The sequence below is a fragment of the Gopherus flavomarginatus genome, chromosome 16 (genome assembly GCF_025201925.1).
Source record: "Gopherus flavomarginatus isolate rGopFla2 chromosome 16, rGopFla2.mat.asm, whole genome shotgun sequence".
In the NCBI taxonomy this organism is placed as follows: domain Eukaryota; kingdom Metazoa; phylum Chordata; order Testudines; family Testudinidae; genus Gopherus; species Gopherus flavomarginatus.
In genome coordinates, this window is record NC_066632.1 from 20,361,068 (window position 1) to 20,502,390 (window position 141,323).

Below are 141,323 nucleotides of genomic sequence, written 5' to 3' on the forward strand. Positions count from 1 at the left end.
GTGCATTCTGTGGTGTTTTTTGCACACAGTGTATGGTGTGTAGTGTGGTGTTTGTGCAGTGTGGGTGTCATCTGTGGTGTTGTGTGAGTATGGAGTGGTGGGGGTGCATTATGTGGTGTGGGTGTAATGCGTTTCAGCTGTCCACATGGCTGCTGCAGATGAACCAGTTCCAGCTCTCTGCATGGTACCGGAATTGGGAGAATTGGGACAATACCCCTCCCCATATTCGCAGTGGAGCACCCAGCCCAGCGCAGGGGCGAGAGGAGACAGGACATCAGAGTGCGGGATCTCTGTAGTGCAAGCAGGACACATGGGCTTCTCCATCTCCACAATGGTGTGGACTGATAGCCACCGCGCAGCCAGCTTTTCACCCTGCCCCCCTATCATCCGAACTGAACCCACTTACAAAGCTTTTATACCCACCCCCGTTTGAATATCGAATCACAGGATCAGAAGGGAGCTCGAGAGGTCTAGTCCAGTCCCCTGCACTTGTGGCAGCACTAGTATTATCTAGATCACCTGACAGGTGTTTGTCCAACCTGCTCTTAAAAATCTCCTATGATGGAGATTCCACCACCTCCCTAGGCAATTTATTCCAGTGCTTAACCACCCTGACAGTTAGGAAGGATGGTCAGATTGGAAGGTCATCTCCAGGTGGGTTCCACAGCGATGTTCTGAGTCCAGTGTTATTTAACATCTTTATTAATGACCTGGATAGAATAACAGAGCCTGCTCCTCAAACCTGCAGGTGACAACACATGTGGGTGGGAGGTTTGCAAACACTTAGGAGGATAGAGCTAAAATTCAGAGATCTGACACATGGGAGAATTGGGCTATAGGCACCAAAAATGAAATTCAGTTAAGAGAAAGGTAAGGTGCTGCACTTCGAGAAGAAAAACCCAATGCACATGTACAGAATGGGGGATAACCGGCTTGGCAGCAGCACTGTTGAAAAGGATCTGGGAGTTGTGGTGGATCACAACTTCAACATGAATGAGGAATGTGACTGCTGTTGCAAAAAAAGCAAATGCAGTTTGGGTTGCATTAACGGGCATAGCATGCAAGTCACGGGAGGTGACGATACCACGCTACTCGGCGCTGGTGAGGCGTCAGCTGGAGAACGGTGTCCAATTCTGGTCACCAATGTACAGACAGGATGTGGAGAAACTGGAAAGGGCCCAGAGGTGAGCAACAAAGATGAAAAAAGGGATAGAATGCCAGTCAGATGAGCAAAGGCTGAAGGAACTGTTTAGTTTGCAAAGAGGAGATTAAGGGGAAGGGGGACAGGACAGCGGTCTTCAAATATTTGAAAGGCTGCCGTTAAAAAGATGGAGAAATTTTTCTCTCTCTTGCCCCTGAAGGCAGGACAAGAGGCAATGAGCTCAAAGTACAGCACAGCAGATTTAGACTGTGAGTAGTAGGACAATGGAACAGATGCCCCGGGAAGTCCTGGTTATCTCCTTCACAGGTTTTTGAAGAGGCTGGACAGCCATCTGTCCTGGATAGTTTAGACACAAGTCCTAAACCTTGGCAGGGGGTTAGACTAGATGTTCCTTGCGGTGCCTCTTGTGGGCTGGGGGCTGTGCGGGACAGAACTCGGAGGTGATTGCCCAGCAAGGGCTGTTTCAAGCCCAGTAGAGCCTGTGGGCTGAGGCCCTTGCTGTTTCTGATCTTGCACTTAGAGCATCCGGCGCTCCCTTCCCACCGAGGGAGTGTCACACACTCACACTCCAGTCACAGACCCAGCTGACGCACCCCAGGAAGTGGTGCAACAGCTTGCTCCACCACCAGGCCAGGACTGCAGGCTGGGGGCTGAGCCCTGTGCAGCCGCATCCCCTGCCACTCATGATGCAGTTGATTCAAATGCCAATTGTTCATTCGTTGAGATGAAGACCCCAGGGCTGCGCATCGACCCAAACCCAGCTGCAATGCAGGACTCATCAGTGCAGCTGAATACAGCAGATTCCTCTGTTGGCATCACAGGGCGAGAGATTAGGGAAACGACATTTACTGCGGCCCTTGCTGAAAGAGGAATGAGGTGCGCTAAGCATGGCTTTGTGGGGTCTTCACCTTACAGAGCCAGCACAGGCTGCTGCTCAGCCTAGCACCCAACATCGTTAGTCAGTAACATGAGATAATCAAAGCTTTTCTGAAGCTTGTCCCTTAGGGCATGTCTACATTGCCTGCAGGATCAACGGGTAGCGATCGATCCAGCGGGGGTCAATTTATCGTGTCTAGTCTAGATGCGATAAATCGACCACTGAGCACTCTCCCATCAACTCACCACAGGGAAGACACCCTGGTAAGTAGACCTAAGTACGTCGACTTCAGCTACGTTATTCACGTAGCTGAAGTTGCATAACTTAGATCGATCCCCTCCCCCAGTATAGACCAGGCCTAAGTCTCTCTAAATTTGGGATGTTTCAAATCATGCCGTGTCAGTGAAGAGCCAGTGACGGCGCAAGGGACCGGAGAGCAGCTGGGGTAGGACTCAAACTCTGCCGAAACAGCACAGAACCTTTGAGAAGACTGACCATGTAGACTGCAATAACATTTCCCGCCCCAGGTTTCTATTCCCTTCTCCACTTGGCCCAGTCAGCTCATTCCACCCACTGCTGTCCTACTTTTTGCCCCTCCCTTGGCCTACACCTCTGCCTCACTCCCCTCCTGCTACAGACACGCTCTGGGGCAGTGGTTCTCAACCAGGGGGACACTTAGCCCTGGGGGTACACAGGTCTTCCAGGGGGTACATCAACTCATCTAGATTTGTCTAGTTTTACAGCAGGCTATATAAAAAGCACTAGCAAAGTTAGTACAGACTAAAATTTCATACAATTACTTGTTTATACTGCTCTGAATACCACGTGCTGAAATGCAAGTACAACATTTATATTCTAATTGATTTATTTAATAATTAGATGGTAAAATGAGAAAGGAAGCAACAGTGAGCTAGGACACGTGTGTTAATCAGTAGATAAGCTCTTAGCATCTCCCATGTCAGTGTCCCTTTTGCTTCTCTGACCACATCCAACACGGTCTCTCTGGGGTTCCAACCATCCTAGGCTCTCTCCAATCCAGTTTCTACCCCACAGCCACTCAAAGCTCTCACAGAATCATAGAACCGGAAGGGACCGAGAGGCCAGTCCCCTGCACTCAAGGCAGCACTAAGTATTATCTAGACCAGGGTTCGGCAACCTTTCAGAAGTGATGTGTCAAGTCTTCACTTATTCACTCTGATTTAAGGTTCTGCGCGCCCGCCACACGTTTTAACATTTTTAGAAGGTCTCTAAGTCTATAATATACATACAACAAAAGTTTAGTTATAAAGTAAATAAGGTTTTTAAAGTGTTGCCTACCCCCATCTAGACTGTCCCTGATGTGTGTGTCTAACCTGCTCTTAAAAATCCCCAATGATGGAGATTCCACAGCCTCCCTAGGCAATTTATTCCAGTGCGTAACCACTCTGACAGTTAGGAAGCTATTCCTAATGTCCAACCTAAATGGCCCTTGCTGCAATTTAAGCCCATTGCTTCTTGTCCAATTCTTCTCCCTCCTCCTTGTAACAACCTTTTATGTACTTAAACTTCTACCCTCTCCCCTCTCAGTCTTCTCCAGCTTAAACAAACCCGATTTTTTCAATCTTCCCTCATGTTTTCCAGACCTTTAAACATTTTTGTTGCTCTTCTCTGGACTCTCTCCAATTTGTCCACATCTTTCCTGAAGTGCAACACCCAGAACTGGACACAATACGACAGTTGAGGCCGAATCAGCTGAGTAGAGCGGAAGAATTACTTCTCGTGGCTTGTTTACAATACTCCTAATACATCCCAGAATATTTGCTTTTTTGCAACAGTGTTACACTGTTGACTCATATTTAGCTTGTGATCCAGCATGACCCCCAGATCCCTTTCCACACTACTCCTTCCTAGGCAGCCATTTCCCATTTTGTATGTGTGCAACTGACTGTTCCTTCCTAAGTGGAGCACTTCTCAATATCTTGTCTTCCCATGGCTCCCCTCTCTCTAATCACTCGTTCAGCAGGTTTCAAGGATTCTCCTCATCCCCTCAACTTTCTATGGGGGTTCCTAAGGCAGCATTTGGGTCCCCCCTCTCTTCCTGCTCCACAGCATCGCATCCACAAGTACCACCTCTATATGGATGATTCACAGACCTGCCTTTTTACACCAGAGGGGTCTTCTAGCCAAATTAACACTTCGGCATGTGTCCAAGATCTCATGGGTGTCCAGCAATGCTTAAGCTCAGGGTGAACAAGACAGACCTCCCCATCACTATGGATACCTCCACCACTCAAGCCCATAACCTGGGTATCATCTTCACCTCAGCACTCTCCAGAGCCTCACATCCTGCTGATTCTTGCTGCGAAAGGTAAGAAGTTGCTGTGTGGATAGAGGGGAAAAATTCTCATCCAGGTTCTCATCTTGCACCTCAATTACTGCAATATCCTTTTGTGGGGCCTTGACGAATGCTAGCTCATCCTGCTCACATCCATTCAAAATGCTGCTATACAAGTCACTGTCCTAGCCTGTTGCTTTGACTGTGTCACCTCTGCATCCTTCCACTGACTCCGTTTCCCCTCACATCAAACAAACTACTTGCCTTCACTTCCATGGCCACTCAGCCTATCTGTCTGGCCATCATCTCATACACTATGGAGACAGCAGCTCCCCACCTCTCATTGCCTAATGATGGCAGCATTTCATTATCCATCTGTCAGAATTTCAGTCAAGCCACGCTCCCCCCACCCTGCCTATCCTGCTTGGGAGGGGCACCTCACAGTCTTTCCTTTGTTCACATAACCTTGGCAGTGGCCAAGCAGCTACCGTGCTCCATCAATTGTCTCATGTTGACCAGCAGTGCCTCATTGCTTCCTCTTTCTGTTTCATATTTAGCTTGTTAGGGTAGGGACGGTCTTTGTTGTGCGTCTGTACAGCACCTTGCACAATGGAGTACTAGGTCAAGACTGAGGTTTGCGGTGCTTTTTAAAAAAAAAAGTTAAAAAACTTTCAGACAACAGCTTTACTGTAAAAAAAAATTTATTTAAAAAGATGCGTTCAAATATGAACAAGAAACACAGCTACACAGCAGCTCTGCAACTCTCCATGGAGACATCAGCTGGGCTTCCGGCTAGATAAGAGAAAGTATTGCAAGGAAGTGAGAGAACACGTGAGTAGAGAGCAGACATTACCGCAAGTCATTTGGGATCACTAGTTGGTCTGCTTCTTGTGTGGGCTTCTAAATTGCTTCACACTAGACAAAGCCACATCCCTTATTCCTGTTTGAGGATTGAAATCTACCCCAGGCCCAATCGAGGTAGCTTTCCCAACAAAGCATACTAGAGCCATGAAGAGAAGACACCAGGCATTAACAGCAGTAATGAACAGAGTGGCCTACAATGAGAAACCCCCCCACAGATCTCACCTTTTAAAAGCAGCCACTGCAGATGTACATGGAGTCCTCTAGTTTAGAGGGAAGGCTTAGCACGGGGCATTTCCTCCTATAAAAGTGAAGGCAAACATTAGATTTTCCAGCACAGCTGCTCCCCAGGACATTTAAAAGCTACCCTGCAGGACCACCCCCATTGCAATTTAAAGAGTTAACTGCTGGCCAATTTGAGTGCCCTCTGAAAGGCACTGACAGGGCACTAAGGCAGTTCACAGAATCTGGACTGCAGTGCTAAGCAAGTGGGTAAACATTAAGCAGCTCCAATAATAATGGCAATAGAATGAGAGGTAGTGAATTGAGAATGAACGTGCCACAAATAGATTGGTGAGCATTACTTTCAGGCCAGTGACCGAGTAATTTAAAGTCACTATATTCCAGCCATCTAGTGCTTGCACTTACAGCACTGGGCAAGTTTAAAAAGCCCATCTTGTAGATTTCAAGACAGCTAGCCTGACTACTTGGGTTCATTACACAAAGCTTTAGCAAAGTACTTGACAAATTAATTTCAGGCAAAACCATACGGACATAAGTAAAATCTGTTCTTACCTACAAGCACAGTAATAAAACCTTGCCTTCTGGATCTGACTGCTAGTCCTAAGAGCAAGGATCTTTACTCTTGTCTGCCTCCTTCGATGGTCACTGATACTCCACTCCACTCCCTCCTAGAGTGCAGAGCCTGCACCTGGCTTATCTGTGTACACTGGACTCCACACACAAGTGTCTACTCTCTCTCAGCTGTAGAAGTGTCTGAACTCGAAGCCATTCGTGCTATGCTTGCTAGCAGCTCCTAGTAGCTCAACATCTGCATGTCTCCTGGATCTTTAAGCTACTTAGTTCTTGGCTCCTGGAGTGCCTTCCTCTGTTGTGGTATGCTACCATGTCCTCAACGTTATCAAGCCATGCCAAGAGTATACGCCATGAATCCTGAGGTCTCGTCTCCCTCAATAAGTTTAGGATCCACCTGCTATTGCAAACTCAGCCACAAAACCCAATGGAACTAAAAATTTTTTTTGTTTTGCATTCCACATTAATACACTTCATAATCATTCAGCTGAAGAGATCTGTTAGAAATATGCCAACATGATTTAGAGACAGGCCTGCTTCAAACAGTTACCATGGGGCTAAGTTGCTCTTTATCAGAGAATTGAGATCACAAGTGAATGCCTTGATTTGAAATACAAGAATAAGAACTGAGAGCTCTCAATGACTCCCGTGTTCTGCAACGCAGCATACAGAAGGAAACTAAAGCTATGCTTTTAAGCAGCTGTAGGAAACAGCAGCACTCGTCTGCAGTCTGCATTAGAGGGCAACTGCAGAGCAGACATTTTACTCATTTACATTAGAAAGCTCAGGTCTTCACTGTGTTGGAGGCTTAGAACAGAAGGGGGTGCCAGGTCAGAGTTTTTATCCCAACTACTTCAGCAGTTGAAATTTAAACCTTTAAACACAAGCAGTAAGATTTTAATGTTCTTCAAATTACAGGGCTGGGGAAGCTGGTTCATCCCACCTCATCTCCAGCCCTCTCTTACATGCCAGCAAAGATCTGATATTCCTAACGAGGAGCAGTTCACGTTTTGGGGCTATTGCCTAGGGTCAGTTTCTTCCTCTGCAGTTCCCCTTTAAAACAGGCTGAGGCAGTTAGTTACCAACCAGTTTAAAAACAAAAAAAGGGAGACTCAGTTACAGCAGTTGGGTGTCTATGTTTATACACAGGTTTAAAACTGCAATGGAATGACACTGCATCAGTCAAAAAATGCCTCATATCAAGAGGCGACCGTTTGTTCAGACAACTTCTGCAGAACCCACTCAGTGCTTAGAAGAGGCAGAGACCAAAATCTGATTTCAGCAGTCTGAGAAACTTCAACTGTTTCTCAAAGCTGGCAGCTGTATTTGAGAATCAACCCTTTTGCTGAACACTTGTGTTAAGAAAAAATGCAGTGCAACTTTCCCAGCATGAGGCCCAAGCTGATCCAGTGTCACGATTCTGCCACACTTACGGTCATGGTGCCACTGTCTAGCTGGTGGAAACATTTAACATGGGCATCTGAGCTGGACAGCTTTGAGAGAAACAGAAGTGCAGCTTGCTTTCAAAGTAACCCTGGATTCACTCAGCTTTCCTTTATCATTACACAGGTAAGATTTCACAGCCATCTAGATTGGCCTCCATTAGTATCTCCTGCCGCTTGCTGTGAATTTGGGATGTGCTTCTCAGCAGAACTAGGCCTCCACCTCCCTCACTGCCAGAGCTGTTTTAAAATTGCTCTTCCTTTTCCAAAAGTTGAAAAGGAGTTTTAGGTCCAACCTCTGCCAGCCATTAGGGTTTGGTTAACTGGACAGAAGATCCATGCTAGTGAGAGTTAATCCCCCACCTTTGTGAGATAGCCCAGGGTCAGTTTTATGGGAAGTTTTGGCTGGCAGGGACCGGTCCACTACACTTCAGTTTACAGCCCTAGCTACGCAACATCAACTGACTTTTGTTCTTGTATAGAGCAGAATCCTGACATATTTTGTTCAGGCAAGTTAATCTTGTTTGCTGAGAAAGGGTTTACATGGATATATGCACCATGCGAGGAATTAGCCCCTTTTGTTTGCTGTAAGACAGTCTCTGGACCCATCTACACTAGCAGACTTTGCAGCTGTAATTCACCAACAGCTGCATCTGTGGCAGCTGGATACCCAAGTCCTGTCTACAAGGGTTACACAGAAGCAGCACAACTAAATCTACAAATTCCATTGGTGGTTACAGCTGCGAAGTTGCTAATGCACACAGCCTCTGGCATTAGTATTCAGGACCCAGCTCAGGAGTCCTGACATGGCCCACAAACGACTGTCTCTGCCCAGTGGACCATAGCTGAGCTATACCTGGTCTAGTTACGGGCAGGTACTGCAGCATTCAGATAGCTAGGATGGCATTCAGTTGACTTATATCAGACTAACTTACACAGCACATTTAAAAAAAAGACACATTTATTCAGCGTCATGATCAGTCTATTACAATTAGCAATCAACAGCATGGGTGCGGAAAAAAATAAAATTAATTCTACATAAAAACCCTTATTGGAATGCTTTGCACTTTCCACAGAACAGAAACTAAAATAACCTGTTATACAATTAGTCACAAATACAGTCCTTATGTTTGCAAAGGAGAGTTTGTCTAACACATGTCTTCATGTAGCAGCTACACCCTGCCACAACTGTGTTTGGCTGAGTTCACAACTGTTGTAACCTGTAGCTTCCCTGTCCCTTCTCTGGCTCTCCTCTCCTGCTAAGCTTTGTTTCCTGTTGAATAATATGGAATAAAGTTGTTAATCTAAACACATTGAGACTCAAGGCTACAATCCAATAGCAAGTTCGTTCCCACAGAAGCTGATCTGAATATTAGCTTAAACATCCACATTTTACTGAAATTAAGTCTTTTTACTGGGTACTTGCTCAGCTACATTAGTTACTGTTACTGATTCACTAGCATGACACGTTTGACTGAGAGGTGCAATGTCCAGACGCTTACCTGGCAGTTAAAACCTTCGCCCACCTCCATAACTACCGCCACTACTGGAGCCACCGTAGCCACCTGAGAGAGCAATTGGAGATGGCGTTATAGCAGTGGGTCTCAAACTTTTGTTCTGGTGACCCCTTTCAGATAGCAAGCCTCCAAGTGCGACCCCCCCTATAAATTAAAAACACTTTTTATATATTTAAACACCATTATAAATGCTGGCAGCAAAGCAGGGTTTGGGGTGGAGGCTGACAGCTTACAATCCCCCCCCACCCAATGTAGTAACAGCGCAACCACCTGAGGGGCCCGGACCCCGTTTGAGAACCCCTATGTTATAGCAAACAGACTGAGGGTTTGGCCAACCTGACAGCAAGGTAGGGCAGTGGATTAGGCCACATCTACACTACAGCATAAAATCAAAATTATTAAAACCGGTTTTATAAAACCGATATTATAAAATTGATTTTATGCATCCACACTAGGGCACATTAATTCGGTGGTGTGCGTCCATGGTCCTAGGCTACCATCGATTTCCGGAGCGGTGCACTCTGGGTAGCTACATTAAAGGAATGAGACCAATAACTTCGATTTCTGTCCACACTAACCCTAAATCGATATAGTAATATCGATTTTAGGGTTACTCCTCTCGTTGGGGAGGAGTACAGAAATCGATTTTAAGAGCCCTTAAAATCGATTTAAAGTGCCTTGTAGTGTGGACGGGTACAAAGTTAAATCGATTTAACGCTGTAGTGTGGACCAGGCCTTAGATTCAGGTAAGTCACAATTGCACAGGACTGCATTTGATCCCAACTGTATGTGTGAATGTCTGCAATTAAGCATATTCTGAAGCATCAGTTTGTTCCTGTTGGATATTCAAGTGGTGATATTCAGCTAGAACTCCATTTGATTTACTACAATCACAGCAAGTTAAGCCTGTGTGAGGTTAAATGGACAAGGATATTTTCATGTCAGCTTTCCTTTTTAACTGTGGGCTAGTGACTGTTCCCGTGGTTAAAATTAGGTAATACTAGGTAGGTAGATTTCAAGCTTGTACCACAAGTGTGGCATCGTGGTACTGGCTTTGGCTTCTCTCACACCTACTCCCCCCTTTACAAGGACAGGCCCCTCATTCTGACACTCACCACCGCTGCTGTATGGACCAGAACTCCTGCCTCCGAAGTTCCCTCCTTTCATAGGGCCAAAGTTTGAAGATTGGTTGTTATAACTGCCGAAGTCATTGTAGTTTCCGCCACCTCCAAAGCTGCTTCCTAGAGTGGAACAAGTGATAGGCATCCCAAATCACAGCCTGCCCTTCTCAGCAATAGCACACTGTGCAGGGCATCCGGCTGAAAGGCAGTTTTTGCAGCACCGTTTTGAGAAGTCAAGGGCAGTCTCCAGAGCAAGGACGTTCTCTTGCCTGTGCAACATGCCAGGGGAGGGAGTAAGATGGCCCAAAGCTGAGACGATACAGAATGGAATTTTAAGAAACAGGAGGTGCAACAAGCCATATGGCAATGGGGAGGTTGAGTTAGCTTAGGAAATTATGCCCCATGTCGGTCTACTAGGAATAAAGGCTTTTGCCATGAAACTGTAGCACAGCAGAAAGAACTGGCGATGCTGTTTGAAAGCCAAATAGTCCACTTAAGAACAAGGTCCCTTAGTGACACTGAAGGGATACTTACCTCCACTGCCACTGCCAAAGCCACCACCTCCGTTGTTATAGCCGTCGTAGTTGCCACTGCCACCGTAGCCTCTGCTCCCACCAGAGTAGCTAGGGCCACCACCGCCACCACCATAACCTACAAAATAACAACCAGACTGCTGAACTCCAGCATTGCACAACCCACAGTTCACTGATGGAATTTGGAACTCCCCAAAGAACTGATCACAGCATGCACTTTGGTAAACCAATGATTGTGCATAGAAAATTTGTGACCAATCAATCAATGTGACATAATCAACACAATTATTCTATCTGGATGGATCCAGTTGGGTCCATGCTGTAGTCAGTTTGAATCAGCCTTTCTGCCAGGCCAAGGGGTTGGAGTTTAGTCACTTTCCTCACGTCACCAGTGCTTCTTCATGGGCGTAGCATCTTTAAGCCTGGAAACAAGGCAAACTGGGTGCTGACAGTCAGTAAAGTTATGCTTTGGCCTTACCCTCATTGCTAAATCCATTATAGCCGTCTCCACTGCCTCCATAGCCACCACCGCGGCTGCCACCAAACCCACCTGAAAAGAACAAACCTTTGTGTTCAGTCTATCCGGGAAGGGACACTGTCAGGTGCTGGCGCCCAGGGCACACGTTTTTGTAAGCCAGTTTTACAGAATGAAGCAGCTGTATAAATTGATGGAGACAGGGATTCCAAGCTCTGCCTGAATGAGCCCTTGTACCATGTTGGAATCCAAGAGCCAAGAAAGGAGAATTGCACTTAGTCCAATGTCCAAATCAACAAGTAAAATCAATAGCCAGAACTGCAGCCGCAGGTGTGTTAACCTATGGGCTAAAACTTTATTTTTGTTAGCCTGACAGTACCCTTTTAATTTTAGTTAGAAGGACCCCTTAAGTCACTTACCCCGACCACTAAAGTTGCTGCCACGGTTAAAGTTGTCATTTCCGCCAAATCCACCTCCACGGCCGCCACCACTGAAGTTCCCAGAGCCACTGCGACCTAGGAGAGAGAGTGGTGTTTGTGAAAGGCACAGCTAATCATCAAGGGTCTGTTTAGGATTAATTTCAAACTCATTTATAGAAACTGTCCTTACCTCTTTGGCTGGACGAAGCGCTGGCCATTTCTTGCTTTGACAGTGCTTTCCTCACTTCGCAGTTGTGGCCATTCACAGTGTGATACTTCTGAACTGAAAGAGAAGAATCAGACATTACTAGGTTGTCATTAACTGTTACGTCCACACCTGCATCCTGATTTTAAGCCAAGGACAATTCCCATTCAAATATTATCGATTCTTTGCTGGTTTGCAGAGCTTTGTGTAATAGGCTCACTGGGATACTTACTAACAATCTTGTCCACCGAGTCGTGGTCATCAAAGGTGACAAACGCAAAGCCTCTCTTCTTGCCACTGCCACGGTCTGTCATGATCTCAATCACTTCAATTTTGCCATACTGTTCAAAGTAGTCTCTCAGGTGGTGCTCCTCTGTGTCTTCCTTAATCCCACCAACAAAGATTTTCTTCACTGTCAGGTGAGCTCCAGGTCTCTGTGAGTCCTATGCAGGATAGAATAGCACAATATGAAGTATTATCTGAGATGTACAAATTTAGGATGCCTCATACACTGGGCTGAACTGCAAGGCTCCCATGGCTGAAACAAAGAAAGCCAATATGCGTAGTTGTGCACCTCGACGGTGAAAAGAAGTTAAAGGCTAGTGCACAAATGAAATTTTGTCCCCCTTCACAATCAATTGTAGTGAGTGACTAATGGTACTGAAATTCTGAAAGCAGAATCATGCCATCTATGCCAGGGATGGACAGACTTTTTGGCCCGAGGGCCACATCTGGGTATGGAAATTGTCTGGCAAGCCACGAATATTCACAAAATTGGGTTTGGGGTGCAAACTCTGGGGTGGGGCCAGAAATGAGGAATCCAGCATGCGCGGGGGGGAGGGGGGGAAGGAGAGAAGAGGTGCTCTGGGCTGGGGGGGGGGGGGGGGGGGGGCCTGAGGATACTGGCTAGAGGTGTGGGCTCCGGGGTGGGGCTGAAGGTGTGGGGTTTGGGTGCAGGAGGGTGCTCTGGGCTGGGATTGAGGGATTCAGAGAGCAGGAGCAAGATATGGGCAGGGGCACGGGAGGGACTTGGGGTGCAGGCTCTGGGCAGCCATTACCTCAAGCACCTCCTCGAAGTAGTGGCATGTCCCCCCTTCCACTTATACATGGAGGCAGGGCAGCACCACCCTGCATCTCCCACTGGTCAGTTCCTGGCCAATGATATCTGCGGACTGGATTAAATTGGCCCACAGGCCATAGTTTGCTCACCTCATCCATGCCACTGACATTAGTACCTTGGGGGTGGGGGCATGTTTTGGCTGGCACCAGTGCATTGACAGTTACAGCCAGCATGATTAATGTAGGGGGAGCTTTGTGCGTGTGGAGTGTTGCTCCCCCAACCCATGAAGAGAAGGAGAGTTATTCTTCACAGTTTAAACCTTTGATTATAGCCAAACCACTCACAATAACCTCATCCCACTCCCTACACAAGCACACAGGACTATTTAACACTATATCACCAGTGCGTGAACAGACAATTTAAGACTACAAAAACATCATGATTAGACTAAATGTCAATTCATACCTCTCTGGATACGGCCCTCTTTGGTTCAACAACTCTGCCATCAACTTTGTGTGGTCTAGCATTCATGGCAGCATCAACCTCTTCTACTGTAGAGTATGTAACAAACCCAAAGCCCCTGGAGCGCTTGGTATTTGGATCTCTCATTACCTAGAAATGACACATCTCTATTAGTGACCAAAGTAAATAATTGAAAGCAAAGCAGTATACAGATGAGAACAAAGGAACATCTAAGGTTATTATCTAGCATTGGCTTTGTCCTACAAGTTACGGAAAACCTGACTGCCAGAATCTGGGACTAGATGACAGAATGGCTCACTTGATAATTGTCCTGTTCTGTTAATTCCCTCTAAACTAGCATTTGACATCAACCACTGTTGGAAGACAGGATACTGGGCTAGATGGACCATTAGCCTGATCTAATATGGCCACTTTTACGTACAGTGAATCCTTCAGAGCAACACTAAGTATGCATCTAGACCAATTACATAATATTCCACTATCTAGGAACAGTAATTTAACTGATAGGTAAAAAACAAAATTCTTCATCCCTCCCCACTGCATCAAAACCCAGTATTGCCACAGAATGAGATTCCTTCCCCCATTTCCGAGTTTTAATATCAAATACACACAAGTTTATTTGCTCCCTTCCCACTCCTTGCAAGGAAACCTTTTAACTCCATTTTGAAGGCTGCTAAGTTATTGTAACACAGCTGCCCTGCCCAAGCAAAGAAGCCCGAGAGGGCTTGAGCTGGCTTTGGGCCCAGGAGACTCACCACGCAATCGGTGAGCGTGCCCCATTGCTCGAAGTGGCCACGAAGGCTCTCATCTGTTGTCTCGAAGCTCAGGCCACCGATGAAGAGCTTGCGCAGCTGCTCGGGTTCCTTAGGGGACTAGAGAGGAAGAACAAGGGGTGAGTTGGACACACGACACACAGCCTCCTGGACCGAACCCGCCCCCAAGGGAGCACTGAGCTAGGCCTGGGGAGCAGGAACTCCCTTCCCCCCCAGATCATCACAACCTGACCGGGGGGGGCCCCCCCCCCGCACAATGGCTTCCAGGCCGCCCCCCCCCCCGCACAATGGCTTCCAGGCCGCCCCCCCCCCCCGCACAATGGCTTCCAGGCCGCCCCCCCCCCCCCCCGCACAATGGCTTCCAGGCCGCCCCCCCCGCACAATGGCTTCCAGGCGAACCACAGCTGCTGCCCCTCAGGACTGAGCCCCCCTCCCACGGGGGGGGTCTGACCACCGGGCCTGCCCCCACCCCGAGCCCAGGCGCCCCGCGTGCGGGATGGGCGAGGCGAGCAGACACGCACGCGCACACGATGCCCGCCACGCGCCGCTCGCCCGGCCGCCATAGCTCCGCTCTGGTTCTGCACAAAGGCGGGCGCAGGCGCGAGGAGTCGGATCGCGGGAGGGCCGACGCCCAGAGACTTGTCCCCGCCGCGCATGCGCGAAAGGGCCGCCTCGAGGGGGTGAGACGTGCCGCGCACGCGCGAATTCTGAGGGGAGGGGGCGCCTCTCGGTAGCGCACGCGCAGTAGGCGCACCGCCACAGACGCAAGCAGGGGCCGTGTACGGTAGACCGCAGCCGAAGAGGCCCTCAGAGCAGTAAGGAGCCGCCGAGGGCTCCGGAGCAGCAGAGCCAGGGGAGGGCCGCGTGGAGAAGATGGCGGCCGGAGTCCCTGGGCCTGGCTCACCTCGGACTTGGACATGGCGGCGGGTGGAGGGGGGAGTGCAGGCCTCCGTCTCAGACTGCTGCGCGCGCGATGCTGCCTTCGTCAGGCGCCGATTCAGAAAGGGCTGAATGACCAGAGCGTCGCCGCCTCACTCCACCGCCCCCTCTTAGTGCTCCGCCCTCCGCGTGCTCCCATTGGACAGAAGGGTCGGGTCACGCCCCCTTCTTGCCGATTGGATAGCCATGACCGGCAGACACATCTCATTGGTAGTAGATCCTTGAACTATCTCACTGCGGCAATCTACTGGCTAAAATGGTCTAAGTCCCGCCTATTAACGTATCTCATTGGGCGTCCATTCCCCCCCCTCCCGTCTTCTCGTTACACTCTCAAGACGGTATCTCATCTCTGATTGGTTCGCTGACGGACAATCACGCTCTAACTTCCCAATGGGTGGCTGCTGCTGCTGCCAAACCTTGAGTTTGACTGGCGGGCTACGTTGTCAATTATTCGGTGAGGCGGGAGCGTCGATTACTGTGGGGGAAGTAATGAAATGACCAGATTTGTGTCACTAGCACTAGTCCGCGAGCATTAACCCTGTGAAACAGTCCAGACCTGGGCTCCTGCCTGGCAGCGTCACGGAAAAGGGAATAAAGACGCACCAGCCCGCAAGAAATCATCTGCGCATGCGCGGGAAGAAACCCAAGTGAGTCCCCATCTGTAGAGGGACAGGGGAGGGACCGCATTGGCCGCGCATGCGCAGAGCGGGGGCCCAGGCGCCTGCGCGCTAGGGGGGCTGTTTTGGCGGGCGGCGGGCGTTGCGCAGAAGCGGCCTCAGCTCTGAGGGCTTGCGAGAAGGGGGAGTCGGTGCCGTGCCGGACCCGCTTCGTACCCAGGTACCCGGCGGGAGGGAGGCTTGCTGAGCTAGGGGATCGGGTTGTTCGGGCGGGAGGACCCCGGGGGGAATAGGGGCTCATTGTATGAAATGAAAGGGGTTAGGAGGCGGGCCCGCGATATCTGATGTACAGGCTAGCCGGCCAATGGAGGGGAGAGGGCGGGGTTAAGGTAGTATGACTGGCAGCACGATGCACCAGTGCCAGCTGCGCGGAAGAGGGAGGGTGTGGTAGCTGTGAGCGACAGTCTTCTCCGTCAATGAGTCAGCCGTATTAGGGAAGGGGCGGTGCCTTCCTACCTGACTGATGGCGTGGCGGACCAACGGGCGCGCGGTGTCTCGGGGCGTGCTCCTTAAGCGTATTAGGGTGGTGCTTCAGCCTGATGGGCGGGGCAGCGGGCCAATCGGGTCCGAAGTCGCGATGCCCGCCTGTGGACACCATGAGGTGGGGGTTGGGAAAGGGGGCGCACCCCCCAAAGTGCAGAAGGGGACCTGGGAAAGGCAGGAGTCCCTGGCCACATCGACTTGGATTCTGGGCACATGCACTGCGCCTTCCTGCAACACCCCCGCTGCTGCCCCTGGAAGCGCCCCTGCTGCTTGGATTCGCTACACCGCTGTGTTCTGCATCCCCTCCTGCTCCCCCCCCCCGATCCCCTGCACTGCCTTGTCCTGTAAATCTCTTTCCCCCCCGCGAATCCCCTGCTGCTGCCCCCTCCCCTGTCCGCCAACCCTCCCCTGTATCACCTCGTCGTCCATCCCCCGCCCCAAATCCCTTCTAAACCCTTCGCTGCTTCTCCCCTCGTCCTCTGCACCCAGTCCTGCAGACTGCCCCCCTCCCGAATCTCCTGCAACATCCCTCACTGCACCTCCAGAATCCTCTCCCGCTACTCCCTACACCTTGGATCGCCTGCACTGCCCTGTCCTCCAACCCCCCACCCCCAACTCCCCTGGATACCATCCTCTGGCATCCCCCTCAATCCCTGTCCTGCGTTCCCCTGGAATCCCCTCCATTTCCCTGTCCTGCAGACCTTCCTCTGGGGTTCTCTGCAACTCCCCCACCCACTGTCTCTCCAGAGCCTTTGCAACAGCCCCTGCACCATCTGTGCTTTCGTGTTCTGCAACCTTCCCTGGGATCCCAAATCCCCTGAAAATCCTCCCCTCCACTCTCTGGACACGCCCCCACCCCAGGTTCCCTGCAACATTGTCCTTCCTACTGCTTAGTCCCTCCTAGATCTTCTGTAAATCCCCCTCTGCAAAATTCCTGCTACTCCTGATCTCCTGCAAACCTCCTGGCATGCACCTCCCCCAAAAAATCCCCTGCAGCCTCCCACTGTCACCCTCGTGGATCCCCTGCACTGCCCTGTCCAAGATCCCTGTAACAGACCCTTCCCACCCCATATTCTCTACAACTCCCTACACCAGTTGCCCACCACTGATCTCCTGTATTCCCCCCCCATCACCTGCCACACATCCTCATGCTTGTCTCTCCTCCCTGTGATCTCCTGCAGCCTCTCCACCCCCCGAGATTTCCTGCAACTCCCCCATCCCCTGTAGCTCCATCTCCCCTGCTACCCTCCCACAGCCCTCCTTGTTCGCCCAGATTTCCTGCAAACATACCCCCACGACCCTCCTCCCTTATCCCCTGCAAAAACACACCCCTGTAGTCTTCCTCCTCCTCCTCCCCCCAAGGATCTCCCGTCTCTGTCTCCTGTAGCCCCCCATCCTCCCCCTGAATCCCTCTCACAATCCTTCTTCTCTCAGGATCCCCTGATACTGCCCACCCACAGCCTCCTGATTAGGGGGGCTACAAACCCCACTGCCCTTCTGCCTGCTCCATGATCTCCAGCAGCCCCTTGCAAACTGCACTGAGCTTTTTAGCCCTCCCCTGTATTATTTGCAAATCTCATGGATGTTCCTAGCCTGGCAACCTCCCAACACATCCTCTATCTCTAGAACCCTCACAGTAGGCCTGCTTCCAGCCTTGCAAATCCCTCTGTAGCCCTGCTTGGGATCCTTTGTGAACATCTTCCCCCACTCTCATTTTCATTTCAAAACCCTGATATTCCCAGGATTTCACCTGCAAGCCTCATATTGCTCCCAGCCTTGCATATCCTGCAGCTTCTCTTGTGTGTCTGCGACTTCCCAGCCCTGCAAATCCCGTTGACACCCCTCTTCCTCCCAGTGCTCTCTTTATTTGTAGTCCCCCGCCCCGTCCCACCCCACCCCCCGTGTTTCATGCCTTCATTTCACATCCAAATCCAGTTTGTTGTTAAGTTTTCTGAGCAGTGATCCTGCCTTATGAGCCCAAACTCTGCCACATTTATTCAGGTTTCCTCCCATCCAAGGGCTTCCCCCCACACTGCAACCCTAGATTAAATACTGTATGCCTCATTATTGGCCCAGCTACAGTACTGGGAATATAGTAGAACCTCAGAGTTACAAACTGACCAGTCTACAACAAACCTAATTTGGAACTGGAAGTACACAATCAGGCAGCAGCAGAGTCCAAAAAAAAAAAAAAAAAAAAGGCAAATACAATACAGTGGTAAAGATAAACTTAAAAAAAAAAAAGGAAAGGAGCATTTTGTGCTGTCATCATCAAGTTTCAAAGCTGTATTAAGTCAATGTGCAGTTGTAAACTTTTGAAAGAACAACCATAATGTTTTGTTCTGAGTTACAAACATTTCTGAAAAAAGAACTCGAGGAGTGCTTGTGGCACCTTAGAGACTAACAAGGAGAAACTGCAGAATTGGAATTTGCAAAATGGATGCCATTAAATTAGGCTTGACTAAAGACTGGGTGTGGATGAGTCATTACACAAACTAAACTATTTCCCCATGCTAATTTTCACCCTACTGTTACTCACACCTTCTTGTCAACCGTTTGAAATGGGCCATCCTGATTATCACTACAAGTGTTTTTTCTCCTGCTGATGATAGCCCACCGTAATCAATTAGTCTCATTAGAGTTGGTATGGCAACACCCATTTTTTCATGTTCTCTGTGTATCTATATATCTTCCTACTGTATTTTCCACTGAATGCCTCTGATGAAATGGGCTTTAGCCCATGAAAGCTTATGCTCAAATAAATTTGTTAGTCTCTAAGGTGCCACAAATACTCCTCCTCCTTTTTGCTACCACTCTGGAACATTTCTGAGTTATGAACAACCTCCATTGCTAAGGTGTACATAACTCTGAGGTTATACTATAATGGTTTCCAGACATGCTCACAACATTCTTGGTTTTGTAGATACCATGATTCCACAGTGCACTAAAGTGTCCCGGAACATGGTCTTGTGCACTGTTGTGGTATTTGAGTTTGCACATGTGAAAATTGATCCAGAATAAGATAGGATGTGAAGTTACAGTGGCCCATTATAACTATCTGTAAACCACTAATTCTTGTGTCCTGTGACTGTAGTGGTGTTAACTGCCCACTTCACTTTGAATGGTCTCTTGCAACATGTGTTAACTCCTTATCTGTTCCACCCTTGTATTTAGCTAAAACACTCAAAGTACCTTTCCCAGACCTGAAGAAGAGCTCTCTGTAAACTTGAAAGGTTGATTTGTCTTTTTCATCAGCAGAAGTTGATGCAATAAAAGAGACTACCTCACCCATCTTGTCTGTCCAATATCCTGAGACCGATATGGCTACAACAACACTGCAATTTACTGTGGGTTAACTATTCCTGATTAACTCCATGTCTAGATGCACTTATTCCAGAATAAGTGTACCTTGTTCTGAATTAGTTTAAACATGAAAAGGCATGCTTATTCTGGGATAAGTATCTAAATAGAGAGTTAATCCACTTTAAATTCACACACACTCTGCCTTATTCTGGATTAACTTTCATGTGTGGATACAAAGCTAGTAGCAACAGAAGGGGCAGATGGGATTTGGACCTTTGTTGTGTGCTATAGCACAGTGGTTTTAAACTTTTTTTCCTTTGTGGGCCCCTAAATTTCAAATGGAGGTGTGGACCCCTTTGGAAATCTTAGACATAGTCTGCAGACCCCAAGTTGAAAAACACTGTTCTGTTGTTATAACAACCTTTCGTGAACCCCTTAGACATAGTCTGCAGACCCCTGAGGGTCCATGGGCCACCAGCTGAAAACCGCTGCTGTAGCAGTTGCCATGCTGTGGCACTCAGATACATGTTACTGCTCTATATGTAGCAAGATAGAACCAAGCTTTAACCTTGTATCTAAAGAAAAAGTATCTGGATGTCTTTGACTGATTTTTACCACTCTTGTAACTGTATAATAAAGCAAAGGTAATCTAATTTCATACTGATTGTCTGAATTCTTATTAACTCTTTCTTTGCCCTTGCCTCCAAAATTGGTCTTTGTGGCAAAATTGTCCATGTATCTAATGAGGGATTCATAGATTCATAGACTCTAGGACTGGAAGGGACCTCGAGAGGTCATCGAGTCCAGTCCCCTGCCCTCATGGCAGGACCAAATACTGTCTAGACGGTCCCTGATATACATTTATCTAACCTCAGAGCCTTTTCCTCCCTCTGAAGGAAGGCAGGATTTCAGAACTTGATGAACCAGTTACCTGCTCTTGTTAGGCAAATCCTATGCTTGAGAGTTTCCTTTGAGGAGACTGTATTCTGACCACCTATTTCAGAACAAAGGGCAATGAGAATTTAATAGTGGGAGTGGTATTCCTTACTGAAATACTGGGTTTATTTCTTACCCCCACTGTCTAATTACCATGACGTTTGGAAACCAAGTTATATACCCACGCACATGTTACATTAGACCAGGTAACTAGAGCCTATGCTTCAGAACTTACCCCCGTGTAACTTTCATTTCTGTATGCCTAAGTACTTGTATGGCTCTCATCACCCTGGTATCTGAGAACTTCCTAATACAATAACAGCCAGATTTGCTTGTTGTAATAACTGTCCAATACTATTTTAAAACATATTACTAAATATGTTTGTATCTCCGTACCTTGTTAGTTGTATATCCTGAATCAGAGAGCACCCTTGTAATTTAAAACGCCTGAACTGCAGATTGGTAGTGGTAGTTTTATTTAACAGTCTACTTTGTATAAAGACAAGACTAAACATGTTACTGTTCCAAATGTTAAGCCACTTGCTTGTTTCCGTTTGATCTGTACCTAGTTTTCATTCTCTTAATATAGGTTTAACCATCTTCTATAATGCTTCCGTGTCAATCAGCTCTCAGCAAGATGGCTGCCACCAGCTTGAGTTTCAGAAATGGCAATTTTTACTTCAGATTTAAACACCGTTGATGATCAGTCAGAGCAGTAATTTTGGGGAAGGGGCTAGGATCTTTGAACTCAGAAAGGAGACATACTTCTCCAGTTGATCTCCTAATCCTAATAGCATTTGTTTTTTATATGTTGTAATTACTGTTCACGTAAAATGAGAGAGTATCTCCATGAAGCAGTCATACATTTTAGTTTCAACATGTTGGAAGTGGGGCTACTTTTGTGCCTCAGGGCTCTTTAGAATAAAGCAGCTACTTTAGAAATGTGTAGATACACAGCTGCCCCAATATAACGTGACCCTATATAACACGAATTCGGATATAACGCGGTAAAGCAGCGCTCCAGGGGGCGGGGCTGCACTCTCCGGTGAATCAAAGCAAGTTCGATATAACACAGTTTTACCTATACCATGGTAAGATTTTTTGGCTCCTGAGGACAGCGTTATATCAGGGTAGAGGTATAATTCTGATTTTTATATTTAGCATGCTGTTTATCCAAAGGGAACTATAATGGATGTTGCAACAACATGCACTCATCTATATAGAGCTGGTGTCGTTACCATATGCAGCAAGTATTTCTTTACCAGACACACACTTGGATGTTTTTCATTGCTTGTAACTAAGGGCAAAGTTAGAAGTCTTCATGAGTGGAGAAATTATGATAGAAATAAAGTTCTGGCCCTTATCTTGTACCAACTACTCTCAAAATCTGCATTACTGCAATGTTAAATTTTACATTAAGGGAGTTTTAGTACTGCAAATGCAACCAGGTTTGCCTGACAAATGTAACACCATTTCATTTGTAGTGCAGATGGGACCTTACCAGTGTCCCCTTCAAGGCAGGGACTCTTAATGTTCTGGTCCAACGTATTGATCCCCTGTTCTAACTGGGTCTCCTGGCATGGTTATACTTGGCTGGAACGATCCTTAATATGAAGCCCTTTCATTGTGTTACTAGAGCAAGTTGAGTGAGGAGCGAGCTTGAGAAGAAGGGAATTTTCTCTCAGCCAGGGCAATACTGTTGATTGTAGCTCCCCCATTAAAAACTTGTAGCTGGAAGAGCAACCACTGCTCCTTTGCTTCCCGCACAGGAGTCTTTTGAGCCATTGGATCTGTGGAAGTAGGAATACAATAGTCCTCTTGTGCTCTGGCCCCAGTGTATTTAGGCTCATTGCCTCAGAACGTAGAGCTTGCAGAGGCAATGTAGAATGGTTTCTCCAGCTGTGCATCAAATTATTGGGACTTTCTGTGTAAATGTCAACCCGGAGTAGATAGATGCTGTTTGCAAATGCTGAAAAGCATAGAAAAATAGAAGATTAGGGTTGGAAGAGACCTCAGGAGGTCATTTAGTCCAACCCCCTGCTCAAGGCAGGACCAACCCCAACTAAATCACCCAGCTAGGGCTTTGTCAAGCCGGGCCTTAAAAACCTCTAAAGATGGAGATTCCACCACCTCCCTAGGTAACCCATTCCAGTGCTTCACCACCCTCCTAGTGAAATAGTTTTTCCTAAGGGTATGGCTACACTTGACATTTCAAAGCGCTGCCGTGGCAGCGCTTTGAAGTGTGAGTGTGGTCGGAGCGCCAGCGCTGGGGCAGCATGTAAACCACATCCCTTACGGGTGTAGCTTGCAGCGCTGGAAGCTGTGCTCCCAGCGCTGCGGCACTGATTACACTGAGGCTTTACAGCGCTGTATCTTGCAGCGCTCGGGGTGTTTTTTCACACCCCTGAGCGCGAAAGTTGCAGCGCTGTAAAGCGCCAGTGTAGCCATGGCCTAATATCCAACCTAGACCTCCCCCACTGCAACTTGAGAACAATGCTCCTTGTTCTATCATCTGCCACCACTGAAAGCAGCCTAGCTCCATCCTCTTTGGAACCCCTCTTCAGGGAGTTGAAGGCTGCTATCAAATCTGCCCTCACTCTTCTCTTCTGCAGACTAAATAAGTCCAATTCCCTCAGCATAATTCCCAGTTCCTTAAGCATAATTAAAATGCTTCAGCCAAACAGAAGCAAGAAAGGTAGGACCTTGCTATTTTGTCCTTTCACTTAAAAATATGGCCTCATTCTTTGCCATCCCATTTACTTAAAAAAAGACATGAACCACACAGCCAGATCTTTTAAACTGGCAACCCTATTAAACCGATATCTAAAAACCAAACTAAGCAGGAGCAAGGTCACGTTTTTTTTTTAATGCTGCTCCTTACCCCACTCTCCACGTTTCAGAATACAGTACCACCAACCTGGCTCTCAATTTTGCCAAAACAGAGTCCTCAGGAGTCCTAAAACAATAGAAATGTTTTCGTGATTTTTAAACAATAATTATTCTACTGGAAACAAGTGATTGGGATACAAACATTGTGTAAGAGTGTTATTTCAATATAGCAGCACTCTAGAAGCTAAAAGGAAAATTGGCCAGCCCACACCCCTCCAAAACTGACTTCCTGGATTTTTATTGTTCAACCTGAAAGAACAAAAAGTAGAGTGAGTTTTTACAATCTTTCAGTTCTAACAAATCTAATATTTGATAAAATTATGATAAAGTGCATTCCATTTATAAGAATTGATGAAATAAGAATCAACCGCATATAGTGATCAAAACCAGTGGGACAAATAAGAACATAAAATACTCCACTTGTAAGAATAAACTGCTTATAAGAATCAAATCATCCAGGATTCGTATAAAAGGAGTGCACTGTATTTATATCTCCAAAACTTATACCTTTCAAATGAAACCTGACATGCTGAATTAGTTCACAGATGGGATGTTTTTGCTAACTTGACCAGTTCAAATAATTAATCATGGTTAACTATATTTTAAATTGTCCTATTAAGACTTTAGAGTTAAGACACCATTGAGATAAACTGGCAGATTTATCTCCGATGGCTGGCGGATAGCTAATGTAATGCTGAATTTTAAAAAAGTTTCGGGGTGATCCTGGAAATTACAGGCCAGTAAGCCCAAGTTCAGTACCAAGCAAATAGTTCTGCTCTTTACTAGTTTCATCCTATCAGACACATATATGCACACAATATGTTGGGGAAGAGACAACATGGCTTTTATAAAGTAAAATCATGCTTCACCAATCTATTAGAATTATTCAAAGGTGTCAGCAAACATGTGGACCAGGATGATTCAGTAGATATAGTATACTTGGACCTTCAGAAAGCCTTTGACATAGTTTTCTCACCAAAGGCTCTTAAGCCAAGTAAGCAGTTATGGGATAAGAGGGAAGGTCCTCTCATGGATCAGTAACTGATTAAAAAATAAGGAATAAAAGGTCAGTTTTCACAGTGGAGAGAGGTAAATAGCAGTGAAGCCCAGGACCTGAGTTGGGACAGGTGCGGTTCAACATATTCATAAATGATCTGGAAAAAGAGGTAAACAGTGAAATGGCAAAGTTTGTGGAGGATACAAAATTACCCAAGATAGTTAAATCCAAACCTGACTGTGAACAGTTACAAAGGGATCTCTCAGAACTGGGTGACTAGGCTAGAAAATGGTAGATGAAATTCAGTGTTAATAAATGCAAAGTGATTCACATTGGAAAATAATTCCAACTATACATACAGAATAATGGGATCTAAATTAGCTTTTACCCATTGAAGAAAGAGATCTTGAAGTCATTGTGGATTGTTCTCTGAAAACATCCGCTCAGTGTGCAGCGGCATCAAAACAGAATGTTAAGAACCATGAGAAAAGGGATAGATAACAGAGGAGGGCAACAAATTATTAGGAGCATGGAACAGCTTTCATGTGAGGAGAGATTAAAAAGACTGGGACAGTTCAGCTTAGAAAAGATCCAACTGAGGGCAAGTCTACATTACAGCGCTGCATTGGTGCAGCTGTGCTGTTGTAGCGTGTCTGGTGAAGATGTGCTATGCCAACGGGAGAGTGATCTCCCATTGTCATAGTTACTTCACCTTGGTGAGAAATGTAAGCTGTGTCGGCTGGAGAGCATTTTCTGTTGACATAGAGCCAATGTGAACCGGACAGCGCAAAAGTCACGTCACTCGTGGCGGGGGCAGGGATGGGGTTTTTCACTTCCCTGAGCAACATAAGTTAGATCGACTTAAGCAGTAGTGTAGATCTGCCCTAAGGGAGGTTATGCTAGAGGTCTATATAATCATGAAAGTGTTCACGCAGAGCACTGCCAACCTGTGGAATTTATCGGGGGTGTTGTGAAGACTAGGTGAAAAAAAGAATTAATTAAATTCATGGAGGATAAATCCATCAGTGACTATTAGGCAGGATGGTCAGGGACATAACTTTATGCTCTGGGTGTCTCAATCTCTGACTGCCAGAAGCTGGGACTGGACAACAGGGGGTGGACTGATAAATTGCGCTGTTCTGTTCATTCCTTCTGAAGCACCTGGCAGCGGCCACTGCCAGAAGACAGGATACTCGACTAGATGGATTACTGGTCTGACCCAATGTGGCGGAGAATTCACTCCACAGAGTTGTTGTATGCCTTATCAAAATCTTTGCATTGAGTTACATTTAGGAGTATTTTAGCAACCAGAAAGGTTAGTAAATGTAACTGCCACTTTAATTGAATTAATTATAGTTTAAATGCTGCAGTGTATATTGGGAAAGCAGCAAAGAATCCTGTGGCACCTTATAGACTAACAGACGTTTTGGAGCATGAGCTTTCGTGGGTGAATACCCACTTCGTCAGATGCATTTAGTGGAAATTTCCAGGGGCAGGCAAGCTAGAGATAATGAGGTAGTTCAATCAGGGAGGATGAGGCCCTGTTCTAGCAGTTGAGGTGTGAAAACCAAGGGAGGAGAAACTGGTTTTGTAATTGGCAAGCCATTCACAGTCTTTGTTTAATCCTGAGCTGATGGTGTCAAATTTGCAGATGAACTGAAGCTCAGCAGTTTCTCTTTGAAGTCTGGTCCTGAAGCTTTTTTGCTGCAGGATGGCCACCTTAAGGTCTGCTATAGTGTGGCCAGGGAGGTTGAAGTGTTCTCTTACAGGTTTTTGTATATTGCCATTCCTAATATCTGATTTGTGTCCATTTATCCTTTTCCGTAGCGACTGTCCAGTTTGGCCGATGTACATAGCAGAGGGGCATTGCTGGCATATGATAGCGTATATTACATTGGTGGAGGTGCAGGTGAATGAACCGGTGATGGTGTGGCTGATCTGGTTAGGTCCTGTGATGGTGTCGCTGGTGTACATATGTGGGCAGAGTCGGCATCGAGGTTTGTTGCATGGATTGGTTCCTGAGCTAGAGTTACTATGGTGCAGTGTGCAGTTGCTGGTGAGAATATGTTTCAGGTTGGCAGGTTGCCTGTGGGCAAGGACTGGCCTGCCACCTAAGGCCTGTGAAAGTGTGGGATCATTGTCCAGGATGGGTTGTAGATCCCTGATGATGCATTGGAGAGGTTTTAGCTGGGGACTGTATGTGATGGCCAGTGGAGTCCTGTTGGTTTCTTTCTTGGGTTTGTCTTGCAGTAGGAAGCTTCTGGATACACGTCTGGCTTTGTTGATCTGTTTCCTTATTTCCTCGTGCGGGTATTGTAGTTTTGAGAATGCTTGGTGGAGATTTTGTAGGTGTTGGTCTCTGTCTGAGGTTAGGGTTAGGGAAAGTTTCTGTCTGCATGGAGACCCTAGGCTGTGTTTATATTAACCTTTTTCCCTCTAATACTTGCCAGTGTTGGCAAGCTACTGTACATTTAGGGCAGTCTTTGCTCCAAAAGCTTTGCCAGCATAGCTATACTGACAAAGCCTTTAGGCCTAGTGGAGAAGCAGCTTACACTGACAAAAGGAGTTGTTTTTCTATTATTGTTGTTTATTATTTGTATTAGTGTAACACCTAGGAGCCACCTCCTTGAACACATTAGCAATACTGGTGAAAGACTCTTTTGCTGGTGTAAGCAGTGCCTACATAGAGGATTTTACTGGCATAGCTATGTTGATTAGTGATGTGATTTTTTTTCCCCCCCCAAACTCTCCTAGCTGACATAGCTATGCCAGCAAAACAGAGGCCTGGTCTACACTTAAAACTTAGGTCGATCTAGCTACATCACTTGGGGGTGAAAAATTCACACTCCTGAGAGACATAGTTAAGCTGACCTAAGCCCTGGTATAGACACTGCAAAATTGACTGAAGAATTCTTCCATTGACCGAGCTACCTCCAGTCTGCACTACAGTGGTACAACGGCATTACTGCAACTGTGCCGCTATAGTGCTTGTCGTGTAGGGATACCCTTAATAACATAGACCGGGCCTTAAGCACTGTTGTCTAACCCAACACAAAGTAAGTTTTAGATGACTTGGGATTGGTCTTGCCTAGGCTTTAAACGTGTGTTAGAAAGCACTCACTTGACATGCTCTACCATTCAATTGTAGACAATGCAGAGTTGACTTTTACAGTGCTAAACTGAAGCCTAGGGTCCCCTCAGCAACGGAGACTTTAACTCAAACAGGTTGACATGTATTAGAGGCATGCTACCTTGACCACGCTAGGCTCTTAACACACATTAGCTTAACATCTTCAAATCCTAGTACATGTGTACAGTGCCTGGCCCAGTGAGGCATTAATCCTTGACTGGGGTTTCAAGGTGCTAGCAATACCAATAATAAAGGTATGATCAAGGGATGGTAGAGGTTATTGGGGACTAAATTTTGACCCTGATGTAAGAAGGTGCAACTCTGTCAACATCAGTGGAGTTGCATCTGCTTATTCTGGAGCTAAATTTGGCTCCATAGCTGTATCTGTGGCAACTTTAAATGTTTTTGTTAGTGGAACACCTGTTTGCAGCTACTGTTGAGTCTCTTCAGAATTAACAGAACCTTACTACAACTTGCTGGAACCTGCTTGCTTTCAGCAGTATATACTACGTTTAAATGCAAAACATTTTTTACTAATGAGACATTTAAGGTTGGTTGCACAATTAAAAGGCCAGGAAATGTAAACATGAACTTTCCATCGGGAACGTTAACTTTTGTTGCATTGTGCATTCTATACATTTTATACAGGTGAGCAAAATATTAACCTACACGCTGAACCTGAAACAGGACTATAAAATACATTTGTGCAATGTTAATGTTGTTAACACTTTAACTCTTGCATTTCCTGACTTAATATTGTGACAGTTACAACCATAATGTTGTTGTAACACAGTTTTACACATTTGATTTCCATTAAAAAAAAATAAGAAGAAAGCAGAAAGGGAAGACGGGGAGAAGAACAGAATTAATCTGGAAAAGTTTGTTGAATCTTTGAATCCAGTAGGGCCCTGATTCTACAATCCCATACTCCCACAAATTGTCCCATAGGCCATGCCAATTAATGTGGTGTTTTTCTATGAAGTTAAATTCAGACATTTTTAAAGATATTAATCTGTATCTGCTGCACCATTGAGGGTATGTTGACATAACTTAGGTTGAAATAATTTTGTAATATCAACATATAGCCACCACAATAATTAAATCACTTTTGCATGTCCACACTATGCTCCTTGTGTTGGCAGTGTATCCCCTCACCAGGAGCGTTTACATTGATTTAACTGTCAGTTTTGGGCATTGTGGGATGGCTTCTAAAAGCCAGTAACAGTCGATGTAAGCAGCCAGTGTCTATACTGATACTGGATTGATCGAACAATGTTGACCTAAGCGCTACACCTCTTGTGGAGGTGGAATTAAGTCGGCATAGTGGGCAAGTTACATTGGCAGGAGCAATATTTTAGCTTAGACGCTTACAGAGTTAGGTTGCCGTAAGCTTCCTTGTGTCTACCTGACTCTGTAGTGTAGACCAGGGCTAAGGGGGATTTTCAATGGAGTTAAACTACTCAGTTGAGCTAATTTCATTGTGTATAAAGCCATAGACACTGGCTTTATGGTTAACATGACCAGCTAATACCTGTTTAAGCAGGGCTGCCTGCTCTTGTCCACAGTAAGGGCAGAATCGTATTTAAGATTGTGTTAACTTGTTTTCAAATACAGTGCATTTTCTGAGCGTAGCCAAGACCTATAAGCAAAGGTTTGCAGGATCAAGGCCCTATTGCACAGAAATGCGAGTTCATTTATCTCCTATGTTATCTCTAGATTAGGAAAACAGGTGCTTTTTAAAAATCAAATTAGAAAACTCCTAGGCTATGCCTTGGACCTTGTCTAGATTAGGAGGTGTTGGGTAATAACACATTTGCTCATCCCTGGTCTGAACGGCACTTTTCAGAGTATGGCCTGTAGGCCGGATTCGGCGCAGCCGTTTAATCCGACCCTTGAGCTCCTACTGGGGTCGGGGCCTGGGGCTTGCCCCACTCCGGTGCTCCAGCCAGGGAGCAGGGTTGGGGACCGCTCCACGCAGCTCTCGGAAGAAACGGCCTGGACCCACTCTGGCTCCTATGCGTAGGGGCAACTGGGGGACAGGCATGAGACAAGCAGTAGGACTTCCTCAAATTACATCTTGCTTCCTGTCCAAGAGCTGTGGTTGAAGTTGAACATATCCTTTAGAAAAACATCTAATCTTTGATTTTAAAATTTCTAGCACTGGAGAATCCACCATGACTTTTGGTAAGTTATTCTAGTTGTTAATTACTCTGTGTGTTAAAAGTGTGTGCCTTATCTCTAGTTAGAATGTGCTTAGCTTCAACATTCAGACATTGAATTTTGTTACACCTTTGTCTGCTAGATTGAGGAGCACTTTACTACAAATGGGTAATTACAGACTGTGATAAAGTCATGCTTTAACCTTCTTTTTGTTAAACTAAATAGATTGAGCTCATTGAGTCTCTCACTGTAACGCATTCTCCAATCCTTCAATCATTCTTGTGGCTCTTCTCTGAAACCTCTGCAATTTATCATCATCTTTCTTGACGTGTGGAAACCAGAACTGGACGCAGGATTCTAATAGCCAAATATAGAGGTAATAAAACCTCCCTACTCCAAGTCAGTCTTCTGTTGATACATCCAAGAATTGCATTAGCGTTTTTAAGCACAGAATTGTACTGAAAGCTTATGTTCAGCAGATTATCCACCATGACTCCCAGGTCATTTTCCTCTTTGCTGTTTTTCCCAGGTTAGAGTCCCCCATTCTGTAAAGATAGCCTGCGTTTCTAGACTTTAGTTCCTAAGCCTGTGTTGTGTGTACCTTACATTTGGCCTTATTGAAACACACACTGATTGATGTGCCCACCTTACCAAGTAATCCAGATAGCTCTGTTAGTGATCTGTCCTCTTGGTTATTTACAGCTCCCCTAATCTTTGTGTCATCTACAACTCTATCAGTAATGAGATGTTATCTCTTCAGGTCATTGATAAAAGATTAAATAACATATGGCCAAGGACTGATCCATTCAGGACCCTAGTACAATTAATCGTGTTATCTTCCTTTAATTCTTTGTTAATCGAGTCCTGTATCAGTCATAAGAATGGCCATACTGGCTCAGACAAGTGGTTCATCCAGGCCAGTATCCTGCCTTCCCACGGTAGTCAATACTAAATGCTTGCAGTGGTTCTCAAACTGTGGGTCATGACCCTGTTTTAATGAGGTCGCCAGGGTTGGTGTTAGACTTCCTGGAGCCCAGGGCCAAAGCCGCAGCCCCACCAGCCAGGGGCCAAAGCTGAAGCCTGAGGGCTTCAGCCCTGGCAGTGGGGATCAGGTTACAGGCCCCCTGTCTGGAGCTGAAGTCCTTGGGCTTTTGCCCCCCAACCCGGGGTGATGGGACTCAGGCTTTGGCCCCACCAGCTGGGGCGGCACGGCTCAGGTGGGCTCAGGCTTCGGTCCCCCTTCTGGGGTCATGTAGTAATTTTTGTTGTCAGAAAGGGGTTGCAGTGCAGTAAAGTTGGAGAACTGATATGAGGGAATGAACGTTGCAGAGCAATTATCAAATGATCCATTGCCTGTCGTCAAGTCCCAAAGTAAGCAATTTGTCAGCCTCCTCAACTAATGAATCTGTGTTACAGTGTAACAGTTTAAAAGAGGATGCAGGTGAAACCACAGTATTACTTGACCCCTATGGCGGTGATAGTTGGCATGGAGAACATCTGTCTAATGGAAATTCCCACTGAAAAACTTAATGGAAGACTCTGATTAGACTGCTTAAAGAACTTTTTATTTAATTAGTATGAACTTTCGCCTAGTTGATGGAAAAATAACAGTGTCAGAGGCTTAGGGGAAACCAGTTGCATCCCTGACTATCTTGCCTGATAGCCATTGATGGACCTATCCTCCAGGAACTTATCTAATTATTTTTTGAACCCTGTTATAGTGTTGGCCTTCACAAAATCCTCTGGCAACAAGTTCCAAAGGTTGTCTGTGCTTTGTGTGAAGAAGTACTTCCTTTTGTTTGTTTTAAATCTGCTGTCTATTTAATTTCATTGGGTGACCCCTGGTTCTTGTGTTATGTGAAAGAGAAAATAACATTTCCTTATGCACTTTCCCCACACCATTTGTAATTTTATAGACCTCTATCATGTCCCTCCTAAATTGTCTCTTTCTAAGTTGAACAGTCCCAGTCTTTTTAATCTCTCCTCATATGGAAGGTGTTCCATACCCTTAATCATTTTTGTTGCCCTTCTCTGTATCTTTTCCATTTATAATGTCTTTTTTGAGATGGGGTGACCAGAACAGCACTCAGTATTGAAGGCGTGGACGTGCCATGGATTTATATAGTGGCATTATTATATTTATTGTCTTATCTATCCCTCTCCTAATGGTTTCTAACATTCTGTTACCTTTTTTGACGGCCACGGCACACTGAGCTGATGTTTTCAGAGAACACTCCACCATTATTCCAAATTCTCATAGACTCATGGACTTTAAGGTCAGGAGGGACCATGAGAATCATCTAGTCTGACCTTCTGCACACTGCAGGCCACAGAACCTCATCCACCCACTTGTGTAACAGACCTCTAATAGCTAATTTAGAACCTATTCTTCTTTATGTATAGTTGGGATTATGTTTTCCAATGTGCATTACTTTGCATTTATCAACATTGAATTTCATCTGCCATTTTGTTGCCCAGTCACTCAGTTTTGTGACATCCTTTTGTAACTCTTCACAATCAGCTTTGGATTTAACTTTCTTGGGTAATTTTTTATCTTCTGCAACTTTGCCATTGCACTGTTTACCCCTTTTTCCATATCATTTATGAATATGTTGAACAGCACTGGTCCCAGTACAGATCCTTGGGGGACACTGCTGTTTACTTTTCTACATTCTGAAATCTGACCATTTATTCCTACCCTTTGTTTCCTATCTTTTAATCAGTTATGATCTATGAGAGCACTTTCCCTCTTATCCCATGACTGCTTACTTGGCTTAAGAGCCTTTGATAAGAGACCTTGTTGAAGGCTTTCTGAAATTCTGAAGTTGGTGTCACATTAGCTATCCTCCAGTCTTCTGGTACATAATGTTAAATAGTTTACATACCACAATTAGTAGTTCTGCAGTGTCATACTTGATTTTCATTAGAACTACTGGGTGAATGCCATCTGGTCCTAGTGACTTCTTCCTGTTTCATTTATCAGTTTGCCCCAGAGCCTCCTTTATTGACACCTCAATCTGGGACAATTCTTCAAATTGATAATCTAAAAATAATGGGTCAGTCATTTCATTATTTTGACCTGGATGGATATCAGACTGACAGGCCTATAATTACTATTGTGACGAGTTGTATCACAGAAAACCCTTTGGGAACTGCCACCTGATGCGCCAAGACTACTTCTGTCCCTGCTTTCCCTGCCAGCTTGGGACTCCAGCACCGTCTTGTTGAGCCAGACAGGCCAGTCTGCTCCGACACAGACCCAGGGTCTGAACCATGTGCCCCAAAGCTGCAGACTTAACTGAAAGCAACTTAAGAAGTATTCCTGTCTTTAACACTCAGATGCCCAACTCCCAGTGGGGTCCAAACCCCAAATAAATCTGTTTTACCCTATATAAAGTTCGCCCTCTACAACACTGATAGAGAGTTATGCACAGCTGTTTTTCCCCTCCCCCCAGGTATTAATACATACTCTGTGTTAATTAATAAGTAAAAAGTGATTTTATTAAATATAAAAAGTAGAATTTAAGTGGTTCCAAGTAATAACAGACAGGACAAAGTGAATTACCAAGCAAAATAAAATGTATGCAACTCTAAACCTAATAGAGTAAGGATATTGAATACAGATAACATCTCACCCTCAGAGATGTTTTCAATAAGCTTCTGTCACAGACTGAACACTTCCCTAGTCTGGGCACAATCCTTTGCTCTGGTACAGTCCTTGTTCCATCTCAGGTGGTAGCTAGGGGATTTCTCATGATTGCAACCTCTTTTGTTCTGTTCCATCCACTTTTATATATCTTTTGCAAAAGGCGGGAATCCTTTGTCCCTCTCTGGGTTCCCACCCCTCCTTCTCAATGGAAAAGTACCAGGTTAAAGATGGATTCCAGTTCAGGTGTCATGATCACTTGTCACTGTAAGACTTCATTATCCACTTGCCAATACCCACGTATACACAGGAAGACGTACGTGAAACAGAGCCATCTATAGTCAATTGTCCTGGTTTATGGGAGCCATCAAGATTCCAAACCACCATTAATGGCCCACACTTTGCATAATTACAGTAGTCCCTCAGAGTTATATTTCATATTTCTAGTTTCAGATACAAGAGTGATACATTTATGCAAATAGGATGACCACACTCAGTAGATTATAAGCTTTGTAATTATACTTTACAAGAGACCTTTTGCATGAAGCATATTTTAGTTACATTATGTTTACATTCATCAGCATAGTTTTATAAAATCATATAGAGTGCGATGTCACAACTATGTCGTCCTGTTTTACCCTTCTTAAATATTGGCACATTAGTTTCTTCCAGGCTGATGGAATTTTTCCAGTGCTCCAAGACATATTTAAAAAATCGACATTTAACAGTCCAGCAAGCTCCTCGGCCAGTTCTTTTAAAACTCTTAGATGTAAGTTATCCAGACATGCCGATATAAAAAATATTAATTTTAGTAGCTGCTGATTAACATCCTCCTTAGTTACTTTTGGAACTGAAAGTATTTCATCATTATGATATGTATATATCATCTGGCTTGTTCCTAAATACAGATCAGAATTATATTTATAGTACACTTCATTATTATTGACAACTTGATATTTATTTTGACTAGCAAACATGAATTAAAACTACAACTTGCCACATTTACAGTAGGGTTTCTTAATACATTTTAAAAAATACACCTCTTTTCTAGTGCAGGCATGGCTTACGATGCAGGCTAACAGGTCTGAATTAGCCTATCACGTTTTAGGTTAGAGGAGAGGCTAGGCTAAAACACAGCCAGCTAACATGGCTTCAAACATATTTAGACTGTATCTTAATGGAGCTTTTCAATTGTGTTACCTTAACTTGATTAAAAAACACACCTTTTTTACCTGTCAAGAACGGGACTTTAGGCTACTTTCTAGGTTATGACAGGACTAGCTAACATGATTGTGAAGATTTAAGCTGTGTCTGCACTGGATGCTAAATAGTGTTTGAAATCATGTTAGATAAGGCAGGTTACCTAAGTCCATTTTTAAAAGCACCCCCCTCCTCCGCTAGTGTAGTCCAGGCCTTAGTAAAATAATTTCCAGCAACTTTTGTTAAATCAAAAATATTTTTCAAGCCAAGTAGAGGCTCTCGTTCTCAGCAAGAACCACATCTTTGCCAAGTTTTAAATTGAACATGGTTTTGCTATAGTTTTTATGTATTATTTTAAGGTGGTATTACAATGGGAAAAGTGATTTTTGTCTCTACTAAAAAGAACAGAAGTACTTGTGGCACCTTAGAAACTAACACATTTATTTGAGCATAAGCTCAAATGTAACCCACGAAAGCTTATGCTCAAATAAATTTTTGTTAGTCTCTAAGGTGCCACAAGTACTCCTGTTCTTTTTGCGGATACATTCTAACATGGCTGCTACTCTGAAATTTGTCTCTACCATATCTCATACTGCTGAAGGGACTCTGGCCACTTTTCAGCAAATTTCCTTTGGGCAGAGACCAAGCACAGAAAACTTCAGTGAATATTTTTATGAAGTTGTAAGTAGGGGAAAACAGAGTTTATAGTGGAAAATGTTTTGCAGCATTGATAATTATAGTGTCTGCTAGTCTGAGTTAGAATAACTGCAGTCTTTGCTCTGGCTTCCCTTGAAAAACATTTCCATCATTCTGTGCTGGTACAGCTCCATATGAGGAAGCAATAGCGAGAACGCCATTGTAGAAAAGATGCTGTCGACTGTTGCATTTTAACCAACATGTTGTCTAGTCTTGTTCATTGTAGTAGCTAAAATGCAGGTGGCTGCTTTGCACTAGTTCTCCTACTGTTGCTTCTGCCATGGGGAGTTGTCATGGAGTCCCTGGGTGGTGCTCTGGAACTGCTCCCCACAAAGCCAGTCAGGACTTTGGGGAGCCTCCACTCCCTCGGAGTAGACTGTCTTCAGGGCAAGAAGCTCACTCAGCTTCACCTCCTGGGTCTCTCCTAGGAGCATTCAGCATATGCCCCTCCGTGCGCTTCCCACAGCGAGTCTGCCCAGGCGGGGTCCTGGGGAAGCCGCAGGGTTCTGCACCCCCACTTCGCAGTCAGACGTGACTCTTAGCCAGCCAGTAAAACAGAGGTTTATTTAGATGACAGGAACACAGTCCAAAACAGGGCTTGCAGGTACAGACAACAGGACCCCCTTTAGTTAGGTCCATCTGGGGCCCCAGGGAGGCCACAGTCCCGTCGGGAGGCCCGAGCCTGGTTGGGCTCCCCCTCCATTTCCCTGCCAGCTTCCAAAACTGCCAAACCCCCTCCAGCCCCTCCTCTCTGGGCTTTGTCTCTTTCCCAGGTCAGGAGGTCACCTGATCTCTTTGTTCTCCCACACCTTTAGCATCCCCTTGCAGGGGGGAAGGGCCTGGCCATTAGTTGCCAGGCGACACAGGGTCGGCCATAACTGAGGCACCTGCACAGTATTCAGAGAGAACATTAAAAACAGTCCCACTTTGTCACAGTAGCTGACCTGATGTTTGAGAAATGACAGGAAGATATTTTGGTGGAAGAAGGCCTAGTATAAACAGTGGCCCTGGGGCCTGAGCTACATACAGTTATTGTACCAGTTTTAACAATTTTGGCTAGGAGTGTGATTTTTTTTCCTTCTGAAATAGATCAGTACGGATCCTACTGTAGACCCATTATGCTTGTTTAAATGTGCCGCATGCTGCCAAAGGAGAATATTCATACTGGTATAACTGCATCTACTTTGGGGAGCTGTAACACTTCAACTGGAGTGGTATAATTCATGTGTGTAGACAAGGCCTGGTATTCGTAGTCATAAGCAGTAAAATGGCACTATAAAAAATGTTAATTCACCTTATTTATCTCAATTTAGTGGAAATGGCAAGGTCTGGTTGTTCCCATTTGGAAGTTAATGCTTATGGAAGAGTCACACATCTTGATTCACTAAAATGGGGCTGTAACTCATTTAATGTGCACGTCACTGTGAACTTGTAAAACTCTGACATGCATATTTAACGCAAAATGTTAAGGTTTTAGATGCAGGTGGGGCTTGGTGGTTGCTGTCATAGTGATGCTGTGTTCTTGCACTACTCTTGCCATGGGAAGAAGGTTCTATCTGTGGGTTAGTGTTCAAGGCCCCACCTACACTGGGAAAAAGCATTTTTTAACGTGTTAGCTAACATGTTAAATACACCTCTTTTCCTGGGGCAGACAAGGATTTAGGGCTGGACTGTGTTAGGTGTTTGAACCTCATTAGGATTCAGCGCCTTGCAAGATGAGATCTACCGTGTTTTAATGTTTTACCTAGCTCTGTTACTTTGTTCAGCATATTTTACCTGTGTTGCTGAGAACACCTTAGAACATTAGCATTGAAAGAATTTTCAAAAGCGATGTCTTTGTGGCAAAAAAAGATGTTTTTATATCAAGACAGCTGAAATCCTAGTGGGGATAAGGAACTGTAGTTTTTATCTTGATATTAAAAGTACACCTTTTTGCAGTGAAGACTTAGGATCTTCCATTGATGCAGATTTTCCTTTTCATTTAGTTAGTTTGGACAATTAAAATAGATGAATTGGTTTTATTTTCTGGTTCTCCTGCCCTAGCCCAATGCTGTTGGTTCTTGGGTTGCACACATTGTGAGAGAATGTTTATGTGTTAAATATTTCTATTAATGGATTTTGTAAAATGTTTTTTATCCAGAACCTATATTTGGACTCAAAATACCCCTGCAAGAGGGAAATAACCATATATGTTTGCTGATTCAGGGTTGGTGATTAACTGCGGAATACAATATAGGAAGAACAAAATGTATTACCTTTCTCTAAATCAGTGGTTCTCAACCAGGGGTACATGTACCGTTGGGGGTATGCAGAGGTCTTCCAGGGAGTACATCTACTCATCTAGATATTTGCCTAGTTTTACAATAGGCTATATAAAAAGCACTAGCGAAGTCTGTACAAACTAAAATTTCATAGGTAATGATTTGTTTAGATTGCTCTGTATACTATACACTGAAATGTAAGTACAATATTTATATTCCGATTGATTTATTTTATAATTATAAGATAAAAATGAGCAAGTAAGCAGTTTTTCAATAATAGTCTGCTGTGACACCTGGTGTATTTTTATGTCCGATTTTGTAAGTTTTTAAGTGAGGTGAAACTTGAGGATACACAAGACAAATCAGACTCTTGAAAGGGGTACAGTAATCTGGAAAGACTGAGAGCTACTGCTCTAAATGAACTATCTCTTATAGCCTTGTAGAAATGGGAACTTCCAATTTCTGTAAAAGTAGCCTTCTGTTGTATGAAACTGGCTTCTTTTAGTGTCATTTAAATAAAATATATCTGTACACTGAGCACACTTTTATGATATTGTGACACAATAACTCACAATTAAATGTTAACAGAGATACTTCAGAGGGCCTGCAAGGTTCAATAACTCTGTGGTTTGTTTCGCCTATAATCGACCATTATATTTTTACAAGCTCTTATATTGCTACAGAGAGAAATTGCTTTGGATTGTAATGGATGGTTAAGAAACTGCCAAGGATACCTTGTTGTATCGGGCAGAAACAGTTCAATACTATTTTTGTTTTATCTATCTAAGTTCTAGGCCAGGGGTTCTCAAACTGAGGGTCTGGACCCCTCAGGGGATCGTGAGGTTATTACATGATGAATCGCCAGCTGTCAGCCTCCATCCCAAACCCCGCTTTGTCTCCAGCATTTATAATAGTGTTAAATATATAAACAAGTGTTTTTAATGTATAAGAGGGGTCGCACTCAGAGGCTTGCTGTGTGAAAGGGGTCACCAGTACAAAAGGCTGAGAACCCCTGTTCTAGGCAATATAGCTTAAGTATAATTTGTATTACAAATACACTGAAGTGATAGCAGGACACAATATTATACTGTGCATTAAAGGGGCATAAACATTTGGAAGCGTCTCCTTAGAGAAGATTAAACTTTAGTCATAGTTGTATGAGCGCTCTCTAGTCCTTGTTGTGAATCCCACTCTAATAAACATCCATACTTTGATAGATGAACCTGCTGCTCAGTTTGCAGAGCTCTGAATTTGTGAATTATCCCTGTATCCTATCACTGCACGCAAGCTCCTTTGTCATAATAATCATAATAATAAAAATAAGAAGAAATTCTTGAGAGGCTTGATCCAGCTCCCATTAAAGTTAGTGTAATAATATGTTTCATTAACTTCATAGGGAATTGGATTCATTTCTAAATTAACATCTAGCGATTTCATGTGACTCTTTTTTTTTTTAGATGAAGACTCCGTATTGGAGTGATGGAAAACTTGGGAATTAAAAATTATTGACATTTGTGTAAGGGCATGTTTGGATAAATGTTAGCTTCCATGCTACAGATCCAGAAATTCAGAATTAACATTCTGAGAGAAATTAAGTAAAATGTTAAGAAACTTTAGGATTAGTCTCATTCTGCAGAGGCTAGCAACGGGTCTGAAAGCATCGTGAATCTAGACCAGGAGTCTCCAACGTGGTGCCCATGGGTGCTGGGGCATCTAAGTGCGCCCGCGTACTGGCCAACAGACAAGCATCCACTGAAATGCCGTTGACAAGCAGTGTCATGCAGAGGCGTCGCTGCCAAAATGCTGCCAGACGAAAAAGGTTGAGGACCACTGATCTAGACAAAAGTATAGGGTTGTTGGATTTTGATTATTCTTCTGGCTTGTAGATCTGATGAAGACATGTTAACTTTCTCAGAAGGATGTTAAATATGGTCTACTAAAGTTAGACATTTTTAAATCAGCATGTCCGGATAACTTGTATCCAAGAGTTTTAAAAGAGCTTCCTGTAGAGCTCAGTGGACTGTTAATTTTGATTTTCAATAAGTCTTGGAACATGGGGGAATTTCCAGAAGATTGCAAGAAAGCTAATGTTATGCCAGTACAGATGAGCCCCGACTTACGCAATCATTCCATTCCGGAAAGCCTTGTGTAACCTGAATTTTATGTAAGTCTGAAACTTAATGTTGTGCAAACATAAAAAACAAACAATTACAACAAAAATATTGCATTTACCTTAATCCTGTTGTTATCCTGGCACGCTGAAGGCTGCATTTTGGTGGTGGATGACAGTGGGCTTAATCTGTAGATGAGGAAGGAGAGGAGGAGACAGACATTACATCATCGGGGTCATCAGAGGGGGCTTTGGAGGTGGAAGGCTGTGGAGGTGTGGACGTTGCAGGCCTTTCAATTTTCCTTACAAACTTATCAAGAGATGACTCAATGGTGGCCTTTTTCTTCTCTTCATATATCAGTCTGTAACAGGCCAGCGTTTCGTCAATGCCTCTGTTCACTTTCAAGAATCGTGAGGAATTGGGGTCCATCTTCTCAAACCTTGCCAGTGCAGAGTCAATCTCATGAAATGCAAGTGCCATCTCCTTGGTGTTGAAGTGTCGTGGCTCTTCTACTTCAGCTTCATCCTCAGCTTCAGTCTGTTCTTTTACTTTTGCTGCTTCTAATTCTATAAGATCCTCATTTGATAATTCAGCTCCATGGGATTCGATAAGCTCATCCACATCACCAACATCAATTTCCAGCTCAAGCTGCTCGGCAAGCTTCACAATTTCATCTGCCACCTCCTCATATGTTTCATCTTTTTCAAAAACTTTAAAGCTGTGTACAAACTGTGGGCACGCTTTCTTCCATACGGCATTCAAACAAACTTGGGTAACCTCTGCCCAGGCCTTAGCAATATTTATGATGGCTTGGTAAATGTTATATGATTTCCAAAAATCACGTAAAGTCTTGCCAGACTCTCTGTCAGTTGCTTTTACTGCCTGTGCAAATGTTCTTCGTAGATAATAGGCTTTAAAATTAGCAATGACCCCCTGATCCATGGGCTGTAGGATCGAAGTTGTTTTAGGAGGTAGAAATATGACTTTTACATTAGGGTGAAAGTCGTCTAAATGTGCAGGATGTCCAGGAGCATTATCGACGATAAGCATAATCTTGAATGGAATGTCGTTTTCTCTGCAGAATTTTTCTACTTCAGGGATAAACAAATTTATAAACCAATCTTCGAAAAGTGCCATTGTGATCCAAGCCTTTCGATTTGAACGAAAATAAACTGGAAGGGTAGCTTTGCTAATGCCTTTAAACGCATGGGGATTTTCTGAATGATAAACAAGCAACGGTTTCAATTTGCAATCTCCAGCTGCATTACCCCCAAGCAAAAGTGTTAGCCTGTCTTTCGCAGCCTTAAACCCTGGCATTGTCTTTTCCTCTTTTGAAATGTATGTTCTCTCTGGCATTTTTTTCCAAAACAATCCAGTTTCGTCGACATTAAAGATTTGCTGTGCTGTATAACCACATTCTTCTATAAGTTTTCGTAACACTTTGGGATACTTTTCAGCTGCTTTTGTATCAGTACTAGCAGCCTCATCACTCACTTTTATATTGTGAAAATTTGCACGTTGTTTAAATCTATTAAACCACCCAGGACTAGCCATAAACTTTGCGTTAGGATCACTGTATTTTCCCTTTACACCTTCGAAAATACTTTTAGCCTTTGCTTGAATAATCATTAGGCTAAGCGGCACACATTTTTGAATCTGATCTTCCATCCACATTGTTAATAACGTTTCCATTTCATAGATAGCACCAGAACGCTGCTTCGTTATGACTGTTGATTTTAAAGGAGCAGAGCCTTTCACATGCTCTTTTATGCGTGCACTATCATTCAAAATACTTTTCACTGTTGAGGTAGCCAGATCGAGTTCACGAGCAATTGATGACAGGCTTTGTCCGCCTTCATACTTTTTCACTATTTTCATTTTCTGCTCTAAATCAATCTTCTTTCGCTTACGAACTGGTCCTGCACTCTTGCTATCACTTAGTCGCTTTCCAGACATGATTTGAATGAAATAATAGGGTGAAATAACAGAAATACAGTATAACTGAAAAGACACGAGACTGAGAGGCTGTGAGAGCGCAAAGCCTTTCCTTGTAGGAGATGCTACTGCTGTATTCCTCCGCACTACAGTACTTTGTGTTTCCGCACGCTATGCAATATTTTCCACAACTTGCAAATTTTATTTATGCCTTATGGATCTTTTTGCGTAAGGTCGAATTTGCGTAAGTTGGGTCTGGCATAACCCAGGGAGCATCTGTAATTAAAAAGGATAAACAGGATGACTCAGGTAATTATAGGCCTGTCCCTCTGACATCGATCCTGAGCAAGATAATGGAGTGACTAATACACCACTTAATTAATAAAGAATTAAGGGGCACTAATATAAATAATGCCAATCAACATGGATTAATGGAAAGTAAATCTTGTCAAACTAACTTGATAGCTTTTTTAGCTAAGTTTATGAGTTTGATTGGTAGGAGTAACAGTATTGCTGTAATATACTTAGACTTCTGTAAGGCATGTGGCTTGGACATTTTTATTTAAAAAACAAATAACCCATGGAAAATATAAAATGAACATGGCGCACGTTAAATGGGTCTAAAGCTGGCTAACTGATAGGTCTCAAAATGTAACAATAAAGGGCTAATTGTCATTGAACAGGAGGGTGTGATGCTCCCCAAGGCTGTGAGGTACTGCATTATCAGCTGCTCGTAGTGTGCAGAAGCATGCTGTCTCTGCCAGCTGGGAGTCAGCTCCCCAACCCCACTGGCCATGGGCAACCCAAGCACTCCCCAGGCAGGCCCTGCTGTCTCGCTCTAGGTTAGCTATGAGCATGCTCCAACTTTCAAGCCTTTTACGCATCCCCCTGGAATGACCAGCCCTTAGACTGCTAGACATTCACAGAATTCACAGACCTGCTGCTCTGAAAGGAGCAGCATGCACCAGTTTACAAATTTCAGCTCAGGATCATCGCTCCGTTTAACACACAGCATTTAGATATGTCTATAATGAAAACCAGTAAAAGTGTATTTAACGAAGAGTAGAAATTGAAATGATCGCAAGTAGAAATATTGGAAACAAATGGTTACGTAAAATAAAAGCACAACTCACATTCTAGAACCTAACTTACTTAACTAGTTACCATTGTTACCCTGAGAATGGATTTAGGGTACCTCCAGAATAGTTAACCTATTACCCACACCTGGATTTACCAAGGGTTCCCTCAAGAGAGGTGAATTTAAATATCTCCTAAAAGGTTTTCCCCTTAAAACCACATACCTGTGCTCCTCAATCTGTTTTCCTCAGGTAAGTCTCCAGGTTGGCTAAGGAATTTCCCAGAGGACATGGATACAGCCTTCTGATAAATAAACTATTAACCTAAAACAGTATTTTGACCAAAACAAGGCACCTTTTTATTGGTGCAAATAACAATCCCTAATACAATAATAATATAAAACACAACTCCCTGCAAGTTAGAGAGCACCCCAAACCGTAATAACATACAGTTTGAGACTATTCTAAGTGTCTGCGTCCTGCTTCAAGTGGCCAGTCTTCTGCAGGATACTGACAGCAGCTCTTAAATGTTCCTTAAATCTTACAAATATACATTCCTTTTACACCTTACACACATTCATACACCTTTTATTAATCAAAGCAACCCGTATGTACACTAACATTATACTGTACTATGCTATGATTATAACTGACAGGCTTACTCTGTCTGTCTGCTGACTTTGCTGTCTTCTCCTCAGGTCTCTCTTTCCTTCCTCTGTGCCCCATTCGGTGTCTCTGCATTCCAGTGGCAGGGCAGGACTCCCTCTGGTCCTGCCCTGCTAATGCTGCTGCTTTACTGGCAGCTCCCAACCCTCCGGCTGCTCACTGACACACTGACTTTTTTATACTGTCATGTCAGAACTTTCTAGACACTTCTGCTAATATCTTCCTGTCAGATCATTCTTGCACATGACAACTGCCCACATTCCAAACTGCCAGGTCTGTTTTTAGTCTGCAACCGTTGATTACCTCAGTGTTAGGCTCTACTGACCTTTCCCCTTCTTTGGTTTTCCTGCCAGTTCTACACAAAGCTCCCTGGGTTACGCAAATCCACACTTATGGAAATAGTTCCATAAGCTTTTTTGTTTTTTTTACTTAATTATCGGGTATACGTGGCTAACTTACGCAAAATTCGACTTACGCAAGGCGTTCCAGAGTGAAATACTTGTGTAATTCGGGGAGCATCTGTATTTTTATTGCTATGTGACCTGCAGCTTCTAATGGTGGAGTGACTCTTGCTTATTTAAAATGGAAGCCAGGGATACAAAATGGAGTCTGGGGAATTTCTCTGATATATCAGTCCCTTCCTTAATAGTTTGACTATATTTATATATCTAGCCATCACCTACTAGTGAGTTCAGTGGGTATTTGGCTTTGTCCAAAGTTGGCTCAAGTCTCTGTTTTTGAGACTGAGCCTATGTTTCTTTTCATTGGCACAGTACCTTACTTCCCCAATTCTGCCTCACTAGAAGAATGTAATCATTTCAGCTCTCTCCAACCGTTCAAGCTTTCCTTTAATTCAGTGTATTAAGATAAGCATCTCAGTCACCACCAGTATCTGAAGCATTAAGATCACTATAATAGATGCAAAATTGCTTGCATTCCTGTTTGTTTTATTTTAATTTCATTTCATTTGTAAAGTGACATACAATGATCATAACTGTGTGTATTGGCTTTGACTCTTGCAACAAGTTCTTGCAAATATAATATTACACACATACGATTGTTTAAGTAAAACTAGGGTAAAACTGTTACATGACATATTTATGAGTTACATTTAGATAAACAAATGGTTGGCTGTAAATTGCTCATGTTAAATTTTAATATATGCTTTACAAGTTAATTTTAAATTTCTTTTAATAAACCCATTACAATTTCCAGCCTTTTTTGAACTACACCTCTACCCCGTTATAACGTCACCCAATATAACACGGATTTGAATATAACGTGGTAAAGCAGGGCTCCGGAGGGGCGGGGCTGTGCGCTCCAGCAAATCAAATCAAGTTCAATATAACGCGGTTTCACCTATAGCGCAGTAAGATTTTTTGGCTCCCGACGACAGCGTTATATCGAAGTAGAGGTGTATTGTAATTTAACAGACATTTTCTTGGTCCAACAACACACTACTATAATAAATAATGTACAAACAATTTGTACAAAATGGAGTCTGGGGAATTCCTCTGGACTCTGTCATGTCTTGTAGTATTGTTCAATGGTGTTTTTCAGCCAGGTGGGCCCTAAACCTTTTTTCATGAAACAAGTCACACTCTCAACTTGTCTCCCTAGAGAAGGATCCTGTGTGTCTCCTTGCATTCTCCTGTTGTACCAAACTAGTTATTTAATGTTTGACATCAACAGGACACCTTCCTCCTGTGTGTTCCCTCCTGTAGATTTTGATCTCTTGTCAACTTTGCTGTCTTGATTAGCTGGTGGCTTATATGTAAATAAACTTACAGTTACCAGCCAGGGAGATAAATGTCTACCGCCCCTTGCCTGAACAATTCCTGTTTATCATCTTCTAGTGGCTTGTCTTACCTTATGTATCTTAAGAACACAGTTTTCAATGTAGATACATAACTTTTTAAATAATATCCTTACATACATCTCAAAGTGATTATGATGACCAGCAGGCTATGGGCTCTCAGTAGAGACCTTACATGCCCTCCTTTGGCTAACTATTATGTAGATAAGAGACCCTGGGGATCCCTAAAAACCCCCATGGACTCCGTATACTCTCTGCCAGTTGGCACCAAGGGGTTCCTGGTCAGAATGTGTTTCTATCTGGGTCCCACAGGAATTGGTTCTTGGCCCTACCCTATGTAACATTTCTGTTAATGACCTGGAAGAAAACATAAAATAGTCACTGATAAAAGTTTGCAGATGACACAAAAATAGGGGGAAGGTAAACAATGAAGAGGACAGATCACTGATACAGAGCAATCTGGGTTGCTGGGTAAGCTGGGTGCAAGCAAACGATGTGCATTTTAATATGGCTAAATGTAAATCTTTGAACAAAGAACATAGACCATACTTACGCAATGGGGGAGTGTATACTGGGAAGCAGTGACACTGAAAAAGACTTAAGAACATAAGAACGGCCATACTGGGTCAGACCAAAGGTCCATCAAGTCCAGTATCCTGTCCTCTGACAGTGGCCAATGGCACGTGCCCCAAAGGGAATGAACAGACAGGTTATCATCGAGTGATCCATGCCTTGTCACCCAATCCCAGCTTCTTGCAAACAGAGACTAGGGACACCATTTCTGCCCATCCTGGCTAATAGCCATTGGTGGGCCTATCTTCCATGAATCTATCTAGCTTTCTTTTGAACTCCGTTATAGTATTGGCCTTCACAACACCCTCTAGCAAGGAGTTCCAGAGGTTGACAGTGTGTTGTGTGAAAAAATACTTTCTTGTGCTAGTTTTAAATCTGCTACCTATAAATTTCATTTGGTGGCCCCTTGTTCTTGTATTACGAGAAGGAATGGTGTCCCTAGCCTCTGTTTGCCAGAGGCTGGGATTGGGTCACAGGGCATGGATCACTTGCTTTTGGGGGGCATAGTGGATAAGCAGCTGAACACAAGCTCCCAGTGTGATGCCAGAAATGCCTAAATAGGTCCATGGATGTATAAACAGGAGAATCTTAAGTAGGGGTGGTTAGGTCATATTACCTCTGTATTTGGCTTTGGAGCAACCACTTCTGGAATATAGTATCCAGTTCTAGTGTCCACAATTCAAGAAGGATGTTGATAAAATTGAGGGGGATCAGAGAAGAGCCAAAAGAATGATTTAAAGGACTAGAAAACCTGCCTCAAGGAGCTCAGTCTACTTAGCTTAACAATGAGAAGGTTATGGGTGACTTGATTACAATCTGTAATTACCTACATGGCGAACAACTAATTAATAACAGGCTCTTCAGTATAGCAGAAAAAGGTACAACACTATCTAATGATTGGAAGTTGAAGCTAGACAAATTCAGACTGGAATTAATGCATAACATTTTTAACAACGAGAATAATTAACCATTGGAACAACTTACCAAGGGTTGTGGTGGATTCTCCATCATGACCTTTTTAAAATCCAGACTGGATGTTTTTCTAAATGATCTGCTCTATGAATTATTTTGGAGAAAGTTCTATAGCTTGTGTTATACAGGAGGTCAGACCAGATGATCACAATATTCCCTTTTGGCCTTGGAATCTATGAATGATTATGACAAGTCCCGGTTCTCTAAATATGCAACTCTTTAATGATCATGGGTTAAGGAACATGTGGTATTTAATGCTTTTTCAAACTGCAGCTAGTTAGCAAAGATTCCTTTATTATGTCCAAAATATACTACGTGCTTTATATAGCGTAAGAAGAAAGGTCTGTGCCCCAAGAGTTTACAGTCTACACAGATACGCATCCAGACAAGATCTATGTTGTTAGCTGTGATCCCTAGGGATTACCTTGACCAGCTAATCTGTTAAAACTACAGCTGCTTTGTCTTCACTAGAATTTTAACATGTTAACAGATTCTCCTTGAAAATCGTTTGAGGTTCTGCAATGACCTAGTCTTGAATGGTTTTCTTAACTAAATTCTGCCTCAATTCAACTAGGAGCTATGAACTATGCTTGCTGAACATGATTTTGTCAGATCAAGATTCTGAATGCCATTTCCAGCATGTAATGTGTGGAGAGAACTAGATTTTTTTCCCACTTCTAGAAGTGACAAGTGTAGGGTTTTTTGGAGGTTGAGTGATTTATCAGGATAATTATCACTTCCATCCTGGAAATATTGGGATGCTCAAGGATTATTACGTGCTTTGAAGTCCTTACAAGGACCATATCATGTTTTGTGTTTGTGCAGCATCTAGCACTTTGTGGGTGCTACCAGAAACAACTTAACCAAACTTGTTAGGCAGCAGTGGCATAGGAAATGCATATTTTGTTTTGGATACTCTCAACCTTTAGCTTTGTGTTACAAACACTTTTTTTTTTAACTAGTTTATTTTGCAGTACACTTCTGCCTCGATATAACGCTGTCCTCAGGATCTAAAAAATCTTACCGTGTTATAGGTGAAACTGTTATATCGAACTTGCTTTGATCCACTGGAGTGTGTAGCCCTGCCCCCCCCTCCCCTTGAGCACTGTTTTACTGCGTTATATCCAAATTTGTGTTATATCGGATCACGTTATATTGGGGTAGTGGTGTATTACAAAAGTATTGTAAATACTGTCCCTGTATTGCTTGTAATAAAAGATGCCATATAGGCTTCCATAAAACTTGTACAGGTTTCCAAATGTTTAATTTTGTCCATCTTCCTCTCTTCCAGGAAGATTAGAGATGTCTGCCTTTAGAAAAAGACTGTCAATGGATTCTCTAGTAGCAGTACTTAAGACTCCAAAATTGAAAGGTGGTTGTGCTAGTTCACAAGATGTCCAGCTGTTGTAGACATATACAAGGGAAGAGGGGAGGGATAGGTCAGTGGTTTGGGCATTGGCCTGCTAAACCCAAGGTTGAGAGTTCAATCCTTGAGGGGGCCATTTAGGAATCTGGGGCAAAAATCTGTCTGGGGATTGGTCCTGCTTTGAGCAGGGGGTTGGGCTAGATGACCTCCTGAGGTCCCTTCCAACCCTGATATTCTGTGAAAATCCCACTAGTTGTTTGTCGGTCTCTCTCTCTCTGGTCTGAGTTGCATCTGGAGTTGACAGTTGTGTCTTGAGCCCCCATTCCTATTTTATAATGTTTATAAGAAACCGAGTCTGACGTGGAAAAGAGCTTAGAGCTCCTGTTAAGACATGAAGATAAATGGCCAGATTTTCAAAAGAGCTCAGCACATTGGGTAGACACTGGATGTGAAGTGGTTTTGAAATTGGAGCAGTTGCATTTTAGCAGGGAGACCTTAGTGGATGGTCTTGTACATGTGATTTCACAAAGTTATTAACTTAATACATTACCCACTCTTAGGTATGTACAGGATGCCCATTACCATGATATCACAGCGCAACCAACTATACTTTATGGCATTTTTTTCCTCTTCCCCTTTGTTCTTTTAAAGTATGAGTAAAGATTTGTTTCCTCTTAATACTCTAACATACGTTTTTGTCACATAGTTTTGTAATATAATAGCAAAGCGTATCTTAAATAGGTTTTGCCTGTAATAACAGATAGGTTTCCTTAAAGCTTCTACAGTGACTTGTTTTAAAATCAAACTGCATTGAATCTGGTAATTTTGTGGTTCTTCACATTCTGGATTAAAATGAGATGTTGAAAGCATGTAATCTCCAAACTTTATGAGATTCTGAACTAGGGTTCACCAAATGAAATTAATAGGCAGCAGGTTTAAAAGAAACAAAAGGAAGTATTTCTTCATATAATGCGCAGTCAACCTGTGGAACTCTTTGCCAGAGGATATTGTGAAGGCCAAGACCATAAAAGGGTTCAAAAAAGAACTAGATATGTTCATGGAGGACAAGTCCATCAATGGTTATTAGCCAGGATGGGCAGGAATGGTGTCCCTAGCCTCTGTTTGCCAGAAGATGGGAATGAGCAACAGGGGATGGATCACTTGGTGATTCCCTGTTCTGTTCACTCCCTCTGGGGCACCTGGCACTGGCCACTGTCAGATGACAGGATCCTGGGCTAGATGGACCTTTGATCTGGCTCAGTAGGGCCATTCTTATGTTTTCAGGCAGGTAACACTAGAGACGTGATCTCTTTCAAGGAGTTAGTATATGCACTCTCTTCTGAGCCTTATCTTGCAAGGAGCTGAGAGCACCTTTAACTCTGTGATGCTTGATACTCTGCAGAATTGAGCTCTCAGACTGCAGCACATGCTAACGCTGAGGTGGGGGTGAGCAGCAGGCTGCTTACCAGCTAGCTAACATGCCTCAGCCAAATGATAATATGACAAAACAACAGATGTTACACATGACTATAGGCTGCAGCAGAGAGGGTAGTTAAGGTGTGTGTAGGACCGTAACCACATACCGTTACCACCTGGACACACTGAGGGCTGGTCTAGAAACTTACATTGGTATAGCTACATTGCTCAGGGGTGTGAAAAAATCCACACTGCTGAGCAACCTAGTTATACCACCCTAACCCTCAGTGTAGACAGCACTATGTTGACAAGAGGGCTTCTCCATTGACATAGCTACTGCCTATCGTAGAGGTGGATAACTACGTGGACAGGAGAAGCTCTCTCGGTGTAGTAGTGTGTTCACCGAAGTACCTACAGTGGTGCAGGTGCACCGGTACAGAGCTGTAACCCTTAATTAAATCATCATGCTTTTGAATAACCCTGGGAGAGGGATTGTTTCTAGAGCAGTTTAGTTGCAGTTAAAGTAAAGCAAGTTAAAGAAGAAGGCCTGGCCTAAACTAGAAAACTATGTCACTCAGGGATGTTAAGCCAACCAAGTCCCTGTATAGACAGTGCTAGGTTGACACAAACATTCTTCCATTGACCTAGCTGCTGCCTCTGAGAGAGGTGAATTACCTACACTGAGTGGAGAGCTCCTCCCATCAACATAAGTAGTGTCTGCACTTGAAGCGTTTCAAGTGTAGACAAGCCCTAAGTCTTCTCTTTCTACCCCCACCTCCCGTTCTCTCCAGGAAAGGCCAGACTTTGATGTGTGAAAGTAGTTAGTCCGAGGCTCTGTCTTTGTGTTGGAACTTCCTTGTGTATAGAAGTAGGCCTGGTCTACACTAGAAAATTAGTTTGGTTTAACTACATCGGTGAGGGGTGTGGAAAATCCACACCCCTGAGTGGCGTTGTTAAGACAACCTAAGGCCTTGGCTACACTCACACTTTACAGCGCTGCAACTGGGGTGTGAAAAAACACCCCCTGAGTGCTGCAAGGTACAGCGCTGTAAAGCGTCAGTGTAATCAGGGCAGCAGCGCTGGGAGCACGGCTCCCAGCGCTGCACGCTACACCCATAAGGGATGTGGTTTACGTGCAGCGCTGGGAGAGCTCTCTCCCAGCGCTGCCGCTCTGACTACACTCACACTTCAAAGCGCTGCCGCGGCAGCGCTCCCGCAGCGCTGCTGGGGCAGCGCTTTGAAATTCCAAATGTAGCCATACCCTAAGTCCTTTTGTAGATATCACTAGGTTGACGGAAGAATTCTTTTACATCAGCCTAGCAACCACATCTCAGGGAGATGGATTGCTTACACTGTAGCTGTGTCGCTGTAACATTTTTAAGTGTAGAAAAGTCCTTAGTGTTTTAAAACATGTACAGTGAGCTGTGTGAATGGGGCATCACACCATTAAAAATGCTTTTAAAGTGTTGTTCTACGCTGAAAACAGACTGTATGGAAATGAGTCTTTGTGTGTGTCTGGAACATGAGCTGATATGCTCAGTTTTACAAGTAAAAAGGCTCAGCAAACGCCCGTTGAGGTCTGAGAAGAAAATGCGGTTCATTGTGGATCATGCATCACCATCAATAAAGATTCTGCATTTTACTTAGCAGTTCTGTTGATGCAGCAACCAGGTTAGGATTCCTGTTCATGCTCCCAGGTTCACTGAAATATGCAATTAAATTGGGTCTGTTGGTGATTGGCTTGTTTCAGGCTCTGTCCATTTGCTTTTTCTGCCCTCAGGCAGCCTATTCATCCACTCCTGGGCCAGAAGTATGGTCTACTAGTGCTTCATAGGACTAAACGCAGAACTGTTTAATGAACGTTAGCTGTGTGGCCTAAACTGACACAAGCCAGGAAATTCCAAGTTAAGAACTGGGAGTCTGCTTTAACTTGGAATTTCCTGGTTTCTGTCTAAATCACATGCTGCCTGTTGAGGCGTGTGGGTTGTTGAATTCCTCTTTAAAAGAAACAACAACTGAGGTTATAAAAATATGTATTTACCTCGGTGCCTGGAAAGGTTCCCAGTTTGGTAAGCCTGTGAACTAAGAAATACTGTTGAAAAGTCAACATTTTAAACTGGGACCCTTTTTCTAATTAGTTATGCCACGTGCAGCAATGACTGTTCTGTATATGTACAATGGCCGAGTTTTATATTACAAGGGATCTGTAATTTAAGAATAAAATAAAACTTAATACCCAGTGCAGCTGGACCACACAAGGTTTATGCACTAATAATTTGTTAGACTTGTTAAACTGGAAGCAGAGTAAGTTATAGGAGCACAAATCTGCTATAACAACTTTTTTCACTCTTGTACCTCAAATGGTGTAATTGATTCCCCCGCCTTTATTAATTTTTGTCTCTGGGACCGAAACCTCATAACCCCCTGTTTCAGTGTGGAATGGTTTTAATTGCCAAGTTATAAATTCCTGGAAAAATGCCATTTTATATCTAACATTGACAAAACTTTAACTGTTGTCTCAGCCTTTAATGGCTACAGCTCAATAGTGTCACAGTAGTAAAGTGATAGTCAAGGTTGAAAGAGCACGTTTTTGTTTCTCAATCACTTGAATTGTAGTTTGGGACTGAACTTTTCCTTGTTTCTGATCCATATATGTTTTGGAAAGTGATGATATCTGTTCAGCTCTTTTAATAATACTTGCATAGCAGTTTTCATTTAAAGATCTCAAACACTTTTGATTTAACTTCACTACTCTCTTGGGAGATAGCTAAGTATTATCCCTGGTTTGCAGAGAGGAGAAACTGAGGCTTACAGTTTAAGGTCCTGTATGTGTTACCCCAGTCCAATTGTTTCCCTTACATCAGGATGCAACCTAATTAAATTGCATCTGGATCTTTCAATATAGGTTGATGTGGTCTAGTCTTTTAACATAGTCATGATTTCAAACTCTGAGCCTCGTTTTCTCTCCTCTGTAAAACAGGGATAATACTTGCCTTCTGATGAGGATAAAGCGGTTATATCCATTGGTATCTGTAAAGGCGATGGTTGTAGCATTGGTTCAAGAACAGTCAAGCCCTCTCTACGTGGAGGAAACTGTTTTAGAAAAAAAAATCCCACCATTGCGAACTTTCAGCTCCACTGCTGCTGGAAGCCCTAATGTAGACAGACCACTGGCATTTAACACTATATGATAATGCTTTCTCATTCATGCTGTGGTTTCCAACATTGCTAACCCTTGTGATGCTGGACTGGTGTTCAGAATTTCTATAAAAATGTCCCTCGCGTAGGTAGGGCCCCATTGTTGTAACTGGGTCCCCAGACATGGTTGTATTTGTAGTTTTAGATGGGGCATTCCTGCTGGCCAGATCCACAGAATATATTTATTTACTGAACTCTGCATCCAGCCCAGGGTAGACAGGTCTTCTGCAGATTAAAATGGGTCAGTTTAGCTATGATCAACAGCTCAACTGGAAATACCAACTCGCTTCAAGAATCTTGCAATTCTGGACAAAGTCACTTTGTCAAGTCCTTAAATGACAGGCCCACAGTCTTGTTCATGCTCATTCTTCCCCTTCGGTTTATAGTGGCCTTTTGAGCTCTGATCCTACAGTGAGCTCTGCCCATGGATCTTTCTGCAGGATTGGCGCTTTAGTGACAAAGAGTTGGAGAAATCTTAGAGGGTCCCAAATGGGTGGGTGATACCTTGGCTGGGAGCAGTGCTGAGGCCTGCATCAGTGCCAACAATTAACAACATTTCACTTCCGATTTGCAGGAATTGGGTGGCCTTGGTGCATTAGGTGGAACTTCCTGCGCTATGGGAAAGAAAACCAAGAGGACAGCAGATAGTTCGTCCTCTGAAGATGAGGAGGAGTATGTTGTGGAGAAGGTGCTAGACAGGCGTGTTGTGAAGGGTCAAGTGGAGTATCTTCTCAAGTGGAAAGGATTCTCTGAGTAAGTCCAACTTTCCTTCTGACTTGGGCTATCTTCTTTAGCAGCGCTCCAGGCAGTGCTTCAAATTTGACCTTCGCTGCCCTCATTCAAGCTTTCCTAAACACCTTCATGGGTGGAGCTTGCCTTCTTCACTCCAGATAAGAGTGGCGTGCATCCATTTAAATGAGTGGGTCACGAGGAGAGGGCCTGGGATCGTAAGTGGGTTGGGAAACACTGGCAAAAGTTACTTTCCCTTTGGCTTCTGCGTTCCCTCTCTCACTTCATGGAGTTGGTAGTTCCACTTGAGTTGTTCACCAGCACTCTCGTCTATAGTCTTCCTCCTCACTTGAGCACCAGTGACTGACTCGCGGGTGAAGATGCACCTGAGCAGTTATTGTCTAGACTTATTGTGGAGATGCTATTAACTGCAGCTTGGGTAAATGGCTGTTTAGAAGAGGGATACTTCAAATGCCTTCAAAAAAAATCTCCCCCTTAACTTCCTCTTAATCTGCATCAATGGGGAAACTTTTTGCAGGTTGTGTGTCCTCTGTGTTTGTCATGGCTTTTGGCCAGACCTCTGGGGAATCTAGTAGTCAACCATGAAGCACAGCCATGACTGAAAATGTGCAAGGTTTATATGTTGGCATGGGATGTTTAAATGGATGCACACTGCTTTATACTGGGAGAGCAGGATATTTAACATAGATGATCAGAAAGGAAAGTCCTGGGGGGAGGGATTGGGAAGTACTTATTTGCAAAGAAAATCTGGTAGAACCTTGTTTAGTCAAACCTGGTTTATCCATGTGTCTGCACTCAAGATAATGTCCTCCATTACCACTGCAGGGAAGAGCTCTGCAGACTTCCAGGTGATTCTAGAATAATCAAATGCATTCTCTGTCTCCTGTTAGTCTGAGATTATGCTTCATTTTGAAACTCTCACCTTATGAGTCATTTAGCAACATGGCAGTCTGTGTTCATGAAGTGCAAGGGTGTCTAAAGCAGTGGTCTCCAAACTTTTTTGATCGTGCACCCCATCAGTAAAAAAATTTTGAGCATGCAGCCCTTGCTCCTGGCTGAACTGTCGAAGCAAAAAAAAAAAAAAAAAAAAAAGCTGCTCAGACTCCCGGCCCAACTGCCGAAGGTGAGGGGCGCGAAGTGGCGCTGCTCTGGTGGCACTCCTCCTGCCGCGCACCCCGAAGGATCCTCTTGCACACCCCCTGGGGTGCGCACACCCCACTTTGGAGACCAGTGGTCTAAAGTGTTGATACTGCAGGTGTCTGGGCTCCCAAAGGAAATGGGGAACCCAGCTTAAAACCTTTGCTAACAACTAACTTTCTTTGCCTTAGAGTAGGTTAATGTCTGTGATCTTTGGATGGCAGCATTAAAACTTGTCCGCCTCTGTTTTGATTGTTGTTGCCCATCTCTTCCATGGCAGGGAACACAACACTTGGGAACCCGAGAAGAATCTGGACTGCCCCGAGCTGATTTCTGAGTTTATGAAAAAATATAAAAAAATGAAGGAGGGTGAGAACAACAAATCAAGAGAGAAATCTGAAAGCACAAAGAGGAAATCCAGCCTCTCCAACAGCGCCGAGGACATCAAAACCAAAAAGAAGAGGGAGGTGAGCTTGCAGGATTTTCCTTCAGACCATTCTGCCACAAGCTTCTAGTCCTGTTCTGCACAGAATATATTGATCTGTGCTGGTGGAAACCGTCTACTACCTGCGTCCTCCTAAAAATTACATGAGAGAATTTTAAAAACAAAATTGTTAAGAGGGTGTATTCTGTTAGACAAACTGGCATAGAGCAACACCTCAGTTTGGGTGTGCTTCAGTCTGCCAGCTTTGTAGCACTTTCAGGAAAGCTGCACTAGAACAGGATGAACTCTAAATGCTGCCTCTGACTCCAAAAAATGGAATCACTAAAAATAATTAGGGTCTTAAATATAATAAAGATTAATAAACAAACAAAGAGTAAACGGTTGTAAGCTAGGACACAAGAAATAGTTTATTGTTTGAATGAAGAAAGAGACCTTAAATGCTGATTTAAGCTTGACATAAACTAAAGTGTTTTAAAGTAGAACTTGCCTTAAAACAATACGTGCCTAAAGCAAGAGGCTTTCCTGTATGTCCCAGTCTGCAGCAATTATTTGGGGCTCTGGAGAGGATGCATCAGTAAAATGCATGCTCTCGCTGCTCATAAATGTTTCTCAAGCATTCATTCACTGCCATATCTAGGAGCAGATTTTAGGGAAAAATTAATCTTGGGGTTTTTTTTACATTTCTATCTGTTTGTTGTAGTGTCAATTTAAAATTTGTATTTATTTATTGTACTGTGTGCAGTGACTATGGCCTAGTCTACACCGTGGGAGGGATCGATTTAAGTTACGCAACTTCAGCTACGTGAATAACATAGCTGAGGTCGACGTACTTAGATCTACTTACCACGATGTCTTCACTGCGGTAAGTCGACAGCTAATGCTCTCCCATTGACTCCGCCTGCGCCTCTCGCCCTAGTGGAGTACCGGAGTCAACAGGAGAGCGCTCAGTGGTTGATTTATTGCATCTAGACTAAGAGGCTACGTTAACTATCTTGAACCCAAATAAATTTGAATATCTAGAAGGTCTGGCATAGTTAGGATTCCCAGCACCTTCTGTGCAAAGTAGAACCCATCTCCTCTGCCTTCCCTTGCTTTCGTTATTGATTGCTGTCTCCCACTGGAATGCTGCTGGTCACTTCTGCTCTTCCATTTGGAGAGTTGTTGAAGCATCTCTTGAAAGATGCATCTCTTTGTGCAGTTGGCAAGACATTGTCTCCTCCTGACACCCACAGCTGGGTGTTGTACAGATCTCCGCTGTAACAGCTCTGGCTCCTGAGCGTTTGGCCATGGACTCTGTCATCTCTGCCAGCCAATAACTGCCATGACACATCACTGAGGGAAATACATTTTCCAAGATGGGTCTAGCTAGTAAGGGGCTTCAAAGGTCAGAGGTGAAATCCTGGCCTCTTTGCAATCAATGGCAAAACTCCCATTGATTTCAATGTGACCAGATACCACTCCAGAACTTTGTACCTTTAAAGTAGACCTGGGAAACCAGAGTAAGTTTTATGGAGGTCATGGGCTTAGGCTTGTTGAGGCAAAGCGCTATTCATAGATGTGAAGATTATGAAAGACTGACAGGCCTTTTTAATCTGTTAGCAAATATTTAATGAAACCCAGCCGTTTAATTTTCAAACTCTGGAGGCCAGAACTACAGTATAGGCTGATGGACAGTAATGCCAGGGAAACGGGGGAAGGTCAAGCAGCTATAGAGAGAGTATCATGTAGCCCTCCTTACCCAGACTGCAAAGGTGGTGGGGTGGACCTTTCATGGTCAAGAGAGGAAAGGAAATCAAGAAATACAACAGAGCTGCAGAAACATAGTGCTTTCTCTTAGAACAGGAGCTCTGTGTTTCAAAGTACTGCACAGACTTTTAACCACCATTAAAAGCCAATGGGGCATTGAAAGTAAATCCTCAGACATGGCTTTGAAGTGTAGGAAATCCAGACAGGATGCTGGAGGTAATGAAGCCTGTTGCTTAAATTACTGGCACTGCAAGCACCTTGATACTCAATTATGATGAGGGCAAGGGGGCCTTGTTGGCTGAAGTATAAAATAAAAAAGTTGACTCCCTTAAAAAAAAATAAAATAAGTTTCCCAGATGTGCAGAATTCACTGTCCAGTGCACAAAGCGTGAGAAGGTGGGTTATTAAAGCCCATCTTTGTGGAAGAGACTAATATATGGAATGTTCTATAAATGAGAAACCATTGAGCAACATTTTATGTCTCAGATTTTCCGTTCCTGAAGAAAATCTCCTGCAGATCTATCTTCTCGTTGCCTTTTTTACAACCTTATTTGAAAAAATGCCCTGCCCTTTACAGCTGTGTCTGTACAAAGTTATGGCTAAGTCATTGGAGATTCAAACCCGCATTGCTACTGTCTGCTGGTAATGAAATCATAAGGGGTAATAAGGTCATATATTTCATATCCAGACGGTTACCCTTAGTGTGTAGGGATTACAGTTTTATAACCCATTTTGTATCCTATTTAAAGTTTGGAACTAAAGCTTTCCACCAATAAAATGAGCAGTTTTGATTTCTGCAGCTTAGCTGAAGCATCGTGTCTTCTGATTCCAATGTTCTAGCCTGGCACAGGTTCCCATAGAGATGATGCAAATATCAGCACATACTAGAATGGGTCTTAAAAATCCATGCCGTGCTTGCACCCGCCAGTACTTTTCATGGCAATTGCCATGTATCTGAAGCTGGAATCTCCCCTGCTGTGTTACATCAGCCTTGATAGTCCATGATCGAACATTAAAAGGCTGGAGACTTGCGTACATCTTCTGGGGGCAAAAAAGGAATAGCAGATAGTTCTTAATCATTGTTACAAGGGACATTGTTTTGAAATCTATATAATTTAAAAAAAGAATTGAAAGTACACCTCTACCTCGATATAACGCTGTCCTCGGGAGCCAAAAAATCTTACCGTGTTATAGGTGAAACTGCGTTATATCGAACTTGCTTTGATCCCCACCATCCGGAACACTGCTTTACTGCATTATATCCAAATTCGTGTTATATTGGGTTGTGATATATTGGGGTAGAGGTGTCGTTTGAGATAATGCACCTATCCCCAAGTCTCTTGCCAATTTCTGTGGTTTATTCACACTTTCTAAAAAATGTTTGTTTTTCCTCTCCTTTCTTGTGTAAAAGACAAAAGAGGAAGCTGGGTAATTATAGGAGAAACTGATGATACACAAAGTGTTATGAAATGCACAAAATATACTCTTGGGAAATTTTTTCCCCTCTAATCTTTCAGCGATGGTAATCTTGGTTATTGCATGTAATAATAATAGGGCCGCTATTTCAAACAGAAATATGATTTGTTTTTTAAGCTGTGCCCCTTAGACCAGGGGTTCTCAAACTGGGGATCGAGACCCCTTGGGGTTGTAAGGTTATTACACGGGGATTCATGAGCTGTCAGCCTCCAGGATATATAATGGGGGTAGATATATAAAAAAGTGTTTTTAATTTATAAAGGGGGGGTCGCACTCAGAGGCTTGCTGTGTGAAAGGGGTCCCAGTACAAAAGTTTGAGAACCACTGCCTTAGACCATGTGATCTCTTGTGTGGCACCTGCAGTAAAACGTCCTTGAGGTACACATCTTTGTTTACCCCCAAAATGTTCCTCTTCTCTCTGCATGTCGGCTAGATCTAGTAGCTGAGCTGTCATTGATAAGACTTCCCTGTTTTAACCAAATATACCACAAAATGTTTAGGGTTAGATTTTTAGAAAGTGCTGAGCACCACTGAGTGGTGTCAAACATATATTTTGAATGTGTCCAGCTCCTGTTTAGGCACCTAAATGAAGTGGAAAGGCTTTCAAAAGTGTCCAACCCCCATTGTTCTCAAAGGCAGTTGTTTGGTTGCTGATTAGTTCCAACACTGTAGTATTGCAGCTGAAGATAGTGATGTGTTCCATCCACAAAGTTCTCTTCCAGACCAAGTTGTACAGTGTTTAGGTCTGTACTTTTGGTATAGACCAGGGATCGGCAACCTTTGGCACGCGGCGCGGGCTGAGGGATGTGGTGGCCGCCGCTTCCCGCCACTCCCATTGGCCTGGAGCGATGAACCGCAGCCAGTGGGAGCCACAATCGGCTGAAACTGCAGACGCAGCAGGTAAACAAACCGGCCCGGCCCGCCAGGTTGCTTACCCTGGCAGGCTGTGTGCCAAAGGTTGCCGATCCCTGGTTTAGACCTATCTCTAATATAAAAACTAAACACCTGTTGTCTCCAAATTGCAGTGCAAATTGTGATGCAGTAGCTTAGATTTTTTTTGTATTTTATTTGTTTACTGATTCATGAAATTGGTGCATCCCCAGTGGGTCTCCTGGTCACTAGTGAAGTAGCCAGTTTTTGCTTGGGTCTGTATTCTCTCATTACCCTCTGAATGTTTTTTCATTTGGCAAATGTTTTTAGTGCATCCAAAGCCAAGCTGGCTGCCTCTTTGTTTGCCTCTTGATCTGCATAACAGCATCTGTTGTACAACATGGCAAGCAGCAAACATGCGTATCTGAGAATACCGTGTGCTGCTGCAATGAAATAGAGAAACCTCGCCCCAGACATTATGGCCTGTGGTGACTGAAAGCTGTCAAGCCACTCTAACAGCCATTAGATGGTATGTGCAAGGAGTTGCGTCACCCCCGCCTCTCTCCCGCGCTCACAAGCCCCATCTCAAACTCTCAGTAAAAATGCACCAATTGTCCCATTGTTGGCAGCCTCAGCCCAGAGACCTCATGGACAGATTCAAACTCTCCTCTGTGGATGTCTGTTATCAATCCAGAACTTCTCACCAGCTGTATATTTAAACTGACTTCACTAAAGTGATGGCTTGTCTTTATGGATTTCCTTGTTTTCCCCTCTCTCCATGTTCATTATTATTGACTGTATTGACTCCTGAATTGTAGATTCCAAATAATGACTTGGAGAAGTTAACCCACCTGTTTATAACCCCACCATATTTCTACATGTCAGAGGGTTAGCAGTGCCCTTTTAAGCCTGCTTCGTTCTAAATTTTCAGGATGTAAAGAAACGGCCAAAGATAATATACATCATTATAATTTTTTTTTTCAACCCATTCTCTCCTTGCCAGAGCAACGATATTGCCAGGGGCTTTGAAAGAGGATTAGAGCCAGAAAAGATCATCGGTGCCACAGACTCCTGTGGAGATTTAATGTTCTTAATGAAATGGTAAGTCTTGGGTGTCATCCTCCTCTCTCCCCCTCCCCTTTTAGATTAGTAGCTTGGATGGTTTTCTGGCCTGTGCTCTCCTCTAACACGCCCAGGGAAGGAATGGTCCCAAGTGAGCCACTGTAGTAAACAGGACTAGGGCAGCTAGGCAGCTCCACTTTCTTTTGTGTGGCTTCATTCTCTCTCATTCAGGCTTGCCCCTCCTGTCTTAGGTTTTACCTCTGCTGTGCCACTGACCTGGTGTTCACTGGTTCTGGGGCTTGCTCCCCTGTCCCAGAACACAACAGAGTTCAGGCTGCCTGCTGGAACCAGCAACTATGCAGTTTCCAGCTCTGCTCCCCCCACTGCCACCCCCACCCACGTGACAGCACACAGGAAATCCTTTGAAAGAGATTCCCATTTGGCTCTGTTGGTTCCTTTGCTTTTCTCAGCTGGGTTGGCATCTTACTGGGCCCCCGCAGCAGACAGCCAGTGTCCCCTCCCCCACCCTCTGCAAAGACAAAGAGCTGAGAGCTTCATGTGCAGCAATCCTGCAGCTTTGCTAGGCAGGAGAAGGGACAAAGTGACGTGCACTGAGTGTTGTTCTTACAGCTGTTAATTGAGCCTATCTTCTGGTAAGCTCTTGTGCGTATAGAAATCCAACAGTTCTCTTTGTTCTGTACTTGCCAGTTAATGGTGAAAAAGCGACTTATGCATGTATTACCAGGTGGCTAAAGATGTTGTACTAAAGGAATGTAACGATCAAAGCTTAAGAGTGAGCACACTTCTACATTGTAGGCTGAAAAGTCACGTGCTGTATGAAGAAATGTGTAAGGCAGCAACTTGGTCATCTTGTCAGGCTTTTGCCAGATGCTGCAAACGAGGAGTGAAGGCAACATCTGCAGAGGCCTCTGGTCCTGGGATATTGTCTTTACAAATGGAAAGCAAAAATTTTGCCTCTAAAACATTTACTCTGAGCTCAGCCAGGGGATTTTCTTGCTGCCATTCCAGCATTGGGGGTTTGAGCCAGGATAATATCTGATGAGTTCTCTTGGACTGTTCAGGCTTGTCCTGATTCACCTTTACCCTTCTACATTTTGGCTCAAATCGGTAGAAGATAGTTTCAGAGGGGAGCCGAGTTAGTCTGGATCTGTAAAAAGCAACAGAGAGTCCTGTGGCACCTTATAGACTAACAGACGTATTGGAGCATAAGCTTTCATGAGTGAATGCCCCTTCGTCAGACACATGTAATGGACATTTCCAGAGGCAGGTATAAATATGCAGGCAAGAATCAGTCTGGAGATAACGAGGTTAGCTCAGTCAGGGAGGGTGAGGCCCTCTTCTAGCAGTTGAGGTGTGAACACCAAGGGAGGAGAAACTGCTTTTGTAGTTGGCTAGCCATTCACAGTCTTTGTTTAATCCTGATCTGATGGTGTCAGTAGAAGAGTTACATTGCTGTGTTCTGCAGATGGATTTAATTAGGGAAGTTAATAATTAAGTGGGCTTTCAAGTTTGGATGCCTTCTCACTGGGTTGTGTTCCTTAAGGTAGAGTCAGCCCCTGACATGGTGTTTGACAGATCTCATCCTGCCACCTCAGTTGCACAGCATAGATTACGCCTGGTGTAGGAATGGTGATACTCAGGGAAAAAGTTGTGCATAAAAGTATCCTATATAAACGGTCTATGTTTATGGAACAGAGGTGAAAACTGCAAGTGATCTCATGAGATGAAGATGGCAAAATGTTGGTAGATGAGAGAGGCAGATAGCTCCCAGGTGAGGGGTGGATACTAAACTAATGTTGTTCTTAACATGACCAAAGTAGACAACATTACACTGATTGGGGTGGGAGGTGATTGTGGGGAGCAGGAAATGACATTTGCTATAATCCAGTACATGAATTGAGTTTCTCTGGCAGTTTTACTTGATGGTGGGGTCGGGGCAGCTGTTGCTCGCACTATTCAGTAGTTCTTCGAGTAGTGTCCCTACGGGTGCTTCACTGTCGGTGTGCTTGTGTCCCTGCGCTGTGGCTGGAGAGCTTCAGTAGCAATGTCCCTTAGGCCCGCACATGAACTGTCTCTCCTTATGCTGCGTGGGCTAACCCCCCTCGGTGCCTTTTCAACTGCTCTGCCTAGAGACGGAGTTATTCACAGTCCATTATGACCATTACTTCTATTTGCATTTCTGTAGTTAGTCAGTGTCCTAGTTCTTAGTTGTCGTTCTAGTTGTAGTTTTTTTTCTCTTTTCTTATTTTTCCCCTTTTAAAAATAAAATAATTAAAAAAAAAACCTTTTAATTTTTTTTCCTGCTATTTCTTCCCTCACTGGGGGACCCTTCGCCCAGTGGGGTGTACCCAGCTCACCGGGCATCAGGAAGCTCCTCTCTTGCAAAGAGGCAGTCCCTATCGCAGACAAACTTAATACACTCAAGAAACAGGTTACAAAACGTAATTTTTCACCCTAAATATTGTTTTAGGCAGGTTGTAGAGTTTCTGTAGCTTAGCGTTCCAGTTATTTCTCTTTACAGACTGGACCCGTATCTCAGCGTGGACTCAGTCCCTGCCTTTCCCTTCAGGTGTTTTTAGCAATCTTCCTTCTTGGACAGGGAGGCAATGGAGAAGAATCCAGATTGCCTTACCTCCCAGCCTTAAATAGAATTAACATAAGGTGGGAATCTTTTGTTTCCACTGGAAAAATACCAGCAGTGTCCAGTACCAGGTGACATTATCAGATGACCCTGCAATGTTGAAGCAATATCCCAGGAAGCTTCTCAGGAAGGTGAGAAATTAGTATCTTCAAAGATCTTTTGTCCTTAAATGGCTCATTCAGGCTGATTGCTTACTATCTGGTGGACGTTCCCCCAGGTACACACACAGTTGTAATTGTTACATAGTCAATATTCCTAACTTCAGATACAGAAATGATACATGTTGTGACAAAGTTCCTCCTCTACCTTGGTGGGTCCTGCACTTATTGGCAGATTTGCTCGCCTCACAGATTCACTCTGTGGGTCGGGAAACAGCCCAGAGATCTTCCCCTCTGGTAGAGGCCACAGTCCAGGTCAATTCCTCCTGTGTTTGATCAGGAGTTGGGAGGTTTTGTGGGGAACCCGGGCCCACCCTCTACTCCGGGTTCCAGCCCAGGGCCATGTGGACTGCAGCTGTCTAGAGTGCCTCCTGGTACAGTTGCACGACAGCTACAACTCCCTGGGCCACTTCTCCATGGCCTCCTCCCAACACTTTCCTTGTCCTCACCACTGGACCTTCCTCCTGATGTCTGATAACGCTTGTATTTCTCAGTCCTCCAGCAGTGTGCCTACTCACTCTCAACTTCTTGCACACCTCTTGCTCCCAGTTTCTTGCACGCACTTCCTCTCCTCTGGCTCCCTTTGGCCTGACTGGAGTGAGCCCTTTTATATCATCAGAGGGGGCTTAATTAGAGTCAGGGGCTTAACAGCCTCAGCTGACTCTTAGCAGGTTAATTGGAGTCAGGTGTTCTCATTAGTCTGGAGCAGCCCCTGCTCTGGTCACTCAGGGAGCAGAAAACTGCTTATCCAGTGGCCAGTTTATCTCCCTTCTACTACTCTGTTGTTCCCAACTGACTTGAGTCAATCACAATGTATACAAATTGGATAAACATATTGAGTAGATAATAATAACCTTTTCAATGATGCCTCACATGACCCATTCTTCCACTCTACTCTGCGCTGGTTAGGCCTCAACTGGAGTATTGTGTCCAGTTCTGGGCACCACATTTCAAGAAAGATGTGGAGAAATTGGAGAGGGTCCAAAGAAGAGCAACAAAAATGATTAAAGGTCTTGAGAACATGACCTATGAAGGAAGGCTGAAAGAATTGGGTTTATTTAGTTTGGAAAAGAGAAGACTGAGAGGGGACATGATAGCAGTTTTCAGGTATCTAAAAGGGTGTCATCAGGAGGAGGGAGAAAACTTGTTCACCTTAGCCTCTAATGATAGAACAAGAAGCAATAGGCTTAAACTGCAGCAAGAGAAATTTAGGTTGGACATTAGGAAAATGTTCCTAACTGTCAGGGTAGTTAAACACTGGAATAAATTGCCTAGGGAGGTTGTGGAATCTCCATCTCTGGAGATATTTAAGAGTAGGTTAGATAAATGTCTATCAGAGATGGTCTAGACAGTATTTGCTCCTGCCATGAGGGCAGGGGACTGGACTCGATGACCTCTCGAGGTCCCTTCCAGTCCTAGAGTCTATGAATCTATGACTCTATGAATCATACATAAAACATATCTTAATTATGCTATGTTCAGATCACAACAAATATTTCTGTGACGAGTATGGATGTAATGTGACTCCCACATGACTACAAGTGAAAGCTAGACCCAATAGTACTTCACGATCTGTTCAATCGGTGGGAACACCGACCACAGACTTGTTTGCCACTTACCTGTACAAGACATGTCCATGTTACTGCTCCAGAGCAGGGATAGGACGACGCTCCCTAGGTGATGCTCTCCTCCTCCCCTGGAATGAGGACCTTCTTTATGCTTTTCCTCCTTTTGAAGGTTCTGCTTTTAATAAAGAGAGACAGAGCACACATCATTCTGATCACTCCTACTTGGCTGAGACACACCTGGTTCCCTTACCTGTCACAGGCTGTTACATGCCTGCTGATCCCTCTCCCAGTCACTCTGTACCTCCTCTCCCAGGACCTGCACTGCAGCTTGGAGGTTCTCCGCCTCAAGGCATGGCTCCTTGGTTCAAACACCTAGAAAGCTCCTGTTTGAATGATGTGCAGGAGGTATTACACAGTAGAAAGTCCTAAACATGAGGTACTTAACTCCAAAAATGGTTCAGGTTTTGGATCTGGTATACTTCACAACAAATCTCCCCAACATCTGCGACTATTCCACACATCTTAGACTGTGGTTTGGCTCTAAAAAGATCAGAGCTGTCTGAGTTCTCTCTGAGTCCACCCAGCAGCGGTAACAGCCTTCCACCATCCAGTAGAGGGGTACTCAGTGCTGTCACACGCAATCACCAAAGGATCCTCAAGGGTATAGTAAACCTCTTCCACAACCTCAACTTCCTACTCCCACATAGGATTTAATAAAAGGACTGACTAGGCCTCCCTTCGAACACACCTGTTCCCTTACGTACCTGTCAGTGACAACAACCTTCCTGATAGCAATTACCTCGGCCAGGAGAATAGGAGAAATAGTGGCTCTGTTGGCACATCCCCCCCCTTCATGGTATTCTTTCAGGACAAGGTTACGCTCAGGCTGCATCCAAAATTCATTCCTAAGGTAAACTCCCTGTTTTGCATGAACCAATTGTTTCATCTTTCAACCTTCTATCCCAAGCCTCATCAAGACAACAGGGAGGCTAAATTACACACTCCAAATGGCAGGAGAGCCCTAGCCTTCTATCTGGGCAGGAGGAAAGCTTTCAGAAAGTTTCTCAGGCTTTTCCTTTCCATTGCGGACAGATCCAAGGGCTCACCAGTATCAGCCCAAAGACTCTCCAAGTGGGTCTCGAACTGCATCAGACAATGTTACCAAGTACGCAGTATGATGCCTTCAGATATCACTTGTACACATTCCACAAGGTCAATCTCATCTGTTGCCTTTTTCAAGAATGTTCTTATCTCAGAGATCTGTAGAGATGTGACATGGGCTGTGACCGGAGTCCTGGGGAGCCATGCTGAAGTTACTCAATTAAGGTGAACTGCAAAAAAAGGGGCAGACAGTCCCCAAAGTTGGTGGATATTCCAATACTTAGATTTACCAAGCCAGCGCAAAACAGCTTCTATAATACCTCACTGGTTACCCAGAAGCCAACAACACAGTTCCCTTAAAGCAACCCAGCCTCAAGCCTCCACCCAGACACCCAAGTCAAATATAATGAGGATTACTGAAAATCTTATTCATCATATAAAAAAGTTCTACCAATCCCAAAAGATAGGACACATTACCTCCCAGGTTAATGAATATTTCAGCTCTTACTCAAATATACGCTTACATTCAATTCTTATTAACTAAACTAAAATTTGTTAAAAAAGGAAAGCATGAGTATTGATTGAAAGATCAGTGTACATACAGACATGAGTACAGTTCTGAGATCAGAATCATAGTACAGATGGTGAGTTTTTTATTTGCAAAGAGTTCTTTCAGAATTAGTCCATAGGTTATAGTCCAATGTGCATATTTAGTGTGAGCCAGATTAGGACTGGAGATCTCGGCCTTCTGGCTTAAGCTTCCCCTTCATGAAGCATCGAGCACATCTGAGACAGAAAGGATCAGGACACAAACGGTTTTTGTACAGGTTCCGGATCTTCTTTGGCAGCTCGGAGTCCTTAGGTGAACAATAGGCAATTATGGAGCCTTTAAAGTAGATCTTTAAAGCATCACTGGTAATTAGCTACACAGATTATGATACCATAGTTGCCCATTTTCCACCATTCTCAGGGGATTTCCTATACATTTCAAAGAGAGATGAATACAGTGATATCACTATGTTTACAGTTCATTTAAATGTTAGTATTTCTCTTTGAGCTGTTTACATGGCTAACATCTAACAAGATACGAGTACACATATAATTAGTATCACCTCTAATTTCTAACAATATAGGTTTGCATTTCAAAGCTCTAGCCTATCTACCATGGAATGGCCCTAATTACCATTCGCATACTTTTCTACATGGCTCTAGAGTTTGGCTCTGGATCATTTAGCCTACGAGCTGCTTAACCCTTTCTGGCCATACGTTACACTTTGTATAAGATTTGTTGCAATTATATAACAGTGGTGGCAGCAGCAATGATTTGCATTATTATACTCTAATCAGATAATATTACATGGGTGTCAGTCCATGCTTTCGGAGAACATTATGCGATCACTGGGGACTCATCCTCCAGTGCCACCTTCAGCTCCATAGTACTGTCATCTGTAACTGACCTGACTCCGAAGTTCCAGCCCTACAGAAAGGGCACTTCTCGGGAGTGACCTTCAGTGGAACACTCATAGAGATGCTACCTGAAGAAGAAGAAGTTGTAGTTTTCTCACCTGTGCAGTAATGATGATAATTTGAGATGTATCCACCTGTGCGTGCTCCATAATCCACCCTGCCCTCTACTTCAGAGTTCTTGTCAATGACCATGGTAGAGAAGGAACTGAGGGAGGTTAGCCTGTGCATGCTGACTAGCCTCATGGCCCAACACAAGGAGAAACAGCACACACGTGGGCCCAATAGACATTGCTACCAAAGTTCTCTGATCAGCAGTGCAGGGACGCAAGCGCACCTCCAGTGGAGCACCCATAGGGACACACATCTCAAAGAATCATTGTTCCTGCACAAAGTGAGTAACTTCTTCTTTTACATTTATGGTGAACGTACAGTTTAACAGGAAATTTCTTGCCTTACGTATACGGGTATCGTTGTGTTGGGCTGTTCTACCCCAAAGACGACTGTATGTGCTGCATAAAAGCTAGATATTTAACGGGTGCTGTATTGGTCCCCAAGCCAGAGCAGGACTGTGGAGAGATCCTAAGGAATGCTGTAACTCGCTTACACCAATGGTAGTTGGGGTGCTCCGTGTTTAGTCACATGCTAAAGTGTGGTTATGGGAACGGAGAGCATTCCATAGAACAGGGGTCGGCAACCTTTCAGAAGTGCTGTGCTGAGTCTTCATTTATTCACTCTGATTTAAGGTTTCGCGTGCCAGTAATAATTTTAACGTTTTTAGAAGGGCTCTTCCTATCAGTCTCTAATATATAACTATATCATTGTATGTAAAGTAAATAAGGTTTTTAAAATGTTTAAGAAGCTTCATTTAAAATTAAATTAAAATGCAGAGCCCCCTGGACCGGTGGCCAGGACCCGGGCAGTGTGAGTGCTGCTGAAAATCAGCTCGCGTGCCGCCTTCGGCACCTGGGCCATAGATTGCCTACCCCTGCCATAGAAACAGAAGCTGCTTAATAGTCTAGCATTGACATCTGATTGAAGTTGTTTCTATGAGCTACACTCACAGTGCTATGTGCTTCAAGGCACTGTCCAAAACTAATCTGCACACCGAGTGAGAAGGATAATCTAGGAGACCTAGGTTCAGTTACTGGTGCAGCCACAGACTCCCTTTGTGTTCTTGGGCAAGTCATTGAGCCTCCCTGCCCCACCGGTTCCCATCTGTGAAATAGGGACGATGCTTCCCTTCCTCACAAGGCAGCTGTGGCCATCACACCCATTCATGGCTGAGAAGTGCTCAGAGATTGTGGTGAGAAGGGCCATATATAGACATAAAGCAGGGGTGGCCAATCTGAGCCTGAGAAGGAGCCAGAATTTACGAATGTCCATTGCCAGAGAGCCACAGTAATACGCCAGCAGCCCCCCATCATCTCCCCCCACCCTCCTGCCCACTCCCAGCGCCTCCCACCCACCGGCAGCCGATCAGCACCTCCCCTTCCCTCCCCATGCCTCTGGGATGGATGGGGGAGGCGCAAGGGTGCAGCAGGCTCAGAGAAGGGGGCAGGAAGGGGTGGGGGCCTTGGGGTAAGGGGTGGAGTGGGGGCAAGGCCTGGGGCTGAGCAGTGGAAAGTTGGCACCTGTAGCTCCAGCCCTGGAGTCAGCCCCTATGCAGGGAGCCACATATTAACTTCTGAAGAGCCGCATGCGACTCCGGAGACACGGATTGGCCACCCCTGACATAAAGAGACAGACACACGTCCTGTGAAGGAGGGAGGTATCTGTGTGCATGCATGTGCTCACTTGCTCACAGCAGAGTTTTATAGTCCTGTTACAGTAGCACCTCAGAGTTACGAACACCAGAGTTACAAACCACACATCTCCTTTGGAACCGGAAGTACACAGTCAGGCAACAGCAGAGACGGAAAATAAAAGCAAACACAGTACAGTGCTGTGTTCAACATAAACTACTAAAAATATAATGGGAAAGTTCAAAAAAGGTTTGACAAGCTAAGGAAGCTCTGCTTGTTTCATTTGAATCAAGATGGTTAAAAGCAGCATTTTTCTTCTGCATCATAAAGTTTCAAAACTGTATTAAGTCAGTGTTCAGTTGTCAACTTTTGAAAGAACAACCGTAATGTTTTGTTGAGAATTATGAACATTTCAGAGTTTCAGAGAACTACCCCCATTCCCGAGGTGTTTGTAACGCTGAGGTTCTAATGTAATGTTGAAAGCTGGCCAGTGGGAGCCCAGAGCTAACAAGGATAGTAATACTCTCTCTTTGACTCTTCAGGAAAGACACAGATGAAGCAGACCTGGTCCTCGCAAAGGAAGCCAATGTGAAATGCCCGCAGATTGTGATAGCGTTTTATGAGGAGAGACTGACCTGGCACGCGTATCCAGAGGACACGGAAAACAAAGAGAGAGAAGCAGCGAAAAGCTAAAGAGCCATCCTGGGCCATCCTTAGCTGTACATACACATCCCCCCGCCCCGACCACATCATTGAAATGTGCTTATTACTGTGCTCCCAGGAGAAACCGTGTTATTGCTTCAGTCATAACATAAATGGTTTGCTTCATGTTCAGCTTCATCTCTAGTGAAACCCACGAGATTTATGTGCTGTGTGTCCTCCTCTCTCCTCCCCCCTGCCCTCCAGAAAACAGTTTTCACTTGTCACATCCTCTTAGAGCCTCCAGGGGTTTAGAGTTGTTGGTTCCCTTTGGTTCGGTCCCTTTTTGCCGCTTTAAATGCCGAGAGTGGCAGCGATGCCCTTTCTAACCAGAACTAAGTGGAGTTACCCTGTCCAGGTACACAAATGGCTGTTGGCTGGGAAAGCGATAGGAGTTGTCTGCATTTGGGAAATCCATCCCGTCCCTCCTGCTAGTGCTACACAGGTCAACATCCTGAGATAGTCACCATGGCCTTAATATGCTGGGTCTGTGTGTCGTTACGAAACTGGCAAAATCTTGTTGGGACTGTGCATCTGGACTCCATCCCGGGGGACACCAGTTGTCCTGGGCTGTGATGCCTTCCAGCCTGTCTCGTGCCTAGGATGGATTCCAGGCGAGCTGTGTTTTCTTTGGAAGCCCAGCCTGCATTAGTATTGGTTCCCAGACGCAGAGCGAGCCCCCTTCCTCTAGGAGCAGTCTAATGTGTGGGAGGTGGGGAAAGCAGAACCTTCTGAACTTTAAATGTGATTGTTTATCCCGTCGGGTGCAGGTGGAGGCCTGCCACTGCTTCTGTATGATCTTATGCAGTATGTATGTATGTATACATTCGTTTCTCATTTGGGCTGTATATTTCCACAGGAGTGAGCGTATCAGGAGGCCTGGCTTTGTGTCAAGGTGCCTGATCCATGTCTGTCATTGGCTGTTGCTTCAAAAGGCCACAAGCATTGTGTTACCAAAGTGGCTTTCTGCTTGAGGGCCTCTCCTCCCCTCCCTTCCCCCATGAGCTCTCTCTTGGAAATGTGGACAGCTGATCTGGTCTGGTGCGCACAGCACTTCTCCCTGGAACATATGCCCCAGGCTCTAAAACCTGCCAGTGGAGCAGAGAGGGCATTGCTGTTCCTAGAGGGTGAGTGCTCGTTTTGCAAGGCATGGGTCTCTGGGACAGTTGCTCTGCTGCCCAAGAGAGCTGGCAGCACAGTAAGATGGTGCAGAACTGAGCCGCTACAGCATTAGGCACTGCTTTCAGGGTCTCCTTTTCCTTTCCCTCCCTGAGTATGGTGATGCCGGAGTTGAGAACTGACCCAGGGCTGGTTGCAAGGTCTGCTCCTTAGCATCTCGGCACAGCCCCCTTTTGCTTTCCAGCATCATGTACACACTTCATGCTGATCCTATGTACTGTGTAGTTTAGCTGGACTTGGGCTCTCCTTTCCCGCAGGAACTGACTGATGTCTTAGGCTCCCCCCTTCCTAATGGTGCAGACTGAGTCCTTCTTGATGACTAGAAGTAATACAGTTATGGTATTGCGGTATTGACACTGGTTTCTGGTTGACTTGTTCCCCGTGCAAAGCTCCTGCAAGAATGAGCGCTAATTGGTTTTGTGGCCTTCACTGTGGCTTGGAAAGGCTTATTGCATAAAGCGGAGACCTGCAAGTGGATGAATTGGAAAGGGGTTGTGGGTTTATTCTCTGGAATGAAAATATCATTGTTGCATCCTGACTTTCCTCAATCCAAAGGCCTGGTCCTGTTCTTGTTTATCTCCCCTCATTCCCACCCCTTTGCTACTCTGATTCTCTCCCTTTATAGTGAGCTTCAGAATCTTGAATGGCATTGGGGGATATGTGCAGACTGTTGCAGAGGGAGTTTTATCAATGGTGACTCCCTTCCTGGCCCTTGGACTCTGGTTAGTTTTGTGCCATGGGCACAGAGAGTTTTGCTTGTTCTGATTTTCTAGAGCACGTGACCCAGTTTGTTCTCAGCCTCTTTGTTGGTCTGTCTGTCTCGCTTCACAAGCTCGTTCAGTATAATGTTCGCACTGTTGGATGAATTCTGCATACAAGCAGTTCAGATGCTGTGGGGGAAATCCAGGCACCCTAGAAATCAATGGCAGAGCTCTCATTGACTTCCGTGGGACCAGGATTTCACTCTCTCTCTAACATGACTTCTAGTAGAGCGCATATCACTAAGTGGTATTCCCGCTTCATTGACACACCTGCCATCATCTCCTGTGCCTTTTGGAGGTGTGTGCCGGCAAAGGGTTAGCATGGCCATTGCTTTGAAAGTTCCCGTTGGCAGGATCAGTATTTCTAGTTGCATCATCCTGGCTGGTGTTGAGAGTGATTTAAAATCTGCCTTCTGAGCCACACTGTCAAGCAGGCCAGCAAAGCTGCAGCTGCCAGCACACCGAGTAGAAATGCTGACGTGCCTAATGCTGCACACTTATGTGCTGGGAAGTGTTCCTGGCCCTGGGACACTTCCAAGGCTTCTGCTTAGCAGCTTTCCTGGCATCTCGGTAGCTGACTTTGCTCATTATTAAGCGTCTGTGGTCATACAGCCTCTTGTTCCTATAACTGTGGGACTTGCACAGGTACCTCTGGCACCAGCACAATCCACAGAGGTTCAGGGTATGGCTACACTTGCAGCTGTACAGCCCTGGGAGCTGGCTGTCTCCGTACAGCTGTGTAGGGAAAGCGCTGCAGTGTGGCCACACTGACAGCTACCAGCGCACTGTCGTGGCCACATTTGCAGCGGTGTTGGGAGCGGTGCATTATGGGCAGTTATCCCAGCCTTCAAGTGGCTGCAACATGCTTTTCAAAAGGGGGTGGGGTGGGGTGGAGTGTGACAGAGAGTGTGGGGGAGACAGAGTGGATTTTTGGAGCTGACACTGTGTCAGCTCCGTGCCTTGCGAGTTCCGACCCCTTCCCCCACCTCTCTCATTCACTAAATGCAAATAGCCTTCTTTTTTTTTTTTTTTTCCTCACAGACCAGATAAGCAGCCTCCCCGAAACTGACCCCCCGCTTCCTCCCGCACGCCGCGCTGCTTCTCTCCTCAAGCAAACACTAGCTGTGGACATTCCAAAGGGATCCCCCTGCCTGCCTCTGCTCATTCACTGCAAACAGGAGCTGTGTTTGTTTTTTAGATAAGCAACTCCAGGAGCCCCTAGTTCACAACAAAACCAACAGAGGCATCACAACAAAGCAAAGAGTATTATCTTTACTTAAAAGCATTATGGGAAGGTTCCAGAGGTCAGTTACAGTGTAGTAAGATGAATCACTGTTTACACTGGCACCCCAGCGCTGCAACAGCAGCGCTGTTCTCTTTATTCCTCTCGTCGAGGTGGAGTACAACCAGCGCTGTACCCAGGGAGATACAGCGCTGTATGTGCCTTGCCAGTGTGGACGGGGACTAAGTTACAGCGCTGTAAAGCCACCACCAGTGCTGTAACTCTCAAGTGTAGCCAAGGCCTGAGTCTGTTTTGATGAGGTTATGACACTTTTTAATTTGGTTTGAGTGATCTTGGGCTAGTCAGAGCGAGCTCCCAGAGCCAGGGCATGTGGTGATGATGCTTTGGGAGGAGTTTGGGAAGTCCCCGTCATTCTGACTTGGTTAGGATTTGCATAGGTTTCGGGCTGAGCCTGACGCAGAGCTGGGTAGCATGGGCTCATTGCTGTGTGGCATGTTATTAAACGTTGACGCTAGTATGTGAATTGCCCTAGGGTGTAGTTGATACTATAGGTAATGGGAGCAGCTGGCTACTTTCCAACTGCATTAGTTTAGGGGCTTCCCCACCTGTAATGTGGCGGGAGGTGGGGATATTGAAGGAAGCTTTTACAGGGCTGGATACAAGAGCATAGCCTTATGCTCTGAGTTCAGGTATTGGCTCAGGTATAGAAAAGGCTTCTGGCATGTCAATCTGTGGCTGCCGCTTCTTCTCTGGCCCCCATTTCCCCCAGTATCACAAGCTCCTTGTTCCTCCCCTTCCTCTCCAGCCGTTCCAGCAGGCAGACTTTATCCCTGCCTCTGCATGGATTTCTTTTCTCTGAAGGCAGTCCGCTAGCCTGCCCATGATTTGCTGGAGTCTTGATTTTTGCCAGCTCTGTTCTCCTCTTCCTCTCCCCGCAGCCTCCGACCTCCTACAGACCTCTGCACCAAACTCAGAGGGAGCAAGGCAGCTCCTCTACAGCAGTGCTTCTCAGTCAGGTACACGTACCCCTGGGGTACACAGAGGTCTCCTGGGGGCAAGTCAACTAGATATTTGCCTGGTTTTACAACAGGCTACATAAAAAGCACTAGCGAAGTCAGTACAAACTCAGATTTCATACAGATAATGACTTGTTTATACTGCTCTATAGACTAGATCCTTGTTTCTCAAGCTGGGTGTGACAGGATGGGTTATGGGGGATTGCAAGTGCAGGGCCAGCATTAGAGGGCAGACAAGCAGGAGAGCTGCGAAACAGAGACCTGCTGAAGCCAAAGTTCTGCCGCCTGGGGCTGAAAGCAGACCTTTGAAAGGGGTACAGTAATCTGGAAAGGTTGAGAACCACTGCAGGAGTTGCAAGTTAAGATGGCTTAATGCTCTTTCTGTGCCTCGCTGTCTGGTGCAGGTGGCAGTGGAGAAGCGTGTGGGAGTGGATAAGCCTGCTGGCGATCTCTGAGCCAGTGTGAAATGCTATAGAAAACGGAGCTTGATCTCAGCACACAGAGGACAGGCCCCTTCCTCCTGCACAGACCGTCTTTCTTTGCTTTCTGGAGGCGAATCTAAGCGAAATCCTCCATTGATTGTGTTGTGATCTAAGTCCTCTCTAAGTGGCGTGGCTGCGCAGCAGCCTATTAAGCGCCATGCAGGCACTCAGGTCTGTGGTGGGGAGAGATGCCTCTTCCCCAGCCCTGGACCTGCCGCAGCACCCGGCCACAACCCAGCCCAGCCTGGATACTACCGTCAGCTGCCTGCCAGTGACGGGGCGGGAGGCAGAAAGGAGACCACAGCCACTGCCGCCCAGGACCTGCCATGGACAGGGAAGAGATGTCTGTCCCGTGGCCCCAGCACTGGAGCTGCTGTGGTGGGGAATGGCGCCTGTCTTCTCCAGCCCAGGTGCTGCTGCAGGGAGAGAGAGAGCTGAGGGGAGTTCTATCACCCTTCATAGCCCCGAGGCAGCCTGCACCCCAAATTGCTTGTCCCCAGCCCCCTTCTGCACGCCAAGCCCCTCATTTCTGGCCCCACCCCAGAGCCCCCACCCCCAGCCAAGACCTCACACTCAGCCCCAGCCCTGAGCTCCCTCCCACACTCCGAAACCCTCTCCCCTACCCCCGCCACATGAATTTTGTTATATGCACCAATATGGTGCAACATCACCTCCATATTGGTGCACATAACAAAATTCATTCCATACATGTGTGGGGAAAAATTAGAGGGAACACTGGTTGTGACCAGAGCTGGTTGCAAATACTCCCCGTGAGCCTGTTGGAGTCTTATTTTAGCTGCGCTGCGTGTTCTACTAGAAGCAGCAAAACGGCTCTGGATAAAAAGCCTGATATGAATCAGATTAGAGCCCAGCAGGCTTGGCACGTCAGGGCTCTGTTTCAGCAGTCAGTCTTGAGGGTAGCTCTTACGTCTTCTCCCTTCCAGCCTGAATTATGCTCCTATGGGAGATGCAAAATGGTTCTTAAGTTGCTTCAGCATTCCAAGTGTCTTCTAGACAGTAATAGATTGTGTTGGTTGTAGCCTCAGGCAGTGTAGTATGTGGTGTCATCTCCTGCCAGGGCTGTCCTGGACCAGCCTGCAAGCTCGTGCGCCAGACAGATTTCTGCCTGTCGAGTCTGCCCCAGATACCTCCCTTTTAACTGCTCTTGAATGCTTGGGCTTGCTGCTTTTCCTGTTGCAGAGAGGAAGTTTCTCTGCTGGTGGCCAGCCATCTTCCCTTCTGGCTAGGTTTTCTTTTGCTGATTTCCGGTATCGGTATTGCTCGAAAAGTAGATGCAGCAGCTGGCATGGGAGTTAGGGGGTGAGTAAAGAAGTGATGTCAGAAACCCCTTAGCAAACTGAGTAGGTCCGGGGCGAGGTTTGTTTGTGGCTGAAACCAAATACTTAATGCTGGACTGAAAAGCTCTCCAGGCATTGCTCATTTTGCGTCCCAGTCTACACGTCTAGTTGTGAGCAGTACTCTGGTCCTCATCCTCTTCTCACAGGGTGTTCGGGGCAGAAGGTTAAGTGCCAAACTCAGTTCCTGGAATGGCATGTACCGTCTGAAAGAGGAGACGTTTTCCTTCTGGCATCTATTGGGAACCAAAACCCAACCCTTTTCCTTGGCCCCATCTGTCTCAAACAGCCCTCTCAAATTGTGTCCCTCACTCAAGAAACCAGCTCATTGTCTGTGAGCAAGCTGCCCGGAACAGTGCGGTTTCAGACTAACCGCATTAAACTAGTGCGAAAGGCTGTGTGGATGCACTTATTAGCTTGTTAGGAATTGGCTAAAGCCAGCCTGAGATAATTGTCCACATAGGTGTTCACACTGGTTCTGCAAAATCAGTTCATGTAGACGAGCTCCAAGTCCCTTTCTATAGGGAATTAGGGTGAAGAGAGAGACTGGGTTGGGGGTGTTGAGCCCTCAGCCCCCTGCCATGTCCCCCACGCGTCTATTACTCTGTCCTTCCTTTGCTGTGTAAACCCTCTTCTCCCTGCCTTTTTTAATGATTGCAGCTGCTAATGGGGCTGCTTGTGACCAGATCTGTGTAGGCAGCCACCTGCTGGCAGAAAGCACCAGGGCATCAGACGAAAGGATACCTGCGGTGATTGCTTAGCCATCTGTGGCATAACCAAATATTTACCATCCACAGATGCATTTTTAAAGTACAAAGTGTTGCTGTTTTCTCTCTCCACAATCCTTCGTATTGCTCAGTGGGAGCTGCTCTTCTGCTAACCCATCATCTGTGGGGAGAGAAGTTGAAAGGCTAAGACAAGGCTGTAGGAAGCCCCAAGAATGCAGTACGGACTGCATGCCTCCCAGTGTCACACGCGGTCTGATTCCTCCCTGTGTGTGCTAGGTTTGGGGTAGGGGGATGGACACCAGGATTGGGATCCTCTTGTTGCACGTAGTTGTCAAGTTGAAGGCTGATGGTAGCTAGAGAGGTCAAAGTGATTTGCCCAGCCAGCTGCCATTTCAACGCTCAGTTTGTAGTCGGGGGGGGGTGGGGGGGGGGGTGACCAGGGTCATTTTCAGACACAAAGGGGAACTGAAAAGCATTTAATCTTGACTCCTAAATCCGCCTTTCCCCCGCTCAGACAAACCTGACCAAAGGCAAAGGAGCGAGAACCCACTCAAAGGAATGGCTGGGGGTGGGGACACCCGCAGTAAGGAAGCTGCACTGCAGATGGAAGTCACTCTTCCATATCTGCCAAGGCCCAGGTTGAGGCTCCTGGTCGCCTGACGTGCACTTGTCACTGAACAAGACCCACTTTCAAACACTGGTCGGGTGGGGCTGCAGAAGACCTGGTTTTCAGTGAAGCTGGGGGACAGGCCACAGCTGCTGCACCTGTTTAAAAATGGCATTTTGAGGGGGACTCGGTCTCACACCAAGGCAGTGGGTCCAGGAGCACACACAGTCCAGGGGCGTGGCAGGTGACGTGTTTTTCTGAGCCCTCTTGCTCTTTATTTTAATCCATTGTAAGTGGCTGTAACCCAGTGCAGTCAAGGCAGCTAGAACTCCGTGTGCCAACTCAATGCTCCCCAGCCCTGCTGCACTGGGCAGTCCTCCGACACGTATCATGTCCATACTCCCCTTCGTGGAAAACAGTCCCCTTGGCCAATCCCCTCCCTCCCTCGAGTTGCTGTTCCCGGTGTTGATGGTGTTTTTTATGGCAAAGCAGAACGCTAACTTTTTGTCAAATTTCTTTTGTCGTTGTTACATAGAAGAGATCTGGGGAGGGGTCATTCTGAGATACGGGCGTGGTCTCTGGCCAGCTTTGTAACTAGTGTGTTTTTTAAAAATCTTTCTTTTATATACTGAGCACTTCTGTGTGGACACTTTTTAGGCCGAGTCAGTTCTCAAAGCCGCTTGCCAACGATTTCAAGTCTTTTGCGCTAAAAGTTGGATCCGGCCTGCGTTTAAAGGCAACGATTAACTTTTAGAGAGTCTAGTTCCAGTCTGTCCTCTCTTTCTGTTCCATGGAGACTGCTGCTTGCAAGGACTCGTAACTTGCAAGTGAAGAGGGGAAATTAATTATGTTTTAATTAAACACATGAATTTTTGTCACAGATGTTCTAATTTTATCTGGGATCACAGCTGAGCCTCTCTAAGCTGAAACACGACAATTGTCTTCCTCCTCTTATAAATTGGACCCCCTTGCCCCCCGATTAGTGGTGAGGCATGATTTGCTAATGGTTAAAACTTGCTCTGATCCCACATATAAAGGCAAGACAGAGCCTTAGTTCAGCCTAGTGTTGAGTCTCCCAGCACAGTTGTTTCATTGTAGCATAGGTGCCTCCTTTGAACAAATGTAGCCTGCATGCTCTTATAAGGATGAATCCGCAAAATACAGGGCTACTTTCTAATTGTCAGTTTCTAGTGTTCCAGGGGGCTAGGCCCTGCCATTACAATTGGGGGCATCTTTCCTTCCTAGCCAATCTGAGCTTTTAGGGGTTCAGCTCCCACATTTTTGATGATTTCCCCCCCACCGCTTAACAGGGGATGAACCCCTATTTTAAAAAAGTACATCTCTGACAAAATGAGTCTCTCTCCGCCGGAGAGTTCAGAAGCCATTGCTAGCAGGTGGATCATTTCAAGGTCTGACACATTTTAGTCCTAAATGATTTGACAGTGTTACTTTAAACTATGGGCCCAGCCCTCTCTCCTGCCAGCTGTCCAGTCACTGCTTGGTGTGAGTAAAGGCTGCAGAATCAAGCGCGATTGGCAGAGACTTGAGAAGGACCCATGGCTGCTCCTGCCGCGTGCCAGGCAGTGTCTGTTTCCTTGCTGTGTCACTGCTGCGTTGCCTAGGCAGTAGGTGGCACAGCGCTGTTGGTGTGGGGGCCGTGGGCAGCATTCGAACCCATCTCTGTGTTAGAACTGACTTGCCAGGAGAGAGTGAGACTCTGTCCTGCAGACCGTAGCCAGGCGCTACTGTGTGGCGCAAAGTGTCTGTCGGAGCTGGCATGTGGCTCCCGGCTCTCCCCTCTATCGTGTGATGTTCAGTAGTGTAGCCTGTCTCCCCGCTGATGTATGTTACGCTTTTTTTTAAATGGTGATGTTTTTAAAATAGGGATTTTTTTCCCGTCATGAGACTGACATGTTACAAAGGCCCCCTGTCCCTTCGCATTCTTTCATACTCTTGTATTGGTTCTAATAAATGGTTACTTTTCAATACAGGATCCTGTGTGGTTTTTCCTCCCCTGCTCTTGTCTCTGTGTGTGTGTGGATATAATTGTCCTGCATAGACACCTCCCTACACAGCCCCTGCTCTTGGTGCATCGCTCAGTCACATGGGCAAAACAGACACATCAGGCCAGATTCTGAGCTGGTACAAAGCACCCTAGAGCCATGGAAGCTAGTGGAGCTACCAGTGTCCTTTCAGGCACAGTCGGAGTGGGAAATTCTTCCCTGCGGTGAAGTCAAGGCTGGTGCACGCTGCTGTTTCTCAGCCCTGCAGACGAATGTCCTGTCGGGATATAAGGGGCAGGCAGTTATGGGGTGAACTCCCACACACACCTGGCCCCCAGCCCTGCCCTGGGAAGGGACCGTCCCTGTCCTTCGCCGTGTCGCATTCTGCCCTCATCTCTTGTGTGCATCGGGGGCTTCCCTTGGAGGTTTTTCACCTCCCCTTGGGTGCCACCCACAAAAGGGGCCTATGGACAAGTCATCCCTCTGTGTCCATGCTGGCCCCACAATCCTAGCACAGCCGGCTGGTGTGACTGCTAAACGGTCAGCAGTGGAAGAGTTCATGCTTCCAAATGCCGGTGGTGTCGCTACGTTCCAGTGTCAACGCAGCAGCCAGGTGTATGGGGCAGCCCCTGAAGTCGGGTCTACACTACGCACTTCAGTATAACTACATCGGTCGGGGTGTGAAAAATCTACCCTGAGCGATGCAGTTACACGGACCAACTCCCCATGTAGGGCTTCTCCCGCCAACAGCTACCGCCTCTTGCGGAGGTGGAGTCACTAAGCCAATGAGAGGGCTCTCCCGTTGGCTTACAGGGTCTTCACCAGATGCGCTACGGCAGCATCAGGGTGGCTTCCCCCATGCAAGTTGGCAGTGTAGACTCGCAGTCAGCCCCATGGGGTTGCAGATGGATGGTTCCCTGGGCAACCAGACAGGATGATTTCACTACAAGCTTCAATTCTTCAAATGGGGGGTATTCTCTAGAGGGGGCTGCAGCCATGTGATCCCCTCCCCTGCCCCGCTGCCACATTCAGGCTCAGTCCCATCGGTGCTGAACCTGATGCAACTCTTCCTGCCCCGGGCCATCTCGCGGGTACCTGTGAGGAACCTGGCCCTGGCTGGCCGGACTCCTGGGTTCCATTCCTAGTGCAGAGCAGGGAGTGGACTCCAGTGGTTTAAGCAGCTGGGGCTGGGAGCCAGGACTCCTGGGTTCTGTTCTTGCTGCTGTGCTGGCAGCACTCGGCTTTGCGAAGGCGAGTCCATGTTGGCTGTGCTGCAGGGGAGCGAATGGAGCCACACGGGACAAGCTGCAGCTTTCACAAGTGGCCTCTGCTGGGGCTGCCCGGTTTGGGGGTGTCCTGTATGGCCTGATTGCTCCGAGCACCCAAACCCCATGGATTGCAGGTCCCAGCACCTCTGTCCCTCAGACCCCTGCCCAAGCATGGACACTGAATGGCTTGCTCAGTCTACAGTGGGACCCAGGAGTCCTGATCTCATTCTCCATCGGCTCTGGGCACTGGACCTCATTCCACTCTGAGCTGGGGAGAGAACCTGGGTGTCCTACCTGGAGCTCCAGCCTGCACACCTGAGAGCGTCTGTGCGCGTGTGGGCCTTGGTTTTGACAAGGACTTGCCCGTGGGTTCAGACATGTCCACATGCTGCTCCCGTGCCCTGCGGTGGGGCCGGCAGCACTGTGGCTGGCGCGGGCAGAGTCTGGCCCAGGGGGAGGATGGGGCCATGAGGGTGGCTGGCAGACTCGGAGGGCTGTCAGAGCTCAGCTGTGTGGTTACATCGGGGGGCTGTTTGGATGAAGGGGGGAGACGGACGCAGGGCCATGGCATTGGAGGGGGCAGCAGGCCATGGGGTGGGAATTGGAGTGGAGAAGGGGAGAGACTTCAGGGAAGAGGGGGTATGATTGGCTGTGGGGGGTGAAGCAAATTAGGCTGGGGCAGAGCTTCCTTCACAGAGCAATTTACACAGATGCTGGAATGCTATTAACTGCAGGGGCTGGGAGCCAGGACTCCTGGGTCCTATCTCCAGCTCAGGGAGCGGAGGGGGGGTCAAGGGAGATGTGGCTGGGAGCCAGGACTCCTGGGTCCTATCTCCAGCTCGGGGAGCGGAGGGGGGTCAAGAGAGACGGGGCTGGGAGCCAGGACTCCTGGGTCCTATCCCCAGCTCGGGGAGCGGAGGGGGGTCAAGAGAGACGGGGCTGGGAGCCAGGACTCCTGGGTCCTATCCCCAGCTCGGGGAGCGGAGGGGGGTCAAGAGAGACGGGGCTGGGAGCCAGGACTCCTGGGTCCTATCTCCAGCTCAGGCAGCGGAGGGGGGGTCAAGGGACATGGGGCTGGGAGCCAGGACTCCTGGGTTCTCCTCTTGCCCCTGCTATCCATTCATTAGCTAGGTCCTAGGTGGCCGGGACACGTCACCTCGCCCCTCCCGCAGGCGGCTCCATTATCCCCCCGCCCCCTTCTGCACACAGCCCGCGGGCCGGTGGCTCCCTAACCCTGTCCTCCAGCGACACCTGGTGGCCGAGTCGGGCCCTGCGCCGGGAAGGCGGGAGGCATTGTCCGTGCTGCCCTGGGCATGAGTGGGAACGGAGGGGGCTAGCGAAGGGCAGTGGCCAATGGGGGTCGGTGTCCCCCCCCAGGTGCCTACAAGGCCCTTGTTCAAACGCTGGTGCAGGCCCGGACTCCTGGGTTCTATTCCTAGCCCTGGGAAGGGAGTGGGGTCTAGTGCAGTGATTTTCAACCTTTTTTCATTTGCGGACCCCTAAAAAAAACATTTTGAATGGAGGTGCGGGACCCCTCTGGAAATCTCAGACAGGCTGTGGCCCTCCTAGGCGGCTGCGGGCCCCTCGCTGAAAACAACTTATCCAGTGGCTCAGAGCAGGGCGGGCTGGGAGTCGGGACAGGTGTGTTCTATCCTGAGCTCTGCCATGGATGTGTCCTGTGTGCCTGTGCAGACAGGTCCCATCCTCCCTCTCTGCCTCAGTTTCCCCATTTTCAGCATGCACCTCAATCTACTTTAGAGGCTGTGAAAAAGAAAGAGGCCAAAGTGCTGTGAGTCCTCTGAGGGGAGGTGCCAGGGACCAGCCGCCTTGGTGTGGTGTTTGTTTTACTGACAATTGAATGAACTTTGAAAGTTTCATTGAACTAAAACCCCCACATCTGTTCCCTTTCTCTGCCAGAACCCATCAAAAGGCCTTTATCCGCAAGCTCAGACTACAAGTAGTGTTTCATTACATAGTAGAATAACCACATGAAAATAACCAATAACGCTCCAATCTCCCCAGGGCAAATATGTTCAGATTTTGTGATATTTCATATTTTACATAAGATTTACTTAACTTTTACACATTATTGGCTTCATTCATTCATTTCTTAGCTTGTCTTTTCTTGTTGATCTTTTCTATTTCTTATTAGAACAGGGCTACAGTTCACAGGACTCCCTGTGTTTGTACAGGACAAAGCCCAAGTGGCTGCAGCTTTTAGGCACTATTGTAACCTACACATTTAGCAGTAATAACAGTACATTAATAATCAAACACTGTAGTAATAATGATTATCTGCATCCATTTCTGTGTGTTCTATTTTAATGCAATTTGTACTGAGAGGGTATTTTAATGGTTACTCGTGTCACTCCCTGCATGGATTGTCGTTATTAGATTTACTGATTTTCTTAGAATTAATCCGTTTGCTCTGACCTTTCATGGCTGTGCATTTCGGGCGTTGCTGTGCCTAGAATGGCCACGGGGTGGCGCCTGTCCCTGCTGGAGGCTGGGCGAGACCGTGGCTCTGCAGAGGAACCGGTTGGGGACAAATCGCTGCTCCGACCCCGCGTGGGGAAGCTGCGGATCCAAGGTCGCGTCGCTGCTGGAGAGATGCAGCCGGGCCGCAGGGAGCCCCCCAAACGGGACCGAGGGGCCCTGGCAGAGCCCAATGGAACAGTGCCCCTCACTCCCGACTCGCAGCCCCTGCTATCCCAGCCCTGGGCTCCCCTCAGCTCTGCCGGTTCGGTCCCTCACTCCCGATCCGCAGCCCCTGCTATCCCAGCCCTGGGCTCCCCCCAGCTCTGCCGGTTCGGTCCCTCACTCCCGACCCACAACCCCTGCTATCCCAGCCTTGGGCTCCCCCCAGCTCTGCCGGTGCCCCTCACTCCCGACCCACAACCCCTGCTATCCCAGCCTTGGGCTCCCCCCAGCTCTGCCGGTGCCCCTCACTCCCGACCCACAGCCCCTGCTGCCCCAGCCCTGGGCTCCCCAAAGCTCTGCCGGTGCCCCTCACTCCCGACTCGCAGCCCCTGCTACCCCAGCCCTGGGCTCCCCACAGCTCTGCCGATGCCCCTCACTCCCGACTCGCAGCCCCTGCTATCCCAGCCCTGGGCTCCCCCCAGCTCTGCCGGTTCGGTCCCTCACTCCCGACCCACAGCCCCTGCTATCCCAGCCCTGGGCTCCCCCCAGCTCTGCCGGTGCCCCTCACTCCCGACCCACAGCCCCTGCTACCCCAGCCCTGGGCTCCCCCCAGCTCTGCCGGTTCGGTCCCTCACTCCCGACCCACAACCCCTGCTATCCCAGCCTTGGGCTCCCCCCAGCTCTGCCGGTGCCCCTCACTCCCGACCCACAGCCCCTGCTGCCCCAGCCCTGGGCTCCCCAAAGCTCTGCCGGTGCCCCTCACTCCCGACTCGCAGCCCCTGCTACCCCAGCCCTGGGCTCCCCACAGCTCTGCCGATGCCCCTCACTCCCGACTCGCAGCCCCTGCTATCCCAGCCCTGGGCTCCCCCCAGCTCTGCCGGTTCGGTCCCTCACTCCCGACCCACAGCCCCTGCTATCCCAGCCCTGGGCTCCCCCCAGCTCTGCCGGTGCCCCTCACTCCCGACCCACAGCCCCTGCTACCCCAGCCCTGGGCTCCCCCCAGCTCTGCCGGTTCGGTCCCTCACTCCCGACCCACAACCCCTGCTATCCCAGCCTTGGGCTCCCCCCAGCTCTGCCGGTGCCCCTCACTCCCGACCCACAGTCCCTGCTGCCCCAGCCCTGGGCTCCCCCCAGCTCTGCCGGTGCCCCTCACTCCCGACCCACAGTCCCTGCTGCCCCAGCCCTGGGCTCCCCCCAGCTCTGCCGGTGCCCCTCACTCCCGACCTGCAGCCCCCGCTACCCCAGCCATGGGCTCCCCACAGCTCTGCCGGTGCCCCTCACTCCCGACTCGCAGCCCCTGCTACCCCAGCCCTGGGCTCCCCCCAGCTCTGCCGGTTCGGTCCCTCACTCCCGATCCGCAGCCCCTGCTATCCCAGCCCTGGGCTCCCCCCAGCTCTGCCGGTTCGGTCCCTCACTCCCGATCCGCAGCCCCTGCTATCCCAGCCCTGGGCTCCCCCCAGCTCTGCCGGTGCCCCTCACTCCCGACCCACAGCCCCTGCTATCCCAGCCCTGGGCTCCCCCCAGCTCTGCCGGTGCCCCTCACTCCCGACTCGCAGCCCCTGCTACCCCAGCCCTGGGCTCCCCCCAGCTCTGCCGGTGCCCCTCACTCCCGACCTACAGCCCCTGCTACCCCAGCCCTGGGCTCCCCCCAGCTCTGCCGGTGCCCCTCACTCCCAACTCGCAGTCCCTGTTATCCCAGCCCTGGGCTCCCCCCAGCTCTGCCAGTGCCCCTCACTCCGGACCCACAGCCCCTGCTGCCCCAGCCCTGGGCTCCCCCCAGCTCTGCCAGTGCCCCTCACTCCCGACCCACAGCCCCTGCTATCCCAGCCCTGGGCTCGCCCCAGCTCTGCCGGTGCCCCTCAATCCCAATCCACAGCCCCCGCTGCCCCAGCCATGGGCTCCCCCCAGCTCTGCCAGTACCCCTCACTCCCGATTCGCAGCCCCTGTTATCCCAGCCCTGGGCTCCCCCCCAGCTCTGCTGGTGCCCCTCACTCCTGACCCACAGACCCCTGCCAGCCCAGCCCTGGGCTGCCCCCAGCTCAGCCAGTGCCCCCAATCCCAACCCACAGCCCCCTGCTTTCCCAGCCCTGGGCTCCCTCCAGCTCTGCCGGTGCCCCTCACTCCCGACCTGCAGCCCCTGCTACCCAAACCCTGGACTCTCAGAACCCAACAGTTCTCCTGACTCTTTCTCCTCCCCTCTACCTCTCCCCCTTTATCCATCAGCTCCCCTTTCTCTCCTGTCCTCTCATTCTCCTTGCACCTCCCTCATCACCACTTTCCCCCTCCCCCCTCCCACTCTCCCTGTTGAATTATGGGAAACAGCGCACGGCCTCGTAAAATATTATGAAGACATCTGTAGCGCTGGGCGGGTTTATGAGACGTGACCCTCGCTGGCACGTTGTAAACCCTGCCGGGGCTCAGCCAGGGCCGCCATCTGTCTGCCATCCGCGGGGAACGCTGCAGAGAGATGCACCATGTCCCGTCTATCCCAGGGAGGCAGCGGCTGGGCCGGGGATGACAGGCCGGCTCCACTGGGCACTGCTCAGCTCCGCCCATGGCGGTGCCCCTTTACTAATCAGGATCCATGATGCATTAATTATCAATGATTCAATATCAGCCCTTTTCCCCTCCTCGATCCATCGCTTGGACCCCGTCCCGGCTCCTGGCAACTCCCTGCGGCCCCTGAGCCGAGACCCATCTGGGGCGAGGGTGAGGGAATCTGGGGTATTTCCCATCAGAAGGATATTGGGGCTCCTGGAGATTCTCCCCCCTTTCCGGCGAGACCAAGTCAGTTTCAGACCCTGTGTCTCCGGCACCGGGTGACCCAAGCTTCAATCGGGACTTGCCTGGCCTTGTGCGCTTCACAGCACATGGCCCCACAAAGACACCCTCTCCCGCCCGGCCCAATACCCGTATTCACGGCCTGCACCCACAGACACCAGGCCAGCTCCCCTCACATAGCCACTCTGCTGGCATGGGAGAGAACAGGACACATCCAGGGCCACTCAAGGGCTCCCAGGGCGTTGAAAGGAGCCTGCCCTAATGACATGCACCCCAGGAACAGAGTCCTGGTACGAAGGGTGAGTGTGCATGGAGCAATGTGTGTGTGAGTGTGCAGGGGACAGTCCGTGTGCATGCACGAAGCAGCCTCACAGAGCCAGTGGCCAGGCCACCCAAACTCCAGTCACCAGGATATAGGAATTGCTGGGTAGGATCAGCCCTGGGCTCTGTCCGCACCACTCCCCCGTCTCTGGTACCAGCTGCTTTGAAGGACAGTGCAAGACCCGCTTCTGTCACAGGCTTGCCTTCCCAAGAGGGCGTTGGAACCCAGGAGTCCTGACTCCCAACCCCCGCCCCCCAATTCTATCCCACTAGACCCCACTTGCCTCCTACCGCCGGAGAGAGAACCCTGGAGTCCTGACTCTCAGGCCCGCCCATCACTCCCTGGATGATCTGGCCTCCTACTGTCCATTAGCAGGAAAGCACCTTGTCCAGCCTCCGAACGAGTCGCAGTCACATCCTGCGAGGGGGGGGGTCCCTCCCGCTCATGAAATAGGAGCTAATTTGTGCATCGAGCGCTTTATTAATATGTATATTTACATAACTGGGTTTGGATGAATTCCGAAGACACCAAACTGTCCTGTCCACGAGAACCACCCAGGACTCTGCTGCTGGGTCCAGGTGAGGCCGATGCTGGGGCCTCTTGCCCAGGGCTCACAGCGGGACCGGGGCCTCGAGTATCCTTGAGTCCTCTTGGGTGCCACAAATCAGTTGACAGAGCGATTGGACCCAGTTTCCTTTTGGGAAAGAGCAGGTCAAATAGCCAGAAACGAATGGGTGAGACCAGCGTCAGGACACCTGGGTTTTGTTTCTGGCTCTGCCACCGACCTGCTGGGTGACCGGTCCCTGCTCTGTTCCTCAGTTTCTCCTCCCACCCTGTGTGTATTTGGATGGTGAGCTCTTTGGGGCAGGGGTGTCTGTGTCCGTGCAGCGCCCGGCGCCCGGACCCCGAGTTCAGCTGGGATCTGTAGATGCTGCTGTCACACAAATAATAACTGATCGGCAACCGTTTCCCCAGCTGCAGGCCCCTCTCCACGGGCTGTGTCTCCCGGAGGCCAGGTTATTCGCTAGTCACAATGATTTTTGAAAATACTGGTCCAAGCACCTCCCAGCTCAGCACTGCCAGCTCATCCAGAACAGGCCTTGTTCACGCTGTCAGAGGGCAGAAGATTTATCTAGTCTGACTCCCAGCAAAACCCAGGCCAGAGGATTTCACCCACTTACCCTGGCCTGAACTCAGTAACTCACCTGGGCCACTGCATCGTCTGGAAGGGCCTTGGGGATGAACTTGAAGCCATCCAGGGATGGAGACTCCACTTCCCTCGGGGCACGGGTTCCCCTCATTAATCCCCTCCCTGTATTTCTCGGCTGAGAGTGGCTGGCTGCCAGCTACTGGCTCTGGTTAAATTAAAGCGCCCGTTAGTACACGGGGCTGGTGTCCCAGAAAGGGCCTTAGACACTGATCCAGTCACCTTGAGATCAGCTGATCTGCTCAAGCGCTGTCGGGCTTGGCCTACATTTAGAAGGTGGGCAGCCCACAGGGTACCTGGGTCAGGGTGTGGGGAAAACCAGGCTTGGCCGCGGAGACACAGTTGGGCCAAGGCAGGGAGATGCTCCTACCACGAGGGGAAACCCCACCCGGCCAGGGCCTGTGACACCCTGGGGGGCTTAGGGCACAGGGCCGCCGTGGCCTCAGGCTCCGGCCCTCGGAGTGCGTTTGTCGTTGTGGTTCTTTGAAATGCCGCCCTGTGACTCACAATGTCCAGTCACGGAGCAGGAAGTGTCACGGCAGAGCCTTTGTGTGTTTGGGGACTCCTGGTGTTGGCCGGGGGGGGCTGATGGGGGAATCTAGCCGCAGACACGTCACTGGCCAGCAAGGGGGTGCATCTATCACTTGCAGGGCGTGATCTGCCCAGCTCTAGGGGTGGTTGGCCATCAGGGGGTGCTGTCCCTTGCAGGAGAGACCACCAAGGCAGGGTCTGGAGGCAAAGGAAGGACAAAGAGAAGGACATTCTGCGTGCAGTGTGGAAGGTGCATGCATGTGCACCATGCGGGGGTGTGTGTGCGTATGCATATGACTGTGTATCCGTGTGTGTCCCCCACATGCTCAGGACCATGCTGTGCACACACAGCTGAGCTGTTTGTTTTTTAATTCACAAACCAAGGCCGCTGTCTTGCTGCTCCAGGAGCCCGATGGGCCTGAGGCCCCCCTCTGCCCCCAGGGATGGCCCCATCATTGTGGGCTCTCCCGCCCTGACTCTCCTCCCCGCTGAGTGTGGTGCTCAGGCCCCATTCACTCCTTGGTCTCCGCTGTTGAGGGCGTCAGTGCCATCCGGGAGGGGGGGTTGTGTGGCAGGGAGGTAGCGTGTCCTAGCGGATAAAGCACTGAACAGGCACTCAGGACACCTGAGCTCTATGCCCAGCTCTGCCAGGGCCTGCTGAGTGACTGTGGGCAACTCGTCCCCATGCTGTGCCTCAGTTTCCCCTCTTGCCCTGTGTCTCTTCAGGCTGAGAGCACTTTGGGCAGGGACTGTCATGCTGGGTCTGTGCAGTGCCTGGTGCGATGGGGCCCAGGACTGTTGTAACACACATGGGAATAATAACCAGAGGACTGAGATCCAGCAAACTCATCTCACCAGGCTGCTATGGGCAGGAACAACCTTCTGGGACGGGCTCTGCTCCCTGCCCCCAGCACAGAGCCAGGCCTGGGTTCCCTAGTGGAAAACCGGGCCGCAGGGTACCTCCCGGGTGAAGAAAGACTCATTGTTCAGCTGAGTTTGGGCAGGGCCAGCCGGGCCCTCAGAATGACCCTCCGCCCCCTGCTTGGGCACCTTTCGGCCAAGGGGCTCAAAGCACCAGAATCAGTTCATGAAACAGGCTGAGTTATGAGTCTCCAAGAACCCCTACCCTTGCTGTGGGCCAGGGAAATGGCAACACCCCCAGTCTACCAAGGGGAAACTGAGGCACAGAATGGGGACGGGATTGACCCAGGGTCACCCAGGGTGTCAGTGGCAGAGATTAAAGCCCAGGAATCCTGATTCACAGTCCTCCTGAGCTAACAATGAGCCATTACTCCCTCCAAGGGCTGAGTGCAGAACCCAGGAGTCCTGACTCCCAGCCCCCATTCTAACCTGGGAGTCCCCACTCCCCTTCCCAGAGCTGGGTCTAGAACCCAGGGGTCCTGTGCTCATTAGAGGGAGCTGGGATTCCCTCGGGGCTTGTCTCTACCAGGGGCCACGTGCCGTTAGCTGCCACGGTCACTAGCTGTGACACTGCATACAGACTTGGCTGCAGGCTGCTGTGGGGCAGCTGGGCCTTAGAGAAGCTGGCCCAGCTGCCCCTTCCCCCGACCTAGATGTGTTGTCATCCTGGTAACACTCCTCATGGCGACACCAGGATGAGGGTACCAACTCCAGAGCCGACTGTAAACACCAGGGTCCACCCCTGCGTCAGCTGTGACTTCTCCACATCGATTTCACCAGCCAACTCACAGGCAGCCCCCTTGGGCTCTCCCGGCTGGCTCACCTCCCAGGTAACAGGGGCAGCTGTAATCAGCAAGCCCGATTCGACCTTTAGGGCTAACCCATGCCAAGCAGCTGGGGATCTCTTGCTTATGCCTAGAAACACCTGGCCTCTCCCTCCCCCTGCCATGTCCAAGCAGCGTAGAGATGCTCAGTTCCTTTGCTGGGGTTTTGATCTCCCTCCTGCCAGGTGCCCTGAGCAGCAAACTCAGCTGACTGGAGGAATCCACCGTGCCCGACTCACCTCAACACCAAGCATCTTTAGTTCTTCTGCCGATGGATTCTCAACCCAGATGTGGGGCGTTTCCAGCTGTTAGGGCCACACAGGGCCTGGCTGGCCTCTCTGGGGCTCCCCTTGTGTGTGGGGTGGGGCAGTTTCTGTTAATGGCCCTCTCCGTACTGTGACTCAGTGCAGAGCCTCCAAATACGGCCCCTCGGATATCACATCCCCACATCAGACATTACGTCTGAGATGAATCCAGTCACAGGGTGGCCACACTTTCTTACCATTCAAATACCAACGTTAACGCTATCAACCCACCAGTGAACCGGTCAGACCCCAGCTACGTCACTGTCAGAGTCCCGTGGAGACAGATCCCAGCTACGTCACTGTCACCATCCCTTGGAGACAGATCCCAGCTACGTCACTGTCAGAGTCCTGTGGAGACAGATCCCAGCTACGTCACTGACAGATCCCATCTACGTCACTGTCAGAGTCCCGTGGAGACAGATCCCAGCTACGTCACTGACAGATCCCATCTACGTCACTGTCAGAGTCCCGCGGAGACAGATCCCAGCTATGTCACTGTCACCGTCCTGTGGAGACAGATCCCAGCTAAGTCACTATCAGAGTCCCACGGAGACAGATCCCAGCTACGTCACTGTCACCATCCCGCGGAGACAGATCCCAGCTACGTCACTGGCACTGTCCTGCGAAGACAGATCCCAGCTACGTCACTGGCACCATCCCCTGGAGACAGATCCCAGCTACATCACTGTCAGTGTCCTGCGGAGACAGGTCCCAGCTACATCACTGACAGATCCCAGCTACGTCACTGTCACTGTCCCCTAGAGACAGATCCCAGCTATGTCACTGTCACCGTCCCGCGGAGACAGGTCCCAGCTACGTCACTGTCACCATCCCGAGGAGACAGGTCCCAGCTACGTCACTGACAGATCCCAGCTACGTCGCTGTCAGCGTCTCATGGAGACAGATCCCAGCTACGTCACTGACAGATCCCAGCTACATCACTGTCAGTGTCCTGCAGAGACAGGCCCAGCTACGTCACTGACAGATCCCATCTACGTCACTGTCACCATCCCGTGGAGACAGATCCCAGCTACGTCACTGACAGATCCCAGCTACGTCACTGTCACCATCCCGCGGAGGCCTTGGCATGAACTGGCCTCTGGCTGCAAGCATCACAACCCCTCACACCATCCCAGTCCTGGGTGGGGAGACAGCCAGGCCGGGAAGCAGACCCCTGCCCCCCTGCACACACATCCCTGCTGGCTGCCAGGTTGGGTGGAGGACAAGGCAGCTTCGCCCCAATGTGTCCAGCCAGGATCTCGCGGAGAAGCGGCTTTCCTGTGCAGGCTAGGAGCCCTGGGGCTGGGTCTCTGGTCATGGAGGGGGCTATTTAAAGTGTGCATTACAAAGGAGGTAAGTATCATTATCCCCACTGTAGAGATGGGTAAACTGAGGCACATGGCGGGACTTGCCCAAGTTGCCCAGCAGACCAGTGGCAGAGCTGGGACTAAAACTCCAGTCTCCCAGGTCCCAGTCCTGTGCACTATACACTAGGCCACACTGCCTCCCCTACTGTGGCAGTCTCTGTGTGGTGCTGGGGGGAGGAGTGGTACGGTGACCCCTTGCACCCCCTGTGACTTCTCCTTTACAAGCCTCACAACTGCAATTTTAATGAAAAGGCAACAGCTGTTTTCCTGATGCACAGCACCGGGCCTCCCTTCCAGGGACAGGTGTCCCCGGCCAGACAGACGGACATGCTGAGGCAGGGCCGGACAGCTGGGCATGCAGAGCCTGCCAGGTGCACGGAGAAGCATATGCCCAGCCCAGTGAGGACACAGCCAGACATGCCAGCAGAGACCCGGGGACACAGCTGGAACGCTGCCTGTGACGCTCGCACATAGGTGCTCAAGGGTATTGATGGGTGGGGCAAGTGTATCAAGGACCCTCCCCCCATACCCTTGGGCACCAGTTCAAATCAAGCCGCAGTGAGTGAGAGGAGGGATGTGTGTCATGTTAGTTGCCTTGTGCCATGGACCGGGACTCAGAGGGTCTGGCATTCTCTGCTTTGTCACCGACCTGTGGGGAGAACTTGGACAAATCCCTTCCTCCCTCTGTGCTTCAGTTTCCCCTCCCACCCATTGAGCTGTGAGCTCTGTGGGGCATGGCCACCTTGCACCCAGTCCAGGTACTGCTCTGGCCCCCTGTAGTGGTTGGGGCATATGTAGAAGTTGGGGAGTGACCTGCAGCCCTGACTCCCAGAGGTGAGTCTTTTAGGTCAGGCAGGAGAGACTCACGTGCTTAGATCCGTGGGTCTGAGGTTTGACCCCTCAGGCCGCCAAAAGGCAGGGTCGACAGTGTCAGTTGCCCAATGGATCCCATTACATGACCCTATTTTCAGTCACCTATCACTGTGCCACACGTTAGCCGGTCAGGCTGAATTTTCCCGCCCTAGGCGCCTGCTTCAGGTGGGAGTTGGCTGGAGAATTTTAGCTAACGTGGGTTCTGAGAATAAGACTGAGGAACCAGACAGGGTTTTGCCCAGGTTATACCAATTCTGGTGCCCTTTTCTTTGAGAGGCTCTAGTGGCCCCCTGGGCTGGGGCAGGGACTTGCAGGGGGGGTGGCCAATCGATGTGGCAGGGATGTGCCTTTTGCCATGCCTGGGAAAACCCACCCAAATTTGGCTAAATTGTGAGCCTTTGAACAATCCCAGCTTGCACAGGCTCAGTGGAAGCCTAGATTTTAGCAGCTGAAGTCCCTGAAGGGTCCATCCATACTCCAGCCCGGGGCCAAGCACGACTTTCCCTGCAACTGCAGCTCCAGGCTGCTGCGGGCTGGAGGTTGTTGTACGTAAAGTACAGTACAGGATCTTTTCAGGGGGAATAAGGCAAAACGCCACATTGATTAGCAATGCATGTATTAATTAACACTGCATCATATGCTTAGGGTATATTACACTCGCACTCTCTCACACACACAAGCACACACACTCCATTTTGTTGTTGTTACCAACTGGTTGCTTCCTTTAACTGCACTGGCCAGGTGAGTTAGATGGGGGAAACTGGGCTTCTGCCGATCCGGATGGATGCTCCCATGTTGACAAGACGAGACCCGGGGTCCTCTGCAAGACACTTCACCTTTATAGCAGCTTCCCTCTTGTGCAAATCGGCACCAGATTCAAAATCTGTGTCTGTGTCCATTGATCCTTTGTCCTGCTTTGTTTCAATGCTGCACAGAGGGGGTTTCCAAAAGAAGGTGCTTGCTTCTCTTCAATGAGCCCACTTGACAGGTTGTATTGTCCTTGGGTCTGGCTCCCGGCCCCTCTCCAAGGGTTGAGGCTGTCTGGAGGTGCTGCCTTCCATGCCTTGCTCATTCACACCTCGTTTATTCAACAGGACGATTGCTTAAGGGAGTTGGGGCAGGGGGGAGATCTTGTTCTCCGAGCAAAAAGACATTTTTCTTCTATCTTATTCTATCCTTAGGGGCTATAACATTCTACCAAGGGCGATGCAAAGTTTCGACATGAGGCTTTGATACAAAGTTTCCATAAACCAAGGCTCTATATGAGGCTTTGATACAAAGTCTCATGAAAACAGAGATCACACAGGGGTAGACGGTAACCCACGACAAGGTTATATGAAGAGGCACAATGTAAAGTCATATGAAAATGATCAGAGATTTATCTACATTGTGGGCACCAGAACGGAGAGCAGAGGCCTGTCTTTCCTGTGCTCCTGGTGCCGCCACCCCGACCCCATGGCTGGACCCAGGTGATGCGGAGGAGAAAGCATGCTGAGGGGACAAGAGATGGTCCTGGGGAAGAATGGGAAGTGATTGGGAGGAGGGATAGCTCAGTGGTTTGAGCATTGGCCTGCTAAACTAGTGTTGTGAGTTCAATCCTTGAGGGGGGCCGTTTGGGGAATTGAGATAAGAATCTGGGGATTGGTCCTGCTTTGAGCAGGGGGTTTGACTAGATGACCTCCTGAGGTCCCTTCCAAACCTGCTATTCTATGATTGGACCAAGGAACCTGGGTGGGGGTGAAGAGCAGGACTGGAGGCTGGTCAAGGGGGAAGGAAACTGGGCATTGAGGGGGAAGGCTGGGACTGGGCCCCAATGCAGGGGATAGGAATGGAAGAGATCTGACTGAGCCAAGGGGAGAAGTGAGCCTGCTTGAGTAAAGAGACTGTGGCAAAGAGGTGGGTGGGGACAATGAGATTGGAGGAAGAGTTTCAGGAGGGAAATTTGGACAGAAGCCAGTGGAGGGGGGACTGGAGGGTGTGGAGTGGGAACCAGGGGCTGAGTGGGCAAGGAGCTGGGTGGGGGGGAGATTGGGACAGGGTAGGCATGGCTGGAAACAGAACAGGGACTGGTTGGAGGTGATGGGGCAGAAGGGGTCATGTTTGGGGGGAAGGGCAGAAGGGTTGGACTCCCCTCCAGAGCTGGGCATGGGCCCCCAGGATGAGATGGGGGGCCCTGACATTAAAGACTCTCTAATGGAGCTGCACAAGGATGGAGACCCCATTCCCTGCTTCAAGGGCTTGACTTTCCCCCTTAGTATGTTTTCTGACAATCACAGCAGGGCATGACCAGCTAGCAGGGCCCTGGTCCTGGCTGAGGGATGGCCAAAGCCTGGATGAGATCCCCCCACACCTGTACTATGCACCCTGGCTTCTCTCTCCCTCTCTCTTTCCTGCACCTTCCCTCCTTCCTTTCTCCCCTTCAGAGCTCTTCCATCCTGTGCCCTATGGGACCAGGAGGCTTTTATCCATCCCTGGGATTTGGTGCATGCTGGGCCAACCCTGATCGCCTGGGCTGCACCCCTGATCTGTACAAGCTCGGTGCAACTTGCTGGTGGCAGCTGTTATGGCAACGCCAGGTAGGTGGGTGGCGGGGGAACAGAAATTGCTCCCACAAATTGTCCCTCCTGCCTGGGGCCTGCTTTGGGGAGTCAGTTTTCCCTGGGGTGGTTTGCTCTGGCACTGTTAACTCTCAGAGGCCCACGCTGCTGGCTGGAAGGAGATGGGGAGGGTCTGGGGTCCCCAATTACCTGGGCCTGAGAGAAGAACCTAGTAGTTAGAGCAGGGCAGATTGGGACACGACTCTTGGGTTAGATCCCTGGCTCTGGGAGGGGAGGGAAGTCCAGTGGTAAGATTAGGCAGAAGCCAGGACTCCTGGCTTTTATTTCTGGCTTTAGGCAGCAAGGGGTGGCTGAGAATCAGCATTCCTGGGTTCTCTTCCCAGCTCTGGCAGGAGCAGTGCGGGGCTGGGAGTCAGGACGCCTGGGTTTTAGCCCTGGCTCAGAGAGGGGGAGTGGGGTCTAATGGTTAGAGCCGTATATAGCTATGTTCTGTTCCCAGTGCTGGGAAGCACCTTCACCTAGCAGGGTCAGCTGGGGCTTAGATGGACGGGCAGGACTCCAGGGTTCCATCCCTGGCCACTTTGCTGCTGTAAGCAGGTCACTTCACCTCCCCATGCCTCAGTCTCCCTATTTCACCCCTTTGTGAGCATCTGGGTCTGATGCTCTCAGCTGGTGCTAAGGATGCTGTGCCTGTCCGAAGGGGGACAGGTCAGAGCATCACTCCCAGCTTCGCTCTCGGAGGTGGGGGCATCTCTCACTTGTGCCAAAGGGAGTGTCAGGCTGGCATCTGGTGCACCCCATAGACACAGTTTCTCCGGAGATGGAACCAGAACCCCAGATCCATCGCTCCCCTCTTTCCCTTTGGCAAAGGGATGGGGATCCAGGTCCAGGAATGGCAGCTGGGGCAGCTTTTCTGTAGCAGGAGGGGACAGCGTGGTGGCAGGAACTCAGCAGGGCATTTGCTCTGCTGCTTTTCCCCATTCCAGCCCTGATACCCTGGTGATGGGAGCATAAAAAAGTCTCCAAGATAAAAGTCCCCCCCCCGCCTGACAGCCCTCACATCCCCCTGACTCCCCACCTTCTCTTGCCCTACCCACCACTCCATCCTGCACTCCCCACTCCTCCCTCTTTTTATTTGACTCCCTGAAATGGAGTGAAGGATTCTGGGAACTGGGCCAGTACGGTTCTGGGTAGACTTGCTACCGGGTTGGGTATTCCCAGCTGCTGTGGTGGAGCACTTCCAGATCCACGTTCACAGAGCCCAGGCACAGGGTGGCCATGGTTTGAGGTGGCTTTGGAGGTGGTCCCAGCTGCCTCCAATGAGATCTGGGCCAACAAGATTTGTGTGGCTGCAGCAGGGGTACAAAGGATCCTGGGAGACAGTGCCAAGAATTCTGAGAAATGGGTTCCTGGGAGGAAAATGCTTGAGTGGAAGTGGGTCTGAGAGCCCAGAACAGCTTGAGATGCCCGTCAGGCTGTACAGGAACCCCAGCATGGAGCCCCCAGCCCCCTATCAAACCCCGCAGGCCAAGAACCATTGATTTCAATGGACATTAGGAGTCCAAATACCTTTGAGGATCTGGGGCTAGCCCCCCCGTACTCTGGTGGCAAACTCCAATGCACCCCCTGCCAGACCCTCTATCCACCCACACCAAACTCCCAGGATTCCCCCACACCTCTCCAAACCAAAGGCACCTCCTGGCTGGCTCCCTAGAAGTGTCCCCCTGACCTGAATGCCCCAGGCAAGGCCTAATGAGGTGGGTGCTGTGCCTCGTAACCGGCTTGGGAATTATCGCCCCTATAACAGTGGTGAGCACATCAGACTGACGGCTTGAGAGGGGATGGAAACACGAGTGCCGCTGCTTGGAACCATCCCAAAACCACCAACCGGCAGCGCCTGGTGAGCCATCCATCAGCATGGGCACTAAACATCTGCGTGAGTTTTTAATAAGCAATTGGTATTTAACTGGCTAAAAGGTATTAAATGTCATAGCCGAGAACTCAGGAACCTTCTCCAGCTTAATGTTCTGGGAACGGCAGATATTAATTGCTTCTGGTTTATGGTAATTACACGGCGCTGGCACGGCTCGGACACGGAGCCTCACAGCAGGTAAAGGGGGTCAGTTAACTGGGTTACTGGTGGTGGGGGGGAGGCTGCTGCACTCCCAGGTGTGGAGATCTCGCCTCAGACGTATGTAGCCTGTTGCTGCTGAGAGGAAGGAAGAGTCAGTGGTAGGGGGCTAGCTTAGCTCTTGATGGATCTGGGGTCAAATCCCTGCTCTGCCACAGACTTCTCACATAAGTTCCTTCACCCCAGATCCACAAAAATCTTTAGATGCCTCACTGCCACCTCCTACCCCCACCCCAGCTCTGCTGCTCAGCCTGTGGAGACAGAACTACCCCCTCTTCCTGGGGCTCTGGTCTTTCCCTGAAAATCCCAGCTGTGGCTGACAGGTGCCCACTCACCCCTGCCCTGGGGGAAAAGGGGCCTGAGCTGTGGCCCCTTCAATTAAGTCTCTCTCTTGGGTATTCACCTGGGCACCTCCTGCTCCTCCATGGATGCCCAGGATGCTGAACAGGTTGGAGGAGCTAAGGCCTTGATCCTCAGGGATTCCCACAGAATGGAAGTCTCTAGCTACATGCCCCCACCCCCCTCTGCCTGTTAATCTCAGAAGTTCATTTTGCTGCCCATCACCATAGTACCTGGGCACCTCCCATGTAAAATCCACAGCAACAGCGAAATCCCCAGTGGGCTCCCTGTTGTCTCGGGCTCTTCTTCCTCTTGGGGTGAATATGGTCGGGTCCCGCGTTATACTGTCTTGGTAGCGGCTGGCCACTGGGACTCGTGCCTTGGGCTTGTGTCCTCTGCTCTTCTGCTGGCCGGACCGCAGGGGGTAGAGTTAATTCTCCTGCAGCGTCATAGCCTATGTCGACTCCATGATGCTGGTGGGGGGTGGCTCTTTGGGGCAGGGCCTGTCATTTGGTTCTGGGTTTATTCAGCCCCTACCTCCGTGGGGTCCTGGCCTGTGACTGGGGCTCTCAGGTGCTACCATAATACATCTAATAAATAATGTGCAGTGCCTAGCACACGGGTGCTAAGCCATGAGTGAGGCTCCTAGGTACTACCATAATACATAGTGTACAGCACCTAGCAGAATGGGATCCTAGTCTGTGACAGGGGCTCCTACTGCAACACAAAAAATGGATAATTCCAGGAGCTCTCCCCATCCCCTGCCATCCTGTGTGAATTTCCCTTTACTCTACTGGTCGCTGCTCCATCCTTCCCCTGCCCTGTGACCCGTCACTTGTCACTTGGGTGAGCTCTGCACATTTAGCTCCTGGAGTCTCCACCCCCGCCGTGGTGGCCCGAGCCCCCTCCAGCCCAGCCCAGTGGTGGCTGTTTCCTCCACAGGGCTTCACGGAGCTGCATCTGGCTGTGTTAAAAGCTACTTGCCCTGTCAGAGATTTTCAAATAACATTTTGGGCCCTGCTTCAATGTTTGGCTCTGCTTCATTAGCACTAACAAAGGGTGGAGTCACCAGCACCCACCCTGGGCTTTATGGCCAGGCTCACCCACGTAAACTCACCCTCATAAAGAAACGTTGCCAAGGCCTTGGGCAGCCAAGGGGGCTGTTTATCGCCCTGCACCTGGTGCTAGCTAGTGAGAGAGGTGGGCTGGAATCGGGGAGAGGGGGGCGCTTACACTGCTGGGGGTGACTGTGTCAGGATTTTGTGCACCCCCACCCCATGCTGGCATCAGGTTGTCTGGCTGGGGTGGGTCTGATTGACTCAGTGACTTGGTTTCCTAGAGAGAGTCTCCTTCTCTTTGCAGCTAGATTAACTGAGGCGGCAGAAGCACTGCAGAGCCTTGGCCTCCAGCGAAGCGGCTGAGAAGGGTTGTGCTGTGGCGTCACATGGCGTCACTGCAGCGTTGCCAGGGCGATTGCCATGGTGTCATTGCAGTAGTGCTGGGGGCAACTGTGTTGCTACAGCGTTGCTGAGGCCATCGCCACGGTGTCACTGCAGCATTGTCAGGGGCGATTGCTGTGGTGTTGCCAAGGCAATCGCCATGTCCTTGCTGCAGTGTTGCTGGATGTGGTTGCCATGGTGTCACTGTGGTGTTGCTGGGTCAATTGCAATAGAGTCATGGCAGTGTTGCCGGGGTGATTGCCATGGTCTTGCTGAAGGCAAATTTCACCCCCGCCACACCCCTCCCTGCAACTCCGCCAGTGCCCCTCAATCCCAACCCGCATCTCCCAGCCCTGGGCTCCCCTGGGAGCCCAGATCCCTCTATGCTGGACACACAAGGGCCCCTTCAGATAGAGCCACTCCAGCATTTTAACCTTCCGCTAACCCTCGGGAGCAGCAAATGCCCTCAGCAAAGACTTTTCCCTGCTGAGGGGACCCGGCCAGGGCAGCCTGGGGCTGTGGGGCTTTGCATTGAGCAGCATGGAAGCCGGGACTGGCTCGCCCTGAGGGGAGGCTGCTGGGGTCTCAGCACTGAGTGATGGGGCCCTCCGGACTGAATGAACTTCTCTCCTGCTGGGCTGAGGCAGGGAGTGGGGTGGGAGTGGAAGTGGGTGGGGCAAAGCTGCAGGAGACCCACGGGAGGTGGGGAAGCAGACCAGGTGTGTGGGGTTGTGTGAATTCACGTGCACTTGTGCGCACATGCATGCTTGTGTGTGAATGTGCATGTGCATGACATGTCACCCTTTAGCGAGGGAGCTGAGACAGGCTCAGCAGCCCCGGAGTGCCTCCCACGGTGACGGCAGCTCCCCCCACGGTGCCAGGCACTAAGGGCTGTGACTCTGGAAGAGGCTCTGCTCCGAGCTCCCTGGGTGTGATTTATCTGCCAGTCACCCTTGGTGTTCTGCAGCCCCTGGATTCATTATATTCAGGCCTTCTTCCCCCCACCTCCTTGTGCCCCAGCCAGCAGCTCCAGGCGCTGCCAGCCTGGTAGAGAAAGGCCTTTTCCAGCTCATCGGGCCTGCCAGGGCCCATCAGAGGCTTTTAGCCCTGCCTGCTAATTACCAGGGACAGGGTGTTTCGAGGGGAACTCTGGGGCACGCTGGGCCAGCGGTGGAAGCCTGCGGGGGAGGGGTTTGTCTCAGCACAAAGGGGGAGTTGGCTACAGAACAGGTATGATGGCAGAAGGGGCCAGAGCCAGAACCTCCCCTCCGGCTTCGGACCCAGTCAGCTCCCGAAGGGGCTGAGCCGAACACGCTGCCCACGGGGCCAGCTTGGGTCTTGGATCTGGGATCTTGCCTAGGCAGACTCTGCCCCTTGCAGCGATACAGCGTCTGGACCCGGGAAGGGGTCTCAGCTCTGCTCAGAACAAAGCAGGGATGGAGCTTCCCTTTGTTAAAGCAACTTTGTAAAATGTTTGTGTGTGTTTCTGCCGTCCCCTGCTGGAGGGCATGAGCCCTGCTCTGTGTGTGTGTGTGTGTGTGTGTGTGTGTGTGTCCCTGCCGTCCCCTGCTGGAGGGGATGAGCCCTGCTCTGTGTGTGTGTGTGTGTGTGTGTGTGTGTGTCCCTGCCGCCCCCTGCTGGAGGGGATGAGCCCTGCTCTGTGTGTGTGCGTGCGCACGTCCCTGCTGCCCCCTGCTGGAGGGGATGAGCCCTGCTCTCTGTGTGTGTGTGTGTGTGTGTGTGTGTGTCCCTGCCGTCCCGTGCTGGAGGGGATGAGCCCTGCTCTGTGTGTGTGTGTGTGTGTGTGTGTCCCTGCTGCCCCCTGCTGGAGGGGATGAGCCCTGCTGTGTGTGTGTGTGTGTGTGTGTGTGTGTGTGTGTGTGTGTCCCTGCTGTCCCCTGCTGGAGGGGATGAGCCCTGCTCTCTCTCTCTCTCTCTCTCTCTCTCTCTCTCTCTGTGTGTGTGTGTGTGTGTGTGTGTGTGTGTGTGTGTGTGTGTGTGTGTGTGTGCGCGCGCGCGCGCGCCTGCTGCTCCCTGCTGGAGGGGATGAGCCCTGCTCTGGATGTTGTGCCTTGGAGGAGGGGAGGGGGGAATACAGTGATGAGCTAAGATGCGTCATCTGTGCTGAATCCTTGTTTTTTAACCATACTAAACTCTTTCTCTCACTAATTTCTGGCGGCAGTGAGTCCCGAGGGATAGATCTGCATTGACTTGTAATTGTGCCCAGCCCAGCCTAACAGCTCAGGGCAGGAAGCCAAGAGGCTGCTGTATCTGGGGGGCCGTAAAGGGGCAGATTTGGGGAGGCAGAAAGTAGCATTAGGTCTAGGGGTGGGATTAGCAGCCACAACTCTGGAAAGAAGCATCCCAGACTCCCACCAGCACAGCGCCCCCCCACCCCCCGGCAATGCGCCATGGCACTTGTTTGAAGGAAGAGCGCCCCCTGCTGTATACACACAGCCTCCCCATGCAGCACCATGCTCTCCCATGCTGGTACTAGACCTGATAGGTCCCACTGCAGCATGTCTGGCCTGGCAGGATCAGCAGCCCCCATCCCTCAGCCACTTCAAACCCTCCCCCCCCCCCGCCTCCAGGGTTTTTGATTTTCATGGTGGCCAGAAGGTTAAAAGAACCAGCCTGGCACAGTTAGGGCAGCTGTGAGGGGAGGGACACGGTGGGGCCTCTGTCTCAGCCGGGCCCTACCCCAGTTCAGACCTCAAAGCCTGGCCTCATGGCAGGGAGCAGGAGGGGGGCAGCCGGGTCTGCAAGCTGCTAGTTGAAAGGCCAGGATTTCTCCTGGCTGCCAGCGGGATCAGGCCCCTAAGCAAGCCCTGGCTTAGGGGGTTCTGGGGGGTTGGAAGGCTCTGGGGGGTCCTTCCCTCTCTGGGTCTATCTAGGGCTAAGGTGATTCTTTGCACTCCCAGGAGCAGCCTCTGGTGACACTGCGTTAGTAGGGTTGCCAGGCATCTGGTTTTCAATAGGAACGCTCGGTTGAACAGGGGCCTAGGCGGCTCCGGTTAGCACGCAGTGGTTGGCTACAGCAGGCTCCCTGCCTGCCCTGGCTCAGCGTGGCTCCTGGAAGCGGCCAGTGTGTCCCTGTGGCCCCTAGGTGCAGGGACAGCCAGGTAGGCTCCATGCGCTGTCCTGCCCCGAGTGGCAGCTCTGCAGCTCCCATTGGCAGGGAACCGCGCTGCAACCATTGGGAGTTGCGGGGGCGGTGCCTGCAGGCCCGGGCAGTGCGTGGAGTCTCCCTGGCCATCCCTGCTTCTGGGAGCCGCCTCAGGTAAACTCTCCCTGGAGTCCGCATCATACCCGCTCCCACACCCCAACCATCTGCCCCAGCCCTGAGTCCCCTGCCGCACTCAAACTCCCTTCCAGACCCCGCACCCCCTCCCACACCCCAACCCCCATCCCTGAGCCCTCTCCTGCACTCTGAACCCCGGCACCCCAACTTCCTCATCTGCACCCCCACACCAGAGCCCGCACCCTCAGCCGGAGCCCTCACCGCCCCATCCCAACCGCCTGCCCCAGCCCTGAGTCCCCTCCCACACCCAAACTCCCTCCCAGAGCCCACACCCTGTCCCACACCTCAACCCCCATCCCTGAGCACCCTCCCGCATCCTAACTCCCTGCCCCAGTCTGGAGCCCCCTCCCACACTCCAAAATCCTCGGCTCCACCCCCCAGTCCGGAGCCCCCTCCTGCATCCCAAACCCCTCATCCCTGAGCCCTCTCCTGCACTCTGAACCCCGGCACCCCAACTTCCTCATCCGCACCCCCACACCAGAGCCTGCACCCTCAGCCGGAGCCCTCACCGCCCCATCCCAACCGCCTGCCCCAGCCCTGAGTCCCCTCCCACACCCAAACTCCCTCCCAGAGCCCACACCCTGTCCCACACCTCAACCTCCATCCCTGAGCACCCTCCCGCATCCTAACTCCCTGCCCCAGTCTGGAGCCCGCTCCCACACTCCAAACCCCTCAGCTCCACCCCCCAGCCCGGAGCCCCCTCCTGCACCCCAAACCCCTCATCCCTGGCCCCACCCCAGAGCCGGCATCCTCAGCTGGAGCCATCACCCCCTCCCACATCCCTGTCCCAGCCTGGTGAAAATAAGGGAGGGAGGATGAGGGAGAGAGAGTGAGTGGGGCAGGGCCTCAAAGAAGCTTGGGTCAGGGGTGGGGCCTCGGGTCAGGGGCCGGGGCAAGGGCATTCATTTTTATGCCATCAGAAAGTTGGCAACCCTAAGTCTGCGATGGGCCTTGGGCCAACCTGAGGTGGGTGGCTCTGTCCAGGTAGCTCAGCGCGAAATCTGTACGTTCTGTCACTAGCACCCCATGGTTTGAACCCTTGGCAGGAGCCAAGCCTCCTGAGTCACATCCCCCCCTTCTCACATGCACAGACCTCCAGGTGCCTCCTGCCACACTCAGACACGTCGACATGCCTGTCTGCTCACACTTGATCTCTTGTGCTTGCCCCTATGCATGGCCCCAGCCTCTCCTGTCATCACCCCACTCCCCCGCCCCCCGGGGACGCACACAGCAACACAACCACACTGCCTGACAGACTCACATATGCCTTCCACATGCGTGCACGCACACACAAACGCACACACACCTGCATCTGTTCATGCACTAGCCCGACTCACAACCCAACGGCAGGACGTGGGGGCATTTTCCGGGCTGCCCTCCCCTGAACGCCCTTCCCGTTCCCAGCCCTGCTGGGGCTTTGCAGAGACGTGGGGTGGGGGGACCCCTGGATCAGAGAGGGTGCTTAGCTGCTCCCTGGGGCTGCGGGTGAATCCGGGTGGGAGGGGTGAGGGCCGGGCAGCTCATCCTTGCTGAAAGAGCAATCCCGCCGGGGTGCGTGATTGATGCCCACATTATGCTGCTGTTCACGGGGAAAGGCCGCTCCATGCAAAATATTGCTCATAAAATTAAAATGAGATTAATGGAGCCACTGGAGAAGCCGTTCATCTCCCGGGCGCCTCTCCTGTTAAAGAGACAGTACACCGAGCTCAGGGCCTTCCGGGGGCAGGCCTGGGGGAAAGGGGCATAGGCCGGGGGGTGGGGGGGGAGAAAGGGGAGAGACTGGGGGGATGAGAGGGGATGGGGCATTGTGTATGTGAGGGAGACCGTGGGGGAGTGTTTGGGGGGACCGAGTGGGTGGGGGTGTATTTGGAGATGTGTGCTGGAGAGAGATGGGGTGCGCACGTGTGCAGCTCTGGGTGTGTCTCAGGGCGCCTGTGTCTCTGAGTGTGTGTGCATGTGTGTCTCCAGACTCTGGGGGTGTGTGTGTGTGTGCGGCTCTGGATGCATGGCTGGGACAGGCTCCCCTCCCTGCTCCCCCACTCCAGCCCCCTTTCCCCAGCCCAAGCTGAGCCCCCGACCTCCTCGCCCAACCCCCCCGCAGTGGCTGATTCCAAGGGGCCGTCCAGCTGGCTGAATGCAGGCACAGACCCTTGCTCCCTCCCCCTCCCTGGAGCTGTGGGGGCACTTTGGGGCCTGGCGTGGGGGTCACGTTCGCCCACAGAGAGACGTGGCCGGAGACCGTCAGCTTGACACACCCAGCTTCATTGCAGCCTCTCCCTTGGCCGGTGTCCTGCTGCAACCTGCCCCTAGAGGGGCCTGTCAACCCTGCGCAGCGTGTCCAGAGCCAGCTTCCCCTGCAGACTGTGGGGGAGACATGTGCTCAGACAGCGCCCCCTGCTGGGTCCCTCTCACAGGGCCCCGCCCTGCCCTGGGTGCTGAGGCACAGCTGCAAACCCTTGGGGACTCAGTGGGTCCCCGGCCAGGGCCTAGCCCCTGTCGGAGGAGCTGAATGGCAGCATGGATAAGCTCCCTCACGGGAAACTGGGCTGAGACCCCCCTCCTGCCAGGCAGCTGGGACCCAAGGGGCATTCCCTGCCCCAGAGAGCTCCCAGTCTGAACAGACCCGGGTGGGAGGGAAACTGAGGCACAGAGTGAGGTGTGTCACCAGGTGGCCTGGGGCAGAGCTGGGCATAGAACCCAGGTGTCCTGAATCCCACCCTTGGCTCAACCTCTCGGCTGAGCCATTTCCACCACATTGGGGTTGTTGGGAATGGAGGCCGGGGTCACATGGTGTCGGTTCTGCCTCACAATTCTCACAATGACAAGTGATTCCCCCCCCCAAGTGCTCATTGGTGTGGGGCTGGAGCAGACTGGCTGGAGCAGGTGCAGAGTTTCACAGCCCCTGGCACCCTGGGAGGGGTAGAGCCGGGCTGGGAGCCCCGGGCCTAGGAGGATGGGCCCCCGCATCCTCGTAATAAAGCCTCTGTCAGACTCCCCCAGAGGAGGATGAGCCCCAGTTGCCGCCGCCCCTGGGAAAGGCCCCAACCTATGGGCGAAGAGGAAGAAGTCGTGGACGTGCTGGTACTGGAGTAGCTGCTGGCGGTGCTGGATCAGGAGGGCCACACAGAGCAGCACCTCAAAGGAGACTCCATCCCGGTGCGGGGCCAGCCTGTCCTCCCCTGCAGGGATGGGGCAGCGAGAGCAGGATCAGCAGAACCTAAAGCCAGCATGGAGATGGGCACGCAGCCACTGGCAGAGCCACGGGGGATGGAGTGGCACAGGGCTGGGCTAGTAAGGGGCTGTGGGTCGGGACTGGGGGCAGAGCTGTGGGTATGGGGGGGCACAGGGCTGGGCTAGCAGGGGGCTATGGGTCGAGACTGGGGGCAGAGCTGTGGGCATGGGGGGCACAGTGCTGGGCTAGCAGGTGGCTATGGGTTGGGACTGGGGGCAGAGCTGTGAGCATGGGGGGCACAGGGCTGGGCTAGCAGGTGGCTATGGGTTGGGACTGGGGGCAGAGCTGTGGGCATGGGGGGCACAGGGCTGGGCTAGCAGGGGGCTGCGGGTTGGGACTGGGGGTAGAGCTGTGCATATGGGGGCGGGAGACGGACTGGGCTAGCAAGAGGCTGCGGGTCAGGACTGGGGGCAGAGCTGTGGGTATGTGGGGGGAGCCCAGGGCTGGGCTAGCAGGGGGCTGTGAGTCGGGACTAGGGGCAGAGCTGTGGGTACGGGGGGACACAGGGCTGGGCTAGCAGGGGGCTGCGGGTTGGGACTGGGGGTAGAGCTGTGGGTATGGGGGCGAGAGACTAGGGCTGGGCTAGCAGGGGGCTGCGGGTCAGGACTGGGGGCAGAGCTGTGGGTATGGGGAGCCCAGGGCTGGGCTAGCAGGGGGCTGTGGGTCAGGACTAGGGGCAGAGCTGTGGGTATGGGGAGCCCAGGGCTGGGCTAGCAGGGGGCTGTGGGTCAGGACTAGGGGTAGAGCTGTGGGTATGGGGAGCCCAGGGCTGGGCTAGCAGGGGGCTGTGAGTCGGGACTTGGGGCAGAGCTGTGGGTATGGGGAGCCCAGGGCTGGGCTAGCAGGGGGCTGTGGGTCAGGACTAGGGGTAGAGCTGTGGGTATGGGGAGCCCAGGGCTGGGCTAGCAGGGGGCTGTGAGTCAGGACCGGGGGCAGAGCTGTGGGTATGGGGAGCCCAGGGCTGGGCTAGCAGGGGGCTGTGGGTCAGGACTGGGGGCAGAGCTGTGGGTATGGGGAGCCCAGGGCTGGGCTAGCAGGGGGCTGCGGGTCAGGACTGGGGGCAGAGCTGTGGGTATGTGGGGGGATCCCAGGGCTGGGCTAGCAGGGGTCTGCGGGTCAGGACTGGGGGCAGAGCTGTGGGTATGGGGAGCCCAGGGCTGGGCTAGCAGGGGGCTGCGGGTCAGGACTGGGGGCAGAGCTGTGGGTATGTGGGGGGATCCCAGGGCTGGGCTAGCAGGGGGCTGTGGGTCAGGACTGGGGGTAGAGCTTTGGGTATGGGGAGCCCAGGGCTGGGCTAGCAGGGGGCTGTGAGTCGGGACTGGGGGCAGAGCTGTGGGTATGGGGGGGCACCCAGGGCTGAGACATGGTGTGTGTGGAGGGGGGAGGGGACGGGTGGCGACTGCCCCTCACCTTCCCTGCAGTTTGGCAACAGGCGGGCTGCCAGCTCAGTGGGGTCCACCTCCAGGGCACTGATCTCCATCACCCGCACGGCATCCTCGTGCCCCAGCTCCCGCTGGAACCGCAGCAGCAGCCAGCTGGGGAGGGCGGGGGAAGGGTGAGGGGCGCCAATGCCATGCACGGGCCCAGGGGCAGGTCTAGATCCTTCCCTCTCCCCTAGCAGCAGGCTCCCTGCAGCCCCCAAATGCACCATCGCTGGCTCCCTGCCCATCTTCACCCCCCACCCCCACTCTCTAGCCACAGTCTCTTCCCATCGCCAGCTCCCCAGCCCCTCCCAGCAACTCCCCCCCCGGGTGGGGAGAGGGGTAGCAGCAGATTTTCCATGTTTGTTTCCCTGCAAAAGGTGCCAATTGCAGCTCTGGCAGGGGCTGAGCTCCAGACTGTTCGAGATCTTACCGCTAGGAGGGACCGTTGTGACCATCTGAGAGCTTCCCCCAGGGGTTCCTGCACTGAACCCAGAGGTTCTTCCAGAGCGAGAGGGTAGCTTTTGGAGACACTCGAGCTGGATTTAAAGACTCCAAGTGCTGGGGAATCTGTCCCACCCCTACCTGCTGGGTTGGGTTAACTCCACCCTGACACCCCCTTGCTAAATCCTGGTAATTTATTTCTGGTCTGGGTTGGTCCAATGTCTGTTCTCAGCCGCTGGATCTGATTCTGCCTTTGGCTACTGGATTGAACAGGCCGGCGGTCTCGGAAATCTCCTCTCGGTGGAGAGGCTAGTCCGCCTGGATCAAGCCGCCCCATTCACCTGCTCTCGGAGTCGAAAAGCTCCTGGCGCCAAAGGCCTGAAGCCGCTCCAGTCTGAGCGAAACAACCAGCTGTGTTAGCGGACGCTGACTCACAGGCGTCGAGGCACAATCTGGCCACCAGGGGGTGACGGAGAGCCACACGCACCGCAGGTCAAAACCCCATCGAGGCCACCTGTGCTGCCCGTGGGGGTGGTGACCCGCCCTTCCCCTTCCCCTGAGCTGCTGCTGTTGGAGGAAACAGTCAGAGCCGGGGGAGCCCTGGGTTGTGGGGCTTTTCACCTGAGACAGAAGAGCAGCGTCTCCTTGGAGGTCCTGGCGATGTGATGGTGCAGCTCGGGGTCCACGTGTCGCAGCAGCTCCTCGGTGGTCTCTGCACCGGACACACAGCCAGTGCTCAGCCCCTGCCCCCTGCGCATGGAGCTGGGGGGAGGGGGCCTTTCCCACCAGCACAATGCAGCTGCCTCTGGGGGGGGGGCGCAGCTGCTGTTTAACACACACAGCAGCTTGGAGCAGGGGGAGGATGTTGCACTGCATGGCAGCTCCCAGGGGAGTTTGCCCCAGGCACTGGGATTAGCCCCCAGGTGGTCAAATAGAACCAGGAGATTTTGAAAGGTCACAAGCGACTGGGAGTGGAGTTAGACATCCCAGCCAAAAGGGGGCACCCCACACACTGCAGTCAGCACTGACAGCAAGGGGAGAGGGCCCCCCTTGCACTCTTGCCCCATTCTCTACAGCACAGTGCCCCCCTACGGGGGCTCTGGGGTCAGCATTGACTGCAAGGGGAGAGCACCCCCTACTGCCTAATAATTCTTTGCCTTTACCCATCCTTCTGCCCAAGGATCTCAATCCAATTTACCAAGGCTGTGGGAGTGGGAATTACTCCCTCCTTGTACAGATGAGCTTATTTCCCCAAAGTCAAACCGCAAGCCAGTGGGAGAGCTGGGAATGGAACCCAAGAGTCCTGACTCCCAGATTCCCTCCCCTCGCACTCTAACCACTAGACCCCACTCCCCTCCCATAGCCAGGAATGGAATCCAGGAGCCTGACTCGCAGACACCCCCACTCCAACCACTAGACCCCACTCCCCTCCCATAGCCAGGAACAGAGCCCAGGAGTCCCAACTCCCAGACCCCCCCTGCTCTAACCACTAGACCCCATTACCTGCCCTGACACAAGCACTTCTCTCAGCTCTCGAGGTCTCCCACCAGCCATTGACCAGTCAGGACCCTTCTTGGCAAGAGTCCAGCTGAAGGTGACACAGCGGCTACCCCACCCACCTTGGCTCTCAGCAACGCCTCCCCGTGGGCTGGCACACTGTGCTCAGCCCAGCCCTGGAGGGGGCCTGGCACTGGGGCTGCTGTCCCCCTCCCACCGTGCCCCGCTGCTCACGGATCTTGCGGGCCACGCCCTGGGCGGTCAAGCTGGGGGCCCAGTGCCGCATGCAGTTTACGAAGCACCAGAAGGCGTCAAACTCTGAGTCCAGGGTCTCCAGGAAGTGGCTGGCAAAGTTGGTCATGCCCTGGCAGTAGCCGATGTCTGGGGAGAGCAACAGGGGGCGTCGGGAAGTGAGGGGGAGAATAGGAGTAGGAGGCAACAGGGAGCCAGATGGGGGCAAAAAGGCATCCTGTGGGGGGGGAGGGTGTCAAGGGATAGTAAAGGGGGGAAGTCACAAGACACTGGGGGGGCAGGTAGAAGTGGGGGGGGGTCAGCAGGGAGGTTTGAGGGGCAGGGGGCAGTGAGAAGCTCAGGGGAAGGGACAGTGGAGGGGTGCTAGGGCGACAGGAAACAGTGAGGGGTGCCAGGGGGCAGGGAGCAGGGGAGATGCACTAGGGGGGTAGGGAGGGGTGCCAGGGGGACAGGAAACAGTGAGGGGTGCCAGGGGGCAGGGAGCAGGGGAGGGGTGCTGGGGGGTAGGGAGCAGTGGAGGGATGCCAGGGGGACAGGGAGTAGTGGAGGGGTGCCAGGTGGACAGGAAGCAGTGGAAGGGTGCTGGGGGTAAGGGAGCAGGGGAGGGGTGCCAGGGGGCAGGGGAGAAGTGCCGGGGGGCAGGGAGCAGGGGAGGGGTGCCAGGAGGGCAGGGAGCAGTGGAGAGGTGCCAGGAGGGCAGGAAGCAGAGGGGGTGCCAGGGAGCAGGGGAGAAGGGGAGGGATGCCGGGGGAGCAGGGAGAAGGGAAGGAGTACTAGGGGGCAGGGAGCAGGGGAGGGGTGCCAGGGGGGCAGGGAGCAGGGGAGGGGTACTGGGGAGCAGAGAGCAGGGGAGGGGTGCTGAAGGGTGGGGAGCAGTGGAGGGGTACTGGGGAGCAGGGAGCAGTGGAGGGCTGGAGGGGTAGGGAGCAGTGGAGATGTGCCAAGGGGCAGGGAGCAGTGGAGGGGTACTGGGGGGCAGGGAGCAGTGGAGATGTGCCAGGGGACAGGGAGCAGGGAAGGGGTACTGGGGAGCAGGGAGCAGTGGAGGGATGCTGGAGGAGTAGGGAGCAGGGAAGGGGTACTGGGGGACAGGGAGTAGGGGAGAGGTGCTGGAGGGGTAGAGAGCAGTGGAGGGGTACTGGGGGGCAGGGAGCAGTGGAGAGGTGTCAGGGGGCAGGGAGCAGTGGAGGGGTACTGGGGGGCAGGGAGCAGTGGAGGGGTGCTGGAGGGGTAGGGAGTAGGGAAGGGGTACTGGGGAGCAGGGAGCAGTGGAGAGGTGGCAGGGAGCAGGGAGCAGTGGAGAGGTGCTGGAGGAGTATAGAGCAGTGGAGAGGTGTCAGGGGGCAGGGAGCAGTGGAGAGGTGTCAGGGGGCAGGGAGCAGTGGAGGGGTACTGGGGGGCAGGGAGTAGGGAAGGGGTACTGGGGGGCAGGGAGCAGTGGAGAGGTGCCGCGAGAGCAGGGAAGGGGTACTGGGGAGCAAGGAGCAGTGGAGAGGTTCTGCGAGAGCAGGGAAGGGGTACTGGGGAGCAGGGAGCAGTGGAGAGGTGCTGCGAGAGCAGGGAAGGGGTACTGGGGAGCAGGGAGCAGTGGAGAGGTGGCAGGGAGCAGGGAGCAGTGGAGAGGTGCTGGAGGAGTATGGAACAGTGGAGAGGTGCCGCGAGGGCAGGGAGCAGGGGAGGTGCCAGGGGGCAGGGAGCAGGGAAGGGGTACTGGGGGGCAGGGAGCAGTGGAGGGGTGCTGGAGGGGTAGGGAGTAGGGAAGGGGTACTGGGGGGCAGGGAGCAGTGGAGAGGTGCCGTGAGGGCAGGGAGCAGGGGAGGTGCCAGGGGGCAGGGAGCAGGGAAGGGGTACTGGGGGGCAGGGAGTAGGGGAGAGGTGCTGGAGGGGTAGGGAGCAGTGGAGGGGTACTGGGGGGCAGGGAGCAGTGGGGAGGTGTCAGGGGGCAGGGAGCAGTGGAGGGGTGCTGGAGGAGTATGGAGCAGTGGAGAGGTGTCAGGGGGAAGGGAGCAGTGGAGGGGTACTGGGGGGCAGGGAGCAGTGGAGGGGTGCTGGAGGGGTAGGGAGTAGGGAAGGGGTACTGGGGGGCAGGGAGCAGTGGAGAGGTGGCAGGGAGCAGGGAGCAGTGGAGAGGTGCTGGAGGAGTATGGAGCAGTGGAGAGGTGCCGGGAGGGCAGGGAGCAGGGGAGGTGCCAGGGGGCAGGGAGCAGGGAGGTACTGGGGGGCAGGGAGTAGTGGAGCGGTGCTGGAGGAGTATGGAGCAGTGGAGAGGTGTCAGGGGGCAGGGAGCAGTGGAGGGGTACTGGGGGGCAGGGAGCAGTGGAGGGGTGCTGGAGGGGTAGGGAGTAGGGAAGGGGTACTGGGGAGCAGGGAGCAGTGGAGAGGTGGCAGGGAGCAGTGGAGAGGTGCTGGAGGAGTATGGAGCAGTGGAGAGGTGCCGGGAGGGCAGGGAGCAGGGGAGGTGCCAGGGGGCAGGGAGCAGGGGAGGGGTACTGGGGGGCAGGGAGTAGTGGAGCGGTGCTGGAGGAGTATGGAGCAGTGGAGAGGTGCCGCGAGGGCAGGGAGCAGGGGAGGTGCCAGGGGGCAGGGAGCAGGGGAAGGTGCCAGGGGGCAGGGTACCCACCCTGGTGGAAGGCGGCAAATGTGATCAGAATCTCCCTCAGGTACAGCAGCTTCACCAGCCCCTGGCGCCTGCAAAGAGCCACAGGAGGCGTGAGAGCCCAGTGGGCGCATGGCACCACTGGCAGTGTGATTCCCACAGGTGCGTAGCACCATTGGGGGGTGAGCCCGGTGGGAGGGTGGCCCCACTGGGGGGTGAGCCCGGTGGGCATGTGGCACCATTGGGGGGTGAGCCCGGTGGGCGCGTGGCCCCATTGGGGGGTGAACCCAGTGGGCGCATAGCACCATTGGGGGATGAGCCCAGTGGGCACGTGGCCCCACTGGGGGGTGAGCCCGGTGGGCACGTGGCACCATTGGGGGGTGAGCCCAGTGGCAGCATGGCACCATTGGGGGGTGAGCCCGGTGGGCACGTGGCACCATTGGGGGGTGAGCCCGGTTGGAGCGTGGCACCATTGTGGGGTGAGCCCGGTGGGCGCATGGCACCATTGGGGGGTGAGCCCAGTGGGAGCATGGCACCATTGGGAGGTGAGCCTGGTGGGCGTGTGGCACCATTGGGGGGTGAGCCCGTTGGGTGCGTGGTGCCATTGGGGGGGTGATCCCAGAAGGCGTGTGGCACCACTGAGAGGTCAGCCCAGCGGGAACATGACATAGGCTGTCCTCATGGGGGTCCCTACGTGGCATGGGGTGGCTGTTCCTGGGGGCATGTGGCACCAGGGCAGGGGTGATTGTGCTGATTAGCATGCAGGACTGGGGTAGCCTCAGTTGAGAGGGGCCTATGTGGCACTGTGGGGGAACTGTTTGGCGTGGCAGCGGGTGGCTGTGCCCAGCAGATATGCAGCAATGGGGGGGCCTCTTGGAGGGCTCCATGGCAGCGGGTGCCTGAGCCTGGTGTGGCGTGGCACTGGGGGGACTTGAGGGGGAGCTGTGTGGCAGTGGGCGGCTGTGCCCGGCGGGTGTGCAGCACTGGGGGAGGGCTCGTGAGGGGGCTGCATGGCAGTGAGTGACTGTACCTGGCATGAAATGGCATTGGGGGTGTCACACAGTGGGGGCTGTGTGTCAGCGGGCGGCAATGCTGGCATGGAATGGCACTGGGGGAGTGCATGGTAGCAGGTGGCAGTACCTAGCTGGGATGTGGCACTGGTGGGGTGCATGGCAGTGGGCAGCAGTGCCCAGCACAGCATGGCACTGGGAGCCTGGCACTGGCATGGCAGTGGGCAGTGATGCCTGGTACAGCATGGCACTGGTAGCGTGGCACTGGAATGGCAGTGGGTGGCAGTGCCCAGCATGGAATGGCACTGGGGGAGTGCATGGTAGCAGGCAGCAGTACCTAGTGGGGGTGTGGCACTGGGGGGGTGCATGGCAGTGGGCATCAGTGCCCAGCACAGCATGGCACTGGGAGCCTGGGACTGGCATGGCAGTGGGTGGCAGTGCTAGGCATGGAATGGCACTGGGGGAGTGCATGGTAGCAGGCAGCAGTACCTAGCGGGGGTGTGGCACTGGGGGATGCATGGCAGCGGGCAGCAGTGCCCAGCACAGCATGGCACTGGGAGCATGGCACTGGAATGGCAGTGGGTGGCAGTGCCCAGCATGGAATGGCACTGGGGGACATGGCAGCAGGCAGCAGTACCTAGCGGGGGTGTGGCACTGGGGGATGCATGGCAGCGGACAGCATTGCCCAGCACAGCATGGCACTGGGAGCCTGGGACTGGCATGGCAGTGAGTGGCAGTGCCTGGCATGGAATGGCACTGGGGGAGTGCATGGTAGCAGGCAGCAGTACCTAGTGGGGGTGTGGCACTGGGGGGTGCATGGCAGCGGACAGCAGTGCCCAGCACAGCATGGCACTGGGAGCGTGGCACTGGCATGGCAGTGGGTGGCAGTGCCTGGCATGGAATGGCACTGGGGGACATGGTAGCAGGCAGCAGTACCTAGCGGGGGTGTGGCACTGGGGGATGCATGGCAGCGGGCAGCAGTGCCCAGCACAGCATGGCACTGGGAGTGTGGCACTGGCATGGCAACGGGCAGCAGTGCCCAGCACAGCATGGCACTGGGAGCGTGGCACTGGCATGGCAGTGGGTGGCAGTGCCTGGCATGGAATGGCACTGGGGGAGTGCATGGTAGCAGGCAGCAGTACCTAGTGGGGGTGTGGCACTGGGGGGTGCATGGCAGCGGACAGCAGTGCCCAGCACAGCATGGCACTGGGAGCGTGGCACTGGCATGGCAGTGGGTGGCAGTGCCTGGCATGGAATGGCACTGGGGGACATGGTAGCAGGCAGCAGTACCTAGCGGGGGTGTGGCACTGGGGGATGCATGGCAGCGGGCAGCAGTGCCCAGCACAGCATGGCACTGGGAGCATGGCACTGGCATGGCAGTGGGCAGTGATGCCTGGTACAGCATGGCACTGGGAGCATGGAACTGGCATGGCAGTGGGTGGCAGTGCCCAGCACAGCATGGCACTGGGAGCGTGGCACTGGCATGGCAGTGGGCAGTGATGCCTGGTACAGCATGGCACTGGGAGCGTGGCACTGGCATGGCAGCAGGCAGCAGTGCCCAGCAGGGTGCACTCACTGGAAAAAGCTGCGGTGCCGGTCGGTGCTGGGCACGTCAGCGTCAATGTCCCTCAGAGATGCCCAGAACTGGGGCTGGTCGATGTTCTGGAGCCACAGGATGTGCTGGCGGGAGAGGGGCTGCATTAGTATTCGGCCCAGCAGCGGTGCCCAGCAGGGTACTCTGGTGCTCAGGGTATGGGGAGGGGGCTGAGGACCGGGACTCCTGGGTTCTACTCCCAGCTCCAGGAGCACCCACCCTGCCCATTGAGCATGGAGCCCTGTCCCTGTGGCCTATGCAGCGCTGGCATTCCCTGCGTGCAGTGCAGGGCCTATGCCAGTGAAGCGGATGCCCGCGCCTGAGGGGCTGCACCTTGGTACCAGCTCCTTCCACGCTGCTTTCCCCATGGCTATTGCTGCTGGCTGCTCTGTGCCACCCCGGGCTCCTGCCTGCCGTGCCCCAGCGAGCCAGTCACCTCGTCCAGCCACGGCTGGCACAGATGTCTCACCTCTGTGGGCATCTTGGCCTCTTCCATCTCCTGCTTCTCGTATTTCTTGATGGCCAGGGACAGCTCCACTGTGGGAAGGAGAATGGGGTCGGTTTTAGCCACCAGGACCAGACTCAAGCTCTTTAAGGAGGAGGAGCTCTGTTGCTCCGCCCCCTGGGAGGAGCTGTTTGGTGGGAGGAGCTGTGGGGCTATAAATTGAATGCGTTGCGTGTCCATGTCAATCAGTGGCTGGGCTGGTGGTTAGGAAGAAGTGACCCGCCCCTGCCCCTGCCCCTGCCCCTGCTCGAGTTGTAGGGAGGAGATCTTTGCTGAGTGACCTTGGTCTCTAAAATGTGGGGGAAGCAGATGAGCCTCATCCCCCCGCAAACTCTCCCCCCATTGTACACCCATCCCCCCATTCAGATCTGCCTCCGGCCCGGTCCCCTGATGTCCTGCGTGCTGGGAGCTGGAGAGTCGGTTTGGGGGGCACTTACGGTCTGACTGGGCCTTCATGCGCCTGGCGCTGGGGAACTGCTGCTTCCAGGCGTTCTTCATGTTCTTGTAGCGAGCGACCAGCTGCTGGTCCAGCCGGCGTCGCTCCTCAGTGGTGGAGTCCGCAGGGTACACACCAAAGAGGAACTTCCAGGTGACCTTCCGCTCGCTGGCATCTGTGCCTGGGCCCCCAGCCCCCCCACAGAGCATGAGATGGGGCAGGACTGGACCAGCTACACACTCATAGAACACTGACTATGTGGGGGCAGGGAACCAGGACTCCTGGGTTCCCTCCCTGGCTCTGGGAGAGGAGTGGTGTCTAGTGGCTAGTGCAATGGAGGCTGGGAGCCAGGACTCCTGGGTTCCCTCCCTGGCTCTGGGAGAGGAGTGATGTCTAGTGGCAAAGCGCAAGTGGAGTTGGGGGTGCCTGGACTTCTGGGTTCTATCCCCAACTCGGGGAGGGGAATTGTGTCTAGTGATGAGAATGGGGGGAGGGGTTGGTAGCTTGTCCTGGGGGCTGATGGGAAATGTAGTCACCTCCCTAGTGGGGCAGCTGGAGCAGAGTTTCAGGAACACACAGTTTGGATTTTCTTTATTTCTATTCATCCCTGAGATCTCTGACCAACGTGTGTCTGTTAATCCAGCTCTGCTGCCTGTCTGGCATGTAGTTGCTACCCCACTATGGCACAGCAGTGCCCTCTCTTCACAGCAGCAGACCCTAAAGCATTTGACCAAGTCAGTTTCACTGCCACTGTACAGTTGGGGAAACTGAGGCACAGAGAGGCGCAATGACTTGCCCAAGGTCACCCAGCAAGCAGTGGCAGAGCTAGGCACAGAACCCAGGCGTTCTCTGCCGGATCTGATGGCCAAAGCTTGTCTCTAGGGAGCAGCTTCCGCCAAGTGTGGATCGCTTCGCTGCCAACGGCGCCAGCTCCTGGCCTCGCCCTGCAGTGGCACTCAGGACTCTTGGCATCAGTGCCAGGGGCTGGGGCGAGAGGTGTCAAATCCAAGGGCTCCTCCCACCACCCCAGCCCCGCACGCACCTGCCTCATAGACCACCCTGCGCAGCCCAGCCAGGTCCAGCCTGCCTGCCCCATCAAAGAGGCTGTGGAGGGAGCTGGTTGCTGGGAGCTGGGATTCTGGCTCGTAGGTGCAGGTGCCATCCCCATCTACGTGTCTCCTGGGCGGCTGCTCCTGGATCTTGCTCCAGTCTCCTGTTCCTGCTGCACCCCTCTGCCACGTGGCCACGATGCGCCTGCTGTGAGGGGGCCAAGGGCGATTAGTGCTTCCTAGTCAGGAACCCCCTCTGGCCCAGTGGCCCCTAGAGCTGCATGGTGTCAGAACTGAGTGTGAGGAGAGAGTGCCCCCTACTGAGCTCCCACCCTACTCTGTGCAGCACAGCGCCCCCTAGTGCTGCATGGGCTCAGCACTGACTGAGGGGAGAGCGCCCCCTACTGAGCCCCCACCCCACTCTGTGCAGCACAGCGCCCCCTAGTGCTGCATGGGCTCAGCACTGACTGAGGGGAGAGCGCCCCCTACTGAGCCCCCACCCCACTCTGTGCAGCACAGCGCCCCCTAGTGCAGCCCAGATGTCAGCTCTGACTGAGGGGAGAGTGCCCCCTACTGAGCCCCTACCCTACTCCCTCCAGCACAGCGCCCCCTAGTGCTGCATGAACTCAGCACTGACTGAGGGGAGAGCACCCCCTACTGAGTCTCTACCCTACTCCCTCCAGCACAGCGCCCCCTAGTGCTGTATGGGCTCAGCACTGAGTGGGAGGAGAGCGCGCCCCCTACTGAGCCCTCACCCCACTCTGCGCAGCACGGCAACCCCTAGTGCTGCACTGGGGCATTGGGATCAACACAGGTTGCCTCTGTGTTTAACAAGGAACGTCTCCCTCCACCTAACACACGTGCTAACCATCTCTCTCCCCCGCACCCTGGCTCTAGCCCCAGGCCAGGTGCTTTTCTCCGTGGAGTCCCCTGACCTGGTGGGGGCACCGTCATGGTCTCTGGACCATGGGTGGAGGGCCTGCAGGAGCCAGCAGCCGGGTACTCTGTGAAGGGCGCGCTCCGCCAGACGCAGCAGGACGCCGATGGAAGCCCTAGAGGGGGGTCACATACAAATTGGGGTCAGGGCCCGGGGCCGGCTCAGGGTTTTTGTTTCCCAGGAACCCATCACTCACCTCAGAGCTCTGAGCCAGTACAGCAGGAGCCGGAGCACCACCCCACCCTTCATCTCTGGGAGCCCTACACCCCGCTTGGTGCCATATGTGTGGAGGATCCTGGAGCAGCGGGGGCCATGGGTGGTAGGGAGGCAGTCACAACCTTCCCCCAGGCCAGTCTCCCCCACTGCTCACATCCAGGGGATGTCACAATGGGGCCCTTGTGCTGCCTGTTCCTAGGGAAACCGGGGGTTTCACCATGGCTGGAAAGTCAATGGGCCCATCTGGCCTGGCATCTGGCCTCCTGCTGTTGCCATGTTACTGTGGAGAGCTGCTCTGAGCTCCATAGGAGAGGCCATTTATTGCAGTGTCAGAGGAGACCAAGGGTCCATCCAGCCTCCCCCTGAATTCAGATTCACCCCTCATCTGTTTGGAGCTGTGGATTCTGCAGCTTGGCTCCCAGTCGGGTGAGTGCTGACAGGAGCTGGGGGCTGGCACCTTCACCCACCTCTATGGGGTGTCTAGGGAGGATGGTGTTATGGGTGGGGGTGGCTCTGTTCTCCCTTCTCCCTTTGTGTTTGTAATATACCAGCTGAATGCCTGGGCGCATGTCACCCTCTTGTGGCCAAGCCCAGCTACTACACCAAGCTGTAGCATGGCTGGTTCGATCCCTGGGGCAGATGGATGCGCTTCTGGGGCTGCTGCCCCTTACCTGGGGTTTGGTCCCCCTGGGAGTATCTGCTCCCAGCTGGGCCAGCTGCCTCTGTGCCAAGGATTCTCCCTCCCAGCAGAGGAGGCCGGGCCAAGGAGCAGCTGGGGATCAGTTTGCTCATTAGTGCTGTGTTCGTTAAGGCTTCAGCCGTGTTACAGGAGACCCCCCCCCATATGCAAGGGATACTCGATGTGACCCCCCCCCACACACACTGCCTGGGAGCAGAGTGAAACAAAACCACAAATCATCCCTGTGGAGTTGTGTGTGTGGGAGAGAGATCGAGGTGCGTGTATGTGAGAGCTGGGGATGTGACACTGTGGGGTGTGTGTGCTGTGGGGCATGGGTGTGACATTGTGGGGAGTGAGAGCTGTGTGGGGTGGGGGTGACATTGTAAGGTGGTGAGAGATGTGGGGTGTGAGTGTGACACTGTGGGGGTATGCAGGAGTGACATACTATGGGGGGTGGGGGTGGCATGGTGAGGGCTTTGGGGCATGGGTCTGACACAATTGTGGGGTGTGGATGGGACACTGTGGAGGGTGAGAGTTGTGGGGCATGGGTGTGACACTGTAGGGGTATGCGAGTGTGACACACTGGGGGGGTATGCAGGTGTGACATTGTGTGGAGGGGTGTGTGGTGTGATGAGGGCTGTGGGGCATGGATGTAACACTATGAGGTGTCACACTGTGTGGCAGGGTTGTGGGGAGGTGAGAACTGTGGGGCGTGGGTGTCACACACTGTGGGGGTGGGAGTTTGACACACTGTGGGGCATGGGTGTGACACTGTGTGTGGGTGTGACACACTGCGGGTGTGATGTGCTGTTTGGAGATGTGGGGTGCACAGGCGCATGCAAGCACCACCGCCCTCTGCTGGTTGGAATCAGAGCCATTCCCCGTGTGTCACAGGCCCTGCACTGCTGGCCCAGAGGGCGGCTCACCGGCCGTGCAGGGGTGGGGATGACAGGGCATGGGATGGGATTTCATCTCACAATACTTCCTGGGCCACCTGCTCTGACCCAGGCCGGGAGCTGGGGCCATTGCCCAAGGTGGAGGCCTGGAGATCAGGGCCCCAGTTCTCCTGCTGCAGGGGCAGCTTGGCACCAGTGGCCCCTCACCCAGGCTCGGGCTGGAGGCAGCAGCCGGGGCTGGCGGCTGAGCCGAGGAGCCTGGTCCCTGAGCCAAGAGGCTGAGTGTAAATTACCAGCACCTGCACTGAATGATTTGTGCTGTGATTAAGCTGCCTCCCTCGCGGCGCCATCAGCTCAGCCAGGCTCCCGGTGACCTATGGAAGGGATGGGGGGGGCAGCCGGGGAAGGGAGATTAATGTTTCGTCAAGGGCAAAGCCCCCCATCCTCCGACTCGCTGGGCCACAGAGCGGGGCTTGCATGCAGATGCGGTGTCCGGCTTCAGCTCCTCATGATAGGAGTCTGGGGCGCTCTGCGGCTAAGCGCTGGGGAGCCATATCCTGCTGTGCCATCTGGGCCTGGAGGGGGCACTAGCTGCTAACTCAATTTGGGATTCTGGCCCCCTTCTTTAATAATCCACCCTCCGGCCTGGAGCAATGCCGCCCCCACATTGAGCCTTACCTGTGATCCCCTCCCCAGGTGAAGTCATATCCTCAGTGTGCTCTGTGAGGGCAGAGACGGGCACCGTGTGGGTCACAGCCGGTCAGATACCAAGGTGATGGGTGCTGTGTAAGAATCAGAAGCAAAAGACAGCCTTGCCTAGTAGGTAGGAGCAGTGAGCTAGAACTCTGCTACTGACCTGCTGGGTGACCTTGAGCAAGTCCTTTCACCCCTCTTGCCTCAGTTTCCTCTCTCGCCCTCTCCTCTCCTCTGTCTATTCAGACTGAGAGGTCTTTGAGGCATGAACTGTGGGGTTGTGCAACCATGGGGCCCTGGTCTCACATGGGGGCTACAAAAGTGAAGTTGGTTTATGGAGGGGGGAGACCAGGCCACAATCTGCTGGTTGAATCAGCAAAGGAACAAAACTGTTCCCCTGAATAACATCCTGCAGCAGGGAGTTCCACAGGTGAGTCTCTGAGGGCTGCTCCTGCTGCCACAAGGTCATACCTAGCGAGTGGGTGGCTGCAGCACAGGGCAGGCAGGGCAGGACCCATCCAGCTGGGTCTTGCTGCTCCCCGGGGTACCCCTGTCCCCTACTTCTTCCCTCCAGGGTCCTTCTGCCTCCTCCCCAGAGCAGGTGGGATTTGTGTTCTTCACACAATGCACAGTTAACCTGTGGAACTCCTTGCCAGATGATGTTGTGAAGGCCAAGACTATAACAGGGTTCAAAAAAGAACTAAAGTTCATGGAGGATAGGTCCATCAATGGGTATTAGCCAGGATGGGCAGGAATGGTGTCCCCAGCCTCTGTTTGTCAGGAGCTGGGAATGGGCCCCAGGGGATGGATCACTTGATGGTTACCTGTTCTAGTCATTCCCTCTGGGGCCCCTGGCACTGGCCACTGTCGGAAGACGGGATACTGGGCTAGATGGACCTTTGGTCTGACCCAGTAGGGCCGTTCTTATCCCCATTACTAAGAGTGAATTCCAAATTGCTGCTTCCTGGAACTAGCACAAAGGCAGGGCTGAGTCGCCTGCACAAAAACTGGTGGGGAGCAGAATCGTTCAGTGGTTACAGTGGGGTTGGGGGAAGTTGGCGATTCAGGACTCCTGGCTTCTATCCCCAGCTCTGCCCCCTGCCAGGCTGGCTGTTACCTGGTGCTGACACCAGTCTTACTCTTTGCTACCCGTTCAGGACACAGCTTGCAGGCCCCGGGGGAGCGAGTGCAGGGAAAGGGAGGGGACAGGGCAGTGGGGTCCAGGGCTGGCCCAGCTCACCCACCTCTGGCAGGAGGTATTAGGCTTCCAAGCTAGGTGTCATGGGGGCGGGGGAGTATCCTGGAGCTAGAGAGCTGGCTGGATCCCCCATGGCCCCTGCCAGTCCCCTTTACCCCCGTCCTGTGTCCCCCTAGACAGTTGTGTGAGGCCATGGCACCTGCCAGCACAGTGGGCATAGGGGAGATGGGGTACACACAGTGCCTCCTGGTGGCAGAACAGGATCACTGCAGGAACTCCTCTCCCCTCAAGTCTTTCCAGCTGGGCTTTTGGCTCCCTTTCTCCCTGAGCAGGGGGAGGAGGGCTGGCTGGGCAGGAGCGTTGGACGATGGCAGAGGGGAGGGGGTGGATTTATTGCTCCTGACAGGGAGAGAGCCATCAATGGCACTGGCAAAAGAGCGAAAGGATAGCGTGAGCTCCCTGCTCTGCCACTGCTCCTCAGTCCCACCGCATGGCCCCCAGCTAGCCCACCCCTGCCTCCCCCTCCACAGAGTTCTGTGAATGTCCAAAGTGGCCCAGCTAAACCTGGCCATTCCCTACACCCTCCCCGTAGAAATGGCTGCTGCATGCAGCGGAGACAGGGAAGGTCACACAGGCCTTGAGGCTTCTGACAGGTTTGCGGGAAGAATCCAACTCCAACAGCCAATAGGACACTGGAGATGGGGGTTGTGGGAGATGGGATTTGCAGCTCTTCCTGGACCCAGAGGCTCATAAGAACGGCCATACTGGGTCAGACCAAAGGTCCATCTAGTCCAGTATCCCATCTTCTGACAGTGGCCAATGCCAGGTGCCCCAGAGGGAATGAACAGAACAGAGAATCATCCATCCCCAGCTTCTGGCAAACAGAGGCTAGGGACACCGTTCCTGCCCATCCTGGTTAATAACCATGGATGGACCTATCCTCCATGAATTTATCTAGTTCTTTTTTGAACCCTGTTATAATCTAGAACTTCATAACATCCTCTGGCAAGGAGTTCCACAGGTTGACCTGCTTTGGAGGGGATTAGAGGACTGGGCTATGCTGAGTCAGAACAACCCACGGACCAAGGCTGTCAAATTTGATTGGATGTATTCCTGGAGGTTTCAACACATGACATAATCCTTAATTAACAATTCATCTTTAATTCCTGGTGACTCCAGGACAATCCTGGAGGGCTGGCAACCATACGAGGGACTGACGTTAATTTCTCAAGAGGTGTGGCATTATTATCCCAGCAGTGTGGAGAAGAACGAAAACCCAGCCTGTGGCACCACTGTGCTGGAATCTGCAGACAGTGAGAGACAGTTCCTACCCCAGAGAACTACAGCGTGAACAGACAACACAGAGTGGGATGGGGAAACTGAGGCAGAGAGCAAGACATGGACAAGGGCAGCAGCAGAGCCAAGAATCGAACCCAGGTGTCCTAGCCCAGCACCCTCCCCATTGAGCAACACTCATGAATAGCAGTTGCTACATAGCTTTGGATATTCTGTGATTCCCTTTTGGCTCCCAGCCCCCATTGCTCCCATGGATTTCAGTCCCAGCCTCTTGTAGGGGAGGGTGGAGGGCTGTGTTGCTACTCAGAAGAGCCCTGGGCCTTAGAGCTGCACCTGGCAAGTGGGAGACCCTTAATCCTGACCCCCTGCTAGCCCAGCCATGGGTTCCCCCCAGCTCTGATGGTGCCCCTCAGTCCTGACCCACAGCTCCTGCTATACCAGCCCTGGGCTCCCCCAGCTCTGACAGTGCTCCTCTGTCCTGACCCACAGCCCCTGATAGCCCAGCCCAGGGCTCCCCCAGCTCTGCCACTGCCCTTCAATCCTGACCCACAGCCCCAGGCTCCCCTCAGCTCTGCCAGTGCCCCTCAATCCTGACCCACAGCCGCTGCGAGCCCAGCCCTGGCCTCCCCCAGCTCTGACAGTGCCCCTCAATCCCGACCCACAGCCCCCAGCTAGTCCAGAATAATCCAAAACCCCCTTTTATTCTCTGCCTGGTGCAGATCATTCATTCCCTGCTGCATTTTGCTCCGCCCCTGCCTCCCCCCCACCGACATACTAATATTCAACCTGCTGGCAGCGTCCCCTGGCGGGAAGATGGGGAGGCACAGACCCACGGCACAGAGACAAGGATGCAGCATTCCCACCTGCCCAGGCATCAGAAGGGGGGCAGGGAACCCAACGGGGGGAGGGGCACCCCTCAAAAAAAAACCATTCTCACAAGGCAGGGAAGAGGCTCCCCTCCCCCTGCCCCCAATTAACGATGTACAAGCTGGTCTTGTAATTAAGAGCAGCACTAATCTTGCTAATTAATATGAAGCAGGTGCAGTGATCCGGGTTTAGGGGGGTGGGGGGAGAGGCTCTGGATTTATGACTGTCAGAGGTCTTCCCCCCCCCCACCACACATGCTGCCAAGAGGAAGAACCTCTTTAAGGGAAGCAATTAAAGCCACTTTCAAGATGCCAGCAACTTCCTCTGTGCGTGTGTGTGCAAGTGTGGGCCTGGGCCTGGGCCTGCCTTCAGCTGGCCGCCCAGCCACCTCTAAGGGTGTCCCAGGGGCTACGCAGGATCTGTGCGAGTCACTGCTTGGATGGGAGAGAGCAAAAGCCACGTGCTCTGGGGAGTGGGGCAGGGCTCAGCAGGGGGCAATGTGCTGCAGGGAGCAGGGAGGGGGATCAGCAGGGGCGCTGTGCTGCAGGGAGTGGGGCAGGTGCTCAGCGGGGGGCGCTGTGCTGCGGGGAGCAGGGTGGGAGCTCAGCAGGGGGCGCTGTGCTGCAGGGAGCAGGGTGGGGGCTCAGCAGGGGGCGCTGTGCTGCAGGGAGTGGGGCAGGTGCTCAGAGGGGGGCACTGTGCTGTGGGGAGCAGGGTAGGGCTCAGCAGGGGGTGCTGTGCTGCAGGGAGCAGGGTGGGAGGTCAGCAGGGGGCACTGTGCTGCAGGGAGTGGGGCAGGTGCTCAGCGGGGGGCGCTGTTCTGTGGGGAGCAGGGTGGGGCTCAGCAGGGGGCACAGTGCTGCAGGGAGCAGGGTGGGGGCTCAGCAGGGGGCGCTGTGCTGCAGGGAGCAGGGAGGGGGCTCAGCAGGGGGCGCTGTGCTGCAGGGAGTGGGGCAGGTGCTCAGAAGGGGGCGCTGTGCTGCGGGGAGCAGGGTGGGAGGTCAGCAGGGGGCGCTGTGCTGTGGGAAGCAGGGTAGGGGGCTCATTGGGGATGCTTTCCATTCCAGAGCCACAGAAAGCCTGGGCACAGCTCTGGCAGGTGTTGTAGGGTTGCTCTGTGGAAACTCTCCTTGGGGGGTGTCGGGGGCTCAGTACACAGTGCTATGGGCTCATGCCCATCCCAGATGTCCTGGGATTTTGTACCTCCAAGGTAGCCCCCCCCCACCCCACATTGCAGGGCCCGATCCCCTCAGGGTGCAGCTGGGGGGGATGAACCCACAATGAGTTGTGTCCCATGGGAATGGCCAGGAGCGGATAGAAAGAGGATCTTGGGATTGTTCAGTCTGCAGAAGAGAAGAATGAGGCGGGATTTGATAGCTGCTTTCAACTACCTGAAAGGGGGTTCCAAAGAGGATGGATCTAGACTGTTCTTAGTGGTACCAGATGACAGAACAAAGAACAGTGGTCTCAAGTTGCAGTGGGGGAGGTTTAGGGTGGATATTAGGAAAAATGTTTTCACGAGGAGGGTGGTGAAGCACTGGAATGGGTTACCCAGGGAGGTGGTGGAATCTCCATCTGTAGAAGTTTTTAAAGCCTGGCTTGACAAAGCCCTGACTGGGATGATCTAGTTGGAGGTTGGTCCTGCTTTGAGCAGGAGGTTGGACTAAATACCTCCTGAGGTCCCTTCCAATCCTGAGATTTTATAATTCTATGATCCACAGCCCCTGGGGAAGGGGGGGCTTCAATTTCCCTTGGGCTCCCCCTGCTCTTCTGATACATGGAGCCCCCTGCACACAAGCAGCCCCTCCCCCAACACACCTGAGGACCCCTCCATACACACAGCCCCTCATGCACACACACATACACAGCCCCCTGTACCCAACCCCACAGTCCACTGCCCCCACCATCCCCCCTTTCCCCCATCCCTTACATAAACAGCCAGCATCAGACCACCAGGAAGGGCCAATCCCTCCAGCAGCTGCTGCAGCTCCTAATCCCACCCAGCTGGGGGCGCTGGGCTGCTCTCTGCAGACCCCCGACCCCAGCAGGTAACCGGAGCTTGGAGGGTCACGTTACTCCTGGGCCACAGCTGGGACAGCTCTCTGTAAAGCCACAGCTCACCTGCCCTATGTGGGGGCGGGAATAGACCTGCGGGGTGGTCTGCTGGGAAGGGCATGGGGCTGGCACCTGTCACTTGCTCAGTAGGACCCCCCTTGAGTCCCAAATCCCTCTGCCCGGCTGGGACAGGAATGTCCTGCTGCTCCAGCCCCCTGGCTGGGCATTCACACGGTGCTGGGTTACAGCAGTCGCAGCTCCCAGCCTGGGGAATGGGGTCTAGTGGTTAGAACAGGGGGTGGGAGCCAGGACTCCTGAGTTCTCCCCCCAGCTCAGGGAGGGGAATGGGGTCTAGTGGTTAGAGCAGGGGAGCTGGGTGCTGGGCAAGAAAGAGTCTATGTCTGGCTCTTCCACAGTATCCCTTGGCTGTGACCTTGGTCGAGTCTCCTGCCCCCTCTGTGCCTCAGTTTCCCCCTATCCTGGCTGAATGCTTTAATCCCTTAATATTTGTAAAGTGCTTTGGGATCCTCAGGCAAGGGTGCTGTGCTGCGAAGGCACATTAGCCATGGTACAGGGGGATGGGAATAGGGCCAGACTGTCTCTCTCAGCTGATTCCAAGAGCCCAGTGAGGTGGGGAGGGGGCTGCTGTAGGTGGCAGAGGCTATGAGGGAGGAGGCTCTTGTGCCCCCAGGGTAGATAGCAGCAGAGGGAGGATGTGACCAGACAGACAAGATCTGGGAAGGGCGATTGAGGGCTCACACCATGATCTACCCCAGTGCAAAGTGGGTGTCAGTTGACACGTGTTGCCAGGCAACAGGGAATCGGGGCCTGGGATTGCCATGGAGACCTACCTGCAGGGACCACTCATGTCTGTTACCATGGTGATGGGGGGGGATGCTGAGAACTAATGGGTGTTACCTCCATGTGGAACATGTAGGTGTCTCTGCCACCCTAAGGTGTAACCCCCTGCCAAGGGCCTGCAGATACCCTCAGCCCCTGGCCGCTGCCCCAGGGAGATCCCCCAGGCAGAGTGGGGCCTTGGGATGGTCAGAAGGTCCTGTCCCCTTCCCCAGGTGGGTGGGAGGGTCAGAGCCCAGCACCTGACTCTTGTCTAGCCTCTTCCAGGAGCTGCTTCCTGGACCAGGTGGGCTTAGGCTCAGCCCCCATTTTAGGGTGTGTGTGGAGGATTATGAGGGCAGAAGAAGGAAGTGGGTGGGACTGGCACAAGAAATCAGCAGGAGCTACTGAGAATTCCCCTCCCCTGAGAGTCAAGGGGAGTCCCCTGCTCCCACCCACCTGAACACAAGGAGATGAGCACTGACCTGGCCCCTAGTGACCTGCCCCACGTCACACAGCAAGGGGGGAAGCTAGGACTAGAACCCAGAAGTTATGCCACGAAGCACTGCTGCTCTAAAGCCTAGACCCCATTCCCATCCCAGACCTAAGAGCAGAGCTTGGGTGTCCTGACCCCAAGTTCCCTCCCCAACCCCTGCTCTAACCAGTAGATCCCGCTGCCACCCCTAACCTTCTCTCTCTAAACCTCCATGATGCCAGGTCCTCCAAGACCTCGCTACAGATATGGAAACAATCTCTCCTTAGAGCCCTGGAGCTGGCAAAACCCTTCAGCTCTGCTCCCTCCCTGAGAGGGCCCAGTTCCCACCCAGCACCCAGGCCAAGCTGAGCTGTCTCTCGCTGATGGGTTAGGTGCTGGGCCCTGCTACTTTATTGGCTTGTATCAGGGCCCTGCTCTGGCTCTCTCCTCCTTTGAGGGTGCACCAGAGCCACCCGCTCCCCGCTGGGCCCCCTATGCTGAGCTGGGCCCTGACCGGCTGGGGGACAATGCTGGTGACAGGAGCCAGGGGTTGATTGTCCTGCATCTCTACTGTCATTTTGCCCCACCAGCTCCCCCCATCCCAGCCCCTCATCCCATCACCCCTCCCCCAACTCAGCCCCCATCCCATCAGCCCTCCCCAATTCATCACACCATCCCCTCACCCCTCCCCCTTCTCCAATTCCATCATCCTCCCCCATTCCAGCCCCTCATCCCATCACCCCTCCCAAAATACCATCACCCCTCTCCCAACTCAGCTTCCAGCCCATCAGCCCTTCCCAATTCATCACACCATCCCATCACCCCTCCCCCTTCTCCAATTCCATCCCCTCCCCCAACTCAGCGCCCCCATCCTATGACCCTTCCTCCAGTTCCATCTCGCTCCCCCATCTCAGCCCCCATCCCATCACCCCCCTCCAATTCCATCCCCTTTCCCCCATCTCAGCCCCGGCATCCCATCACTCCTCTTCCAGTTCTATCCCCCTCCCTATCTCATTCCCCCATCCCATCACCCCTCCCCCTCCTGCAATTCCATCCCCCTCCACCCAGTCAGCCCCCATCCCATCACCCCTCCTCCAGTTCCATCGCCCTTCCCCATCTCATCCCCCCATACCATCACCTCTCCCCCTCCTCTAATTCCATCCCCCTCCACCCACTCAGCCCCCATCCCATCACCCCTCCTCCAGTTCCATCCCCCTCCCCATCTCATCCCCCCATCCCATCACCCCTCCCTCTCCTCCAATTCCATCCCCCTCCACCCACTCAGCCCCCGTCCCATCACCCCTCCTCCAGTTCCATCACCCCATCCCATCGCCTTCCCCTCATCCCAGCCCCCCACGCAGCAGCGACCCACCCTCTTTCATTCACAAAGCGCCAATCTTCTCTCCCCTCGTCTTTATCGCAAGGATGCCGCTTGCGGTTCCCAGCACGGCCACAAGGGGTCTCCCTTGTGCTACCAAAGCGCAATGCGGCCCCTCGGCACCTCGCCGGCGGCTTACCTGGGCCTGCAATTGTACGGATGGAAACCCTGGACGTGGGGAATGGGTGAAGCCCCTCAGAGATCCCCCGCCCGTCCCCCAGGCAGGGCAAGATACAGCCCCCCTCCCCCAAAGGAGGCACCTCCCTCTAGGCCACATGTTTTGTTTTGGGGGGAAAGATTTTTTAAAAACCCTAAAATCTGTCAAATAGGTTCCAGGGTCCCCCCAACTCTGCCCGGTGTTTGTTTCACTGGCCTTTAAGGTGCCTGGGTGCCAGGGGCTGTAGAGACACCCAGGGGTGTGGCTGGATTAGAAGAGGCCCGAAGATCTCAACCCTGAGTGTTCTGCATTGTATTTTTTTAAATGTGGCACTCTGCCGGGGGTGGGGGTGGGGGTTACTGCTGCTGCCTTGTGTAATATGGGAAACACAGAGATCTGCTGAGCATCCGACTGTTGGCTGAGTCTCTGAACCCAAGTGCCTGGTTGTAATGATGGCTGGTTTGTCTCTGATAGTTACATGGCAAAGACTTGTAGCCCTGTTAAAACATCCTAAATAAATCAATAGTTTAAAACACAAAGACACCAACAAAAAAACCCTGGTCTGATTGTAGTGTGTAGATTAGAACAAGCCCACATCCCACATTGGAAGGGGAATAATCTAGGCTGGTATGAGGCCCTTTATAGTAGGGTAACTGTGTTCAGACCCAGGGCTTTATTGTTAGATTGTTAAAAAAACCAAACCACTGCCCTAACTGGCAATTGTAGTGGGACAAAATCTGTGTGAACAGCAGAGATCTACCCCAAGGCCATTCTCAGCTCAGGCCTTGGGCTGGTGACAGAGAAACGCAAAAGGAAACTGACTAGAAACAGCAGTGAAACTGACCAGTCTGTTTCCATGGCCTTGGCTGAGAGTAAATAAATGGGCATTTATCAGCTCTTGTGATTTTCATTGTGACTCTCGTGATTTACTAAAAGCCCCAGCTCCAGGAGCCAAGTGATCACAGGAGACTGTAAGCTGTCATTTAAAAAAAAAAAGTAAATTTCTAGTCCTTATAGACTTGGAAAGGTGAGCCCCTGATGGCTCAGAACCCAGAAGGCAAGTGACAAAGGGAGGGTTGTTGATGGAGTGAGGAGCAGAGGGGAGAGGGGCCTGGACAAAAAGCCCTGTTATATTTTTTTCTTTAAAAACAAATCCCCCTCATGACTGTTAACCAATCTCATAATTTTGGGGGCCGGCTTCAGGAGCTCTGAGTGCTTGGGGTTGGAGCGGCTGAAATTAGGTTTGGAAGATGTGTTCAGCTGTAACAATCTTGGTTTCAATGGGTGAGTTTTCAGCCTGGTCTGTTACTGACTGATGCGGCAACTTTTGGCCATGGGTTTGGCTGGGCTGTTTGCTCCTTGGTCCTGGTCCAGCTGTCCTGTTGGCTGCAGTGGTGAGATAGGGCATCAGGGCCTTAGAGGATTCCCAGATGTGCTGCTCAGATATGCCACGTGGGGTTGGAGTTTTTCAATTGCTCAGCACCCACAATTGGGGCCAGATTGTACAAAGTGCTTAGAATGCACCTCCCCAACCCCCCGCCCCCAAGATCAGTGGAGAACCACTCCAGCCCCTAGGACACTGGGGGCTGTTGAATGCTGAGTGTCATTTGGGCTTCTGGTCACTTCTTGGGGGAGCCTAAATGAGAGCTGAGCTTGTTATGAAAATCTGGCTACTCGGGCCTTAAGCTGGGCTCCCAAATCAGAGACCACTTGAAAATGTTGGGTTGAATCTTCAGTGATAGGCCACAACAGGGCTGCCCGAGGGGGGGACAAAGTGGGGCAATTTGCCCCAGGCCCTGCAGGGGCCCCCATGAAAGTTTTTCAGGGCCCCTGGAGCAGGGTCCTTCACTTGCTCTGGAGGCCCCGGAATACTCTTGCAGGGCCCAGGCCCCTAGAGCTTCTTCTGCTCTGGATCTTCAGCGGCAATTTGGCGGCAGGGGCTCCCCACTGCCGAAGACCCCAGGCCTCCTGAATCCTCTGGGCTGCCCTGGGCCAGAAACATATCCTGTGTCTGTCTGTCTATCTGTCTATCCCCATCCACCCCCTCTATCTATCTATCTATCTATCTATCTATCTATCTATCTATCTATCTATCTATCCCAGAATCATGCCCAGTTTTGCCCGCCCCCACCCCCGCAGGGTAAGGGTTGGGCAGATTTAGCAGCTCAAAATAATGAGGCAAAAATCTCTCTAATCCCCCATCCCTGAATTGAGAGGCATTGTTGCTTGCCACAGTGACAGCCAACAGGGAGAGGAGGGTGGTGGGTGGCAAGTGCCAGTCAGGGCCTCTCTCTCTCCTCCTTTGGTGATCTCCTCTGGCTCCCTCGTTCCTGGGTGGTGCTGCCCACCTGGGATTTGTCTCTTTCCAGGTTTGCGCTATGTGTGGGGAAATGCCAAGGTGCTCCCTTGTGCAGCTCAAGGGGAGGGGCAGATTAGTGCCAACAGTAGGGTCCCCCCTTGGACAACATGGAGTCCCTGTCCTGAAGGGAGAGGGGGCTTTCCGGGTATCTGGGGAGCGACGGATGCCCCTGATCCCACCTCAGTCCAAGCCTGGGCCTGTCCCACTTACCTCAGCCTGCCTTGGGGGTTCGAAAAGAAAAGCCTGGCTTGTCCAGGCACTAAGGCAGGGACCCAGGGACGGGTGGGGAGATATGGATCGAGATGTCCTGGCAAGCACTTTCCCCAGCTCATGTCTCGATGCTAATGAGCAGTGGCTCATCCATCGGGCACTGATTACTCTCTGGCTGCTAATGAGTCGCTTCCTCTCGCTGGGAAAGGCACTGAAGCTTGGTGGGGAAGCTGAACTGGTAATCGCTCGCTGCTGGAGGCTGGCGCCGGAGCCAGGGCCTGGAGTGCTGCTGGGGCTCCAGTGCCAACCGAAGCCCTGCGGCTGTTGTCTTCTGCAGCCTCCTCCTGGGCGTGGGGCTGGGGCACTAGAGGGGGTTTTTGGGCCTAGAGGCCAGGGTGCTGGGAGCAGCATAAATGCCTCAGGTGGGTGGCTGGACGGACGATGCTCACATACTCCCTTGGCGGAGGGGTCTGACAGCCCTGGGGCTGGTGCTATAAGCAAGCCTCACCTTTAGGGGCACCTCGGGGGCAGCAGGACTCATTTGTGTTTCCCTCCCCTGAGCTTGCCAGTGAGGGGCCCTCTCGGTGTTTGTTGCCAGGTTGGGACACTGGGCTGAGTCCTGACACATTCACCACACAGGGAGGAACTACTGACTCTCGGTCAAGGCGGATGGGGGCAGGATTGGAACCGGCAGCCTAGGGACCCCAGTACCCTGAGCTGCCCTGCCTCTGCCCCTGCCCATCCCTGCCTCGAGGCAGTTGTTATTGGAGCAGGCTGAGGGTGGAGCAGGGGGGTGAGAAGCCGGGCTTGTGGCCAGGAGAACTGGGACCCTTTTGGGCCAGGCTGGGTCAGGCTCCTCAGGGGTTTCCATCCCGGTTCTGCAGACCCAAGAGGTTAGGATCAGCATCCAAGCCGGCGTTCAGCCTGACCCCAGCCCCAGATCCAGAAGTGAATTCAAAACCGGCCCTGCTCTGTGTAATGGACCAAGCTTAAAGCCCAGTGGGATTGGACCAAGATCCTGATCTGATCTGGGCTCACCTCCTCGGGCTGAACTTTTTGGGGTCTATGGGAACAGAGGCTTTTGGCATTGATGAGTCCTTGGCTCCCGTCCTGCATCTTCCAGCTGAGGATTGATCTCAAAGTGCTTTTGAACAGGAAATGGCTCACATGTCTGGGCAATCTGCCTTCTGGTGGATGGACTCAGATACACACCCATGTATCACGTGCCCTATAGTGCCAAAGGCTGATGGAGATTCTCCTCCAGTTCCAGGCTCAGGCTGCGCTTTCAGAAGAGAAGGACCCAAGTTCTGTCCCATTTATTAGCACACGGGGACAGTTTTTCAAAAGTGCTCAGCGCCTGGCAGCGGTTTTGGAAGCCTGATCGCTGCGTTGTCACCTCATCTAAAAGATACTCCATGCTGCAGCACAGCGCCCCCTAGCACCCTGCTGGGGTATTGGGGTCAGCACTGACTGAGATGGGAGAGCGCCCCCTACTGATCCCCCCCATGCTACTCCCAGCAGGACAGCGCCCTCCTAGCACCCTGTTGGGGCACTGGAGTCAGCACTGACTGGGATGGGAGAGTGCCCCCTACTGATCCCCCCATGCTACTCCCAGCAGGATAGCACCCCCCCTACCACCCTGCTGGGGCACTGGGGTCAGCACTGACTGGGATGGGAGAGCACCCCCTACTGATCCGCCCATGCTACTCCCAGCAGTACAGTGCCCCCCTAGCACCCTTTTGGGGAACTGGGGTCAGCACTGACTGGGATAGGAGAGCGCCCCCTACTGATCCCCCCATGCTACTCCCAGCAGCAAGGAGCCCCCTCGTGCTGCACTGAGGTACTAGGGCTAGCACTGATTGTGAGGGAAGAGCGCCCCACCCTGCTTCCGCCAGGTGTGCTCCAAAGGCTCCAAGTGCTGACCCAGGCCCAACCTCGCGTTGCTGAGGAGATCAGAGAAGCACCGATCCCTTGGCCCCTGCGGCCCCCTCCCGCAAGCAGGTGTCCCACGCTGGAGCACTGCATTAGCCTCAAACTGTCTTCAAAGCCAGGCCGCAGCTCCCGAGCACCCTTCCCAGCCGGCGTGGGGGTGGGGGTGCCCCATGGGTTTGTTGCTTCCCGCCCCGGCAGCGTTTTATTGGAGTTGTAATGTCACGTAAAACCCCAGAGAGCTCATCTCTGCGCCCCGCGGGGGGGGGGGAAGCAGCCGCAATAAATCAGCAGGGAGGCAGATATGACACAAGGGCTGGTGGCTGGGAGCGCCACAGGCCTGGCTGCTGTTTGCTTCATTTCCTTGGTTTGTCGTCTGTGTTACTCACACAAGCTAGAAACCGGAAATGGGGCGGGGGAGAGGTTGGAGCCTGCAAACACCTCTCTATTTATCCATCCATCCATCCATCCATCCATCCATCCACAGCTATCTATCTATCCCCATGCACAGCTATCCACCCTATCTGTCTATCCCCATTCACCCCATCTATCTATCTATCTATCTATCTATCTATCTATCTATCTATCTATCTATCTATCTATCTATCTATCCTACACCTGTCAATGCCCTGTAGGTCTGTTTATACTGACTCCAGGTGGAGCAGGGACCATGACAGGGGCCCATCATTAATTCGTGAGCTCAGAGCCATGGGGTGATCCCCCGCCCCCCGCCGATTTCGGGGGCAGGTGGAGATACTGGCTGAGGTTAGGGTGTCAAAGGCAATTGCTCTTGGCCAGTCCCTTATGGAGCAAGCAGCCAGCTCCTAGCACAGTCCTGTAACGCTGGGGCTAGAATCCAGGAGTCCCGGGGCCAAATGCCCAGGTCCCCGTCCCTGGGACGTGAGCATCGGGGATTATATTATCACAGGGCCTCCCGGAGCTAGGAGGCGACAGAGGGGCTAGGAGGAGACACTCCATTCAGCAGGGGGCAGTGATGTGCATGGTATATGCTAATTTACATTGCAGGGGAGGGGAGCCAGACATCTCTCCCTGCCCAGCTATTTACACCCAACTGTTCTCAGCAAGAAGGGATTCCCCCCAGGCCCCTGCCCCCTGCCTTGTGAAAGGGAATGGGGCTGGCTCTGGGGCTGTGGGATTCCCTCCAGCTGTCTGAGCCCCATCAGCTTGGGCCCAACAGCTGTTCCCCGGCTGTTTGGAGGCTCATGTGTGAACTGAGTTTGCTGGGTCTCAGGGCCAGCTCCCAGCTCCCTTCGCAGGCAGCCCCGAGGGGTCTGGATCTCCTTTCTTCCCCCAGAGGAGGGTCCCTCCAGCCTGAGCTCCTGGACATGGGGTGTGATGGGGGCCTGCACCACCTCTGCCCAATTCCCTCCCCCCGAGAGAGGCCTTGATCCTCGAGCACTCTTAGCTGGTTTTGTTAAGCAAGGGATTTGATGGAGCTCAGTGGAAACTACATGGCCATCCTAGGGATAAGGCCCCCAGTTACAAGGAAACAGCCCTCACCATGCCCTGGGCAGGGCAGCTCTGCAGGTCAGGGGGTGGGATGAAACGAAGAGCTACAACAGGAGGTGTCGGGTGGAAGGGAGACTTGAAACGAGCACCTATATAGAGCACCTGGGTGAGAGGAAGGTTCAAAATGAGGTGGCACCTGGCAGCAAAGGGGACTTATGGAAAGCAGACCCATGGGGTGCCTGAAACAGACCTCCACACACAGCACTGGGGTGGAGCACCGTGGAAGGGGGGACTCGAAACAGACATTCACAGGGAGTACTGGGTGCAGGAGGGACTCAAAACAGACATTAACAGGGAGCATTGGGGTGCAGGGAGAGGCTCTTTCTCTAGTCTCTCAGAGGGTGTCCATCCCCCTGGTTGGTCTCCAGTCCAACGCAGACACTAGTCTTAAATTGGGCAATAGGGCAACTAGAATTGGATGGGGTGTGTGTGTGTGTGTGTGGCAGGGGAGGGGAGAATAGTCTTTCCCCTCTTGACAAGGGTGGCAGGGGCACGGGGGAGGGGAGCAAAGCCCCCATGGTCTCCAGCAAACCCCCCTCCCCCCAAGGTAGCTCAGCCACCTCTCAAGGCAATTCTCAGCCATCGGGACATGTCACGAAATCCTGGGTGCAGAACTGACAGGGAGGCTTCACACAGAGCACAGGCTAAAATTATTTTAGAACAAGGCAAGAGAGTCCTGGGTTCTGTTCCCAGCCTGGGAGGGGAGTGGGGTGTAGTGGTTAAAGCGGAGCTGGGGGGAGCTGTGAGTCAGGTGTCCTGGGGTCCATTCCCAGCCCTGCAAAGCAGGCTATGGATTCTCTCCCCCAACTTTGCCAAGCGCTTTGAACCCCTCCGCTGGCAGGGAAATGCAGAAGGCTCCCGCTGGTATTTACCCCTGTCTGTGCCCTCTTTGTTTGTGGGGCTCTCTGGGAGCCCCCTCGCCGAGCTTGGGGGTGGGGACTGCTGCGCCCAGACCTGCAGAGCTTGAGGCCCCGGCATGCTTGAGCCGTGAGCGAATGCCGCCTGGTGATCGGTGCAGCCGGAGTGTTTGCATCTGAGATCTGTGGGGGCCCTGGCCGCAGTTCAAAGCGCTGCGAGGATGCGGCTTTCATGTGGCTCTTCAAAGCCTGCTGGAGAGATACCCCTTCCCCCACCCACTTCCCCTCCATCTGCCTCCCCACACCCTCCAACCAGAGAGAGGGGCCTCACTGGGTTCCATGGGCCGGCCGCCTCCTCAATGGAGATGAGTGCTGAACTCTCCCTCCTCTATGGCAGGAGGGGGGACTGGCTGGCTTGGGGAAACGGGCAGCACAGGGGGCTGCTGGCCCCAGCTCAAGGGTGACTGACTGGAGAAGGAGCCTGTCTCCTCTAGGGCCAGGGATGGGCTCTGGGGCCTGCTGGGAGGGTGATCTTCCAGAGCCACTGGGGAGTGAGGTGGATCCCATCAGGGAGAGGGCTCTCCTGGAGGAGGAGGAGGGTTGGAGGCAGCCTAGTTTAGAGGCAAGAGCACAGGACCTTTGGGTCCTCTGCCAGACTCACTGTGTGGTCTCGTGCCTCAGTTTCCCTGTATGCGATTAAAAAGCTCACCTAGCCTTGATGCCTTGCCTTTGGTGTCCCAAGAGTTAAAGCCTCCCCACCCCTCCTGGGCTGATGAGACATGATGGATGACTGCGAAGCCAGGGCCCTGGGCTGGGAGCAGGATGCTGTGATGCAAGCTGGAAGCCCTGAGCCACGGCCAGGTGTTTTGCTCGTCTCCCTGCACCCAGGGGGGAGTGCGTGGGGGGTGGGGTGGGGGACACACACCTGCAGTCTCATCTGTGAGCCCCCTCCCACTCAGTTGCTGTTAAAGGGAAAGTCCCCCCTTTCTTCCGAGGCCCCCGCAATAGCAGCTCGCAGCTGAAAAGCGCCGTGGCCCAGGGGAGCCGAGGCTCTGAGCAAGGCTAGTGAGGATCCAAGGGGCTGCGTCATGGCTGGGGATGGATCTTCCCTGGACCCACCCTGATCTCTGCCCTCAGCCACGGGGGCAGATGTCTGGCTTGGGTGGTATTTGCTGGCCTGGATCCAGCCGCACTTGCGGCCGAGGTCCCAATCCCTGGGCACCGGCTCTGCCCTCTGTTGTGCCCCTGCCAAGCCCAGAGACAGCCATGTTGTCTCTCTGCACTGCTTGCCTTGCGTTCCCCTGCCCCCCTCCCAGACAATCAGTTCAAAACCACCAGCTTTAAAGCAAACCTATCCTCACGCCTGTCCCCCTACTCACAGCTGGGACAGCGCTGGGTTCCCAGGCTCGCACGGATAGTGAGAGCCATGGGCAGCACACGGGGATTCATTTAGTTCGGGGTTGGGGGCGGGGAAGGTGAGTTTTACTTTTGTTTCTGGTCAGTTTCACGTCCCAGGGCGCATGCCCCAGCTCAAGGCCGTGACATCCGGGCTAGGGTCCCTGGGTGGGTACTGAGTGGCTCTGACTTGGCATTGCTTTCCCTTGAGATGTATCCAGGCCAAAAAAACCAGCTGTTCAAGAGAACCGAAAAATGTTGGGACAAACTCTCAACTCAGTTGAAATTTTCCAGTCACTTGACACAAACAAAGCCCCCTCCCCCAAGGAACCTTGATTTTTATTTTTGAAAGCACTGTCCAAAAGGCAGAGCCCTCATTTGGGGGCTGAACCCCCTCCCCCATACTACACAGGACCCCTTCATGGTCCCTGGCCACAGGGGAGTCAGGGCCCTTCTTAAACATTTTTTCCCAGTTCACCACTTGATTAGAAAGAGAGAGAAGCAAAGAGTGAGGGAGACAGGCTGCAGAGGAGGATGGGGCTCAGGGGGAGGGCGTGGGGTTACCCCCCCACACTGCACATCACACCGCTTGCCAAAGAGCCAGCGTCAGCACCCTGCAATTTATGAGCTTCAAATATTTTGGTGAGTTGCCAAAGGCCTGTGTGTGTCCCCTGGCCCCCCATGGCCCCTCACCCCCACTTTGGGAACCGGAGCTGCTTCCAATTTATGAGCTGTAAAATAGCTCCAGATTAGGCCCTTGGCCTGGGTGCATCCAGTTCATTTCCCACCTCCACCCGCCTCTGGCTCCAGGTGAAGCAAGCCACTCTGCACTCAGGCTGCAGGGCCTCCCCTGCTCACCCCCCCTGCAGCAGAGACACCCTCCACTCACCCCAACTCTGTGACAGACACAACTGGGGGAGGGGGGCTATGCAGTGCCTTCATCTGAGCACTAGGGGGCAGAGCAGTGCTTGAGATTGGGCACCTTGGCTGGAAAATACACACCTTGCTTAATCAGTAAAAGAATATCAGAGGGGTAGCCGTGTTAGTCTGGATCTGTAAAAGCAGCAAAGAATCCTGTGGCACCTTATAGACTAACAGACGTTTTGGAGGATGAGCCCCTGGAAATTTCCACTACATGCATCTGAGGAAGTGGGTATTCACCCATGATAGCTCATGCTCCAAAACGTCTGTTAGTCTATAGGGTGCCACAGGATTCTTTGCTGCTTTTACAGTAAAAGAATGACATTAATTTGCATTTCATCATTCAACAGCCCCTTTCGCCTCTAATGATGTAAAGGAGCCGGCCCAGAGTATTGTGGAGAGAAGCACAGCAGTGCCTCTGTGCATCATAGCCCCCATACTGCTAAAACAGGGATTCTTCATTTATTTAAATACACCAGGGAGAATCCCTGCCATTGCTGGGAAGCTCCAAGCACAGTGACAGCCATGGGCCCTGATTGGTCACCCTAGGGTCATTAATCCAGCAGGGGCAACTGCATGGGACAGCTGTCTTATAAACTGCATCCCAGATGCAGAGAAGAAGGCTCTTGCTTCTGTGTGGAGGGGAAAGCTGGGGTGTCCAGAGAGACGGTCCATCTTAGATCATCCCTCAGCCATACCTGAGCTCTCCAAGGGTCAGCCAAGGCTCCTGGTCCCTGGAGAGGGCTAGGATCGTATTCTCAAGGACTTGCCTGACGTTAGGCAGTGAATCAGCAGCAAAGATGGTAAGGGAACCCAGGTGTCCTGACTCCCTGCATTGGGCTCCCCCATCCCAGAACTGGGGAGGGAACCCAGGAGTTCTGCTCCCTGTTCTGGTGGCCAGCACAGTGACATTGCTGGGTGCCTGGTTACCAGCAATGTCCCCATCACCCCTGCAGGAGGAGATCCCAATATTGGGTGAAGCCAACCTCCCTCCATCCCTGCACCCCCAGCCTCCAGAGTGACCCTCTGCTTATTTCCCAGCAGGTGCTTTTGTCCATCCCCCAGGCCCCCACAGCCTGCCCCCAGTCAGGAGCTCCTTGCTGGGATGCTGGTGTTGGGCAGCGACTGGTTCTTGCTTGTGGGGCCCTCTTCTGCTGGTGATTCTGAGCAGAGGTTCTGCTGCCTGCCCCAGTGCATGCTGGGAAAATCCAGGCCGCTACCCCATACGGGATGCGGCATGGACAGGTACCATGGAGCAATGCATGCTGGGATATCTTGCTGCGCTGGGAGCTGGGTGGGGATGGGGGAAACTGGCCTGCTCCAAAGCATGTTGGGAAAATGCGAGTCGCTACCCCATAGTGCAGACAGCACCACCAGGGGACATGGCATACGGGAATGGAGCAATGCATGCTGGGGCATCCTGAAGCACAGGATGCTGGGAGGAGGGGATTGGTCAAGCCAGTTCTGCTGGCTCTGTGGGCTGGTCCTGTCTGCTCAGTCAGCTGTCTCTGGCACGGGCCATGTGCTGTCATCTGCCACAGTCACTAGCAGGCCGGCAGGTGGCTAGCGTGGAAGGGGTTAGGAGTTACAGCATAGACAGGGCCGGGGTGCGTGCAGCCCCTGGCACCGCTCAGCTGCAGCCCCTCCCCGCACAGTGCGGTGAGCTCAGGCGTGGCCACGGATTGGCTGCGTGCAGGTTTCATTCGGGCCTGCAGCTGGGCTGGGGGAGGGGCGAGCAGGCCCTGGCGAGGTGGGGGCAGAGCCAGCGCTCTGTAGGGTGGGAGGCAGGAGCGCTCTCCCCAGGGAAGCTCCGGCGTCCTGCGCAGTGGGAGGTGAGGCACTGGGTGGGAGGTTTCTTGAGGCAGCTGCGGGACTTTGGTGCTGTGCATTTGGGGGGTTGGAGGAGACTTTGTGCCTCTGAAAAGCACCCCCACTCCCGTCTCCCGAGACAAAGATTCTGCCAGAGATGCCGCTGTGTGGACTGGTCCTGGGGGCAAGGTGGGGAAATGGGCTACTGAGCCTGTCACCCTTCAGGCCCTGCCTAGGAGGCCTGGATTGGAACACCCTGAGCCTGCAACAACGTGCAGCTCCCATGAGGGTGCAGGGGATTCGACACCCCTGCCCCCTTTGAGAGAGGAAACCCCCCCCAAAGGAAACACTGTGGATCACAGTGTGTAGGACTAGCACTCAGGCTAGGGTTGCCAACTTTCTAATCGCACAAAACCGAACACCTGTGCCCCATGCCTCTGCCCCGCCCCTTCCCAAGGCCCTTCTCTGCGGCTCCGCCCCCACTCACTCCATCTCCCCTCTCCCCCACCCTCACTCACTTTCACTGGGCTGGGGCAGGGGGCTGGAGTGCAGGAGGGGATGAGGGCTCTGGCTGTGGGTGCGGGCTCTGCGGTGGGGCCGGGGAAGCAAGAGAGGGTTCTGGACTGGGGTCGAGGGTTTTGGAATGCAGGAGTGGCCTCGGGGCTGGGGCAGGGGTTGGGGTGAAGGAGGGGGTGCGGGCTCTGGGAGGGGGCTCAGGGCACTGGATGGGAATTAGGGTGTGGGAAGGGGTTCTGACCTGGGGCAGGGAGTTGGGGTGCAGGAGGGAGTTAGGGTGTGGGAGGGGGCTCAGGTTTGGGACAGGGAGTTGTAGTGGGGGTGTGGGGTGCAGGGACTAGGAGGGAGTTAGGGTGCGGAAGGGGGTTCTGACCTGAGGCAGGGGGGTTGGGATTTGGGCTCCAGCTGGGCGGTGCTTACCTCAGGTGGCTCCTGGTCGGCGTCATAGCGTGGCTAAGGCAGGCTCCCTGCCTGCCCTGGCTCTGCACAGCTCGCGGAAGCAGCCGGCTCCCAGAAACTCTTAAGAGCAGGGGCAGTCAAATGGTTCTGTGTGGTGCACGCTGCCCACAGGTGCTGCCCCCGTAGCTCCCATTGGCCACTGTTCCCGGCCAATGAGAGCTACAGAGCCAGTGCTCAGGACGGGGGCAGCACATGGAGCTTCCCTGATTGCACCTGCGCCTAGGGGCCGCAGGGACATGCTGGCTGCTTCTGGAAAGCACGCAGAGCCAGGGCAGGCAGGGAGCCTGCCTAAGCCCCTCTGCACCATTGACTAGACTTTTAATGGCCCAGTCAGCGGTGCTCACCGGAGCCGCCAGGGTCCCTTTTCAACCTGGCGTTCCGGTCGAAAACCGGACGCCTGGCAATCCTAATGCAGGACTCTTGGGTTCTGCTCCCAGCTGGGCCATGCCCATCAGCAGGGTTCAAAGCTAGGTCCCCCAGTGGCAGAAATCCCAGCTCCTACCTCGAGTGCCTCGAAGTGGCACTGACCAGCAGGCTGGTCCAGTTGCTCTTAAAGGGAACAAGGCACTAAACCAGCTGAGCTCCTGCTAAGGGGTGGGGTGGGAGATCCCTGTTCAAATCCCTGCTATGGAATGGAGATTAGAACCTGGGTCTCCTACAGTCCAGCTGAGGGCCAGTGGCAATGGCATCTTCTCTTCCTTGGCTTTTGTAAATCTAGCTCTTGGTTGGTTTTTTATTTTTTGCTTTTATTAAAAAAAAAGTAAAAAATGCCTGAAATTTCAGGGTTGTTTTTCCGATTCTTTTCCCCAATTTATCAAAACCGCCAGTGAATGGAAAAACCCATTATTTGCCCGGCTCTAGCTGTGGGTGGAATGTGCCACAGAAACACAAAATGTTTTTAACCCTCCATAGCAACACAACAGCTCTCCCTGTGCATCCGCCCGCCCGCCCCGGCTGGAATCCCGCTCTCCCCCAGGTATATTTTCCTTCAGTCAATGGGAAACGCCAGCTTAAAGTGGTGGGTCACACAGGGCCAGGCAAAATAACCACACACGTGGATAAAATGTCCTGCCTTGTTTGGAATTCCCCAAAATGACAAACCCAGCAGCAGGGACGGGCATGGAACAACATCAGGGCATCTTGGAATTCCCCTTTCCCTTGTCGGGGGACACAGTGGCCTCTTTCCAGCAGCTCCTCCCTTCACATACAATCTCTCTACCGCTGGCAGGTCCAGGGGGTCACTGGCTTGATGGGGTTCCAGCAGGATGGACAGAGGCATACGGTGTGTGGGTAGGGGATGGCGGGGCAGGTGACAGCGTTGGGGAATCTAGGCTGGATGCATATTACACACCCACGGGGTGCAGGGTTGGCTGGGGGAATGAAACCCAAGCGCTAGCCTCTGGCTCCAAGACAAGATCCTGCTACAGCCTGAGCTAGAAGACCCACCTCTGCAGGACGCATGATGGTGAACCTGTAAGTAGGCCCAGCCACCACTAGAGGGGGACAGAGCACCACAGTGGGTGTGGGTATCACACAGGGTCTTGCGGGGCTGTCTCCAGCATCTGGACGAACAAGTGTCGCTCTTCGAGTGGGGCTGCCCGAGAACATAGCCAGCAGCCGCCGTTGGGGAGTTTGATTCCCGGGGTCTCTGCCAGGAGACGGCGCAGTCAGAATCTCTCTGAGAAGTGGCCGGGGAAGCAAATTTGGGCAAAACCACCATTGGATATTCATGGCCCTGAGCCTGCTGTGCTGTGTCCCCCCACCAGTGCAAATCAGGCATGTCCACGGGACAGATCCTCAGCTGGGGTCAGCCAGCGTCGCTCCACTGATTTACCCCAGCTGGGGATCTGACCCCCTCCAGACCCACTTTGGCGCCAAAGCTGCACCAGTGAGATCAGAACCAGGCCCCACGTCCTTTGGCTGTGACAGCATCCGGCAGCCCCTGTGAGCATCCCCCTCCCCAGAGGGAGTCATAGGGGTCATGGGGCTCCCTGTGACGTAAGCAGGGTGAGGAGCTGAACCACAGGCCTGGCCTGAAAGCTCAAGCCACAGA

The 141,323-nt window shown here is 51.5% G+C and overlaps 3 protein-coding genes across 11 annotated transcripts; 1 reads left to right on the forward strand and 2 right to left on the reverse strand.

Annotated features, from left to right (window-relative positions):
- Window positions 1-8,412: 8,412 nt before the first annotated feature.
- HNRNPA1 (heterogeneous nuclear ribonucleoprotein A1) lies at window positions 8,413-15,081 on the reverse strand. Of its 3 annotated transcripts, none has more exons than XM_050925933.1 (11): window positions 14,960-15,081; window positions 14,038-14,154; window positions 13,265-13,411; window positions 11,972-12,182; window positions 11,725-11,817; window positions 11,535-11,630; window positions 11,119-11,190; window positions 10,642-10,758; window positions 10,102-10,227; window positions 8,972-9,034; window positions 8,413-8,742 (listed from the first exon to the last, which is right to left on the reverse strand). In XM_050925933.1, exons 1-10 carry the CDS (start codon window positions 14,972-14,974, stop codon window positions 8,979-8,981), a joined length of 1,050 nt encoding a protein of 349 aa, XP_050781890.1. In that variant the 5' UTR covers window positions 14,975-15,081; the 3' UTR covers window positions 8,413-8,742; window positions 8,972-8,978. The 3 variants fall into 3 exon arrangements, with proteins under 3 accessions (XP_050781890.1, XP_050781889.1, XP_050781888.1); XM_050925932.1 differs by lacking the exon at window positions 14,960-15,081 and adding an exon at window positions 14,577-14,726; XM_050925931.1 differs by lacking the exon at window positions 14,960-15,081 and adding an exon at window positions 14,577-14,726 and having other exon boundaries at window positions 8,972-9,130.
- Window positions 15,082-15,491: 410 nt separating this feature from the next.
- Window positions 15,492-61,062, forward strand: CBX5 (chromobox 5). 2 transcript variants are annotated; one of them, XM_050925999.1, is made up of 5 exons: window positions 15,492-15,641; window positions 53,076-53,254; window positions 54,669-54,855; window positions 59,929-60,026; window positions 60,804-61,062. In XM_050925999.1, exons 2-5 carry the CDS (start codon window positions 53,118-53,120, stop codon window positions 61,045-61,047), a joined length of 666 nt encoding a protein of 221 aa, XP_050781956.1. In that variant the 5' UTR covers window positions 15,492-15,641; window positions 53,076-53,117; the 3' UTR covers window positions 61,048-61,062. The 2 variants fall into 2 exon arrangements, with proteins under 2 accessions (XP_050781956.1, XP_050781955.1); XM_050925998.1 differs by lacking the exon at window positions 15,492-15,641 and adding an exon at window positions 15,716-15,831.
- LOC127035675 (tigger transposable element-derived protein 1-like) lies at window positions 20,847-43,425 on the reverse strand. Of its 6 annotated transcripts, none has more exons than XM_050925877.1 (5): window positions 43,157-43,425; window positions 39,605-41,694; window positions 32,455-32,612; window positions 23,311-23,349; window positions 20,847-22,362 (listed from the first exon to the last, which is right to left on the reverse strand). In XM_050925877.1, exon 2 carries the CDS (start codon window positions 41,437-41,439, stop codon window positions 39,667-39,669), a length of 1,773 nt encoding a protein of 590 aa, XP_050781834.1. In that variant the 5' UTR covers window positions 41,440-41,694; window positions 43,157-43,425; the 3' UTR covers window positions 20,847-22,362; window positions 23,311-23,349; window positions 32,455-32,612; window positions 39,605-39,666. The 6 variants fall into 6 exon arrangements, with proteins under 6 accessions (XP_050781834.1, XP_050781833.1, XP_050781832.1 ...); XM_050925876.1 differs by having other exon boundaries at window positions 23,275-23,349; XM_050925875.1 differs by lacking the exon at window positions 32,455-32,612.
- Window positions 61,063-141,323: the final 80,261 nt, after the last annotated feature.

Bases quoted from the DNA above. Each gene is read 5' to 3' on its own strand.
- LOC127035675 (XM_050925878.1), bottom strand. From the start codon at position 41,439: ATGTCTGGAAAGCGACTAAGTGATAGCAAGAGTGCAGGACCAGTTCGT.
- CBX5 (XM_050925999.1), top strand. From the start codon at position 53,118: ATGGGAAAGAAAACCAAGAGGACAGCAGATAGTTCGTCCTCTGAAGAT. The intron at 53,255-54,668 runs GTAAGTCCAACT...CTTCCATGGCAG, and splicing joins AAGTGGAAAGGATTCTCTGA to GGAACACAACACTTGGGAAC. The intron at 54,856-59,928 runs GTGAGCTTGCAG...TCTCCTTGCCAG, and splicing joins AAACCAAAAAGAAGAGGGAG to AGCAACGATATTGCCAGGGG.
- HNRNPA1 (XM_050925931.1), bottom strand. From the start codon at position 14,711: ATGCGCGGCGGGGACAAGTCTCTGGGCGTCGGCCCTCCCGCGATCCGA. The intron at 11,818-11,971 runs GTAAGTATCCCA...CTTCTCTTTCAG, and splicing joins CTCGGTGGACAAGATTGTTA to TTCAGAAGTATCACACTGTG. The intron at 10,228-10,641 runs GTAAGTATCCCT...GTTCCACTCTAG, and splicing joins CTTTGGCAGTGGCAGTGGAG to GAAGCAGCTTTGGAGGTGGC.